General features: G+C 43.2%; 6 protein-coding genes across 7 annotated transcripts; 2 read left to right on the plus strand and 4 right to left on the minus strand.

The window, feature by feature from the left end:
* Positions 1 to 21,959: 21,959 nt before the first annotated feature.
* ppp2r5cb (protein phosphatase 2, regulatory subunit B', gamma b) lies at positions 21,960 to 76,035 on the minus strand. Of its 2 annotated transcripts, XM_056294111.1 has the most exons (16): positions 75,982 to 76,035; positions 75,403 to 75,459; positions 69,163 to 69,325; positions 46,790 to 46,989; positions 41,114 to 41,224; positions 38,331 to 38,423; positions 37,942 to 38,072; positions 37,730 to 37,789; positions 34,660 to 34,768; positions 34,498 to 34,551; positions 28,623 to 28,793; positions 28,340 to 28,467; positions 28,039 to 28,140; positions 27,074 to 27,146; positions 25,878 to 25,994; positions 21,960 to 23,593 (listed from the first exon to the last, which is right to left on the minus strand). In XM_056294111.1, exons 1-16 carry the CDS (start codon positions 76,006 to 76,008, stop codon positions 23,459 to 23,461), a joined length of 1,731 nt encoding a protein of 576 aa, XP_056150086.1. In that variant the 5' UTR covers positions 76,009 to 76,035; the 3' UTR covers positions 21,960 to 23,458. The 2 variants fall into 2 exon arrangements, with proteins under 2 accessions (XP_056150086.1, XP_056150087.1); XM_056294112.1 differs by lacking the exons at positions 69,163 to 69,325; positions 75,403 to 75,459; positions 75,982 to 76,035 and adding an exon at positions 56,364 to 56,563.
* A 2,338-nt stretch (positions 76,036 to 78,373) lies between these two features.
* hsp90aa1.2 (heat shock protein 90, alpha (cytosolic), class A member 1, tandem duplicate 2) lies at positions 78,374 to 85,596 on the minus strand. Its single transcript, XM_056294110.1, has 11 exons — positions 85,458 to 85,596; positions 83,800 to 83,949; positions 83,255 to 83,621; positions 82,981 to 83,114; positions 82,355 to 82,675; positions 82,044 to 82,209; positions 81,183 to 81,373; positions 80,030 to 80,177; positions 79,572 to 79,840; positions 79,047 to 79,380; positions 78,374 to 78,838 (listed from the first exon to the last, which is right to left on the minus strand). Exons 2-11 carry the CDS (start codon positions 83,947 to 83,949, stop codon positions 78,729 to 78,731), a joined length of 2,190 nt encoding a protein of 729 aa, XP_056150085.1. The 5' UTR covers positions 85,458 to 85,596; the 3' UTR covers positions 78,374 to 78,728.
* A 360-nt stretch (positions 85,597 to 85,956) lies between these two features.
* Positions 85,957 to 90,859, minus strand: hsp90aa1.1 (heat shock protein 90, alpha (cytosolic), class A member 1, tandem duplicate 1). The gene is made up of 11 exons (XM_056294767.1): positions 90,726 to 90,859; positions 89,530 to 89,679; positions 89,003 to 89,369; positions 88,768 to 88,901; positions 88,302 to 88,607; positions 88,013 to 88,178; positions 87,597 to 87,787; positions 87,334 to 87,481; positions 86,935 to 87,203; positions 86,492 to 86,825; positions 85,957 to 86,370 (listed from the first exon to the last, which is right to left on the minus strand). The coding sequence occupies exons 2-11, from the start codon at positions 89,677 to 89,679 to the stop codon at positions 86,261 to 86,263; spliced, it is 2,175 nt and encodes a 724-aa protein (XP_056150742.1). The 5' UTR covers positions 90,726 to 90,859; the 3' UTR covers positions 85,957 to 86,260.
* A 9,096-nt stretch (positions 90,860 to 99,955) lies between these two features.
* On the plus strand, positions 99,956 to 109,701 carry wdr20b (WD repeat domain 20b). The gene is made up of 4 exons (XM_056294454.1): positions 99,956 to 100,207; positions 105,787 to 105,969; positions 106,162 to 107,601; positions 107,905 to 109,701. Exons 1-4 carry the CDS (start codon positions 99,959 to 99,961, stop codon positions 107,959 to 107,961), a joined length of 1,929 nt encoding a protein of 642 aa, XP_056150429.1. The 5' UTR covers positions 99,956 to 99,958; the 3' UTR covers positions 107,962 to 109,701.
* Positions 109,702 to 115,720: 6,019 nt separating this feature from the next.
* mgat2 (alpha-1,6-mannosyl-glycoprotein 2-beta-N-acetylglucosaminyltransferase) lies at positions 115,721 to 118,808 on the minus strand. Its single transcript, XM_056294873.1, has 2 exons — positions 118,694 to 118,808; positions 115,721 to 117,550 (listed from the first exon to the last, which is right to left on the minus strand). Exon 2 carries the CDS (start codon positions 117,283 to 117,285, stop codon positions 115,876 to 115,878), a length of 1,410 nt encoding a protein of 469 aa, XP_056150848.1. The 5' UTR covers positions 117,286 to 117,550; positions 118,694 to 118,808; the 3' UTR covers positions 115,721 to 115,875.
* Positions 118,809 to 122,268: 3,460 nt separating this feature from the next.
* rps29 (ribosomal protein S29) lies at positions 122,269 to 123,611 on the plus strand. Its single transcript, XM_056294643.1, has 3 exons — positions 122,269 to 122,423; positions 122,850 to 122,949; positions 123,487 to 123,611. The coding sequence occupies exons 1-3, from the start codon at positions 122,362 to 122,364 to the stop codon at positions 123,493 to 123,495; spliced, it is 171 nt and encodes a 56-aa protein (XP_056150618.1). The 5' UTR covers positions 122,269 to 122,361; the 3' UTR covers positions 123,496 to 123,611.
* The last annotated feature ends 20,568 nt before the right edge of the window (positions 123,612 to 144,179 follow it).

Genomic DNA, 144,179 nt, shown 5'->3' on the forward strand with positions numbered 1-144,179 from the left:
GAAAAGGGTTTACAAACTGGATTGCCTCTACTTCTAGCCAAGGCAATCCAGTTTGTTCAACCACCCATAAAGAAATAATTCTGACTTGTATTGACAATACATAATGTTCCGTCTCGGGTAAACCCCACCCACCTTGTTCTTTTTGGAGTTGTAAAATCTCCAATCTAATTTTGGGTTTCCTGCCTGCCCAGATAAAGTCTGACATGGCTCTATTAATGTCTCTAATATCATTTTGTTTTAAAATCACAAAAAGCATAGATACAGGGTAAATTATTTTAGGGAGAATCGTCATCCTAATAAGATTGATTCTGCCAAGAAATGATAGAGGAAGATTCCTCCATCTTCTCATCTTTTCTGTAAGATGTTTTATCAAAGGGTTAATATTTTCAGTGTACAGCAGATTAACTTTTGGTGTGACTTTTATTCCCAAATAACCGAATCCTGCAGGGGCTCAGCAAAATCAGGCTCAACATATCCACAGCTCACCAAGGGCATTATTTCTGATTTTTCTTGAATTAACTTTGTACCCAGATATCAGCCCAAATTCTTTAACACATTCTATCTGAGCTAGTACTGAATTAGTCGGGTCTGCTAAGATCAAGAAGACATCATCCGCGTATAATAGAATTTTGTATTGTTTTGTCCCTAATATTGTTCCTTTAATATTTTGATTTTGTCGAATAGCTATTGCTAACAGCTCTATAGCCAGGGCAAACAGGAGTGGGGACATCGGAATTCCTTGGGCCGTACCTCTTATTAGTTTAAAGGGTGCTGACATAAGACCATTTGTCAAAACAGAGGCTGTAGGTGTCTTATACAAAAGTTTAACCCAACCTAAAAAATTGGATTGAAAGCCAAATCTCTTCAGGACTTCAAACATATATTCCAATTCAATTCAATCAAATGCTTTTTCAGCGTCCGTGGATACAATGGCTCCAGGGAATTGACAGTGATCAAGATAATGAACAATCAATCAATCAAGTTGCATTTTTTATAGCGCTTCTCTAGCTGCAACAGCCACTCAAAGCACTTTAATGTTACATAGACGTCTTGTATTGTAACAGGTCATTTGACCCTTTATAAATCCAGTCTGATCTGCGTCCACAATGTAAGTCATCACACGTTCTATCCTATGACCCAATATTTTGGATAATATTTTCATGTCCACTCCAAGCAGACTGATTGGCCAATATGAGGAAAATAATTCTGGGTTTTTATTTTTCTTTAGTATTAATGTTATATTAGCCATATACATTGATTCTGAGGGTTTTGAATCCTGCATAGATTTTCATTAAAACTCTTAGCAACAATTTATTGATCTTGCTTTTCAATACTTAAAAAAAAACTCCACTGGAAATCCATCCAACCCTGGGGATTTCCCTGATTGGAGTGAGGCTATAGCTGTATCAATCTCTAATAGAGAAATGGGGCCTTCCAATAGATAAGTTTGGTCATCTGATAGTTGTGGAATATTTAAATGGTTTAAGACGTGTCCTTCCCTGTGCCTATCTAAGTCAATCTCTGAGCTATATAATTTCACATAAAACCTTTCAAATCTATCATTAATCTGACGGTTATTCATTTGGCGTTGATTATTCTCATCTTGTATAACTGAAATAAAAGACTTTATGGGGGCATCCCTTGCCAAACGTGCCAATAGGTGATTTGGTTTGTTGCCGAATTCAAAGTCTCTGTTTAGCAAATAGAATCCTTTTCGGCTTTTCTTGTTATCAGATTATACAACGCTATTCTGATTGCCTTTAGTTCAGTTAAACCATCATCTGATTTTGTTATATAATAGTTTTCTTCTGTTTTATTTTCCTTTCAATTTCAATTTGTTCAGCTACCCGCTCTTTTTTCTTTTGGCTGGTATATGAAATAATCATGCCTCTCATATAAGCTTTATGTGCATCCCACACAATTATTGGGTCAGTGTCATCTTTGTCATTAAATTTTAAAAATAGATGTTTGTTCTTCCAAGAATTTAATAAAATTGTTAGCCAAGAACAATAGTATATCCATCTTCCAAGAAAATGAGCGTTCAATAGGCCTAAGAGGTTGCATTAACATAGTAACAGGAGCATGGTTCGAAACAGCAATATGGCCTTTATCAGAATGCTCTATTAAATGGGTTAAACATCTTGATACAAATATATAGTTGATACGTGATGCTGATGAATAGGGCTGAGAATGAAATGTGTAGCTTTTTGACATACAGTGGTGTGAAAAAGTGTTTGCCCTCTTCCTGATTTCTTATTTTTTTTGCATGTTTGTCACACTTAAATGTTTCAGATCATCAAACAAATTTAAATACTAGACAAAGATAACACAAGTAACACAAAATGCAGTTTTTAAATGAAGGTTTTTATTATTAAGGGGAAAAAAATCCAAAGCTACATGGCCCTGTGTGAAAAAGTGATTGCCCCCTAAACCTAATAACTGGTTGGGCCACCCTTAGCAGCAACAACTGCAATCAAGCGTTTGCGATAACTGGCAATAAGTCTTTTACAGCGCTGTGGAGGAATTTTGGCCCACTCATCTTTGCAGAATTGTTGTAATTCAGCCATATTGGAGTGTTTTCGAGCATGAACCGCCTATTTAAGGTCATGCCACAGCATCTCAATTGGATTCAGGTCAGGACTTTGACTAGGCCACTCCAAAGTCTTCATTTTGTTTTTCTTAAGCCATTCAGAGGTGGACTTGCTGGTGTGTTTTGGATCATTGTCCTGCTGCAGAACCCAAGTGTGCTTCAGCTTGAGGTCACGAACAGATGGCTGGACATTCTCCTTCAGGATTTTTTGGTAGACAGCAGAATTCATGGTTCCATTTACCAAAGAGAGGCTTCCAGGTCCAGAAGCAGCAAAACAGCCCCAGACCATCACACTACCACCACCATATTTTACTGTTGGTATGATGTTCCTTTTCTGAAATGTTGTGTTACTTTTACGCCAGATGTAATGGGACACACACATTCCAAAAAGTTCAACTTTTGTCTCGTCAGTCCAGAGTATTTTCCCAAAAGTCTTGGGGATCATCAAGATGCTTTCTGGCAAAACTGAGATGAGCCTTTATGTTCTTTTTGCTCAGCAGTGGTTTTCGTCTTGGAACTCTGCCATGCAGGCCATTTTTGCCCAGTCTCTTTCTTATGGTGGAGTCATGAACACTGACCTTAACTAAGACAAGTGAGGCCTGCAGTTCTTTGGATGTTGTTGTGGGGTCTTTTGTGACCTCTTGGATGAGTCGTCGCTGCGCTCTTGGGGTGATTTTGGTCAGCCGGCCACTCCTGGGAAGGTTCACCACTGTTCCATGTTTTCGCCATTTGTGGATAATGGCTCTCACTGTGGTTCGCCGGAGTCCCAAAGCTTTAGAAATGGCTTTATAACCTTTTCCAGACTGATAGATTTCAATTACTTTGTTTCTCATTTGTTCCTGAATTTCTTTTGATCGCAGCATGATATCTAGCTTTTGAGGATCTTTTGGTCTACTTCACTTTGTCAGGCAGGTCCTATTTAAGTGATTTCTTGATTGAGAAGCGGTGTGGCAGTAATCAGGCCTGGGTATGGCTAGAGAAATTGAACTCAGCTTTCCAAAGATGTGATAAACCACACTTAATTTATGTTTTAACAGGGGGGGGGGCAATCACTTTTTCACACAGGGCCATGTAGGTTTGGATTTTTCTTTTCCCTTAATAATAAAAACCTTCATTAAAAAACTGCATTTTGTGTTTACTTGTGTTATCTTTGTCTAATATTTAAATTTGTTTGATGATCTGAAACATTTAAGTGTGACAAACATGCAAAAAAATAAGAAATCAGGAAAGGGGCAAACACTTTTTCACACCACTGTAGGATTTAAATGCCTCCAAACATCCAGAAGATCGAATTCCTTAGTAATGTTTGTGACTGCCCTTGCATTTTTGGATTGAGTATTTGGGGTGGAAACCTGTCCAATATGGGACATAAACTACAATTAAAACTGCCTCCTATTATCATATTGGAGCAGTCCTTTTCAGCAAGTTGACTAAAGAGTGTAGCAAAGAATTCCTCATCTTGGACATTAGGAGAATAAACATTTCCTAACAAAACATTTCCACCATATAGCACCCCTTTAACTAAAACAACATCCTTCAGTATCTTCGTATGAGGCTATAAGGGTAAATGGTAGATATTTATGTATTAGTCAATCATGCCGCTCGTTTGTTGAATAAGATGAAAAGTAAACCTGACCAACCCCCCCCCCCCCCATATGATACTTCTTGTGTTCCTCATCGTTTAAATGTGTTTCCTGTAAAAATGCTATTTGGGCTTTATCTTTTTTAAGAGAATTCAGGGCAGCTTTCCTCTTAACAGCATTATTAGAGCCCCGGATGTTCCATGTGCAAACCTTGATACTCATTCACAACTAATTAAGATATATATTGTGTGGTGCATTATAACAACTACTGTTTCGTATGATCTGGACCAAACCATGACTATGAACCTTACCTGAACTCCAAAAAACAACAAAAATAGTTCCAAGCAAAAACAGAACCTGGAATCCCTAACAACCCTATTCTAAATGGGAAAAAGGAGAACGTTAAATAATAATAATAATAATAATAAAAGAAAACAAAAGAGAGAGAGAGATGAGAACAAAAGAAGAAGAAACAACTAAGAGTCTAACCTTGTCGTACTCTAGCTAACTTCCCCATCTGGATTGCAGCAGTTAAGTGCCAGTCAATCTACAGCTAGGTTTACCACAATGAAACTGAGGCGATAATGTCTAAAATAAAGCTATTTGTTCTGAGATTCGCGTTCATTACTCAAACTTAATGTGGCTGGACCGACTCAATATTATTAGTAACTGATAAAAGTGTCCCATCCTTCAAGTGTCAGTCAAATAAAAAGACTCGTTAACTCAGCAAGCATAGCCTTTCAAGTTAGTCGTGTGACGGTATGCCTGATCTGTCAGCAAAACTGAGCCAGATCATTGTGGCGGTGGTAGTTTTTAACATAGTCATGAATTTCGTCCATGTTTGAGAGTGACGAAGTCGCTCCGTTAGAATGAGAGATTTTGATCAGGGCAGGATACGCGAAGGAATATCTTACGCCAGCTTTACGCAGCCGCTTGCGGACTCCTTCCTTCTTTTCACTATCCTGATATAAAGCCCTGATAGAAAGACACGTCCTGGCCCTCCACTTTTATCCTGCCCTTGTGTCTTGCCGCATTACAAGACCCTCTGCCTGTCGATATAGTTGTGTAGCCTCGCTAAGACAGCCCATGGAGCTTACTTACCACCAAGTCTCAGTGGAGGTCCGGTGCGGCGCGCTCTCTTGATCCTTATTCGGTCTCCTTAAGTATTGCCAAGAACTTCGGGAATCCAGTTCTCAAAGAAACCCGCCGGCTCCTTGCCCTCCACGCCTTCTTTCAGCCCAACGATTCTCACATTATGCCGCCGGCTTTGGTTCTCAAGCATGTCAAGACGAGCCAGCGCCCTTTTAAGTTCGGTCTCCAGAGTCCAAACGTTGCGCGGTAACTGTCGATGTATCCTCCGGATCGGAGACCCGCTGATCAGCAGTCCCCAGTCTCTCAAGTAGAGTGTCGAACTTCTCAGCGAGCCCGCTGACCGGCTTCGGTATGCAAGCTAACTATCTCACATCGTGGCGATGTTCGTGGTCGCTCGCTCCACTACCAAGTGGTCCCGTTGCCCCTACAGATCTTCTCCGTCGGCTAAGCTAGCCTCTCGGCTAAGCTAGCCTCTTAGTATCATCGGCGTTAGCATGTGCTTTATCTTTGCTAGCAAGCATGGCGCTAGCAATGGACTTTCCTCTTAGACGATCCAGACGTATAGTGGAAACGTTTTCCAGTGACATTATAAATACCGTCGTCGCTTTTTAAAGTATAGTTAACTGGTAGAAAACATGCTAAAATATTAACTTAGATTCAATCCAGCGGGGACACGAAAAATCTACCGTCTGTGCGGCTCGTGCATCACGTGACCCCCATAGCTCTTGATAAATACTTCTCCTTTGTAGTACATCCGTATACGTTATGTGTAACGGAACAATTTAACAAGTAGAATTGCTCGTATGTGATCAGACGGCCAATGAAAAGTGACACATGGACACCTGCGGGCCCCACGGACCCCGCTTTGCCCCCTGGGGGACTGGGCTGTTCCCTAACCATCTGAGGGCCGAAGGACTCATCTTGTTTTGTATAATGAACGTTTGTTGTGTTTGTGTTTTTAACGATGCAGGACTTTGAGATTGACAGTCAGTGAAAAGTGCAAATAAAATACGACTACTTGCCTATGATACTACAGTGGAGCCAGAGCATAGCTTTGGTTTTTTAATACAATGTATTTAAAGGTCCCAAAATTAGTGAGAGAGACAGACGAAATGCCTAATTTTTCATATGCTAGAACGACTTGACATTCAGTAGGAGTCCAAAATGTAATAGAAAAAAATATTCACTCGTCATAGGAGAGTTGGCCCTGAAGGGAAATGGCTGTGTTTTGTTGTCGGTCAGTGTTGGCCTGTTGTGTGAAAAACCTTTTAGGCCCCAACGCTACGTCAAACCACTATCGAGCGAGTGGTTCGAAAGGTTTTTCCAGTTAAGAGCCACGTGGTGACACTACGGGGGGGGGGGGGACAACATGTGCTGTGGATGTGAAGGCCAGGACAGGATCTGTGAAGTACACCGAAGGCGGAGGGCCCAGGCCTGCAGGGGGTTATTAGTGACTTATCGCTTACGGGTTGTCATGAAAAAGAGGACTGCATGTTCTGCCAGGAGCAGCTGTTTCTGTGAACATAAAGAAATGGTGCGTTGAAAGGCAAATCAGTACACGTCCATCCATCAACTGGCCCTGTGACCTTGCTGTGACGCGACCCAGACACGGGGGTCTCTTGACCAACTGTGGATCACAGTGATGCAGACGTGCACACCTTTAAAAAGTCCCAGCAGCGTTTCTACCATGTCCACAGGACTATGTGTTGTACCAACATAGATTTGTCAAGCAGAGGACATCTCCCCCCCCCCTTTTTTTTCTCCCCAATTGTATCTGGCCAATTACCCCACTCTTCTGAGATGTCCCGGTCACTGCTCCACCCCCTCTGCCAGCCGCTTCTTTTCACATGACAGTGAGGAGTTTCGCTAGGGGGATGTAGCGCGTGGGAGGATCACGCTATCCCCCCCAGCCCCCCCCCCCCGCAGAGGCGCCCCGACCGACCAGAGGAGGCGCTAGTGCAGCAACCAGGACACACCCACATCCGGCCTCCCACCCACAGACACTGCCAGTGCTCTCTTTGCACAATAACTTCCGCATTCTACCTAATACTGATTGTGTTTTCCGGTCCATCGATGGCGCTGTTTTACACCCGTTCTTTGCAGGAGCTCCCAAAGCTCAAAGTAACAGATGTCCACAGAATTTACCAGCAAACAACACCAACACCAACGAGCAAATTGGACAAGCACTTTAGGTTGTATGCTGCATCCTACATTCACAAGACATACATCAGGCCATTAATTAACACTCAATAAAATCATGTACAGTCACCGAAATCATGTTAATTGTAACAAGTGTCCTGTCATCACATGTTACCCAAATCAACATTCGGATACTGTGTTTGTATGTATAGACTGTTTTAACCACCAATGCGTCATCGTTCGATATATAGAAACATTGTCAGCGGTCACACAGTATAACTCGTGGATGGAGCACAGGGTTCCCAATGACAAAAGTAAACAAACGTTAGGCTACACTGACAAGATTTTTATCATTTAAATTATGTTCAGTGTTAATGGTTGATGTCAAACAGATAGCTAATGTTACACTAACAGTTACATACAACTTGGACCTAAAGTTACCTGGTATAGAATCGGATGTCGGCGTCGGAGCCTGCAAACCGCTGTAACCCAAACTCTCGCTGGACGCGCAACTCCTGCGATTCCTTTCTCGGGTCTTCAGTTTCTTTGTCTTTGTCTTCTACATATGACAAGGACATGTCCAGTGCAGACGGTTCAGGAACAGAGCAGTAATCGTGATCCGTTGTGCTATCGTGTTGCTCTTCAGGACGGACTGGATCAACAGGCCGTTCTGCTCTCTCCCACACACTGCGCCGTGGTGTCTCAATAGTAGCGCCATTCCACTCAAAGAGCGTCGGCGCAGCACCTTTAACAAGCCTTCTTCGACCATCAAGGGTTGTTGGCTCTATTAGTCTATGGGCCAGACGATATTTCGGTACACTCAAGGTGGCAAAACTTACTTATAATTTTTGAAAGGATCCATGTCTGTAGATGATATTTTGGTATGATAACCATTCCTGAGTGGCAGCTGTATCACAGTTATCAGCTCATGAAGTTAACCACCCGCTAAACTAAATTGCATTTTAGACGCTGGTGCATATCCTGGTTTAGCCTCATGGTCAGGACATTTTTCAATGTTCTATAATATTGTCTTTGGTATCATTTTAAAGGGGACCTTCTTAGCTTTCATTCAAGCCCTGTTGTGGATATTTCTCACAAATATAGAGGTCACTTGAGCTCTTCAACCCATCAATAACACACATCTTTCTGCAATTTTCGCCTAAACTATATACTTTCTTTTAGCCCTGTGGCATCTAGGAATATCAGGGACACAAAACACAAAAAGTGGAATACTCACAGGACTGTAAAGATTCAGGAAATGTATAATATACCCATACTATTTCATTGTGTGAGGTGATTGTGAGCCTTAAATGAGAACTAGACCAAAGCCAGTTAGGTCACAAACTGGTCTCTATACATTTGTTTAAATACACAATCAAAATACATGATAAAAAGGAATACCATAGTGAGGTAATGAACTATTTTAATATTTTAAACAACATTGACATTTACATATACTTAGTCAATGATACATGTAATCCCATATCATTAGTGGGTATATGTAATGGTAATGGGTAGGGTAATGGGTATATGTGAATATGGTTACATTATTGTTATCAAGCTCTGGGTAACCAAGTCCAGAATCAACATCCTGTGCATCAATAGACTACTACCACAGTAATACCATCAGAATCATCACACTGTCATTCATCAAACTGCTCGTTTCTCTCATCATCTGACTCCCCAAGTTCAAAGTCCAGTTCTGGACCATCCTGCTGTTTTTGGTTACTGCAGGTCTGTAACCTGCACATGTCTGTGCATGGAAGTCCATTTGACAGGCACATGCACTTTGGCATTTTGCATGAATGCACACACTTGCATGTTAGCATTTCCAAGACCACATCTGGTGCAGGTGGGGAGCGCATCCAGTAAATGGCCAGCTTGCCTTCATCGTCTGTCCATCCATACTCAGTAGGGCCTGGCACCACAGGGTTAGCCTGCAGACAGCACTTCCATATTGCTGCCTGATAGTTGGCTCGTTGAACATGCATAAAGAGACAGTCTCTACATGGTGGCAGCTGGCTGGACTCAACCTCTCCCCTTTTGGTGCAGAAGAGCTGGTAACGCAGTTTGTTCACCTCAGCAGTGCTGCTATTAGCAACATACATCCGACAGGTGAACTGCTCAATTTTCTGGAACAGCTCATCACTCACATTCCATGTCTGTCCCAGTTGACTAAAAGTCTCTTGGCAGGAAGTGTGCTTTCTCACTATCTTCAGGGCATTCAGCTTCCCTCGACCAGCGAATGCACTGACAGTGTCGCAACCTGTGAAGGCATGTAAGCCAATTAGGCTGTCACAGATGCTGTCTCCAAGTGAACTTGCCAGTTTGGTGATGTCGACAAACCGTGTGCGGTTCTGAGTCCCACACTTCTGGTAGATGGGACAGGTGATGTCCTTCTGGAAGCCAAGACAAAGCACCATGACATCAGTGTCTTCAGCTGTGATGATAACTGACTTTGAGCCCGCATTTGCTGCATGCAATGCATGCAGGAGCAGACGGGTGTCAGCTTCTTCATGTGTGGAGTGCAGTTCTGCTGCTTCCTCACACCCATCTTCTGTCAACTTGTAGCAGGTTTCCTCACAGGTCATGGACAACACCTTGCCATGCAGCATAGCTCTGTATCGTGGGAGTTTCCACTCTTCCGCCAGAAACTTGATGAGACTGGTCTTGTTGGAGGAACTGCACAGAAATTTTCTCCACTGCTGGACGTGGTGTCCCCCTGCAAGATTCTTGTACTGGAGAGTGATGTCTCCACCCCGGTTCAGTCGTTCAGCATCTTTGATCGAAGTCTGGTGATAGACATCAAAAACAACATCAATCCTCCCACTCTGTGCTCCCTCATGGAGGACCTGGGTCAAGGCTGACTCTGCCACCTGTGCAAAGGTTTTGTTGTTGCCATTCATTTTTTGGACCAGGCTCATCCCATCAATGATGGAAGTAGATGGGATTGGGATGTCTTCTGCAGGAGATACATTCTTTTCAAGCTCTCTGGCAAGTGCAGCCTTGTTTTTTTTTCGTAAGGACCCATCAGCATTTGCCAGTGCCCATGGTAGTGGGCCCAATGGGTAGGCAAGGACATCCTTCAGATTCACCTTCCTGCTTTCAGCCACCAGGATCATGTGACTGAAAAGGTTTCTATCTGCCTTCAGAACCACATCCTGTGCTTTCTTTCCATGAGCTTGTTTTGTGCTGACATTGGAGAATGTTTTCAGACTTTGCTTGGTCATCTTGTCGTGGAATTTCACTGGTGGTGGGTCTGCATCTAACCTTGTCTGCTGGAATGCTTGGTAGGCCTCTTCTCCTTTCTCAAGAGCTCTCAAGAGATCTATGGTCACATCAGGTGGAGCCATGTTGCCAGTTGGAGAGGCTAACCAAATCAATCTCATCAGGGGACACAGGATTGAGCCAGTTATTCTCCATAAGGTCCATGAGAGACTGGACATCTGCTTCATCTCTCTTGATCCTTGGACTCTGTAGATCTGGATGAGACCATTTGCACCTGCCTTGACCTGTCAGGTCTCTCAGCTGTCTGAGGTACATGCTTCTATACTCAGCTGTGAGATAATATTTGGTCACAGCTCCTGGCTTCAAGCTGAATCCCTTTGTCCCTCCAGCTGTTTGGGTGTCTTTGTTCACCGTTTCTTCTATAGCTTGGTCAACAGGGATTCGGCCAAAGGGATTGGTGGAGCCCAGTTGGACTGAGAAGCCTCCTTCCATGAATTCTGTGTACACATCTGGGTGTGTGATGGGCAGCTCAGACATCTGGGTGTAGTAGTAGGGGAGGTAGCGTGCATAATTCATCCTGTCATAAGCAAAGCACCATGGGATCATTGCTCGAATGCTAGCCAAGTGTAGCATCCAGTCTCCCTCTCTGGATGCTCGGATGAGCCCCAACAAGATTTCAACCATGTCCAAATAGGACATCCAGAAGTTCGAGAGGCTGCCGTTTCCACCTCTAAGGAACTCACGGTAGACTTCAAATAGATCCATGATGCGTGTACAAGAGCTGTTCTCGAGGACCTCCTTCAAAGCATGTTGTGAGACTTCTTTCCCAAGGCTTTCAATGGTCTTCAGTGTCTCATTCAGGTGAACCATGTCATTCCTGTGAGTTTCTTCCAACCAGGACAGGAAACCATTCAAGGTCAGTCGCATGAGAGCCTCATACAGGAGCTTGTGTAGTCGCACTGCCCTGTTGTACTTGCGGCCATCCATAACACCAGCAATTGAGCCTTCTGCAATCATGCCAGACTCAACGCAGAGGTCTTTGAGTCCAGCATCTTGGAAACGCTTTCCTATTATTGCCAGCAGTGTGCAGATGGTGTGGAATACCCCAAGCCTAATGATGATATCATGGAACTTGTCATGGTGTTTCCATGTGATCTCAACAGCCTTCGCATACAGGGCTTGGTCAAAGACACAGACAATCTTCCTCAGGCCTAAGCACTGCATGATGCTCAGTGACTGGTTAAGCACCTCGTTTACAGTAGACATTTGTGTCGCTGGAGCATTGATGGTAGGCAGATAGCCTATATTGTCGGGGATGACCGTCATCTCTCCTCGAGTCAGGATGTTGAAGCCTGTCCAGCTGCTGACTGACTGTTCTTCTTGTTGTGACATGCGTGCTAGGACCCAAAGAAGGTTTTTCTCTCTGGCAAACTTAGTATTGGCTGCAGTATCGGCATCTGACTTTTTGCTTTGTGGTGGCCCTACCCGTTGTCCAGCATTGTAAGTTGGTAACATTGGTGGGGGTCCATCAATGCTTCTCTTCTTTGTTTTGGGAACAGTGGGCATGGGTTGGACAGGAAGTGGGTTGACTGGCTTTGCTTGCACAGCAATCCCATTGACTCTGTGAGATGTTCCCTCACCACTGACAGTTTCTTCAAGACGGTCGATATTGTCCCAGGCTAAAGTTGTGAATATGCCAGGATGGATGTTAGCTGGAAGGGCAATGCCACTCCCTGATGATGAGAGTTTCTGGAGACACAGGGCAGTGTTGATCTCTTCCATCTGTGAATAGGACACACTGTGACCAAGTCGGTTGAGGATGTTTATCAACTCTACATTTCCTGTCAACGATTTGACACTGAATGGCAGAACAATGTGCTTGGAAGGCTTGGTATTTCCACATGTCACTGCATATACTATGTCATGGCCAAATGACTGCAGAAGGCACTGCACTCTCTGGGATGCATGATCAGGATCATTTGAGCCTGTGAGTAGAGAGTACAGGAAGATAATGAGCGACTCTGGAATGGTAGGACATTCTGCTTCTGGTTTGACTTCAGGCGGCCAGGTTTGAGGAACATCTTGACTTTTAATGTCTGCTCTCAATTTGATGGCTGCTTTGGCTATAACATCTTGTGCACTGACACTTTTCAGGGTCTGCAGCTCCCTTTTGAGAGACTGATTTTCTTTGGCAAGTTCCCTCATGGACAAGTTATCGGGATAGAGGAGGAATTTTCCTTTCTCATCAGGGAATATCTGCAAGGCTCCAGCAAACTCACTCTCCAGGTTTCGCCTTATGTGCTTCTTGGTTGATTCCTTGACTTGGGCAATGCCTTGGGAGTTCATTGAAGCTACCAGTCTAGAAGAGAGATCAGTCATTGTCATCACTTGAGGATTGCCAAAAAGCTCCATCCTGATGAAGAGGAACAGCTCATTGTATGCCTTATTCACAGCAGCTTCATACTGGGCTGCAGCATCATCATCTTCATTGCTGGCAACCTCTCCTTTGGAAACCTCTTCTTTGGTGTAAAGTCTATAGCATGACCTGTGGTAGTGCCCTCCAGCTGCTACAAGGTCTCTACTCACAATGGCAAGGATTCTGCTGTCCCTTTTCTTTGTGGCTGCACTCCTGATCTTTGCATCAGCTCGTAGTTCTCGACACTGCACCAGTACTTCTCTCGTATTCTGTCTCTTGGAATATTTGCTGTTTTTCTGACAAAATATGCACTCTGCATCATAAGTCCTAGATGTACTTGGAGCATGTCGAGCTACTCTCTTAGATTGTTTCTCTTCAGCAGAGACACAACTTTTCTTTTCTTTTGCAAGGAGGCCATCAAGAATTTGCTTCATAGTGAAGATACTGCGACACTTTCTGTGGTAGTAGATTGCTGGAATCTGTCCCTCAGGAATGTCTTTTGCCAGTTTCAAAACTGGTGCATGATTTCGTATCTGAGCTGCCCTGAGCAGAGTTCTCCATGAGTCGACACTTTGTAGTGAAACCAGCTTATCTGTATCATCAGAACAGTGGATAATGCACTCCACCCGTGGGCGCTTTGGTATTGGGTAAAAACTTGCTTGTTCACCAGTGGCCATATTCAGTCAGTTTTCACCTGCCACATACAAACAAATACATGTAACTTAGGTGTATGAACACTACTAAAACAAAGTTTACTTTGCTTCACCAGCGTCATATTACCATAGCCACAAATAGATACATTACCTAGTTGCTATGCAACAGCTGTATTTTGTCCACATGAGGCCGCTAAAATCAACACAAGATGAAAGTTCCTCGTAGCCACTTTAACTAATCATATTAACATATACATGAAAAGAACATGCTAACATTATGGGAAATTAGCTTACAATCTTCTCCAGAGTGAGACAAGAAGATAGATACCAGTTTCCTCTATATGTGTTTAGTAGAACGCTATCTGGCTGCACGTTAGCCTAGCTTAGCACAATGAATGGAAGTACACAGTACTGGTTATCCTTGGTTGTTGGCCAACTAAGAACTGTCCCAGAGTTTAAGCTAGGCTAATCAGTACCAGGGGTGTTGAAATGCTATATTTGTAAAAATCTGGGCAAATACACAATCGTGAGAGGCACAGAAACAGGTTTCCTGAAAGAAAAATGAAATAGCTGCTCATTTGGAAAGGTTATCATGTATTATTTTACTTCTGTTAGTGTACCAAATAAAATGGCACCAGTGAAGTTGTGTCACCTTGGGTGATATCGATATCTGGTCTGACCCATGGACTAACTGGCTTTGTTCTAGTTAGTTTCTTAGTAATAATGCCCTTCTAATTTAAGGTTCACAATAACCTCAAACAATGAAATAGTATGGGTATGTGGTGGACACGTATTGGGGACAGAATTCAACCCAGGAACTAAGGGTTAAGTCATGGTTGCCCTGGCAGGTTAACGCAGGGTTAAGTTATGGTTGTCCAGCCAGTTTTCTGGTTATTCTTGCCACCTCCGCTCAGTCGAGCTGTGGGTTTTGTTTGTCTCGCTGATTTACCGTTAATTAAAGAAAGTTGCCTACACGGCTAAAGTGTGAACCTACGGTCTTCTCCGTTACTTCGGCTCTACACTGGTGACCCCGACGTCGGTTTTCGGATAAGTTTTCTGAATCCACACACATTATGGCTACGAACGCCGTTGCAATTAAACTGCCGGAGTTTTGGGAGTCTTCCGCGGCTACATGGTTCGCGCAGGCTGAGGCACAGTTCGCGCTCAGAGACATAACAGCAGACGAGACCAGGTACTACTACGTAGCGGCCGCGCTGGGGGGCGCTACGGCTTCCAGGATAAGCGGTTTCATAACCAACCCACCGGCCGATGGTAAATACGCCGCACTTAAACATCTCCTCCTTGAAACTTTTGAACTGTCAACAACGGAGAGAGCACGTCGCCTCTTCGCAATTCAGGGCTTGGGAGATGGCAAACCATCGGAGCTAATGAGCAGGATTTTAAACCTACTGGGTCAAGAAAAGCCATGTTTCCTGTTTATGGAGCTGTTTCTGCGCAACATGCCGCCCCACGTCCAGACTGCGCTCGCTAACTCCACCATCACTGATCCCCGTGAGCTGGCAAAGGAGGCTGACCGATTCTTCGTCGCTACACAACGTTCCTCCCATGCCGGGGTGCTGGCTCCTACCTTCACTGGCCCCCCGCCGACATCGCGGGCGTGGCCCGACGGTGGCGCCACAGCATCAGACCGCTACAAGCCCTCTGGACTCTGTATGTACCACGCTCGATTTGGTGCGAAAGCTAAACGGTGCCGTTCCCCCTGCAACTACAGGCCGACGGGAAACGAGAGGGCCAACACTCAGTAGTGGCCATGAGTGTTGGCGATACGAGCAGGCTACTCTTCATCCTCGACACCATCTCCGGTCGGCGATTTCTTTGTGACACGGGCGCACAGAGAAGCGTGCTCCCTGCTACTGACGTCGACATCATGGGCGGGGAGCGGGGCCCCCAGTTGGCGACGGCTGACGGCAGCCCTATCCACACCTACGGCGTGCGGTCTGTAGAACTGTGTTTTGGTGGACAACGTTTCACGTGGGAGTTCGTCATGGCCAATGTAACGCTTCCCCTCCTCGGAGCTGATTTTTTGTGCGCTTACGGTTTGCTAGTGGACATTCAGAACAGCCGTCTGGTCGATGCCTTAACCTTCTCCTCCTTCGCATGTACGCGGAGGGAAGCGGCCTATGCAGGTCTAGCCAACTCTCTCTCAGAGGCAGACAAGTTCAACCGCCTCCTCGCTGAGTTCCCTGACCTCACCCAGCCTACCTTCTCTGCACCCACCGCTAAGCATGGGGTGGAGCATCACATTGCTATGAAGGGGCCCCCGGTCTACGCCAGAGCCAGGCGTCTCGACCCCGCCAAACTCGCCATTGCCAAGTCTGAGTTCGAGCACCTGGAACGCATGGGGATCATCTGCCGCTCTGACAGCCCGTGGGCGTCCCCACTCCACATCGTCGCTAAGCCTGATGGAGGTTGGCGCCCATGCGGGGACTACCGCCGACTAAATGACGCCACCACGCCTGACCGCTATCCTGTCCCGCATATTCAGGACTTTTCTGCAAACCTGTCTGGCAAATGCGTCTTCTCAAAAGTCGACCTGGTCCGTGGTTATCATCAAGTTCCCGTGCACCCCTCAGACATCCCCAAGACAGCGGTGACAACCCCATTCGGCCTATTTGAATTCCTACGAATGCCATTTGGACTCAAAAACGCGGCCCAGTCCTTTCAGCGGCTGATGGATTCAGTGCTCCGTGGCCTTCCTTTCATCTTCGTCTATTTGGACGACATACTCATCGCCAGCGCCTCCGAGGAAGAACACCTGTCCCATCTTCATGCCCTCTTCACACGCCTCAGCCAGCATGGGCTGATCGTCAACCCGGCGAAGTGCCGGTTCGGGCTGACAGCCATTGATTTCCTCGGGCACCGCATCACTGGGGACGGGGCAGTCCCCCTGCCCTCAAAGGTGGAAGCGGTGGCGGCCTTTCCACGCCCCCAAACAGCTCGTGCGCTCAGGGAGTTCATCGGGATGGTGACATTCTACCACCGCTTCATTCCTCGAGCCGCCTTTATCATCCGGCCACTGTACGAGGCGCTGAAAGGCATGTCCCCAACCAGGCGGTCGACTGGACAGCAGAGCGGGACCGTGCGTTCACCGAGACTAAAGCTGCGCTCTCCCAGGCTACCCTGCTAGCGCATCCTTCACCTACAGCGCCTATTTCCATAACCACGGATGCATCGGACTATGCTGTTGGTGCGGTTCACGAACAGTGGGTGGGGGGGGCTTGGCAGCCTTTGGCCTTTTTCAGTCGCCAGCTTACACCCCAAGAGCGCAAGTATAGTACTTTTGACAGGGAACTCCTCGGTCTCTGGCTCGCCGTCCGGCATTTCCGTTTCCTGCTAGAGGGCCGCGAGTTTACTGCGTACGTGGACCACAAGCCCCTCACGTTTGCCATGTCCAAGACGGCCGAGCCATGGTCCGCTCGCCAGCAGCGACAACTCTCCTACATTTCGGAATTCACTACCGACATCCAGCACGTCGCTGGTAAGTCTAACCAGGTAGCTGACTGCCTCTCTAGGGCAGTGATTGGAGCGGTCCACCTAGGCCTTGACTATGCACAGATGGCTGCTGACCAGGCCACGGACCCGAGCATCCTCCGTCTCCGGGCCTCCGACACGGGGCTCCGCCTGCAGGACGTTCCTTTCAGCGACACAGGTGTCACCCTCCTGTGTGACGTCTCCACAGGACAGCCCAGGCCCATCGTCCCGCACAGCTGGAGACGCCCCGTATTTGAAGCTGTGCACGGCCTCTCTCATCCAGGCGGGAAGCCATCCGTGCGCCTGACCTCTGCTAAGTTTGTGTGGGAGGGACTTAAGAGAGACGTGAAAGCGTGGGCCGACTCGTGTGTTGCCTGTCAGCGGGCTAAGATACACCGCCACATTAAGGCGCCCCTGGAACGCTTCGCAGTGCCGGAGAGACGATTTGACCATGTCCACGTCGACCTGGTTGGTCCCCTACCCCCCTCCCATGGGTTCACCTACCTCTTCACTGTGGTGGACAGGACTACGCGCTGGCCTGAAGCTGTTCCCCTGGCATCCACGACGTCTGCTGATGTGGCCCGGGCTTTTATTGGGTCGTGGGTCTCACGTTTCGGTACGCCTTCCGACCTTTCATCTGACCGTGGGCCACAGTTTACCTCAGAGCTATGGAATGCTGTGGGTGAGGCTCTGGGCGTCAAGCTTCATCGCACTACCGCCTACCACCCTCAGGCGAACGGCCTATGTGAGCGCTTCCACCGGTCCATGAAGGCTGCGCTTCGGGCTACTCTCAAGGACTGCAACTGGGTCGACAAGCTCCCATGGGTCATGCTGGGCCTGCGGACCGCCCCGAAGGAAGACCTACAAGCCTCCTCTGCGGAGCTGGTGTACGGCACGCCGCTGCGAGTCCCAGGCGATTTCATGCCCAATGCAACGCGTCCCTGGTCAGCTGTGGACCAACGAGCCTCCTTGCTGGACGGGGTCAGAGCTTTCACACCCGTCCCTACCGCCCAACACGGCGCTCCGGTGTCCCAGGTGCCCCCAGGTCTGCAGTCAGCGGACTACGTGTTCATCCGTCACGACGCACACCGCCCCCCTCTGCAACCCCCTTATGACGGCCCCTTCCGCGTCCTGGAACGGGGAACTAAGCACCTGGTGGTGGATTTTGGGGGCACGGCCGAGCATGTTTCAGTGGACCGAGTTAAACCCGCACACCTGGACTTGACGCAGCCATTGGAGTTAGCCCAACCTCCTCGTCGCGGTCGTCCCCCGGCTCCGCCTCCTCCCCCCGTGGAGGCCCGAGCTGCCTCTTCTGCTCCTCAGGCCGACCTCCACAGGCCCGCGTCAATGCCTCCCACAGACACTCCGGCCCCTGTTATCCGGAGCCGCCGCGGACGGCCTGTCGTCCACCCGCGCCTGCCTGACTTCGATTACTAGGGCGAATTCTGGGGGGGCTCATGTGGTGGACACGTATTGGGGACAGAATTCAACCCAGGAACTAAGGGTTAAGTCATGGTTGCCCTGGCAGGTTAACGCAGGGTTAAGTTATGGTTGTCCAGCCAGTTTTCTGGTTATTCTTGCCACCTCCGCTCAGTCGAGCTGTGGGTTTTGTTTGTCTCGCTGATTTACCGTTAATTAAAGAAAGTTGCCTACACGGCTAAAGTGTGAACCTACGGTCTTCTCCGTTACTTCGGCTCTACAGGTATATTATACATTTCCTGAATCTTTACAGTCCTGTGAGTATTCCAGTTTTTGTGTCCCTGATATTCCTAGATGCCACAGGGCTAAAAGAAAGTATATAGTTTAGGCGAACATTGCAGAAAGATGTGTGTTATTGACGGGTTGAAGAGCTCAAGTGACCTCTATATTTGTGAGAAATATCCACAACAGGGCTTGAATGAAAGCTAAGAAGGTCCCCTTTAAAATGATACCAAAGACAATATTATAGAACATTGAAAAATGTCCTGACCATGAGGCTAAACCAGGATATGCACCAGCGTCTAAAATGCAATTTACTTTAGGGGGTGGTTAACTTCATGAGCTGATAACTGTGATACAGCTGCCACTCAGGAATGGTTATCATACCAAAATATCATCTACAGACATGGATCCTTTCAAAAATTATAAGTAAGTTTTGCCACCTTGAGTGTACCGAAATAGGAAATTTTGGGCTCTGGCCCATGGACTATATGAGCTGATCAGTGGAGAAGTGTCTGCTACAGACCTTAGTGTGAGAGGTGATGGTGAAATGATCCCGGCGTATGTTTACCAGCCAGTCCTCTCAGGTCAGGATGGTTTGGAAAGCCATGGAAACTTCGGATGCTGTTAAACTTGGAGCTAGCCGAACAAAGTGGGACACCGCAATGCTCAAGAGTATTTATTTTGTTGTTTTTGAAAATGTTCGGTCTTGAACTCTTTTCTGGGTAGACTCATGACGCTGAGCCAACTGTCACGCTAGCTAGCTAGCTTGGCGCCAACGCGATGTAAACAAACGGAGCGGAAACGTACAAGCAGTACTATTTCGAAGTGGAACTACGTCACATAGCCTAGTGCATGTAGCGCATTGTGTCAGACCAAGCTGGAAGTACCACAGGGATTCGATCTGGCGATCCCCGTGTTGTTAAGGCAACGGAAACGACCGCTACGCTACCCGCACGCCCCGACATCTTTTTTTTTTTTTTTGCAAAACGCTCCAAAGGCTCATCCTGCAGCACGGCATAGACACTTAGTTGTGTAGTTAAACATAATGTGTAGCCGACTGCTGTTATTCAGCAGGTATTCCAGGCTCGCATCAGGGAGTTCTTACACCTGGAACATCAGGTGAACTTCAATACCTACCTGGCGGAATACAAAACCAGCAGCACATGACCTGTATGATTTTTATAGGCCCGGATCCCAAACAGTGGACTGAATCCCAGGTTAAGTCAGTGAAAACGAGAATCGTTATTGGAACAAGGCTGGCTAATAACGACAAGCACAACTTTTTTTTTAGGATGAAAATATAAAACTCACATGTTCTCTTTATTTACCGTATATAGATAGATGTACAACACTGGAGATTTGGATAAAAGCACACACAAAAAGCTAATGTATGTAGGATCTCAACACATATGCCTAGAGGCGGAAACGGAAAAAAAAAGCTGGATCAAAAATTGGGGAGGTGGGGAACAAAACTATCCAGTATCTATATGGCTACTAAATGTAAATAGTCACATGTGTTGAAGTCTGCACCACATACCAACTGTCTGCAGTTGCTATTAACCTCTGTATTCTGTACATGGGGTAATTTGTACAAAATATTAAATCTACCGTTTAATAATAGATGTAACATAACAAAAGTATATTATATGTACAATATTAGATGAAGCCATTTAGTATGTGACATATACTAAAGGACACTTGCAATAACCGTTCTTTTCAAAGAAAAAAAACAAAGCTTATGTAAAATGAAGAGAGCTCCAAAGAAGCTATAATTAAAGCCATCTTAGATGAAGAAAAACAGTCACCAACGGGACACTCCTCTACTCCAAGAGAGCTGAATTAAAGATGGTGTTAAACCAAAATCTGTGACCTGTCAGATTATGTGACCCCCACCCTTGAAACGCTCTACTTCAGCCACCACAACCCCCCCCCACACACTGCTAATGCTAACCTTAACCACACCAAACCAACATCTAATATCAGCGGTCTCCAGCCCAATACCTAAACTTAACCATATCTAAACTGCCGTTTCCTGGCTGAAAGAGTGTTTTAGTGGAAGGGTTGCATAATCTGATGGGTCACATAATTTGGTGTAAAAGGCTGCTAGCACAGCACAGCGATAATCCCAGAGGACGGGAGATACCAAGCAGGTGGAGGAGCTTTGCTCGTATCATATCTTCGGCAGACTTGGGGGTGGGGGTGTGGTTTGGTAAAAGTGCAAATTATTGGTGAATGTTATTCTTTAAGACAAAAAAAAGGAGAAAGAGAGAGAGAGAGAGAGAGAGAGAGAGAGAGAGAGAGAGAACAAAACAATGTGATCACGGCATTATTTACAATTTGCACATTCAGTCAAAAACACTGACAAGAGGTTCTGCAGGCTAAAAACTTTCAGTAAAACAAAGACAAAACCACAACAATGGAACAAAGAACAAGAAAGTTTTGCAAGCATCCAGAAGCAGTTCCATCTGATGTCTGAAGAGAGATCTCTAAAGGGTAGCAGGCTTTTACTCGGAGGGACACAACCAGCGTGAAGGTTGGGAGGGTGGGGGTGTCAAAACAAAGGTAATGGTGCTGTCATACGGGGGCATGAATTAAAAGAGGAATGACGCACAGGATTTGGTGACGGGGGGTGAGTCACAAAACAGGGGAACTGAAATGGGGGGCAGTTTCTCTCCCACGGAGGTGAGCTCTTATCACAACAGGCACACAGGAGAGCCAACCCCTACACACCGAGACAGACAGCATTGCGGATTTGAATTCGTACTGAATTCTCACAACTGATGGCGTAACCTTTTCTTCAAGTTTCATCAGGAAGTGCTTCTTTGTTGAAAGTGGATGATGGGGGGGCTAATTCCTCTAATCCCACTCCCTTGCTTCAGCACTACAAATCTTGCTTTGTAGATTTAACAAGGCATGTGCTGTTGTCAAAGGGACTCATCAACCGCGTGTCGACCCACCAAAAAGTGTGGCTCGGATGCATTCATTCGGAAACTGCCATTTATTCCTCTTAATATTTGGCATGTGGGTCAATATCCACCCCACCCCCATCCCACCCCATAGCTGTAGACTATAAAAGGCACTGTGAAAAAGAAAGGCTCATGTTCAAACTGCTCCAGACCAAACAAACCTTATCAAGCAAAGTGATCCAATCTCTAACAAGGTATCTAAGGGGGTCCTGCTTGAGTAGAAAATGCAAGCTGTCGGCGTGATTCCCTGGGAAATCTGCCCCCTTTGATTCCTCTCTCGACCCACCTGTTACAGTGGGGGTTTGTAAACACCGAACAAGCAACCGCATCTCTCCGCCCTCTCCTATGCCTTGCAAGAATGACGGTGACATCTAGTGTACACTAATAACCATGCTAAAAATATATAGCTAAAATGAGTGGGTGTGAATGGGCAACCTAAAATAGACCCACAGGGATTTAGAAACACATGTCGATTGACAAATCCCCTCTGTTGTAAGTGGTATAGAGAGCTAAGCCCAGGTTATCGACCAAATGGATCCCAACTACTACTTGTGATTAACCATTGTTTGAACCACCAACAACATATAAGTGCATACACATACACCACGCCACAACCTGTGTTAACTTATTGCCTACTTAATGATAAAGACCAATTTAGACAAGAAACATTACGTTATGAGACCGAGTGAAGTTGGCACCAGACAAAGCCTCTACAACTAAACAGAAGTCCATTGGATGGAAGAACCTGGAGCTTAGACCTGTCAGGCCAGCACTTTTGAATAAACAGAACTGTGTTATAATGCCTTTATCCCACACAGTTTACTGGTGAGGCCCAGATGAAATTACTGTGACGAACGGAAAAATCCATGAATCATGCAGCTGACAAAAAAAAAACTTTCTTTTTAGCAGTAACGGCTCTATAGATGGGAAATATGTTCTGATCTCCTTGCAATCAAAAACTCTGAATAGCATTGTCAGCTATGCTAAATAAGTTTGTAAAAACGGTGCCCAACATTAAATGATAGGAACGATTTTTTTTTTAAATCAAACAAAAGACATCTTTTGCAGAGGTTACGGTTAGGGGCTCATTATTCATACGAGCACCTGAAATCTATTACGAGGAAGCAAGAAAAAAAGAGCTCACATACATTAGAACGGAACACCTGAGAGAAATGACCAGAAGGGGGCAGCACCCCTTAAAACATAAACAAGTTGACAAAAAAGGAAAAGCGGGAGGGTGGGAGGGGAGACAGATAAAAAACTTCTTTCCCGGGCAGAGTTTAGGGGGATGGTGCGTATTCTGGTCATGCAGGACGGTCCAGCACCACCGACATTTCTGCTGGACTAAAACCAGGAGGGGGGATCAGTCGGGTCAGAGCACCACTTGTCCCAACCGAGTTACTGCCAAACCAGGTACAGATCTCTGGCTTGGGACATTTTCAGTGTCAGGGCGAGCTGGGACTCTTCAGTTGAGTTCAGTTTGGTTCAGTTCTGTGTCTTGTGCTGGACTGGGCTAGGCTGAGAAGCCCTAGTCCTGTTGTGCTGGCCTGGGCCTCTTGGGATGCTGCTGCTGGTTTATGGTGGTCAGTGGTGGTCGGTTAGTGGCCGTCGTGCGTGGTCAACATGTCCTCAGCTCTCCTGTGCGTCTCCAGAGCTTTGACGGTCGAGATGTCCTGCGGGAGCTCGGATTTCCTCCTCATCAACGGACGCTCCCTACGCTGATCCCTCTGGATCTGGGGGAGAGAGAGAGAGCAGAGGGAGTGGATGTGGGTCAGAATTAAACAGAAATACAAACTACACAGTGGTGAAAACGTTCCATTTTACACACAAGCAAACCAGTGTTAATGTTGTTTCAGAAAACTGAGAAGAAAATTTTTTTTCCATGACCTTGTTGCCGCAATGAAAATCGAGCCACAACTTAATTAAAATTAACCTTTGATTCAAACAGGGATTGAAAAAAAAGACGACCAGGCAAGGAGGACATTAAACGTAATTTTAACTGATGTAGTAAATCATTCTGTTAACTTTTTAACGGAAGAAAAAAAAAATCAGTCACCAGCTTGACAAACAAAATGAGTGAAATTAAAACTCTTTTATAAACAATAAACCCTTAAATTGAAATGTCTGGGCAGAAAAAGGGTTGTTAATGAATATTTTTATATTGCACATTTTGTCTTCCCACTGGGATATCTGCTCTTGAACATGTTGCCTAGAAGATAATGTACTTTGGCCGGCAGAAGATAGCAGAACAGGGTGATGTTCTCGTGGTCATCTTCCCTCCTTTGAAATTGGATCCTGAAACCACAACAGCTTGAGGCAGCCCTCCCAACCACCCTGCTCTCACGCTTCACATAGGAAACAATGTCTTTTCAGCTCAATAGAAACACACAAAAATGAACGTTCATTTATGCTCCCTTTTCATCCAAAAATAAATACGCCCATTTACAACGATGTAACCGTCGCTGCCTACATACTACCATGCTTCCTTTACGTTGGTATGACTGTTAAGCAATACATCCACTAGAGGGCAGCGCCGAGTCCAAAGTTTCTGACAACAACAAACATGGCAACGGAGGAGGTTGTAATAATGTACCTGATAAGAAAGAAGCAATAACGGAGGCAGTGCTGTAGACGGCGGTAGTGTGTGAGGTCATTAAATACAACATAGATATGTTTAAAATTTCTCACCAACTCGCTCAACTTTTCAATGAGTTCCACCGTTTTTTAACCATCTTCATTGTGTCTTGCTGGCCATGTTTGAACTATTGGCTACACTGCTCCCGTGATTTCCAGCAATACTACTCCGTTTCATCCGTAAGCTTTCAAAAAATGTGCACAAATATAGACCAAATGAACGAAGAGTACGTTACGGACAGAAGGCTCCATCCGAATACATAATTAACGTTGAGCATAAATGAAGCTTTAGAGTTGGGTAAAGGGAAGAGAGTGCTGCTGTGTTAATATCTCATTGGTAAAAGCATATTACAATGAAAATTATTCATCCATCCATCCATTATCCAAATCACTTATCCTACACAGGGTCGTGGGGATGCTGGAGCCTATCCCAGCAGTCATTAGGCAGCAGGCAGGGACGGACACGGACACACAGACACACACACACAGGGACAATTTAGTATGGCCGATTCACCTGACCTGCATGTCTTTGGACTGTGGGAAGAACCTGCAGCACCTGGAGGAAACCCACACAGACATGGGGAGAACATGCAAACTCCACATAAAAGACAACCCGGGACGACCCCCAAGGTTGGACTAACCCAGGGCTCGAACCCAGGACCTTTTGCTGTGAGGTGACCGTACCAACCACTGCACCACGAAAATGATTAAACTGAACAAATATTTGGCGTCACAGAAACATTAAGACCACTTTGTATTTATAAGGTGATCAATATCTGTTTTGAGTGAGCACCAGTCTAAGGCTGCTTAATTTCTCATTAAGGTCAGCTTTTGTACTGTCCAGTCAGTATATAGCCTATGTGTTTTATACACACGTGTACACACACACACACACACACACACACACACACACACACACACCTATATATATATATATAAAATTGATATTATATAAATGAACTTCAGTTAAATATCACAAAAAATGACACTTAAAGATCATTTCAGATAAAATTAAAATAGGATACCACCTAAGAGTACTTTAGAAAATAGTTTAATAGAAGCCAGCTTAAGTGTGTTTCCAGAGTGGCTCTTCAGGGGACATGAAAGAAACTTTTGACTGAGGAAAGAATAAAATTGCCAAAGGATAACACTGACCTGATTTTAGAAATGTACTTTAGCTGGAAAAAGCAGCCCTAGAGTGCCCTTTCAACCTATCTGTTAAAAACTAGCATTTGAAAGCAATGCTTAAATAGGACAGGAACACTACATCAGGTCTCTGTGTGCCATTATTGTTCCAAAGATAGCAGCCAAAGCTAAACCTGGGAAAAAACGCACACATGCACATCCGCTTCTACACCCACTGAACTACATTTCACTGCTCACCACTGTGGCCTCCTCCTCTACGGTTTTCTTTAGCATGTGCATGTCATCTAGCAGTGGGCCATCTGTCTCCATGTCCATTGGACTGCCCAAGCCTGTCGAATCCACATACAACAGGAACTTTGTGGGGGACAAGACAACAAAAAAAGGATTATAAAGCACCAAGCAATGGGTTACTTAGCTGAGCAATTGTGAGCATGGATAATTTTGCAGATAAATATATAAACAGTGGCCTCTGACAGCTGTCAAAATATTGAAAGTTTCTTTTATGCCAAAACTGGTGTGAACATGATGGCTCAAATTTCAAGTTCAATATTCAAACTGATAATAAGTGGCCAAATAAACAACAAAATAAATACGAATGGATATCATTATGAGTTTGTCGACACTACTACCATCGATACTGCTTGCTGGTTCGGTGGTTTGTCGATATTCTTATATGTTCTTTTGGATCATTTCACAAGTAAAAAAAAAAAAAAAAAGACTTACAAAGAACAGAATTGACATTTGTGTATTATTCTCTAGCTGCTAAGGTAAAAGGATTTTGAATTTGGCTGGGTCATGGTGGCTGCAGCCTCAGCCTGACAATGTACAAAAAGTTGCGCAATTTTGAAAATATACCCGTATCTTAACAATTAACTGAGCCATCAGCTTTCATTTATTAGCCCATTTGTAATAATTTTGCTTTTAGCCTAAGTGACTCCATCTACAGCTGTGGTATAGCATACCTGCAGTGGAGAAGTGGGCTGCGCGTGTTGGGTGTGTGTGTGTGTGGGGGGGCATCAAGATTGTGCAGTATTTTTTGTTTTTGTGATATGTATTACAATATCATAATATTAAAAGGAGTTACATAATTTCACCAGAGGTAAGCAGTTTTCAAGTTTCTAACCTTCAACTGTGAAGAATGTATCACTAACAATAATCAGGGTGATTTTAGGGGGTAAATAAGGCAACTGTGCAAGAAGTCGTGCACTAAAATGTTTTGGTCATGAGTAGCCATAAAAAAGCAGACCTCACAAGATTTTGCTTTCTATCACCAATAAGAATTTTAGCCTAACATGACTCGTGTTCCCAATTTGCCTTACATTGCATCCTTTGCAATGTGGCAATTGCACACGTGTCTATTATGTCCATTCTGAAATGATATATTGCTCAGCCCTAGCACTGACCATCCATAGGGTGGGTGTATTAAAGCTCACCTGTGGGTTTGACTTGGCCAGATTCTCAATCTTCAGCCATGCTTCTTCTCTCTCTTTCCACTTGGCTTTCTCCCTGAAACAAGAGACACATCATCACCATCTGCTTCAAGACGTAATGACAGACCAAGAAACAAAAACATTGTAACACAACGAAACAGTGGTAATGGTGGACGCAATATAAGTCACAGAATGATGTTTCATCATTTGCTTTGAAACTGAACAACTTACTACAGTACGTAGGAATTGAAAGGTAGGCATTAGTCATTGCCAAGCATACCAATCAGATGTTCCAAGATAACTTCATTATGGAAGAGAGAGGTGAACAGTTTCATATTGAAAATGATAAAACCAAAACATCGTAACTAGCAACTTAGACTTGGACGGCTGCTCCAGAAGGCTTGACACACTGCTGTATTTGGAGCTATGTACAAATTCTACCCTGCTGTGCAGGAGAGACACACTCCCTCTTCTCCAAAGTTCCCATTTCAACTAGAAAGTATTTGGCATCCTGGTAGCATAGCAGTCTATTCCCTTGCCTACCAAAATGGGGATCGCTGGTTCAAACCCCCGTCTTACCTCTGGCTTGGTCGGGCGCCCCTACAGACACAATTGGTCGTGTCTGCGGGTGGGAAGCCGGATGTGGGTATGTGTCCTGGTCGCTGCACTAGCGCCTCCTCTGGTTGGTCAGGGCGCCTGTTCAGGGGGGAGGGGGAACTGAGGGGAATAGTGTGATCCTCCCATGCACTACGTCCCCCTGGCGAAACTATTCACTGTCAGGTGAAAAAAAGTGGCTGGTGACTCAACATGTATCGGAGGAGACATGTGGTAGTCTGTGGCCCTCCCCGGATCGGCAGAGGGGGTAGAGCAGCGACCAGGATGGCTCAGAGAGCAGGGTGATTGGCCAAGTACAATTGGGGAGAAAAATAAAAAAATAAAAAAACAACCATAAAAGTGTTTGGCCTTACTTGCTTTTCTCTGCCCTGAACTGCTGGGTGCAGTCATCAAACAGCTTCTGATTCATTTCCATGAACAGTTTCAGAGCATTGTAGATCAATCCATGAATTGTCCTGTGTCACACATACATAAACACACACACACACACACACACACACACACACACACACACACACACACACACACACACACACACACAATTACTGAGTGCTACTCTAGTCAGGTACTTACCACTACTATCATATCTGGTCATCAGAGAAAGGAAAAGAAAAAAAAAGCAAATGATTAACAGTAACTTGTGGTGTGACTCACTTGTTCCAGTGGGTCTTGGAGTTGCGGTAAAGAGCTGGAAACATGATGGGCAAAATCCTGGCAGCATTGTCGCTGATCAGACTCATGATATACTCATTATTCCAGTAGTACAAAGCTCGTTCCGCCACCTAGCAGTACAGAAGCACGTTTGTAAATAGACAGACTTCTCAAGCAACACATATGACATGCGAGATCATCAGCACATGAACACATGGCAAATACAAAGATTTCAAGATATGTGCATTATGTACACAACACACAGATCTTAAGCATCAAGGCAGACCTGAAAGTGTGGGCTGGACACACACTTTGCCAGCTGTCTGAAGAGAGGTTCCATAACCTTGACAAACTCAGAGGGCTCAATGACGTCCAGGATCTCCTCCAGTTCGTTAAGAAACATCACCTCCTTAGGACTGTGGGTCTTTGGCCAGTACTTCAACAGAGCCATTACAGTCTGCAAGAAGGAAACCGCGGGGGGGGGGGGGTGAATCCCATATCTGACCTGATTAAAATGTTTGGGTTGTTTGACAGAGTAGAAGTGCATTCTTTGTTAAAAATGAAAGAGTAACAGAGCAGCTCACGATGACCACATAACCGACGACAAACACGATATCAGAGGAACCAGAGGACTAAAGCAGCCATATAATTATATAATTGGCATTAAAAAGAGGCTGTCAAATAAGGCTGCAATTCAAATGATGAAAATAATTAGCTTCTTTAACACCAATATAGGCCTATGGTGTTTCAAAAGAGTGGTTTGCAGATCACTAGAAAAAAGCTGAAAATCACAGGAAAAACAAACTCTTATCTAGGGCGTCCGGGTAGCGTAGCGGTCTATTCCATTGCCTACCAACACGGGGATCACCAGTTTGGATCCCCGTGTTACCTCTGGCTTGGTTGGGCATCCCTACATACATAATTGGCCGTGTCTGCGGGTAGGAAGCCAGATATGGGTATGTGTCCTGGTGCGCAGCACTAGCGCCTCCTTTGGTCAGTCAGGGCACCTGTTCAGGGGGAGGGGGAACTGGGAGGAACAGTGTGATCCTCCCACACGCTACATCCCCCTGGCGAAACTCCTCACTGTCAGGTGAAAAGAAGCAGCTGGTGACTCCACGTGTATCAGAGGAGGCATGTGGTAGTCTGCAGCCCTCCCTGAATCGGCAGAGGGGGTGGAGCAGCGACCGGGATGGCTCTGAAGAGCGGGGTAATCGGCCAAGTACAATTGGGGAGAAAAAGGGAGAAAAAAAAACTCTTGTCTGCATCAACTACTAAAGTGAGCACTCTTTACAGCCTTCTCTACTTAAATTCAGGAGACACATCAAAGTAACAACACAATCTACTGAACAGAAATTAAACGAGCTGAACAGGCAAATAGTCTTCACTATTTAGTAAAGGTTTGTGACTTCAACTGTTGGGCATTTTCTCGGATCAAATCAGAAAAATTCAGATTAACACAACCAAGGCAAGCCATAGCGCATATGCAGGGTGAATGTTATATAAATGTAGTTAAAACAGAAAGATCAAGTTAAAATAAAATGTTTAATGGTCAGAACTTGTAATCAAAATTTGATAAGGGCGAGGTAATATAAATGAAGTTAAAGCTAGAATGCGGGACTTACATATACGTGGATGTCCATGACATTCAAGCCCTTACCCATCAAGTTCACACAAGGATGATCAAGCCTATCACCATGAGGTAAATCTTCCTGTATTTCACACTATACCGGAGGTTTAAATCTGGTGTCTGGGCAACATTCCCGCACTGGTGCAGTGACGCGTTTCACGTCAACCAGCAATGATTTTTAATTGCAAAAAATACACATACAAGAATCAACATAACAGCAATGTACATGCAATTTCAAACAGAAAACAGACATTCGCAATGAACAAAACATTAATGAATTACTTAAAGAATTAATGTCATTAATGTTATTAATGTCAACCAGCAATGATTGATTAAGATCTGAACTTCAGTGTGACAAAAGCATTCGCACGCCTGATTGGCTTGCCTTCAGAGCTTTCTGGAAGATATCACGGAAAAAAATTCAATGCTCTAGAGAAAAAAAGAAACTCGGCATTCAGAGGAAAGATTTAATTAAAAAAAAGAAAGAAAGCGATCCGACGGCGATAACAAACATAATATTGGTGTAGCTTTTCCTCGTTGGAGAGCGCTGAAAGCAAAGAAGTAATTACTCTCACTGCCAGAGGGGAGAGACAAAACTTCCAATTGCAGGGTTAAAATAAAATGAGAAACCCCTGTTTAAAAAGTAACCTTAATCAAAACAGTTACACAATTGTTTGACAACTAAATACATTTATTGTTAAAAATCAAAGTCAATTTGTGATATTAGGCTATACAAATAAAATTGACTTGACTAACTGGGTTTTTATTCAGCACACTGAATAAAACACTGCATTTATATTTCCTGTATATTTTTTCTGCCTTAGAGATTTCGACTTCGCTAGAACTTTTTAATTTTAACGCCGTGCGATTTTAAAGCCGTACTTTTAGATGGCTGTCCCTTCTTGTCAATCTCATGCTGCGCCAATATCTTCAATCATCCATCAATCTGATTTGAAATTCTATGTCAGACAGACCAAGAGATATACTTTACTGATCCCCAGGGAAATTAAAGTGTCACTACAACTCGCATAATTCAAAGACACAATATCACAAATAGTTTTTATGCATGCTCAATAATCCAGGTAAGAAAATCACAGAAAGTTGAATCAGTTCATCTGGACACAAGAGGTCACTTAAGATGAGTGATGAAACGTTTCTCTCCATAAACGTTGTGTCCAGATGAACTGATTCAACTTTCTGTGAATATCACAAATATACACAATATATAGTATACACAATACAAAAAGAAAACACACAATAGCAAAGAATATAAAGCAAAAACTATATGGAGTACACAAAATATAAAGAACTCTGCAAGTACATGGTATTCATTATGCAACGTACACCTAACTAGATAAACTGAAATAAACTAAGTAAAAAAAAAAAGAGGAGGGGGGCAGGAGCTGCAATTGACAGGTTGCAGCTCAGCACTGCACCAGAAGATAAATTATTACGAATTTGTTTGGTAGGATGTCTTTAGTCCTCATTGCGGCTAATGCCAACACCAACAGATTATCTGAGAAAATCCACTGATTTATTTTTACAAACAAAAACTTAAGTATGAATTTCGTGGAAAACCAAATTAATAGTGATGGCACACTACAATATTTTTGGATTTGTACAGTTCCGGTCACAGGACTCCAGAGCCATGCCACTCAAAGTTTATGTACGTCACCCCAAAAGTCCCTCTATGAAAACTGGTATCGTTCACAAAACATACTCTGGACAAAATCTACAGTATGTACAATATTCACAGTCTTGTGGAGCAACCACAGATCTAGTTTAATGACTGGAAAAGCTAAGTATGAAAGGAAAAATGTGTGCCTAAAATATGACAAGTTTTAAACTGCGGCTAGGCTAATGTCAAGTCCTAAGTTTATTTATGTGCTCGTAGCTTGACAGGTTTGAGACTGTCAGGGATGTCTGAGATTTATGACAGGTTGTATTGGCTTTAAAACCTGTTCATGGCACTTCGATGTTTTATTATGATCCTATTTCATGAGTGCTTACATCGGTGACAGTGAGCATCAATCAAGCGACCACTGGTTAGATCAAGTATAACTCAAGATGTCACATTTGACCCTGTTTGATGGCTCTTGTCAGCAGCTTAAATTTGTCCAGACATTCACCATTGATCGTTAACATCAATTTTATTCTAATATTAATGCTTCTATTGGCATAGTTAGCATGTAGTGTCCGTTGTCTAACCACGCTGTTCCATTACATTGGATGTGCAGTACAACACAGTGTAAGCCACTGATGGAGACACATAACCTAGCTTTATACAGGGCTTCCAAAATAACATTGGGTGTTAAATACTGTAGGCGTACAGTACATTATTGTAAAATTACTCACGACAATTTATGTTGATCTTTAGAGCAACAAAAGTTTTCCATAGCCTGAAAACAAAATCGTTTTCATATCGTCTTGCAGAATCATGCCGAGGGGCTCAAGAACTGAACTGTCACAGAAGTCTGACAACATCAGTTGGTAGATGTACAGCATATATAGACATATCAAGCCTTAGGGCTTGTAGAGCTGGACAAAACTGTGTAAGGCAGGAACACTGATGCCAACTGCCGTAAGTCAGCAAAGACCGACTTGCTTTGCTTAAGCCTGGGTGTTAGTGCTTGTGGAAAGGAAAATGTTGATCCTCAGAAACAGAAGACTCACAACATGGACATTTCCATATGTGCAACAAGAAGAATTGCCTCACGTAGACCAGGCTTCCTTCTAACTTTGCCAGACGGGTCAAAAGACATGACCAGCAGACATTGAACCGATAGCAGCTATGAAAAGCTGCTATCGGTTCACATCCAGACTTCAAAAGCACTGGCGAGACAGCCTGTATCTGTTATGAACTGACTGTGTTGTATGGTGCGTGTATGGACACCTCACATGTTGTGTGTGTGCACGTGCGCACGCATGTGCTCGTGGAGTGTAGGGGTGTCATGTAGGCCTAAATTTTTTTTCTTTTCTTTTATTGTATTGTTTTCTCTTATTGTATTGTTGCTTTTATGCTATGGATCGGCTGTGTGTCTGAAATAAAGATTATTATTATTATTATTGATGAAACTGTTATCAAACAGTATCTGTAACAGACTAGGGATTCTGACACCAGAAATGGCAAGACCTTATAAACTGTCTAGACCATTTCAATTAAAGTCATTCATACACATTATGAGATACCACTCACTAACCAGACCATCCAAGCTATTTGGCTGTACAGGGGCATAATCCTTTTCAGAGTGCATCCCAAGAGGATGTTTCTACTACTCTTACTCATCATAGATGCTGTACATGGACAGCCTGTTGGTGGCTACTGCACAATCATGTACTACTACACAATTTATTGTGCTACTATGACAGGAGGTGTGAAGCACCAGACACTACAAAGTTGGTCGAACAGAATAAAGCTGCTCCCATATGACCACATACATGACAGTTAACTGACATAAATGTGTAACCTGATTAAGATCATGAAATTAAAGCAGTATTAAATCTTACATTAATCATATGGATACACTCATGTACAGCTTATGTCACACAATAGCTCATACAATTGTCTTGATTATGCTTGTCTATTTTGTTGACAGTGATGTCGGTTATGCAATATTTTAAGGAATTGTCATGAAATCAATATTATAGACTTTACCTAGAGTTATACCTGACCAAGTCTGATATGATGTCATACTTTAATTACATGTTCTGGTTATATTTTGTCTTAAGTTATTTTGTTATTATTTTTTAAAACATTCACCCCCATTGAGGGCAGACATTTAAGTTTCCTTTATTAAGCCCCTTGGGGAAATTCAGTTACTGCAAATTAATCCATCCTAGCTGTGATTTGTGCAGCTAGGAGCAGTGGGCTGCCGCCTTCATGCTGCACCCGGGGACCAACTCCAGTTCTTTTCCCATTGCCTCGGTCAGGGGCACAGACAGGAGTATAAACCCTAACATGCCCGTTTCTTTTGATGATGAGGGAAACCGGAGCACCCGGAGAAAACCCACCGCAGACACGAGGAGAACATGCAAACTCCACACAAAGGATGACCTGGGGTGACCCCCAAGGTTGGACAACCCCGGGGTTCGAACCCAGGACCTTCTTGCTGTGAGGCGACAGCGCTAACCACTGGGTACAGCCTTGAGGCTGGGTACAGCCTCAAATATTTCTCACGAGGTGGACAACATTTAGACACAAACCCCTGCAGTCTGAAATTGTGATTTCCCCTCCCGTTTCTTTTTAAAAATGCATGCTCATTTGACTAAAGTCTGCAAAATTAATCTTAGCTTGTGTTTTTAAACTCTGCCTATAAACATGTTAGAAGGCTGCTCTAATTAGTAGTAACAAAGGATTAATAATCAGCAGATTACTCACATGATGACATCTGCTAATATAAGTGTATCAAAACAGTACCCTAAAGTGCAGCACTACCTATGTCAATACAGGCATTACCTGAGTTTAGCTTGGCCAGGCAAAATAATGAAGCATGTGTCAATCAACAATCTCTGACATCATTACATCCAATCTTACCGCTTCTGTAAGGGTGCTGTCCTTCTCTAGGAACTGAACCACACAGTAAGCCAGCTGATGGAGTCAGAACAGACAAACATTTCAGAATTAGAACAGGAAAAACAAGGTAGTGGTGCTCTAATGTTTTCATGCAAAAGAAAACAATGGAAGCTTAAATATTACCTGTGGGTGATAGACACTAAGAGACTTGACTTTATGTAAAGGCAGCAGAACTTTCAATAGGAATATCTTGTGCTCCTCTTTCAATGGTAATGCAAATCCATTGATTATGCTGCAAGGGTTAGAGAAAGAATGTAAATACTGTGCTTAAAATTGCCCCTTATGCCTAGTTCACACTACACAACTTTCAAAGTCATCAGATTGCTGTACTGTTCACACTACACAACTTGCTGTCCTGTAATGGGGAACCACGAAGTTGTTGTGGTTTTCACACTGCATGACTGAGTGGTGACGGGGGGGTGTCACACATCACCAGGAGGAATCCCCGATGAGTCTGTCTGGTCTCCAAACTACGTTTTGTTACAAAAACACATGCAAGAAGTGACACGGGAAATGACGCAATACCTTGCGCAAGACATTTTTTCTTCAAAAAATGGATGTCCACCAAAAACACGTGCTCCACGTTGTTTGTGCGCTGATTTGTAGCGATAAAACAAAGAGAAAGAAAATGGGTGAAAGAATGGATTGGGATGCACAAGCAGCAAGGATTGTCTGTTCTGCAGAGACGCATTTTATGCTTTTTCTTTTTTCTTGCTAGATGTGTGTGTTTGTTTTTTCACATTTTGTACTGCATTGCCTTTTAAGGACTTTGTTTTTTGAGAAGCGCTGTACAAATAAAGATTATTAGTCTTATTGTGGTTCTGTTATTGATTCAACACCTTTGGTACAGAATGTCTTGTACAGTTTCAAGAAGTTGCATATACATTGTGATGCAATTGTTTCAACTGCATGTTCAGACAGACTACTTTTTATAAACTTTGTTGCAAACATATTTAAGAGGTAACCGTAATCATTACTAAAATAATACGAACTTGTGTGACAATCAAAAAAGCAACAGTGGGGTGTCCAGGTAGCGTGGCAGTCTATTCCATTCCCTACCAACACGGGGATCTCCGGTTCGAATCCCCGTGTTACCTCCGGCTTGGTCGGGCGTCCCTATGTGTCTACGGGTGGGAAGCCAGATGTGGGTATGTGTCCTGGTCGCTGCACTAGCGCCTCCTCTGGTCAGTCAGGGCACCTGTTCAGGGGGAGGGGGAACTGGGGGAGTAGCGTGATCCTCCCACGTGCTATGGCCCCCTGGCGAAACTCCTCACTGTCAGGTGAAAAGAAGCGGCTGGCGACTCCACATGTATTGGAGGAGGCATGTGCTAGTCTGCAGCCCTCTCCGAATCAGGGGGTGGGGGGTGGAGCAGCGACCAGGAACAGCTCGGGAAGAGTGAGGTAATTCGCCAAGTACCATTTGGGGGGGGCAACAGTGTAGCAATTTCACTACAGTCACTACAGTGGGAAAACTACAAAATAAAGAACAATCCACCCATATATAAAAAGTAAATCACATACTGATCATGTAAACAAACTGATTAACTTATCAAGCACGGCTTTTCACTCGCTTTCGTTCTGATCATTGGCTGTAGCTCATTGCTGCCCTCATTGCCAGTCACTACCGGGTCACAACATGTTTCACACTACGGGATTCTGACTCCTCAGCAGGCCCAGATATTTAGCCTGCTAGATATCTGGGATGTGTCTGCAATGCATTGGCAAACCTCTTGGCTCGTTTCTTTGAACAGTTCACACATAGCGCTCAAGCCAACGCCAATTTGCCTCTGATGGGGCTTTTGTCGGAAAGCTCCAAAAACTGTAAGGGAGTGGAAACTCTGGGCTACAATCATGTAGTGTGATCTAGGCATAAGGTAAACATTAACAAACTCTTTAAGCAATAGCTGCTGTTCTTTGCCATTCATTTTTGTTTCCACTCCAATCAGCCAAGAGAAAAATAACTGCACCACTGAAAATAACACCCATTTGTGAGTTACTGGGCTGCAACGAACTGATTACTTTAGTAATTGAGTATTCTGCCCAATAACGATCAATCACGTAATCAGACCAAACTAGTTAGACTTATGGATTATTTTTTGAACTGACTAAATGGAATCTGTATTTACTCCAATCCTACTAGAATATTTCACCTTCAGATTGCTACTCGGCACCATTCTCCAACTCCAAGGAGCTGGAAAATTACTGTTTACGAGCAACATAGGAGGACCAGGAGGACGAAGGCTGATACAAAATTAGGCAAGGCTGGTTCAGTTTTGAAATGTACACAGACAACTATATTCTCTTATTTTTTTGAAAATGCTCCCAAACTCTAGACTTTTTTTTTTCCTTTCGTTTGTTTTCTGAGCCCCCCCAATCCATGATTTCTTCCTGCTCTGCCGGATGATAATTCTATTCAAAGATAATTATTATTATTTTTATTTTTTTATCTTGGTATCAAGATACTCGAGTCATTTCAGCCTTATATGCTACCATTAGCTTTATATAACAGCTTGTTTCAGTCCTCTTCTGCCTTTTATGCAATTATGGATTCTGTCTTGTAAGCAAGAAGTGTGGCTCTTGATTGTTTTTGGTAGTTAGGAACAGATTGGGAGAGATCCTCTCAAAGAACCACAGACACAGGAGACAGACTATGTGTGAAATGAAAGTGACCAGGGCCTTTGTACCACTGCAAACCCTTAATGGCAATGTGCCAAGAGCAGCATAATGAAAAGGTGCTGCACGTTCAAGTTTCCATCCATCCATCCATTATCCAAACCGCTTATCCTGCTCTGAGGGTCGCGGGGATGCTGGAGCCTATCCCAGCAGTCATTGGGCAGCAGGCGGGGAGACACCCTGGACAGGCCGCCAGACCATCACAGGGCCGACATATTCACACCTAGGGACAATTTAGTACAGCTGATTCACCTGACCTACGTGTCTTTGGACTGTGGGAGGAAACCGGAGCACGTGGAGGAAATCCATGCAGACACGGGGAAAACATGCAAACTCCACACAGAGAACGACCCAGGATGACCCCCAAGGATGGAAACCCCCGAGGTTCGAGCCCAGAACTGTTTTGCTGTGAGGCAATCGCACTAACCACTGCGCCACCATGCCGCTTATGGTCAAGTTTAATACTCAGAATCTCTATTAAAAATAAAATATCACCGGTGCATCTTTACAATTGTCTTACCTGCCTAAAATTTCCAATAATTCTGCTATTCCATTATGATGTTCGGTCTCATAGATGAACCTGAAGAAAGTGACAACCACACCATTGGCACTGTAATTCTGTCCAGAAGACACATCAACATGTACATCCACTATCTCAAAAAAATCCATTAGCCTTTACAGAAGCAGTGAGAGGGCCACTAATGCACCTAGAGTAGTGCAACCACTTCTCACCTATAAAATATGTTATTTATCTGTTTCCTGATGTATGCTCGCAGGCCCAGGAACTTTCCGTAGATGCGATGCAGGGTAGTCTTAAGAAAATCCCTTTCTCTTGGGTCTTCACTGTCAAATAGATCTAAAAGCTGTGCCCCCCCCAAAAATAAAGATAAGTCAGTCCCTGCACAAGAGACAATGATAGCAAATCAAACTCTGTACTTAGAAATCGTTATAAAAATATGAGAACAATGTACTTACACATTTTGATTACATTAAAGTATTTGGCTTTGGACTTTGTATAAGCTTGTTTACATGTAATCTATACAAGACTAGGACATATTTTCTAGTATCCAATTTCCCCTCAGGGATGAACATTCTGATTCTGATTCTGATCAACCACCCACCTGCATTACAAATCTCTGGTCAATGTACTTCTTGGCTATATTTGGTTGAAAGTCTGGAGATTCTAAGAACCGAAGGAAGAACTCATAGACGAGCTGTAGAGAGAAGGGTGCAGATTAATATTCAATTCAATTTTTTCAATTCAAAACTTTATTGCAAACTCAGGGTCCATAACAGACAAAGACAAATAGGTAAAAGACAAACCCTACACAATACACATAGTAAACACAATAAAATAACATAAATGGAACAAATCAGTGTCTTATAAGAAGGCAGCTATACCAGTGGTCCCACTGCCGGGATTGGTAGCATGTGGCACTGAGTCTTATATTAGTTAAACTGCTGATGATTACATTATCAGTCATTGAGCCAGCAAATAAATGTATACATGAGATTTCTTAGAAGAGCCTGAAAGGTATTGATTCCTGCAGCCACAAACATTTCACTTGCACTACACCATCTAGGTCTTCTTAGCAGTATTCTCATTGTATCATTATAAGCTACCTGAAGCCTCTGTACGCTTGGTTTTTCGTAGTTTGACGCCAGGTGTGCAGTACAGAGTGTTGTACAATATGCTCTGAACAGACATCTTCACACTAACTGAACACATACCAAACTTGCATGAGAGTGTGTTTGCCTGCGCATACATCATGCGGCATTGCCTATAAATATCATCATCTGTCATTTGTTCAGTAATATAACGTCCAAGATATTTCACCTTATTACATACCACAAGATTATTATCAGACAATTTAAAATCAGGAAATTTTAGATAATTGACCTCTTTGGTTCTGCAGATCATGACAACTCTTACTAACATTGTATTTGATATCATGCTCCACACCAGGGATGGAAATTAGCACCCGCTACACGCCAAATGCGGGTGGATTGTTGTTGGATTCTGGCGGGTGAATTTGCTCAACTACCAGCCACGGTGGCGGGTAAAGAAAAGTAGCAATTTGTGATGTACTGAATCACGAATATGCCTTATCCCCCCCCCCCTATGACCCGCCCTACTCTGCCTCTGATTGGCTAGTACTTGTTGCCATCGTTGGTTAGCCAATCAGAGGCAGAGTATAGGGACGCTTGTCTTGCGAGTCTGCCAATTCACACAGACACTTTCGAGGACGAGGAGAGAGCCAGAAAACACAATGTGGCGTTACATCGCAGGGGTTAAGAGGTCTGCAGAGAAAACATCCCAGGAGGAGACACGGGTTAAAGAGGCAAAGACGAAACGCAAACTTTTTTTTAATGAGAAGTGGAGAATAACTGACAACGGAGACAGAGAGTCCCGTGATTGGCTAGTTTACGAGGAGACAAGCCAGACAATGTTCTGTTCGGTATGTCGTCAACACACTTCACATGCCAACAAGAAAGCTAAGTTTCATTATTGGGACTAAAAACCTAAAATTGGAAGCCATAAATGACCAGGAACCATCCAAATGCCACATCCATGTAATAAAGATAGTACTGGGAAAATCGACCCCACAGGATACCGCTGCCATGAAGGCACTAAACAGCCTGAAGACGGCCCAGTTGGAGAAGATGAGCCTACTGTTTAGAAATGCCCACGCAATCGCGAAAAAAGGAAGGCCAGTTACAGATTACGTGTGGCAATGCAAGTAAATCGTAATTTTTTAAAAATCTATTCACTAACGTTAGATTAAGTGTTGAATTAAGACCCATACTGACACAATTCCTTCTACTTGTTACAGTCTTGGTTTATGTAATAATAAAGGGAATTTTGGTGGCACTGATGCACTGGTAATTTTTTGACAAATATGTTAAATGTTTTAAAGATAGTGTACACAATTTTGAAAACCATAGAAGAGTAAACTAGATTTTGAAAATAGTATTTTAAGAGTTTAAATATTTAAAATAGCCTATCGCTTGAATATTGTAGATCTTGTTTTATTATTTTTCACATGCAGTTACACACTGCCGGTTAAAACAAGAAAGTGGCTGGTAAAAAAATTGAGTGGCTGGTAGATTTTGGAATCCACCAGCCACAGTGGCAGGTGGACAAAAAAGTTAATTTCCACCCCTGCTCCACACCATACACAGAACATATATCAAGGAGCTGCTGGAGACCAGCGCTACAGGGACTAAGAATGACAAGGTCATCTGCATACATAATATGGTTCACCAGGGTATTACCAGTCATGCACTCAGTGTTACAGGCTATCAACTACTTGGACATATCATCAATATATAAATTGCAGAGAACTGGAGACAGAATTCCCCCTTGTCTGACACCATTGCTGACCCCAAATGGGGCTGAAATGCTATATCCCCATTTCACTTGCATAGTCTGGTGGGCATACCAATAAGCCAGAATTCTCCTAATGTATTTAGGCACCCACTCAATTTATTAAATAACTTTCTATGATTAACACAATCGAAAGCTTTAGAAGCATGAATAAAACACATAAGAACCGATGAGTTTTGGCCTCTGTATTTGTTTACAATTTCATTTAAGGCATATATACATAAGTCAGTGCCATGCTTAGTTTTAAAACCAACTGGTTATCCTTGGAGTTGATAAATTCATGCACTCTATCCAGCAGGATTCTTTCTAGGACTTTTGACAGTGTGCTGGCTAGAGCTATAGGCCTGTAGTTATCTAGGCTGCATACTTTACTAGCTTTGTCCTTAATGACTGGCATTAACAATACAGACAACATTGAGTCTGGTAACTAGTCATAATACATACGAAAGGTAACAGCCCAACAGTTGGACCCCTATCATCTAGTTGTAATTGCAGGTGAATGAATAGGTTTTGTACCTGTAGATGTGGCCATGCAGCCTCTAGAGTGGGCTCATCCTCCTCTGGGTCAAACTCAGCTCCTGTAGGGTTTGATGATGGAGGCAACGTCCTGAACATGTTGACAGCAAACTGAGTGGCAGACAAAAAGTCAGGTCAGCAATAACCCACAGAACATTCACAGACACAAATGACTAGGGATTCACCTGTTACCTTTTTTTTTCTTTTTAACCCCCCCCCCACCAATTGTATTCAGCCAATTACCCCACTCTTCCGAGCCATCCCGGTCGCTGCTCCACCCCCTCTGCTGATCCCGGGAGGGTTGCAGGCTACCACATGCCTCCTCAGATGCATGTGAAGTCGCCAACTGCTTCTTTTCACCTGACAGTGAGGAGTTTCACCAGGAGGACGTAGTGCATGGAAGGATCACGCTATTCCCCTCAGTTCCCCCTCCCCCCGAACAGGTGCCCCGACTGACCAGAGGAGGCGCTAGTGCAGCGACAAAGACACATACCCACATCCAGCTTCCCACCCCCAGACACGACCAATTGCGTCTGTAGGGACGCCCGACCAAGCCAGAGGTAACGTAGGGATTCGAACCGGCGATCCCCGTGTTGGTAGGCAATGGACTAGACCGCTACGCTACCCGGACGTCCACCTGTTGCCTTTTTTAAGTGCCCAATACAGATTCTGTGTCTGTGTTGTATTAGGCAGCAAATATTTAGCTATCAAATAATTCAATGTCGCTTTTAAAGAATAATACTTCAAATACCTGCAGGGTTAACAAATCTTAATGAGATATCTTTTCAACTTTGTAAGAGTAAAAATGACAATCACGTGTTTTGACATTTATATGGCTTTTTTTTATACCATTCCGGCCTTTCAGTGTGGCAACGGCAGAATATCTGACGGAAGGATCACTGCACGCTACATCTCATATTTTATGGAAAGCTTAAATGTCATTATTGTATTAGTCTAATATCCATTTTGCCAGGTGGGCCTTTATGAAACCAGCAGTGCAAGTGCTTTCTTCATGTGATTGAAGCTTGGTAGGTTTTAGAAATCAGGAACTGGTATAAACACTTTTGCACCTTGTGTTGTTAAGCAACAAAATTAGGCACCAGTTCTGTATATGAAAGGCATATATTGCGACAAATGCATGACTTTCACAAACACCGCACTGGTTTCTCCAAACTGCTTTTCACAAGCTTTTCAGTTTAACGGCTAAGGAGAGGAGATACATATTAAGAAAGTTGAGGAGATTCACATATTGCCTGAAACAGGAATGATTTTGCACCATCACACATCAAGTGTTTTAACAGGTGTCTCTGGAAGATGCTGTACATTCACATCTCACATTAGAGTAAAAAAAAGTTTTAATTTTGCCACTGTGGTATTTTCCTAACAATTATAAAAGCTTGAAGCAAATATATACTCTCAGTTATAAAGCTCTGTTATTTCATTAAACATTTTAATTTTATGGAACTTTCTGGTCCAGTCTTAAGATATGAAGAAATGTCTAAATGATGTAAAAACCAGTATAGCCAGGTTAACAACAGACTTCCATTTCTTTTCAACCAGTTGCGTTTCTCCTTCCAAACAAAAGCTTATATTAAATGGATTGCGATTGTCATTTTTACTGGTACACACCACGTCAGAAAAGGAACGACAGGTATAATACCATCATTACTCTAAACTCCATTTAAACAAAATTGCATGTCCTTCCCTTGATGAGATTTTGTTGAAATAGGCCGAAATCAGAAGTCACCCATCTTTGCACAAACTGTAGATACTGAGTCAACCACTACATTACATTTCCTCTACATGGGGGCTTGGGGGTGTCTTACATTTGGCCACCAGCCAAATGATGATACATTTTGACTGGAATACTACATTTTCTACTTTTACTTGTCATTTTGTCAGGTTAAAAAAAAAACAGGTTATAAGTTCTTTTTCCCCAAATCCATTGAGCTGTTATAATAGTTTAGCCTTGACAGCCTAAGTCTTGTCAGCTCTTTTTTTTTGCAAGATATTATTCTGGAAGGGATGCATTGAGAATTGACTGAGCCTGGCTGCTGCAAGTTAATCAACAAACCATGGGAAAGGTTTAGATAATGATCAGTGAGCAGTGCCGCTATTGTTGTAGTTTTCCCCAAACATGGCACTGCTCACTAGTTTTGGCTTAGAAATAATTAAAAGTGCTTTTTCAGAGCAAAGCAAGCCACGTTGAGCAGCGCATCTCTTGTTGCAGTTTTCCAAATACAATGCTCTTTGTCATCATCAAAACACTCCTCACAGTTCATTGATTGGGTCCAGCTTCCAGCTGCCACACACACAATCGATTCTCAGTGGGTCCTTTCCACACTAAAATACCATAGTGTAAAAAAAAAAAGAAAAAAAAAGGGGCTGGCAACATTTATATTGGCTGAACAATAGTTAACAAAGCAGGCAAATTTTGACATCTGCTAGACACTCTGGTCAATAAGTTTAAAAAAAAAAGTTAATGTCCTGTGATACACTTTTCAAAGCATACCAAAGTATCACAAAAAGACAAAACATAAATCTAGATCCCCTCTGCATCACACTGTCCAGCAGTTCAGAAACTAAATTACTCCAATGCCCAGACTAACAGTACAGCTGGTGGCTATAGGTAAACCAAGACTTTGGATATGTGATCCAACTAACCAACAGTTTTCAAAGCTTTTAATTACCAATTAAAAGAGATCAATACAATGCAAGCAAGGGAATAAGTCCAAACTGCGGCTCCCTCAAAAACTCATTTAAACAGACAGCTTCTTTTTGCTGAAATGTCAAAGTCTTGCTTAATTATTTGTTCTAAAAATATTATTTGGTATTTTACATAGACCTTAATGTAACAGAGTGACATCAAAAATGTTATTATGGTTACTGATGCAGTGTTTTATGGCCACTGTGAGTTATGGTTTATCAGCCAATTTCAATTCTCAACTTTCAGGTGCTTTTTTTTTTAAAATAAATTTATTTATGATTTTTCCCTTTTTTCTCCCAATTTAGTGGCCAATTGATCCCTATTTTAATTCAAACACCCACCCTCGTATTGCATGCGTTCGCCAACTGCATCTCTCCGGTCGGCAGTCTCAAAGGAAAGCGCCTCACCACTTTCGTGACAAGGCGAATCCAAGCCGAACCACTGTTTTTCCGACACACACAGAGACGCATTCACATGACGAACACAAGCCGACTCCGCCCCCCTCCCGAAGACAGCGTTGCCAATGATTGCTGCTTCATCGAGTCCGGCCATAGTCGGATCTGACGAGACCGGGGCGCGAACCCCAGTCCCCAGTGGGCAACTGCATCGACACCAAGCCGATGCTTAGACCGCTACGCCACCGCGGACCCCCTTTCAGGTGCTTTTGAGTCATGGTGATAATGGAGTAGTTCATTGGAGCATCATTAAGATTTCCTAATGGAGAACAAAACAACTAGTGATCCAAAATCAATGCAAGAAATGGTTCTTCAGTAACTCTTACTAACAGTAATAATCACTGTATACTTTCACTTCTTTAGGATTCCCATATTTAACAGGAAAACATTAAAAAGACTGCAACTTAGGCCTTTAAGGAAAATAATCAAAATTGGAGGGCTGCCACACACACACACACAGACACAGACACACACACCAACTGTTAAATTAAAACTTTGACTATAGCTGAACCGAGAATCGTGACCAAGTGGTTGCATGCATCAGCTCACCGTCCCTCTTATCAGTTTATTCTCACCCTGCAGGGAGCACGGACCCCCTGCCCTCCATACCACCTTAGACTGGAGGTCAAGAAACACACTTGATCTTTCTTAAGGTTTTGATTTTCAACAGAAGCCAATTTCTTTTCTCTCCAGAAAGTGGGAATAATGGAGATCCAAACCCTAAAGCCCCCCCCCGCAGAATCAATCATGCAATCGAAGGACAAGGATTAGTGTGATAAAATAATTTGTAGACCCTTACCATACGAATACACTTAAAAAAAGGACTTTGTCGTGTCAATCTCCACACTTTGATGATGAAAGCCATCAGTGAACCTCAAAGTGTCCTTGTCAGGAAAGGGGCAGGGGAAAGGGGAGCCAGGCATAAGAGAGTATATTTTCATGCTGATTTGGCAGCTCCCCTGCATTTTCTGCTACATTGATCAAATAGAGCCAGGACAAGGGAGAGCAGGGCTAAATTTGCACCTTGATCGTCTGCAGTTTACCATGTTGCATTGAGGCAGAGCTTTGATAAACATCAAAGGGTTTTTAATTTGGCTGGAGAAAGCAAAATCTGACACCATGACACATCCAGACTCCAGCCTCAATGAAACCCATTTCAATCTAATAAAGCTACCCTAGCAGCTCTGCTGCAAACAGACAGTTGCTGACTATAGCTGAATGAAATGGGTTTAGAGCTGCAGAGGCTCTGGACCATCACGCCTGATATGTGATGGAACCTATCAGGCAAGTGCATCGAGTCATTGTGCCATGTCAGACTCTCCAGGACTTTTGTCTCTTGGAACCAACCTGTCTTTGATTCAGGAATGAAAGGTGTGTGAACCTGGTACACTCTGTTCATTCTTTGAATTCATATTGAAGTTGTGGATGTTAGTGAGTTTCCTATAACCCAGCAGGAGCAAAATAGGCCTGTAATAACCAGTACGTACTCCTGTCAGAGGCAACCACAGTAACCTCTCTTCCCATGGAGCAGCAATCAATTCACTGTATAAAATGATGAATTGATAAACAGTGCAATAAGCTCATATTTACAAAGAACATTGTTTCTCAGAGGTTTATGGCACATCAAATGGATTTAGGATGGCTGCAATTACATTCTCCATCTTCAGCTACAAGGCCACTCTAATCTCTCACCCCACTGAGATAAGAAAAGCATAAACATCTAATTGAAAAGTTTGCAGAAGTACATCTCAGGATACCAAAACTTTTATCTCTACAAGGCTATTCATCGAAGAAACGCTTGTCTATTTCTACTGTACTATCAAAAACAGGCTTAAACTTAGAGAAAAGCAAAAATTCCTGGGGAAAAAACTGAATAAGCTTGGAGTAGTATTTTCAAGTTGAGGTGAAAAGTAGAGAATGTTGGGCTTCTTGCCCACTACTTGTCCAGAACAAAATTCAAAAGAATAAAAAACAAAAAAAGAAAACTGATAAATGATAAAATCTGCAGATTTTGGAGTAAATTTGAACTATTTCAAGAAATTGTTTCAGTATGAACTGTGGGATAAAGCAACTTGAACAAGAGTCTTGTGAGCGATGAACCCTCAAGTCATAAATACAGACGTTTTGAAAAACAGACAGGAAAGCTTTTAACTCCAGGCATTAAGCATAACCCGATGGAACAAAACAAACAGAACCTTGCGTGTTGTATTTTCTCTACAAATGTACCCTCGAACATTTAGAAAAAGAAAAACAAATAACCCTTCACAGACAGCCTGATTGAGAAATTAGATGATCGGTGCCCTCCAAGTCAAAAATTACAACAAAAACATAATAAGCATCATCTAAAGCTACCTGAGTTGAAACGATACCATGGACCCCGTCCATCTGGTCCTCCATTCAGGTTAAAACAAACATCACAAATTACTGGCAACTACTGGTACTATTAGTTTTTGTTTATCCCCACACCAACCTAAATCCAGGCCCTGAGCCAGGTTGTTTTGTCGCCATACTGACCATGTGCACCACCTCTGGGTAGATGGGCTCTGTGATGACGTTCCTGTTGTGGGTGATGTACTCCACCATCTCGCTCAGCGCTGCCCGTTTCACCTCCTTCCATTTCAGGTCACTGAGTGGGTCAGAAACAAAATCAAAGAGGACGCAGCACTGCCGTAGTTTGTGGATGAATAGTTTCTCTTGCTCCGCGGGAGGGACATCTGCAAGAAAGAGAAATTGGAGGAGGAAGGAACAGAGGGAGTCAAGACTTGCCATCAGACAGCATGAGGATTTTGTTTAAGCTTCATCAAAAGATAGGCGACAAAGGAAGTTCCCTCATATGTTCATTTGAGACAGTGCTAATCCCTTTTTAAACACCAGCCAGAACACCACTGAGGTGTGTGTGCATGGATTAAATAAATACAAGGCAGTAACTGAGAAAGGTGTCTTACAGTAACAGAGCAACTCACAAACAGGATGCAGGAAATTCAACATGAATAGTGAAAACAAAAGTAAATAATCACGTCAAGCTTTAAACTTCATCAAGATAGCACCTAACTTGTTATGGGCTATATCATATGTGTGATACATATAAGAGATATAGCATGTATGAAAGCATAGGGTATGCTCCCCTTTTCAGTCTGCCTCCACATGTTTAGTATTGGTGGAGTGACGGAAGTGCCGCTGGGTTTGAAAACGGAGAGTCCTCAAACCTTTAAGCTTAACAACAGAGTCATTAGCTAGTAAAGGTGCTCGTAAAGCTTGAGCTGCTAGTAAAAGACACTACAGAAAGCTTTTGGAAAGCTACAAGTATAGACAGAAACCGTGTTTCAAACCAACTGGAGTTAGAAAGCTTTAAAGGTTGTGAGTAAAGCTGCGTGACATTCAAAGTTTAATCAACAGGAAGAATCCTCATTATGTGCCAACACTGGACAACATCCTACTGCAATGATAGCTGCAGAACGCTATGCTTTTGCAAGTTTGTATGTATCCTGTTAACACCCTTTGTGATTTACGGCCCCTTGCTTGATTTTATTCTGTTTATTTCTAATTGCATGTTCCATTCCCATTTCTTCAGCTGTTGCAGCAATTCAATTTCCCCGCAGGGATCGTTAAACCTTCACCTAATTTAATCTCTCCTGCGCCTGCAGCAGTTTTGCTCATGTGTTAACATGCAGTGACTTACATCAAAGCCTCTATAAATCACTAGCTCACTCGGTGACAGTGTCTCTAATAAATAAATAAAAGAGGACATGATCTCAATGAGCCTACGGAAAAGCATGTCTGCCTGCACATAACCATTAACTTTTAATTCACAACTCATTACAAATCACTGCAGCTATTGCACACTCATCATTGTCAATAAGCCAGCCAGCATCCTATGACTGACAGTGCACATACATAATCGACCACACAAAGGCAGCCTCACTTGAATCAATGTTTATGACCAAGCAGACAAAAAAGAAAAGAAAAAAAAATAGACGGGCTCAGTATTGCACAAATCATGGAGATGAATGTGCTTTTGTTGGACAGCCCATTTTCACCAAGGGAAATACAGTTCCATGTCATATGAAATGACTGAATTAAGGGGTGAAATTGCAATGACTCATTCCCTATGCACCCTATGCAAAGGAAGTGCCAACTTTTCAATTGCTTATTTTTCAATCTTCTGGTTTTGGTTTGCAGTATGAAAAACATCCATGAATATTCTTTCAATATTTAACAGACTGAAAGTCTGGATGTGTAAGCCAAGTTACTACTCAGGCTATTTTTGACTCTAAATTTGTATGTCTTCCTCACAACCTGTTTATTAGCCAGTCTATCCTCCCCATAAATAATCTGCATGTGTACGTCACCATAGTGACCAGTACTGGGGAGAGGACTTTGGACCAGTGGGTGACCGCTGCTAATCAAAGATGCCTACAGGCAGCGACTGTTACATCGGACACTAGGGTCAGCTTGATTTGTGTCCTGCTGATTCGCAGATCCTTTCCACTGTGGCCAAGAGTCGAGTCAGCCTAACTAAAAGAGACAGGAAAGTGATTCTATTCATCAAAAACATGACTACAAGACTCCGTTTGCAAGTCATGCACACACAGCTAGATCCATTTTTCTTCAGCATAAAATTCAATTTAAAATCCCATTGAGACTTACTTAAAGCTACAATTTTGCTGAGCAATAATTCCCATGTTATCATTTATTGACTTTCAACAGTGTTATAGCAGGATGAAATGTGGATATTGTCATACAGTGATACACGACTTTGTCATCTAAATCAAGGATGATGAGAATCTATTATGAAAAACTGTGCACAAAATAAGATATGAAATGTTTGGGGGAGGTTTATTTGAAAACTAGTTTTGGTTTGATGTGATACCTTACACTACTGAACAGTTTAATGTGATGAACCTCAATTGATTTTTAACCTGGCAGTTTTGCATTTGTAAGCAGATAACATGATATCACATATTGTGTAGAATACCATGGGATCACCGGGATAATATTTTCTGTTACCTAGCACTACGTTCAATCCAGAAGTTTTACATGCAAAGATATGTCTTTTGTAATACTTTCTATCTGGCATATTTAATACAATAACTAATCCACAAATATCTACACCATGAACACTTCACTGGGACATATGATACAGCCAGCAGCATTTTATGTGCATAAAAGCCAAAAAGATCAATACTAAGGCAGGTAATGATAAGTATGAAGACGTAGTTTGAAGAAGAAGCAAAGTTGTTGTGGCTAACAAGCAGATATGGCAGACCAAGCTTGTGAGAGCCCTTTACCAACACATACTACAACTTTAATAGCAGAAACTCAAATTCAATCATGTTTTTTATTTGCCGGTGGGAAAGGTGCTGACAGAACAGTATTGGCAACTCTGTTTCAATCAGAAAAGATCTCAGAGGGCTCAAACACCAATGCAATTACCATCACAAAAACTGAAGTTAAAATTGGCAGTCTCGAGGATTGTAATTTAAGATTGTGATTAGCATTTCTGTCTCACAGTCCATGCGGGCAAAATTGGACAATAGTATCATTGCAAAGTGGGAAAGAGTAAGGCCCTGTTTAGACCTGGTATTAAGATGTGTCTTGGGTGATCTGATCACAAGTGGACAGCTCTAAGTATGTCAGGTCACACCTGGCATTAGAATGCGTCGCCACATGCATCTCAAGTGACCGCTTGTGATCGGATCTCCCTTTCCCGCTCTATATGCAAATAGACATGTACATCACTGTGGCGGGGTGTGTGGCTTAGCATCGCCTGCAAACAGAGAGAGGGGGCGTGACTCGCGGGAGAGCAGACACACCTCAGGTGTGTCAAACTGACAACCTGTCCTTTATATACCGCAGTGAAGCTGGGCCCTGGCTTGATTGGCTGACACATGGCGGAGACACAGGTGAAACACAGGGCTGAAGGGAGACGGAGAAAAGGGGAGCCACATGCTCTGAAAGGAGAGTGAGGAAACGGCTGCGGCACCAGAGCGCACCGGCCCGTGCCAAGTGAATGAATGAAAGACGTTATTAAATAAAGCTTGCGTTAATCACCTAAAACCGTGTCCTTCTTCATCTCAAACCCTCCCCGTGGCACAGATGTGTCACAATCACGTTCATATACACATAAATGCGCACAGAAACACGAGGAGAGAGGAATCAAAGCAACAGGCCTTTAACAAAATGAGACATCTTTGCTCGGTCGAGCCTTATTTTAATGTGCCGTCAATTAGTATGACGTATTTCACATCTGTAAGTTATTACCGCCAATTATTCTACCAAATTATATTGTCATACAAAATTTGAAGTGCTCTTAAAGTAATACAATTATATTGTCATACAAAATTTGAAGTGCTCTTAAAGTAATACAATGAACCATATTTCCATTCCTTTGTTGTGAAGCACAACAGGTTTTTAAAAAAGTGCTGTGTAAATAAATGTTATTATTTTGATGATGATGATGAAGATCTGTCTGAAAGCCTTCAGACTCCTGACCTGATACACTGCATTTAAGAAATAGTCTATTGTGTGGAAATAAGTTTCACATTATTACAATGGCATGGTTGCTGCAAATGCATGTCGCTCCAGATAAGAGACAAATAATCTGGTGAGGAAAAGTAACAGTGAATTAGAAGAGCCAGGCTCCGATTGTTTGCCTTCTTTCATTTTGTGCTCAAAACACACAGCAAAAGTTGAAACTCATTCTTAAAACTCGTTATGTGGGAAAATGTAAATGTCTGAACAACAGAGTTTGTAATTCTCAACCCGAACCCTGTCAGGCTCGACCCGATCACGTCGGTTTAGGCTCAGATTATTTGATTATTCCAGCGGGTTTGAGGGGGTCGGGCTCTGCGCTGTGGTGCATAAATGATTTTGAACCTGAAGTTGAACTTGAATGTGCAAGCAGGCGGGCGTTCTTCCACAGTTGTGAGTCTGATGTGTTTCAGAAATTACAGATGAGGTAAACAAAATTTTAAAAACAAACAAACAAACAAACAAACAAACAAACAAACCCAGAGGAGGCTTTGGTGAAACAAGTGTCAGGTAGACAGCCTGTGTTTTTATTCAATTAACAGCTGGTTCATAGTTTACCTGCAGTTTAGTTTGCATTTGGTTCATCACCTCTGACAGTTCAGCTGCGCTCTGCAGAATCACAAAGGATATTTCTTCTATTGGATATAATTTCTATTGCCTACACAGAGGACATCAGTTGACTAGGCGGTCCTTCAATGTGGCCTGGGACACGTGCGTTTACACGTCAAATGTTATGTGGACAAATGCGTCCCAGGCCACATCTGAATGTGGCCTGAGCGATCGGATCTCAAGACGCATTGGGTGCATTCACACCTGTACTTACAACTGTACTTACAGCTGTCCATTCGTGATTGGCTCACCCAAGCCGCATGTTAATACCAGGTCTGAACAGGGCCTAAGGTATGCAACAAGTACTTCCGGGAATACAGCCTCATCACTGTGACAGCAAACTCCCAAAGGATACTGAAAACGTTCCAACAAAACAAAACCCCAAATCTAATCTGACACAAATGAACAGTTTGTCTAGTAGCTGCATTTTACATCAACAAAAGCAATTTGCAGGCTATTGTTCCACCAGTCAGTCAATGCACACTCTACAGAGAGAAATTTGCCCCTACTTCCACACAAATATCATGACAATGAGCATTTGACTTGCCTCGTTACTCTGCACAAGCCAATAAAATGGCTTTTTAAAAGGATACAACATTGACGCTTAGCTGGGCTTAGAGCAAAACTTGGTTCCTTAAGTCAAGTTATTGTCACATCAAATAAAAATAGTTAAGAAACAGTGGAACGAAAAAGTTGGCACACTTTAGCCTTATGGTAAGACATAGTGACTAAAGCATTCATCTGCAATGCTGTCTATCTGACCTATAAAACAGGAGGTACACGTCTTTACCCCGATACCAGAATTTAAGGATGGAGGTTGGTGTGTTGTTTGCTTTACTTTTTCTCGGGTTTATCTTGACCATTGAAGATCAATATTTAGGTCCAATACACTGCAAGTCTGCATGCAGCCAATACTTTGAAAATGTACACAAAATGATAGTCACCACTGATGATGAAATTAGCAATTAGAGTTAGCTCGTGACTTAAAAATATCTATTTTTAACAAGGACAGGCCTATATGATGGGAAGCCATCACCTGTGATTTAAATTTTCAATCTAGATGACTGATGAGCAAACTCATTGGCAGACCAGAAATATTATTAAAAACAGACCAACTTGTCAGAGAGAATTGCTGCCCATTTTTTTCTGCCTGAGGAAAAAAAAAATGACGCAATTTCTTGCAATTTGGAAATTATAATAGTCATCGCTGGGGATACATTTGTTTTTGTTTATTTTGTTTATCATTGGAGTTATGGCCACAGCACTTAGGTCATCAAGAAGAAATCTAAGTCAGTCAGATAAAACAACCCCCCCCCATTCTTTTCTGTGAAACATCACAATGTGAAGCAATTGACAAAATCATTTCTCACCATGTCTTCACAAAGTCTAGTCCGTTTTTCATCAAGGCAGATCCAATTAATTTAAGGAAGTAGAAGTTGAAAGTCTATTAGTGTGAAAATGCAACTACAAAACCTCACCCTTGTGAAACCTCACATCCTTTTGACCTGTGAATTTTGTAAATTCCACAATCCTCTTCTCATATTCAAAACTACTCCCTGAACTAAAGATTTTCACAATTGTAGCTGGTGGCGGCTATATTTTGTTTCAACTACAATTTAACAACCTAACTAAATTTTCTCTGTTCAAATATGTTGCCTATTGAAACTGACAGTCATGCCCAGAATGTGCAGCTGTGCTGTATACATTAGGTACCTGTCCACTAGGGTCGTACGATGCTATCAGCACGACATTGGTATTGGCCAATATAAACTGAAGAGGTTAATTATCGACACACGTGAAAATATCTGCCGATGTGCCTGGCGGATAAGGTGAGACGTTAACTATGTGCACGCAATGACACTAAATGTGTATTATGAGCGCCAACAACAAGCTTCAACATGTCAGCTGTATGGAAGTATTTCAAAGTTTCTGATACAGATAAATTGCACCTTTTTTTTTTATAGGATAGTACAGAGAGACGGGAAAGGCAGGGGAGAGAGAGGGGATTGCATGCAGCAAAGGGCCGGGGCCAGATTCAAACCCAGATTACAGTGGTAAGGACTGGTATGTGGTATGCGCTCTACCAAGTGAGCCACCAGGGTGCTCCCAAATTATGCATCTTTTAAGAGCCTTCATCCTGAAAACCACAGAGTTTCTGGAAAGTAGGCAAGAAAAAATGGCACCAGCACACCTGTCAGCAGCCTCTACTTCAGTCATCTGTCAAAGCTAAAAAATATAGTAGCGACCACCCACAGGTGAAATCCCTGAACAACAAAATCATAGAATTCATTGCTCTTGATAACCAGCCTTTCAGCATGGTGGAGGATGTGGGCTTCCACAGGCTGATGCTGTACTTACTAGGGCCATGGTACGCAATGCCTAACCAGCGTTACTTTTCAAATGTGGCCTTACCTGAACTGCAATGCGTTGTCTGCAATCACAGACAAGCTCCTCACTGATGCCACTGATATTAGCTTTACCACGGACATCTGGACATCCAAGTGCAAGCTCTGTCAGCTTGTTGAGCCTCACTGACCACTGGATTGACGTGGACTTCATGTGTATATGTTAGTATCGGCAATCGGCCAAAATGAGTTAGAAAAATATCAGCATATTGAATATCCACAAAAAGCCAATATCTCAATATCATGCATGCCTACTGTCCACATGCTGTGTGTACCAGATTTTAGTCTGCCATTTACTAGTGGTTAGGAGTTCAAATCTATTTCAAATCATGAAGAGGATTCTCAAAGGTCTGCTCCAGACAACCGAAGCCGAGTCGGTCTATCTCATGACAGACATGAAAAACTTGTTTCTTTCACATGCAGCCAAAATAGCTGACTTTTGGCAAGTCAAAACTGCAATCGGTGCAATTAGTAGGAAACCAAGGTAACCAAATGAACAAGCCAACTGTAAATTCAAGTACTTGGCTATTTCACATAGGACTGCTCTGTCCTTTCTCGCCAACACTGGCTTCTGAAAGGGGGATTAGTTCTTGTGCAATGCATTCATACACCTTTTATAAATCAAAGGTCAACATGCTTCAAAAGAGACAGAATCAAAAGGTCAGCTCATTGGTCACAGACAATTCAACAGTTTCCCTTCAGAGCACTAAACTATACTCATTTATCACAGATGCAACATTGGACTGCACTCGTTTTCGGTTTTATCCCTTCATTGTCAAACCTATTTTGAATATTACATCTAAAAATAAAAGGTATTCAAGGGGAAGCTTGTCAGTCCAGTTTGGCAGCATGGTCCAGGTTGAACCAATTCTATGCATAGGTTGTTTTATCAAAACTTTCAGGCACACTGTCTTGACATTTTCACAATATCCATAACCACCATTAATTTACTGACCAGTGACCAGGGCCACCCAGGCTAATGTGTATACCTATTTCAGCTGGGGAACCTAATTTTACTATTCAGATTTCATAATAGCATCCATCTCAGACACAACAGAATATTATGTGATTCTACAGTTGCTACCTGGCCAATAAGCTTTGCAGTGGGAAAGACCTGCCACCGCTTCCCGTCTGTCCATCCATAGTTTCCATCTGGCTACACAGTTGGGGTGCGTTTCCACCTTTCCAACCGGAGTGCCTCATTTCATCTATTTCTGTGTACATCGAGATCTACCTCGGCCCTTATCCCATTACACAGCACCACTAGGGTTTCTGAACAGGACTAAAATATTAAGAGACATGTTCTGTAACAGCAGACTTCACCCGCAGGCCTCACGCATGGCTGGGCCCATGACCTTTACTCTCCTACAGGCTCTAGCTTGCAGTCAGCTGACAGGCTATGGATACAATATGCTTGCAAGCAAAGATCTGGCTTCACATCAACCAGTAGGGGACAATAAGAACGATCAAACATAGGCGTACCAGTACAATTGTGAGACAAATAAATAGACCTAGATTTGGCAATAAGCCAATATTTGGGTAGAATAAACAGCATGTATAGCCATAATGTTGCTCCTCGTCTATATGTCTATCTATTAAGAGTTTCTTTACACCCCTTCTGTTGAGCTGAAAGTGTAAAAAAGCCTATTTACTGAAGTAAATACAAACACCGCTTGCATGAGGCATTTATCGGTGAATTTATGCTGCAAGCTTTTGTGGGTTAGGCAACACATTTAAATAAATACAAGTTCATGGCACAGGGGTTGGTGGTGAGATGACTACAGTATTAATGACAACATAAAGAGGTTAGAATATGAACCATGCCCTGCATCATTTGTTCAATGCGATTGTTTCCATTCACAAGGCAGTATTCGCTAAATGTTTGCCATGGGGCAAACACTGCTTTCGAGTTCATTTGATGGATTTCACTGCCAGAAACCAGGCAAAACAAGCATAGAATTTCCGATAATATAGCACTGATCCGTATAATGACACAACACACCCACACATAATACAGACACTTCAATCGCACACACACACACACATACCAAGAAGCTCTGACCTCACTTCCTTTGACATCAGCAGTCTTGGTGGGGGATGGGAGACTCAAAAGGCAGTAAAACTAGCCCTCCTCCCTCTTCTCACTCTCCCCTTACCTCGCTGAGTGTTATGCGATGCCCTAGCAAAAGTCTTCCTCCCAGACATAAACACAATTCCTGTTTCCTCCTGCACAACACCCCATGGCAACAAGACAAAGACAATAAATGCTCTCTCGCTCTTTTAGTAGTCTCTAGAAAAATTCTTTCGACATGGATCCTTTCATCTTAACAACTGCATCAAAGCAGCCACAGTTGATGAATAGCAACAACATTCCTCCCCTTGCCTCCCCTCAACCGAGACACAGAGACACACACACACACACACACACACACACACACACACACACACACACACACACACACACACACACACACACACACACACACACACACACACACACAGACTGCAGAATGAGCAGCAAAAGGGACAACTCTGATCCTCACCTCTAAAATGCATGAGGGCCACGGGCTGGAAAGGCCCGTTGGAGCTTGGTGCATCCAGAACCATCCCGCTGGCAGCTCTTGCACATGCCAACATTAGTGAGCAGAAGCAAGAGAGAGGAGAGTGGAGGGCAGCCCAAGCTAAGGCGAGGAGCCAGCCTCCATTTTAGTACAAACACTCGGAGCAGAAAATGAAGCTCCCCTGCTGCTGGAGGGAACCAGCTAGTTAGTGATGTCATCCCTCATAGTGGCTGCCTGGTTGGCTGGCAGCAGTCACATGGGCTGGCTGTCAGAATAAATAAACATGAGGGAAGGGATTGGCTGTTGGCTGAGAGGGAGGGGTGGGACTTCTTCTGTGATTGGCGCATGAGCCGTTAGCCATGTCAGAGTTTAGGACGCTCTGAACTTAACCGATCTGAGATCAGCTGAGCCTCGCCTGAAATCTAAACGGTAAATACTGAATATAGTCAAACTCCTTATTTCACATGAAGGATATACTGCAGACTGATATACAACTGGGTGAGAGGAAAAGTGAGCCTTTTTTTCCTTGTCAATCAATTCTCACTCAGTCTCACATCAAACATTACTGACAAAAACCATTCAGTACCACCACTGGTGTAATAAATCACATGCAAGTCTAAAATAAATATGAGCCATACAAAGAAAATAATAAAATTGGGACTTAATCACAAGATGGATGCAAACAAACCACAGACATACTTTGAGGTAGGTGGTGGTTGCATTGGAAGCACACAATTACATTGTGAAACATGCACGCTAGACCACCACAATCCACTGATGTTCATCCACGACAACAAGGGGAAAAAAAACATACGAATAACAAATAGCCTCCTGCGAGCCTGAATACACTGTATGTGTGTGTGTGTGTGTGTGTGTGTGTGTGCGTGTGTGTGTGTGTGTGTGTGTGTGTGTGTGTGTGTGTGTGTGTGTGTGTGTACTCGCTGACAGATGGCTCTCCACGAGCACAGCACATGCCCAGGTGTATCAGACAGAGAAACAGGAAGGCAGGAAGTCTCTATGCGAGCAACACAGGATGTGCCGATGCAACGACTGACACGCTGTCTGCCCTCAGCAGCACTGAGCACAAAACCCTGCACCTTCGGAAAGGCGCTGCACCCAGACAAAGGGCCCATCCACAGAAACCTCAGCATTTCAACGTTAGAGAATGATAAGCCCTAAGCAACGTGAGACTGAATGAGCCGTTCTAATAAGGCAAACACATTTGAATAGCAAATCTCAACAGTGCAAATCTACTCTGCCTTTTCAGATAAGCCACAACCTGAACCTCAGACTATGAAATACATAGCATAGAGAATTCAAATTTCTTAACTACCTCTAAAATTCAAAACCCACTTGATTACTTCTTTGACCCTGAAAGTCATCTGACAAGGGGTTATACTTTGTTTCAGCCTCTGTGAAGCTGATAAATCCATTTCTTTTTTCATCTAACCAATTAAAGAATATTACAGTTGTTCCAGATAGCTTTTGTGTCTTGAAGGGCTTCAATTGTAATATATACACACTAAATGGACAAAAATATTGGGACACCTGGCCATTACACCTACAGGAGCTTTTATGACATCCCATTCTAAATCCATAGGTATTAATATGGAGTTTGTCTCCCCTTTGCAGCTATAACAGCTTCCACGCTTCTGGGAAGGCTTTCCACAAGATTTTGGAGTGTGCCTGTCTGTGGGAATTTTTGCCCATTCATCCAGAAGAGCATTTATGAGGTCAGGCTCTGATGTTGGATGAGAAGACCTGGCTCACAATCTCCGTTCTAGTTCATCCCAAAGGTGTTCGATGGGGTCGAGGTCAGGGCTCTGTGTGGGCCAGTCAAGTTCTTCCACACCAAACTCACCCAACCATGTCTTAATGGACCCTGACTTGTGCACTTGGGCACAGTCATGCTGGAACAGAAAAGGACCTTCCCCAAACATTTCCCACAAAGTTGGAAGCATAGAATTGTCCAAAATGTCTGGGTATGCTAAAGCATTAAGATTTCCCTCCACTGGAAAGAAGGGGCCTAACCCAACCCCTGAAAAACAACCCCATACCATTATCCCTCCTCCACCCAACTTTACTGTTGGCACAATGCAGTCAGGCAGGTAACGTTCTCCTGGCATCCACCAAACCCAGACTCGTCCATCAGACTGCCAGACAGAGAAGTGTGATTCGTCACTCCACAGAACACGTTTCCACTGCTCCAGAGTCCAATGGCAGCATGCTTTACACCTATCCATCCGACGCTTGGCATTGTGCTTGGTGATGTAAGGCTTGCATGCAGCTGCTCGGCCATGGAAATCCATTCCATGAAGCTCCCGGTGCAAAGTTTTTGTGCTGATGTCAATGCCAGAGGAAGTTTGGGACTCTGCAGTTATTGAGTAAACACAGCGTTGGCGACTTTTACGCACTATGCGCCTCAGCACTCGTTGACCCCGCTGTGTGACTTTACGTGGTCTGTCACTTTGTGGCTGAGTTGCTGTTGTCCCTAAACTCTTCAACTTTTCAATAATACCACTTCCAGTTGACCGTGGACTATCTAGCAGGGAAGAAATTTCATGAACTGACTTATTGCAAAGGTGGCATCCTATGACAGTACCACACTTGAATTCACTGAGCTCTTCAGAACAACCCACTCTTTCACAAATGTTTGTAAATGCAGACTGCATGGCTAGCTGCTTGATTTTATGGCAATGGGTCTGAATGAAACACCTGAATTCAATGATTAAGAGGTGTGTCCCAATACTTTTGTCCATATAGTGTGTGTGTGTGTGTGTGTGTGTGTGTGTGTGTGTGTGTGTGTGTGTATATATATATATATATATATATATATATATATATATATATATATATATATATATATATATATCTACTCCTGTATTTTCACAACGTGTGTCTGGTGTGTGGTGTGTGTCTGTGTGAGTCTATAAACGGCCAAACTAAAGCACTTGGGGCCTTGATTCTTTTTGGAGGTTATTGGGGATGATCAGGGGCACCTATAAGAAATAGCAGAAAATTATGCATAAATATGCAAAATATGCATTTTTCTAAAAATGGCTAAAAACCACTTTTCTCTGCATTTCAGATGATTCTGAGCATCTTTGATTTTTCCACCTATAACATTTTTTTTTCTGGGACTTACATGTTTTGGCATTATGCAAAATAAATGCATTTTTGCAAAAATGCACTTATGATCCTCATTTTTTTTTGGAGGTGGTAGGTATTGTTCCAGAGAGGACCAGAAAAATAGCAGAAAATTAAAATAATTATAATAATTATGCATAATTATGCAAAATATGCATTTTCTAAAAATGGCTAAAAACCACTTCTCTGCATTTCAGATGATTCTGAGCATTTGGGGGGAGGGAGTTGGAGTGGGGGGGGGGGTTTAGGGGCAGGGGGAAGGCGGTTAGCTGGCAGGATGAAGAGGAGGGAGATTTAGACGGGTGGATAACCAAACCGCTACATTGTAGCGGGGTTCTAGTATATATATATATATATATATATATATATATATATATATATACAGTGGGGAAAATAATTATTTGACCCCTTGCTGATTTTGTAGGTTTGCCCATTTACAAAGAATGCAACAGTCTATAATTTTAATCATATGTATATTTTAACAGTGAGAGACGGAATCCCAAAGAAAATTCCAGAAAATCACATCATACGAATTTATAAAATTAATAACCACCTGATTTAGAAAAATAAGTATCTGATCCCCCACCAAACAGCAAGTATTCTGTTCCCACAAACCAGTTAGTTTTTCTTTAAGATGCACCCCCCAATCCCAAGTAATTACCCACATAAAATACACCTGCATCACCTCGTTACCTGTATATAAGACACCTGTCCACACCCAAACAATCAGATTTCAACATCTTCACCATGGGCAAGACCAAAGAGCTGTCTAAGAACACCAGGGACAAGATTGTAGACCTGCACAAGGCTGGGATGGGCTACAAGAGAATTGGAAAGCATCTTCGAGAGAAAGTAACCACTGTCGGTACAGTTATCAGGATATGGAAGGAACACCACACCACCGCCAACCTCCCTCGGTCTGGGGCTCCACGCAAGATCTCGCCTCGTGGGGTGTCCCTGATCATGCGAATGGTGAGAAATCATCCCAGAACCACAAGGGGGGAACTGGTTAATGACCTGAAGGCAGCTGGGACCACAGTTACAAAGCAAACGGTTAGTAACACACTACGCCGCCATGGATTAAAATCCTGCAGCGCACACAAGGTCCCACTGCTCAAGAAGGCACATGAACAGGCCTGTCTGAAGTTCACCAATGAACACCTGGACGACTTAGAAGAGGCCTGGAAGAAGGTGATGTGGTCGGATGAGACCAAAGTCGAACTTTTCAGGCTCAACTCAACTCGCCATGTTTGGAGGGTGAAGAACATGGAGTACAACCCAAAGAACACCATCCACACCGTCAAGCATGGGGGTGGCAACATTATGCTTTGGGGGTACTTTTCAGCCAAGGGGACAGGACAACTCCATCGCATTGAGGGGAGGATGGACGGGGGCCATGTACCGTGGAATTCTGGACCAACACCTCCTTCCCTCAGTGAGAGCGCTGAAGATGGGTCGTGGATGGGTGTTCCAACACGACAACAACCCAAAGCACAAGGCCAAGCCAACCAAAGAGTGGCTGAAGAAGAAGCACATCAAGGTTCTGGAATGGCCTAGCCAGTCTCCAGACCTGAATCCAATTGAAAATCTTTGGAGGGAGCTTAAAATTCAGGTTGCCAGGCGACAGCCTCGAAACCTGAACTATTTGGAGGCTGTCTGCAGGGAGGAGTGGGCCAACATCCCTGCCAAAATGTGCACAAACCTTGCCAGAAACTATAAAAACCGTTTGACATCTGTGCTGGCCAATAATGGTTTTTCTACTAAATATTAACATAATGTTTGTCCAGTGGTTCAAATATTTATTTTGGACCAAAAATATGCAAATAAATTCATACAATGTCTTATTCCACTTTTTTTGGTCATATTCTGTCTCTCACTGTTAAAATGAACCTACACTTAAAATTATAGACTGTTGCACGCTTTGTAAGTGGGTAAACTTACAAAATCAGCAGGGGGTCAAATAATTATTTTCTCCACTGTGTGTGTATATATATATATATATATATATATATATATATATATATATACACTACCGTTCAAAAGTTTGGGATCACCCAAACAATTTTGTGTTTTCCATGAAAAGTCACACTTATTCACCACCATATGTTGTGAAATGAATAGAAAATAGAGTCAAGACATTGACAAGGTTAGAAATAATGATTTGTATTTGAAATAAGATTTTTTTTACATCAAACTTTGCTTTCGTCAAAGAATCCTCCATTTGCAGCAATTACAGCATTGCAGACCTTTGGCATTCTAGCTGTTAATTTGTTGAGGTAATCTGGAGAAATTGCACCCCACGCTTCCAGAAGCAGCTCCCACAAGTTGGATTGGTTGGATGGGCACTTCTTGCGTACCATACGGTCAAGCTGCTCCCACAACAGCTCAATGGGGTTCAGATCTGGTGACTGCGCTGGCCACTCCATTACCGATAGAATACCAGCTGCCTGCTTCTGCTCTAAATAGTTCTTGCACAATTTGGAGGTGTGTTTAGGGTCATTGTCCTGTTGTAGGATGAAATTGACTCCAATCAAGCGCTGTCCACTGGGTATGGCATGGCGTTGCAAAATGGAGTGATAGCCTTCCTTATTCAGAATCCCTTTTACCCTGTACAAATCTCCCACCTTACCAGCACCAAAGCAACCCCAGACCATCACATTACCTCCACCATGCTTAACAGATAGCGTCAGGCATTCTTCCAGCATCTTTTCATTTGTTCTGCGTCTCACAAACGTTCTTCTTTGTGATCCAAACACCTCAAACTTGGATTCATCCGTCCACAACACTTTTTTCCAGTCTTCCTCTGTCCAATGTCTGTGTTCTTTTGCCCATCTTAATCTTTTTCTTTTATTGGTGAGTCTCAGATATGGCTTTTTCTTTGCCACTCTGCCCTGAAGCCCAGAATCCCGCAGCCGCCTCTTCACTGTAGATGTTGACACTGGTGTTTTGCGGGTACTATTTAATGAAGATGCCAGTTGGGGACCTGTGAGGCGTCTGTTTCTCAAACTAGAGACTCTAATGTACTTATCTTCTTGCTCAGTTGTGCAACGCAGCCTCCCACTTCTTTTTCTACTCTGGTTAGAGCCTGTTTGTGCTGTCCTCTGAAGGGAGTAGTACACACCGGTGTAGGAAATCTTCAATTTCTTAGCAATTTCTCACATGGAATAGCCTTCATTTCTAAGAACAAGAATAGACTGTCGAGTTTCAGATGAAAGTTCTCTTTTTCTGGCCATTTTGAGCGTTTAATTGACCCCACAAATGTGATGCTCCAGAAACTCAATCTGCTCAAAGGAAGGTCAGTTTTGTAGCTTCTGTACCGAGCTAAACTGTTTTCAGATGTGTGAACATGATTGCACAAGGGTTTTCTAATCATCAATTAGCCTTCTGAGCCAATGAGCAAACACATTGTACCATTAGAACACTGGAGTGATAGTTGCTTGAAATGGGCCTCTATACACCTATGTAGATATTGCACCAAAAACCAGACATTTGCAGCTAGAATAGTCATTTACCACATTAGCAATGTATAGAGTGTATTTCTTTAAAGTTAAGACTAGTTTAAAGTTATCTTCATTGAAAAGTACAGTGCTTTTCCTTCAAAAATATGGACATTTCAATGTGATCCCAAACTTTTGAACGGTAGTGTATATAGTGGGAGCGCAGGAATGAGGAGACGGAGGGATCGAGTCGAGCCAATTCCATTTACTCGCCACACAAAATAACACCGACACAGCACAATCTCTCATGGCAACAAGCTAACAGCTAGGCCGTCGAAAACATGGCTCCACCTCCTGGGAAACTCTAAACAGTGCCTACGTCAGAACTCTGAACATCTTCCTTAAAGGAGCAGCAGCCCCAGGTGAATCGATCCTTAATTGTGTATCATCACAATATATATATATATATATATATATATATATATATATATATATATATATATATATATATATATATATCCATTATCCAAACCACTTATCCTGCTCTCAGGGTCGCGTCTTGGGCGGCAGGCAGGGAGACACCCTGGACAGGCTGCCGGACCATCACAGGGCTGACACAAACACACACATTTACACCTAGGGACAATTTAGCATATGTCCATCCATCCATCCATTATCTGAACCACTCATCCTGCTCTCAGTGTCGCGGGGATGCTGGAGCCTATCCCAGCAGTCATTGGGAAGCAGGCGGGGAGACACCCTGGACAGGCCACCAGGCCATCACACAGGGCCGAATTTAGTGTATGTGTGTGTGTGTGTGTGTGTGTGTGTGTGTGTGTGTGTGTGTGTATATATATATGTATATATATATATATATATGCACGCACACACACACACAATATATATTTCTTGGTCAATGTAACTTCTCTCAATTACCCCTCCTGAGCCAAATCTGGTTGATTTTTTTCCCCCATTAGTTGAAATCCTTTTATGCAGACATCATTAACTTTCATTAAATCACCGATATCTGGCCCCCAAACTTTGTAATGATTGGGTCCAAATCAGTGATGTGGTAGGTAGAATTTCTTTCACTCGAATCCTAGATAACTAGACCTGCCTGGCCATGGCATGCACCTTCAGTGGTATGAATGCACCCCTGCTTTCAGATCCAATTAACATAAGCTTGTTCAATTAACATGAGCAATTACTTTCACCGACAATAACAAAATTCTTATATACAAGTCCAAAAACAATATCCTTGGTTTTGATGTTTACGTGAAAAGGGAGAATGGCTGACTAATGAAGATGGGTGATCTTCTCCAAGTGAATAAAGAGCTCTTTCTTACCATTCTCCTCCCCAGTCATGGGGCACACTCCCATCAGAAGATCTGTTGTTCTGAGGAAGATTAAGGCCACACCAAACACACCCACTCATTTATGATTAGCATCCCAAAGCTCTTTTGGCACATGCAGCTATCGGGCTTGTGCTTTTTGCAGCACGTCTGAGCTATTTCCAGCAGTAGAGAGGGAACGAGCTTCTGAAGAATCGCGAGTCTGTCCTGAACGGGCTGGAGAGTTTGCTGGTGTTTTTTGTTTTGTTGGGAGCTCTCTGAGAATTCAGGACTGATAACAGTAGCCAATTCTAAAAATAAACAGAGTGGTTCATTTTGTTGGTCTGCTGATCCCTCCATCACAACACCATGGACTTTAAAATAAGTGCTTAGGGCTCGAGTCTATTTGGAGAAATAGGCCTACAACAGAGGTTGGAACATGCTGCCCTTTAAAACAGCAACTGAATTCATTTCCCCCTGAAGGAGCTTCCAAAGCAGCAAAGTCAACTTTATCTTTATCTCATGTCAATTTGAAAGCGTATAACTTTTATCTGCAACCTCTAATTTTATCTGGGCTCAGTGACGTCGATTATTTCAGTATTGAAAGACTGATCATGAAAATCACGATTTATCAGGCCGGTAATAGTCAAATGTCCAAAATGATCTACTCTGATTTCATATATTCACACTGGAGAAAATGAAAACGTGTAAAGGTACAACTATTTATTCAGTTCCAGCATTCATTCCATATTGTCTACTTTCTGATCTAAACCACTGTTAAAAATAGGTGGACAATAAGAAAATTCCTTTTAATACACTGACAGAAAATCAACACACATCAGTTCGTGTGCACCGCTATGCAAATCCTTTTTTTTTTAGCCTATATTCAAGAGCCATGGTGTGATTTGCTCGGTTTCAAAGAAAACAGTTTCGTTTCAAGTTGTGACCCTGACAATGCCTCTTGTCTATTCTAAAAAATCACTTGAGGGCACATCCTCTTGTGGTTTGTTGAGTAAACATAGAAAGAGAAGCAATGAGAGAAACCCCAAAATGACCTGCATTTGCACCATAGTGATCAACCCTGTCGGAAATGGGGGCCATGGGGGGGGGGGAATGAAACCAGGAGGGTGTGATAAAAATGGTGGTTGGATGATCTGTAATAAATAATTTAAATAATTTAGATGGTTTTCTGTTGCTGTTGTTTCAGTGGTCCTTAGTATACAAAGTTGATTAGCTTATTCCAGAGCTGTGGTCTTCTGAATCAGGTAGGAAATTGCAGTAGAGTTTTCAAGATTTCCTGCTGAGCAGTAGGACATATTTGATACTGGTGAAAGGAATTGTGGAATTTTAGCCTTTCATTAAAAAAACTGAACACTAAAGATGGGAATAAAAGGATGCTAATCACGCTATCAGTCAAGTCAAGTCAATTTTATTTGTACAGCCCAATATCACAAATTACAAATTAGCCTCAAGGGGCTTTCAACAGATAAGAGGGATTTTCAAGGAACTTGGCTGGTATATGATCGTGTTTGAGGGGTTGGCGAGGATACAATGAAAAATACAACGGAGCCTTATTTATATGAACCTTGTTCATCCAAATCCCTCAGAAGGTGAACACCTCAAAAAGTGAGACATGTCTGCAACAATAGCAAAACTCAAGCAATTTAAACTGAAAAAAATTGTTGGCACACACACACACACACACCCACACACAAAGGTACTCTGCACAATTCAATATGAATTTTGAACTCTTAGTTCCATACACAGACCAAAGGACACCCCAAAAGTTACATGCAATAAAAAACACGTCTCTTATCCAAGTTTGTTTAATGAACAGCTAGTAAATCTGGGGCAGAGGGTCGTCCTACTTCACTTTCACCAGCAGATGGAGACAACCCCTTCAAGACATTTACTTCCATCCTACATCTGGCTCCACATTTGAATGACAAATACACAAAGAAGTGACAACTATTGTTTTGCGCCTTTTGGTAAGCATGTCTGCACTTCAAATGAGACTGCAATCAAATAAACAGGCACCTGTTTGAAACTGTGTCACCACTGTTTTTTTTAAAAAATCAAAATAGCCTGTATGTTTCCCTGGTTGCTTGCTACATTTAGCAGGATCTCCAAGTCCAGCTAGCACATTGCCTTGTGGCTCCAGTTACACCACCTACTGCTTCACACAGAGACAACCACTCGTAGCCCATTAATCTATAAAAACACAGATATAAGCAAAAGCCAGAATCTGACCAGGTTTACCAAGTTTAACACTTAAGTCATGACAAGTATACTAGATTTGTAATTTAGGCCATAGTGAACTTTTGTTCTGGGCTTGGGACAAGCCTCAAATATGTAACTCTCAAGGAAGAGTTCATGGACAAGGGCTTTCCAGCCAAAGGTGAAGAGAATACCTGGAATGAAAACAGGACTTTCTAGGTGCCTGTTTCGACAGGACTCACTGATAATATCTCCTGGGTCGCAATGGGACAATATTTGGAGAACGTTATTGGAGCTCTTGTCTGAGTGAATGAAATCAACTGCCTTTCCAAAAATATATTACCCTTATACGACTTTCCTGACACAATAAAAGGGCCATGTGAAACCCAAGTACAGTACAAGCAGGTTCATATCATTGTGGTAACAACTCCTTTTTCTGTCCGTCAAGTCGTGAAGATATAGGCAAACTGAATTTCAAACAAGATGCACCAGCACCGCAGCCATTGCCACGGATGGCTTGCAGGGAAACAAGCATGGGTCTCATCCTATTTATAGTGACTGTGCTTTTTTGAGGTTTGTATGTCTTCTAGAGCATCAAGAACTGTAGTAATGCTAAATAGCAAAGGGAAACAACCAAATAAATTAATACACAGTAATGATTAATTTGGCAACTGCAGCCATGACCATTAACATCTGATATTATCATGCAATGTGTATTTGACCAAGTGTTCCGGTCAAGAAAAAAATGCATATTAATGCAAGATGTTAATGAAAGCAGCAAACATTATTATCTGAATTGGATCAGATGAGCCAGACTTCACCTGGAGGTGGTCTGGCTTCCACTGTGATAGCCAAGAGTAAATGCAATTTATACAGCGTGGTTGCATTGGTGAGATGATACCAACCTGGGAATAGAAACATTATCCCCATAGTCAGTAGTTAAACTTTCATTCTACAGATTACTCTGAGGGTTATCATTTAATTCAGCAACTTTGGCACGAACAACTACTGAACCACTATGGTAAATGAATCGCTGTATTTTCATTCAATGCGGTTACAAATATGATTATGACAGAACAACTTGCCTAAATTGTTATAATGCCCCATTAGAAGACAATTCTTAACAATGTTTTTTGACCATTGGTTACAATTACAAGGATCAAGGTGAAAAATACCATCCCATTCTTTCTCTTTGAATAGTGTGCACAAAAACTGATCTGATCACAACATAGACAAACACAAGGACGGACAATGACAACACAAATAATCCCAGGTGTAAATGTAAAATACACATTGTTCATTATTCAGATACAGACTGCATGATAATACCCAATGTAAACAGGGTCTAGATTCAATTCCACAAAGCATGAGGTCATAAAAAGATGGCGCCATACTATGGTGACATGGTGTTGCTCACAGTGTGTGTTTTTTTTTCTTTGTGTTTGAGTGTGGAAAGTGTGTGCTGTTTGATCAAATATGATTGGTTGGACTTAGAAATGGGATCTATATGCTTAGAGTCGGTAAACCTCCACTATGTGTAAGCCAAACAAGTAGCAGACTGCATTGTGGGAAAAGAGGGACACCAGTATTGCATTGACATCAAAATGTTTTAAAACATTTTGCATTTGTATCAGTTGAGACATGAGTAATTTTTTCGGTTCTATTTCTCAGACACATTTTCAGCATTACATCATAGCACATTTGCCTAAAAAACTGCAATTACCTTGTGCTTTTTTATTTTGGCAGAGCAAATGTGCCCGAGTGGAAGTATATTTACAACAGTGGAGGAAATGCCTGGAGAAAAAAATTTAGGGAAATACTCCTTTGTACATCCATCACACTCCAAATCCCAGGAGCCCATTCAAGACAGTGTCCCCACGCCCACATATTTCTCCTCTAAAAGGGGGCCGATACTGGGCCTGTATATCAGAGTAATTGTCAGCCAATGGTTCTGTAACCACATAGATCTACTAGATTTTTCAACTACAGGGGAAAGAGAGTGAGGCAACAGTGATATAGCTGCCAGACATTGCCTATCTGGGCAACAGCAGCATCCTGAAACTCAAGGGCCATGGCATTAAAGCCTTATCTCTGGATTACCCCTAAATATAGACGCTTGGGCTAAATCCAGCGCAAAGTCCATGCCATGTATGTCCTCTGTTTGTTTCCATCGTTTATGTAATGCCACCGTCATACAACAGGCAATACAAGCAGGGAACGTTCTGAGAAATCTGACAAAAGTGAAAGAGTGTGGGCTTGCAAATTTGCATGCTTCCTCTGTGTAAAGATCACAGGGGTTTCCCTATATGTTGTTTATTTGGGCAATATACCTAGGTGTAGTTTTTCAGTTTTGTAAATGTCTTCTGGATGGGTTCCAACCGTCTTCCATTAGGGCTTCAACACTGTTTTCAGCAGCCCTTTCTTTGTCTATAAAAAGTTTAGTCTTCAATGCCACCAACCCATGTGGAAACTTTACCAAAATGTTACATACATTGTCCTTGAGAACTCTTGCTCATACTCTGGTTCCAATTTTACAATGCAAACCCCTAGTGTTTGTAGTAGCATGCTATGAAAACTCTGTCTAGTGCATATGTTACGTCATATGGTAAGTTAGGCTAAGTTAGGCTGCGTGCATACGCAGGTGCATACCTTTGAAGGCTGACAGCTTCTGCAGCTCCCTGTTATTGCTCAAACTAAAGCGAGAGGAGCTCTGCCTCTTGTCCTTTTTGACAGATGTCTGGGAACTGGACTGCTTTCCCTTTAGCAGCTGAGTGGTGGGAGGGACATTGTTGCTGGTCTTCCTGTTTGAGCTCTGTCGAAGGAAAACAGAGTGAGCCCAAGTTAGTGGCACTGAGACAGAACAAGACATAGGCCAAAGAGCCCTAGACTATTGCACAGACAGTGAGTGAGAAAAAAAACTGTCAGTTGGCATAGGAACATACTCCACCAACCATTTTGTAGATCTGAATAATTCAAGTAGATGTAGTCATTTCAAACTGTCTCTGGCTGCCATACAACAAATGGGTACGTGAGAAGAAATGTTAACTTTCAGTCTATCACACATCATTAGGCCTACGATGTGACCAAGGTCATATGCATAAAAATACCTTAAAGGAATAGTTTGGATTTTTTGAAGTCTATCCCTGTTCTATACTTGCTGCTCATGTAGTACACATAGGCAGGTTTCAATTTCATCCATCCTTTTCATCATACTGGACACACAGCTTCAGCTTGTGATTTAGAGTTCAACACAGTTACGGGGCAAATTCACAATCCTCAATCAGAGCACAAAAAAAAAAATACTAAGGATTACCAAAAGTAAACATGATCTTACAGCAGTCTGTCGTAACAATTTGATGTTGTCGATGTAAAAATTGACATTCGTTTTTAAGGTAGGTTACAGTTGTTTCCTTCCATGCCACGTCCTGTAACAAAGCCTACAAATGATTACCAGCAGGAGTCACTCTGCTGTGGCACAGAAAAGCAAACACCAAGAGGAAATTTAACAATAAAATGACTCTAAAGTTTTAAAATGACCACTCGAAATCGCTATGATAGACTGCTGTAGCATTATGTTAGCTTTGGCTTAACTGTGGAGTGTTTTTGCACGGAACAAGGATTGTGGGTCCCCCCCCCCCATATTTGCACTGAACTCTGGATGGCAGGATGGAACGGTGTGTCCCATATGAATAAACAAATGGAAAACTGTGAAAATGAAACCTACCTCTGTTGTACATGAGCAGTGAGTACAAAACAGTGATGGGACTTCGAAAAATCCTAACTATTCCTCGTTCTGAGGGCCCTTGAAAACAGAAACACCATCCATCAAGGACTCTTTATCCCACCCCCAATTCATCCCATTATAGAATAGAAGATTCGAGGCCGGGGCGGGAGCCACAGCTCTGTGAGCCACACTGTTTAAAAATCCTGTGTTAGCTGAATGTTGCCAGTTTCACACATCTGGTTTCACCTTCCTGCTGGGAACCATTCATCAATACATACCTGTCAACACAAGACCCACTGAACCAACTGAAGCTTTGGAGTCACAGAGGATTTGTTGAATTCAGTTAAAACCCAACTCAAGTTGGCCACAGTCAGCAGCACTACATGACATGGCTTTAGGAGTTGGGCCAGCTTAGCAAGCCATCTAGTGGTGGGGGGAAATGAAGCTGAGCTGCTCTCCATTATGGACTAAATTACACTCATGTAATCCGAACGAAAGTCCTCTCTACCTTCCACGACGGTTCATTGAGCCAGTGTGGTTGAGTCTGTCATGTGATGGGGTGTCCGGGTGGCATAGCAGTCTATTCTGTCGCCTACCAAGATGGGGACCGCCAGTCCAAATCCCCGTCTTATCTCCAGCTTGGTCGGGCGTCCCTACAGACACAATTGGCTGTGTCTACGGGTGGAAAGCCGAATGCGAGTATGTGTCCTGGTCGCTGCACTAGCGCCTCCTCTTGTTGGTTGGGGCGCCTGTTCAGGGGGGAGGGGGAACTGGGGGGAATAGTGTGATCCTCCCACGCGCCATGTTCCCCTGGCGAAACTGCTCACTGTCAGATGAAAGAAAAGAAGCGGCTGGTGACTCCACATGTATCGGAGGAGACATGTGGTAGTCTGCAGAGGAGGGTGAAGCAGCGACCGGGATGGCTCAGAAGAGTGGGGTAACTGGCCAAGTACAATTGACAATTGGGGAGAAAAAGAGGGGAAAAATCCAAAAAAAGGGAAGAAAAAAGGTCTGCCATGTGACAGTGCCTGCTTCCATACAAGAAACACACAGGCCCTGCAATATGTTGGTCAGTGTGACAACTTAGCATGCATCAGTATGCATTGAAGGGGGACTGTAAATAACAGAGAGAGTTGAACTAACATGGTGACCTGCCGTGATAGGAGTGACAATTATTTGAAAGTGAAATAATTATTTTCAATGGTTCTTGGCATGCCCTGCAATGCCACAGACACAGTGTCATACAAGCAGGAGATTGGGAGAAAATATGGAGAGGAACAAAAGTTCAATAAACCGATTTAACATGAGAACAATAAACAAACACTCTGCATAGGCAAAGGCCAGAGCATCGGGGCTGATTTTACATGAGTGCAAAAACTGTTGGCAGGGAAAGGAAAGTTAATCAATGGTAAATTGCCTTATATTTGAAATTAGCTAAAAAGTCGAATCTCTGACAGGAAAAACAGTCAGAGACAACTACTGTTTACAATTTATTAAGAAGAAACAGGTCACCGATTCACGGTGAGCAATGTTGATTGAAAAAAAAAAAAGAAGGTACAATATGACAAGAGTAACGTTACTTCCAAGGGAGTTGGACATTTTCTAGGGTGGCTCAATGTCAAAACTGTTCCAGTGCACAGTAAGTTCAGCTCCCTGGAAAATTCCCAGGATGCACCTAACTAGAAGTTATGTTACGCCTCCTCTTCAGCAATCGCTACTCTTTCTGAACTGAGGTGATATGAAGGACGAGAGACCACATCTTTTTGAATACATGGCCAATGCCAGTTTTTTTTTCATGTTTTCCGTAACAGGCTACGTATTTGAAAATCGTTTTAAAAGCTGCTTGCATTTCTTTTATTTGGCAACAATAAAGCTTTTTGTACTGCAAACACAGTAATTTCGTTTACTTGGCAAAAAGTTAACCCAGGAATATAACGGCTTGTCATCTTACATTACTTAATTTTACCTGCTGGTGAGTAATAGCGTGTTTAATTTTTTCATATAATGACATTCTGTTCAAGCCACTCTCCCCCTTGCAAAGGGCAAGAACAAACATAGAAATAACAAAGGACAACATAGTGTCGGAAAAACCAGCACGGCCATTTTATTGAAAATTAAAGTGAGTTTTTTCTGAATGTGCAGACCTAAACACCGTAAAGCATAGCACACGAGGATGAACACAATATTACATGAGCCATGGTTTCTGGTAAGGCATAACTTTTGATGAGATAAATCAAGATTATACATGCAAAAGAACACGAAACAGCAAAAAGCACTGAAGTTAATCTTAGAAATACACAGCTTGCATGCTAGCTGATATATCATGCTATAATGTTGATGAAATGGAAAGGTCCTGTAATATTTCACTATTGTATTGCACTTTTATCAGTTACAATGACGATACATACGTATAAATAAAAACCGTATTACCTAGCACAACAAATTCTTGCTAGCTCCCCGTCACAGTGAGTAAGCCAGCCGACAAGTTGTTGAAGTTACGTCCGTCATTACAACGTGTTGCTTTGCACATCAGTGAGTCATCAGGGTGTCTAAATGTTCATTGAATCAGTGACCTAATCAGTGCCCACAATTCAATGCACTGTACAGTGATTCGTCAGTTGCAGCTTGTAAACATAACATTCAAAGTTGGCCCCTCCTCCTGGCTCAACGACACAAGAACCGCGCGCCCCCTGACCACAGTTGCCAGAACACATCCCAGTGTACAGGCCAACTCCGTGTTGTTCTTCATTCCAATCCTCTTCTTCAGTGTTCGGCAGCAGGTGAACGTCAACACCAAATTCACTCTCAATTTGGAATGAGCTTTGTCCGCTTGGCATTTTGCCTCGCTATATTTCCATCTTTTCAGCGCCATGTCCGCCGTTGTCGTAGATTCTTCTTGGATGCGTGCTTATGATCTCGATCTGGCACCTGGTTACTACGTTTTCATAGAGTCCTGCTGCCCAAAGGTTAACGCCCAGAAACATGCCATACACAACAAAATAAGAAAAATAAGAAAATACAGGCAGAGGACAAAGTCTATGCAGATAGACTGTCACATACGTCTAGTTGGTCATAAGTGATGAGGAATTATTTTTGCATGAGTCTATACATCGATTTTTTAGAAAAATCCTACTCATTCTACCTTTAACTAGGGAGCAATTTGAGACACAAACTAAGTTTTATCAGAAACTGCTAGAATTATTGCTGTTATTGTTGTGGTTCTAACATAGGTATATAATATAGTGTATTATATATAGTGTGGTGGATGTAGGTGAATATATAGTGTATACTTTTGGTATATAAGACAATATAGTAGTGCAATATAGTACAAGTATATAGTATTGTACATGGGCATGATGGGTTGTGGTATTTGTATATGGTATAGTGTATAGGCAATATAATATATAAGCAATATGGTATAAATATGTGGGCATGTTGATTCTTCAACCATAACAAAACTCTGTACAGTAGTGACATACCTGTTGTGCATACATGCTTGCCTCCAATGTCCTGTTTGTTGTTTCATTTACTTCATTTTTTCTTTTTTGTTTTGTTTTGTTTTTTTTCTTTTTCTTTTTGAGTGATGCATCTAATTGTTAGAAGCTCCTGTGAAATGGAGTCAAATTCCTTGTGTACATAGACACACTTGGCAAATAAAGTTGATTCTTCTGACCTGTTGTCCAGTTCAAATTCAACCAACAAACAGCCTTATTGTCCATAGTCCACCTTGTGCAATAACAGCATGAGACATTGTTAATGTCCTAACAATAATGATGATAATTCTACAGTGCCAGTTAGTGGTTGGGTAAAGAGTGAGTGATGAGCTAGGTCAGGAAGAGAGACAAGATTTGAGGAAGAGCAGGTAAGAAGGAAAAAGCAAGTGTGTATAGGAAACATTGGCCTTCCAGATAGGAACCAAAGTGGACTGAAGTTGCAAGACTCAAGCCCTGGCTTTACAACACACAACATTGTGAGTCTTCTAAGTAACATCTAAATACTGTTATTGATGTGATACCATACCAAGAAATTGTATACTACACAATTTATTTTCTCCAACTCACATCTTATTTTATTTTCTCTCTGAATAAAATTAGTTTTATCTCAAATATGAATCTAAAATTAGGTCATATTTTAGCCATTTCTAACTTGATAGTACTTGCATGCCAAATCTTTGTCAAAAAGTCACAAAACCTGCACATTTAACAGCTGTTCTGTGAAAATCTTCCTGAGGAGAATGCCATCAATGGTTCCTTGGTTGGTACACAATCAAATGCAATGCAAATGCTAATCCTAACTGTTGTAAGCTTGAAGGGTGGCATCTATCCACAAGTTAGCCAGGTGCAAGGTAGCTCTCCTTACAGAAGAACAGAGATTCAAAACTGTGTAGAGGAGACCTTTTACAAGCATTTTGTGTGTATAGTATAACCAAATGTCTTTTTTTTAATCTCACCCCTGAATATAACATTTAAACAGCAACAGGAGTCAGTGGTTTTTTGAGACTGAAGAAGGGGCTTAAAGGGGGAATACTGCAACAGCTTGCGGCATGGCAATTTCAATTTGACACAGGGTTGGCGCATTAACAGATCTCCTGCATGGCTGCTGACATACAACAGTGAACAGATAATCAAGGATTACCACCCAGAGTGAGGATAGTGAGTGGCAGCCACTACAGCCTTGAGAAACTGAATAAAGGGGGTTAACTGGGAACAACCAAAACTCTGTGGTTTTGAGCGACTGAAAAGATAAAACATGTTTGCTTTGGGATACAGTACAAAGACAGTTAAAAGTCAGACACCACCAACTGCTATCTAAAAGAGTTTCTAATGTCTACCCTGGCAATAATTATTTCAACTGAACAGCTGGGCCACTTGCTAAACTCTAAATATGGGTATTTGATATTACAGCATCTTAATACAATGAAATGTAGTAAAGACCTGTAATCCTAATAATTCAAATCCTAATTTCTACCAGGTTTAGGGCATAATTGAGATATATATATAAACACGCTCGTCTGTGAGAGCAGCAGTTGATACTGTGCACAAACAAGAACAGCGACCGAAATGAAAATCGATAACGTGTTCCATTTTCAAATTGCCAAATGCTTTCAATTGGAAAATCAGTGACATCTGAACTGGCATCATGCAAAGTCAGAGTGGTTAACCTACCTCATGTTCAGAATTCTCTTGTCCACTTTTACCCACTTTTCCAGATTTAGGGGTCTCCTGTAAGAAATAGTTACAGCAATGGGCTAGAAAATAATACCATACATTGAGCCACTGAATGCTGCCACGCAAAAATCCAAGCCAAATACAGCGAGCATGACACGCAGCCACACACTCAGTTTTTAAGTAAATCTGCTCACAGCTAGCTAGCTAATATACCGATAGCCAGCCGTCGCAACAGGCAGCAACGTGATCTAAAAAAAACCCATAAAAGATCAATTTATGTAACTGCGTATTCCTTGTCTAAGAAACAGTTGTGTTTATCGGAAATACAATGTCTCCACTAGATATTGCTGCAACATTCAAATTGGGCGAGAACAACTTGCAAGGGCTAGCTCTTAATGTATTAAGCAAGCTAGCCGCAAGCTGATGGTCGTCGCTGCTTGGCTAGTCTTCGTTTCCAGACTAAGTGGTGGGACGCTGATGGTTAACAGATGATTAATAGCTCTGGGGACAATATCAAAACATTTTTCGCGTATTTCCTTTACCGCAGTCACGACCTGTACCAGATGGCTAACTCACCTTGTCTTTCTTCGTTTTATTCGGCATTGCACAAACGTAACCGCCCTTGCTGCCCACTCGGGTGCTTCGCAACAGCCTCGGTCGGTGACAACTCTCGGGGCACCGCACTGTGGCGGGTTAAAGCGATAGGTTGATCTGTGCCACATGACTTCCGATGTGACGTTCTGACAGGAAGCGCGTTAGAGCAGGAAAGTGGCGCTCTCTGCCGGTGAAACGAAATACAGCTCGGCGATCGGGGGACACCTGTCACTGCAGAATGGATCCAGGACCCGGCTAGTAAGCGCTAAACGGGGGGTCATCCGTCTCTCAACAGATCTGAATTGGCCAAGTATGTGTAGGCCTACATACACATAGAAGGAATTTGACGCTCCATGTACTTACACAGAATAAACATACAGCTAAAACAAGGACAACATAATAAAAACATTTAACTACTATGTACAGGTATAGAAGTATCCACCCATCCATCCATTATCCAAACCGCTTATCCGGATGTATATGGAAAACAAATATAAAAAAGAAAAGAAAAAAACAATGACGTAACAGTAAGAAAATAGTGCAATGGTGCAGAGTGCAAGGATGCTGGAATAAACATGTTAACAAAGTTACTTTATATACATGAGGTTGGGGGACATGACAAAATATGCAGTATACAACAGTACATACAGCGTGCCTAGGTGCTTAGGTGGCGTCTGGACACTGCTTGGCATCCTATTCATCATATTCCTCATAAGTTTTATAATTCCATTATACAATTCTGTTATCCTCTTTCAATGTTGTATTCTGTAAATTGTGTAAACACATCATCCATTGCACGTTGTCCGTCATGGGAGAGAGAGCCTTCCTCTGTTGCTCTTCCTGAGGTGTCTTCCTGTTTTTTCTCCCTGTTAAAGGTTTTTTAGGGAGTTGTTCCTTATCCGATGCGAGGGTCTAAGGATAGACAGGATGTTGTGTTGTTGTAAAGCCCCTTGAGGCTAATTTGTGATATTGGGCTATACAAATAAAACTGACTTGACTTGCTTAGATTTATTTTTGTCTATGATATGTTAAAACTGTGGATGTTCAGGGTTAGAGGTATATTGCACTGGGATTGTTTCTGACACTGTATGAGTGTTTTAAGTGTTTATCAGAGTGACGGCCTGCAGAAAGAAACTGTTCTTGTGTCTGGTTGTTTTGGCGTACAGTGCTCCATAGCGCCTACCGGGGGGAGGAGTTGGAACAGGTTGTGGCCAGGGTGTGATGGGTCTGCAGTGATAGTGCCTGCCCGTTTCCTGACTCTGGAGGTGTACAGGTCTTGAATGGAGGGCAGGTTGGCACCACCAATGATTTCCTCTGCAGTACTGTCCGATATAGTCTGTTCCTGCCCCGTTTGGTGGCCGATCCAAATCACAGTGATGGATGTGCAGAGGACAGACTGTATTGTTGTAGAGTAGATCTGAATCAGCAGCTCCTGAGCTAGGTTGAGATTCCTGAGCTGATGGATAAAGTACAGCCTGGGCCTTTTTGATAATTGTGTCTATGTTGAATCCTGGGAGATTGAGGATCCCAGAAAGCTGAAGGTTTCCATGGCAGACACAGTGCTGTTGAGTATGGTGAGGGGGGCAGTGTTGGGGGCTCCTCCTGAAGTCCAGTCATCTTCTCAATTTTGAGTGTGTTCAGGTTATCAGGCTACGCCGCGCCAAAGGGCCAGCTATTCAACCTCTGGTATGTAGACTCATCACCGTCCTGGATGAGGCCAATGATCGTTGTCGTATTCAAACTTCAGTTTGACAGAAGGGTCTCGTCTAGAGGGCAGATGACTGAATCTCCCTCTCCTGAGATGCAGGACACTATTGCTCCGCTATCGTCTGTCCACTATGTCAGACCTACAAGTAAGCACAGATACCTGCTGATATACAACTAAAAACCCTTCACATTTTTATTCTAGTGAACAGACATAACCTGAGGTCAAGTGTTTAATTGTAGGGCTTTAATGGTGACTTTATGTCCATCCTCATTCTGTAGGCCCATTTAAGTATCCCACAATAAATTAACAAGACACACCTAGCCCAAATTCTAATTTTTTGGTCACACTTGCAGATTTCATGAAAATCTGTTGCTTCCTTACATTCAGGATCTAATAGGGCAAATTCTGCTTGAATTTTTGAGCATAACTCCCCAAAGTTTGATTAACAGGATATTTATATGCATGTATTTTTTTTTTTATTATTGGATAAATTATCCTTATTTAGGAAACTTGCCAAGCCTCTAGGGACAACTTTCAGTTGATTTTGATACATTTGTTATAGCAACAATAGGGGACAAACACCATTACTGTTTTAGCCTCATAATTCTGTCATGCTGATCTTTTGTGAGTTTGCGTGGCTCAAAAGGCTGCCTGTCTCAAATGCTAAGAAAGGGTGAGCAAAATGTGACCGGTTAACATCGTAAACTTTATTTCAGGGTCCCGCTGTATTCAAATAACAGTATAATTTTTGATATTTACAGTAAGTCAGAATGCACAAGGGATGTTGGAATGTCAATAAATACAAAAATGTATTGAAACAACTCGAAATACAAAAAAGTGATGAATTTAAAACAAAAAAAAAAAGTTACCAAAGAAGTGACTCTGAACGGCATATTCAATACAAGGAAAAGTTAAGTGAGGGGTCAATGAGGGTGGGGCATTCCAGATTTATGAACAACACTGAACTCGTCATTGTGTAACACTACTGCCAAACACTAGCAAGCAGATTAAACGGGTCAGCCTAGTCAACTTCCTCCATCCTGGATGTGTCATCGTCCCCTTCCAGAGGGGGCATGTCCTCGGCTGGGGCAGATGAAGGCTCATCTGAGGTCAGGTCATCTTCATCAATACCTGAGAGAAAGCAAAGAGACAATTCAGTGGTAGGAAAATTATCACTGTAATTTCACAGGCAGGCTTGCATTTGGCTGCACTAAAACTGATCTGTGAATCATACACACCACTGCATATGCTGTGCAAAGCCTTAACTTTGAAAAGGTGTTGTAATGCACCAAATACAACAAGCATAAGGCCATGGGGCAAGATGTCACAATGCACTCACCAAGTCCCAACTTGATCATCCTGTAGATGCGGTTGGAGTGGGTCTGGGGGTCATCCAAGCTGAACCCTGAGGACAGCAGAGCAGTCTCAAACAGAAGAATAACCAGGTCCTTCACAGATTTGTCGTTCTTGTCAGCCTCTGCCTTCTGCCTCAGGGTCTCCACGATAGGATGGTCAGGGTTAATCTCCAGGTGCTTTTTAGCAGCCATGTATCCCATAGTAGAGTTGTCCCTAAGGGCTTGGGCCTTCATTATCCTCTCCATGTTGGCAGTCCAGCCATAGGTGCTGGTAACAATACAGCAAGGGGAGGAGACCAGGCGGTTGGAGACAGTGACCTGTACGAACAAACTAAAATGTTACCAACCTCACCTATAAACAGTGATTAATATATTGAGTGAACAATTTTAAACCATTAGACTAGAAGTGATATACAAGATCAAGTTCTAGGGTTTTTAACCTTAGGATTAGCATTAGACAAGTTGTTGGGACATAAAATTGTGCCAAGTTACTTGGTCCATCCTCTCACCTTTTCCACCTTCTTCTCCAGGATGTCCTTCATGATCTTGCACAGGCTCTCAAACTGAGATTTCTTTTCCTCCTGCCTCTTCTTCTCATCCTCATCCTCAGGTAGCTCCAATCCCTCCTTGGTCACTGAAACCAGGTTTTTGCCCTCAAATTCCTTTAGTTGCTGGACACAGTACTCATCAATGGGCTCGATCATGTAAATGACCTCCAGGCCAGCTTTGCGAAGGCGCTCCACAAAGGCAGAGTTAGCCACCTGGTCTTTGGTCTCACCTGAAATATAGGTTTAATATATATATATATATATATACATAATTAATTTCATAGTACACACACACACACACACAAGTACTGACGGCATAAATGTTTCAAGTAGTGGAAAAATGTATAGGTCATGTAGTTATTGGTTATCACCTGCTGTTTAAATTCACAATTGACAAAGAAGTGAATGAGAATCCTCACCAGTGATGTAGTAGATATGTTTCTGGGTGTCTTTCATGCGTGTGACATAGTCCTTTAATGAAACCATCTCATCTCCGGAGGCTGAGGTGTAGTAACGCAGCAGCTCAGACAGCTTCTTCCTGTTCTGGGAGTCCTCATGGATACCAAGCTGGAAGGGAAAAAAATATATTCAAGGGAAAATAATGAATTAACCCATTATGCAAGTGTCAGTCAGCAATCATTTTATATAGTGACAAAGCCATCATGAGGACAAAAATAAATCTCATCTCTAAACTCAAGTATAAGCTTTCAATAATTATGTTACAGCCCTGGGATAATTAAGTAGGTGTGACATAATGTGCTGACCATTGAGCCTCCAGGAGGTGGGAATAAGGAGCTCCAAATAAAGCTCAAAGAAGCTTAACAGCTATAATATGGTTAAGGGATCAGACAGGTGGTTGCCATTTAGGTCTGAGGAACAAGCAGCAAATAAAGTTCAAAAAAGTTTTGAGAAAAGTAGTTTTATTGTTCCTTCAAATTACCCATCATCTAATGGAACCCCCTTAACATGACTGGTAAAAAAAAGCAAAACCCACACACTTCTGCTTTCTTGATGCATTATGATTCGTAAATAGCAGCCAATGCTAGTAAATAATATATTACATGTACATAGCACTTTATCTCAATACCCAAAGCGCCTCACCTCATCCACCATTAATCTGTAGCACCCACCTGGGTGATGCACACATTGCAACCATTTTGCCCCAGAACATTCAACACAAATCAGCTCATTTTGATGTTATTTATATTGCTGAACAACTGACATCAGTATTCCGGTGGAAGTTGCATAGATCACCTTTAAATTCAGTAAGGCTTTAAACTCATGACATATTGAACCACTCAAAGCTATGGTGAGCTATACTACACATTAGTTGGCTCAGGGATGGGCAACATGATCCAGTAAGGGCAGGTCTTTGTTCCAACCATGCAGTTACACACCTGAGTCTACAAATCAAGGTCCTTAGCAAAGACTATTAGTTGACTAATAGAATCAAGTGTGTAACTGCTTGGTTGGAACAAAGACCTACACCCACACTGGCCCTTTCTGGATCATGTTGTCCAACCCTTATACTAGTGTTTCCAGCACAAAGCGGTACAAGCTGAGGAATCTTACCTTGATGTTCTTTGAGAACTGCTCATAATACTTCTTGTAGTTGTCTTTGTCCTCGGCCAGCTCAGTGAAAAGCTCTAGGCACTTCTTGACCAGGTTCTTGCGGATGACCTTCAGGATCTTGCTCTGCTGCAGCATCTCTCTGGAGATGTTCAGGGGGAGATCCTCAGAGTCCACTACACCCTTAATGAAGTCTGATGGATGGTCAGACAAATTTGTTAACCATACAGTGCAACTCATTCCCTTAATGTGTAATCACACCTGTTGAGTATTGCATTTAAATCTTACATACGAGTGGATAGAATTATATCTGTGTGCTAAAATGTTATCATTTTTTTTCCATATGTAATTGACCAATCCTAAACTCCACCCATATTTAAGTTAATGCATCCATCTCAATCTTTTACTATCCTGCAATGCCCTGACCATTTTTATTATCCTGCAGTGTGTGGTGACACCCACATTTTAGCCAGCTAACATAAGCTACGATTACAGGTTTCCAGGTCAAGGAACCTTTCTTCCAAGAAGCAGGTGGTAATGCCGCCGGAAGCATAGTTACAAGATATATTAATGCATCACCAAAAACAGCAAAACTAAGAAATTGAGGCCAAGTCATTCCACTTAAAATGAAAAAGCCCCACAAGTTCTCTTGAGGCTGAGGACAATTCAGCATTTTTCTTGTACCGTTAGACGAGTTCAATAACAGCATATTGCTAAAACTGTGGTTTCAGAGTAGCAGCCTACTACTGGAACTGATCTAACCCTGCTGCAGCCTGCACTAGTACAAAACCTAGCAACAGGGCTATATTAGTTACAGGACCAACACAACATCTAATTAACCATTTACAAAGTGCCAACACTCACTGAGATACTCAGGGATTAGTTCGTCACAGTTGTCCATGATGAAGACCCTGCGCACATAGAGTTTAATGTTATTCTTCTTTTTCTTGTTTTCAAACAGGTCGAAGGGGGCACGGCGGGGCACAAAGAGCAGAGCACGGAACTCCAGCTGTCCTTCCACTGAGAAGTGCTGTGGAAGTATCGTTTGACATAGGTGGCTTTAACATCAAGACATGCTCAATGTAATGGTGCATTTATGCATGCAAATGTTAAAGCTGGAAGAATTGTGCTGTAATTCGGCTAATACTGACAAAACCATGCATGTAATTGCCCACCTTGACAGCCAGGTGGTCTTCCCAGTCATTAGTGAGACTCTTATAGAATTCCCCATACTCCTCATTGGTGATGTCGTCAGGGTTACGGGTCCACAAGGGCTTGGTTTTGTTAAGCTCTTCCTGATCAATGTACTTCTCCTTGATCTTCTTCTTCTTCTTTTTCTTGTCTGAAGATTTGTCATGGTCATGCTCATCATCAGAGCCAACATCTTCTATCTCGGGCTTGTCCTCATCCTTCTCCTCATCTTCCTCATCCTTCATCTTCTCCTCCTCCTCCTCAGCCTCGTCATCGCTCACCTCCTTGTCACGCTCTTTCTCCACCTGAATAAAAGATCAACTGTCAGTCACTGGTCTTGTTAAAAATAGATAAATAATAAATGTGTGGTCAAAAGCTGTATAAAACTGAGGTCCCTTCAGCTGAGAATAGTGTTCACAACACTCTTTCATCAGCTTTCCATCAAAAGCCTGCTTTTATGTACCTCACTCCCATGGTCTTACAACTTTTACCCATTTGTTGTGTGTACACGAGGTGCCTTTAGCTAGACAAACCAAATCAAAACATTTTACAACACCGATGGACAACTAAGCAAGTAATAGTCAACAAGTTTCAAATATTAAGTGCTTACAAAGAGTGTGATGGGGTAGCCAATGAACTGCGAGTGCTTCTTCACAATCTCTTTGATTCGTCGCTCCTCGATGTACTCTGTCTGGTCATCCTTCAGGTGCAGGATCACTTTAGTGCCCCGCCCAATAGGCTCAGCTATGAGGGAAGGAAAGAAAGGTTTGTGTACGGCACAATTTTGGTACCAACAATAAGACTGTATTGTCATAGATTGCTGTTAAAATAAAGTGGATGGTATTTGCAACATTCAGGTGAGTAGATGCAGTTGCCCCACTTACAACTGTCAACTTTGACGGTGAATGAGCCTCCAGCAGAGGATTCCCAGGCATACTGTTCATCATCATTGTGCTTTGTGATGACTGTCACCTTCTCTGCTACCAGGTAGGCAGAGTAGAAACCAACACCGAACTGACCAATCATAGAGATGTCAGCGCCAGCCTGCAGGGCTTCCATGAAGGCCTTGGTGCCAGACTTGGCAATGGTCCCAAGGTTGTTGATCAGGTCAGCCTTGGTCATGCCAATACCTGTGTCAATGAGGGTCAGGGTGCGTTCCTCTTTGTTGGGAGTGATTTCAATCTTGAGGTCCTTGCCTGAATCCAGCTTACTCGGGTCCGTGAGACTCTCATAGCGAATTTTATCCAGGGCCTACAGAATGATTAATTAATAGGGATTTTTAAAAAGTTATTTATTTTTTTCAGACAAACTCATGCATTACTGGCATTTCCAATTTCTCTCAATAATATAGCTCTTGTTCTCAGCTTTTATATTATGGCTAATACAGAAAAAATAAATCCAGCTGAACTTAATACCAAGATGGGCTTACATCGGAGGAGTTAGAGATGAGTTCACGAAGGAAAATCTCTTTGTTAGAGTAGAAAGTGTTGATGATAAGGGACATCAGCTGAGCAATCTCAGCCTGAAAGGCAAAGGTCTCAGCCTCCTCCTCCATTGGTTGGTCATGTGCTTCAGGCATCTGAAGAGAGGGAACAACTTAAATCTACATTTTTCATTAATCATAATGATTAAAAATTCTGCAGAACTACAGGACAGTATCTACATTAGAGTATATAGTATTTCTCCTCAGCCTACTACCTTAAACCCTAAAGCAGTTTACCTTGCAAAATCTTGACTTAATATAATCTAATATATAAAAAAAAGATGCATTATACAATGTTTGTCGATTTTAAAGCCGCACGGGCAATTCCAATCCCAGCAGAGTGAGTCACTACTGTGATGTAACCATCATGCACTGCTACCCTAGATATGTCCTATTAGTCATTACGTAAACTGTTCCACATTAAAAAAAAAAGTTTGATTAATTTATAATTCAACACTATCAGCGGTCATCCCGATATTTCCCACGCCTTGAAGACACTGGAATAATTCCGTTTCATAAGTGAAATCACTGAGGCATGTGTCCGTTCAATAGAAGTGGGTTTACACACCACGGTGGTGCGACATGCTGCGGCACTGTCGGAACTTAATTTTCTTTAATCCATCTGGATTAAAGCAGGACAAAAATCCACATGCTTCAAATGAAATAAACCACTCGCACAGACCGAAATATTCTGAAGGCCCCACACCAGTAAGTGTAAGCCGAAGAGTACTTCTTCGGACGATTCACAGATCGAAGCAAGAGTTTAATACGCGCGACATGGCGCTCCGCTTAAACATGCAAATCACATTCGCCCGCTGGTTAAATGGGGCGGGTATCCACCAAACAGACGCGGCAGGTCCACGAAGGAGCACATGGACCGTGGCTTTGCGACGCTTCTCTGCGTCAGCCGTTACAACAGCGCCTGCTGCTGGTTCGCCTGGCAAACGGCATGATTCTAGAAACTACCAGGACTCTCGCTGCATTCTACACAAGAGTCGAAAGCCACTCAGCCTCGCAAACACAACTGGTAATATTCATCGCCCGTTTCCGTTTTAAAAAAAACTAATAAAAAATTGTCACAGACGCTTACGGTAAACTCTCAAAGAGGAATCAGATTTAACGTGTAATTGCTAAGCTTTCGGTCCGCTCAACGAACAAGGACCCAAGATGAGACGAGACTTGGCGTGTTATTCGGGGAGGGGGGGGGGCAAAAGTTAAAATTCATTAATGACCATATAGTAGAGACGCCAATGTGGGAAAACCGCCTGACACCCCAAGAATTAGCAAATGCAAACGAAAAAGAACCCCGTGTCCTGGTGTGATCCGATGAAATTTTGACAAAGGTAGCATTAACAACATCTTTATCACCAGCAAAGAAGCAAAAGGAGATGTTTTAACATTTCGTCCAAAAAAAAAAACCTATATAAATCAACTTCGACAGAAATTAGCTAAGGTTGAGATGAGTGATACGACGGCAAAGCTAACGTTGCGTACCATGAACAGCAAGACTTAACAACAATGTCAACCTACAAAAAGCCGAACCGCTGTATGAAATGTAAAAAAAATAATCTGAAATCGTCGAGTCCGCCTTTTCATTCATTTACCTTGCACCCTTCGGTCTGTTTCGGTCTGCCGAGGCTGCTTCGACTGTAGACGAGCCGGCTACGGATGGAGACGGAAGCAGGGGCAGGTTTTATCTTCCCCCTGGCCGAGTGTTCGAGAAATCCTCAACCTTCCAGAAACGTCTAGAATCTTCCTGCACTGGATGCTGACAGGCGCAGTGCGTTGTCAATCACGCCCTCCCCCCCTTCCCATTCACCTTTCCACAAAAGGGGGCGGGTTCCGCGCGAGCCGCCGGCTCGAATAAGCGTCGGTGACTTTGAACCGAAACCGAATCGGTTGCTGCGGCCGAAATAAACCTGACAGCAAAATCAGAACTCCGACGGCCCAGGACAGCCAGGCTATTAACCCCCCCCCTCTCTCTCTTTCTAATCTGTTCCACTTCATACAATAAACAACATGTTGAAACCCCTACGAAGAAACGAGTTTAGTGGCATGCGAACATTACACAGACTCAGTAAGAGAGGATTCGTGTAGGACATTTCTAAACACTTTTTTATTACAAATCTACATTCTTCTTCATAAAAAATATTTAACAGTTACAAAAGCGTGTGTAGTCACTGACTAGTTTCCTGTTGAGCAGATATTACTCACACATTGGGTCTGTAGTCCGCAGTTGATGTGATATATGCCCGCGGTAGGTTATGATAATGTAGATAAACGTGTTAACTGTAAAAATTACTGTTTCGGAGAAAAGACAGTTGTGTAAAAATTAAAAGTCTACTTAGAAACAGCAAAGTAACTTACAAAAAAAGTTAAAGGTTATCACAAGAAATTCTGTAATATCTTAGTCAACTTCCTCCATTCTTGATGTATCATCGTCTCCTTCCAAAACGGGCATATCTTCTTCACTAGGCTGAATGACGTCTTCAGCTGCTGAGTCATCATCATCAATACCTGTTAATGAAAACATGTCTCTCATTAACAACAGTCCCTCATTATGAATCACCACTACAAGCAATTACACCAGTTCCATATTTCCTTTGTCATTATCAGCCGTCATGGAGAAGCAACTTACCTAGACCAAGCTTAATCATTCTGTAGATGCGGTTGGCATGTGTCTGAGGGTCTTCCAGTGTGAATCCTGAAGACAGCAGGGAAGTCTCGAAAAGAAGAATAACTAAGTCCTTCACAGCTTTGTCATTCTTGTCAGCCTCTGCCTTCTCTCTCAGGGTCTCAATAATTGGATGCTGGGGGTTGATCTCAAGGTGTTTCTTGGCTGTCATATAGCCCATGGTGGAGTTGTCCCTGAGTGCTTGTGACTTCATGATCCTCTCCATATTGGCTGTCCAACCGTAGGTGCTGGTGACAATGCAGCATGGAGAGGAGACCAAGCGGTTGGAGACAGTGACCTGTTGATATTAAAATGATGAATTATCTTCATATCAGAAACAACTTTATGGTCACTTATCAACTACTTTTGTAACATTAAAAAGACATTTTAAAGAGGATAAATTTTACCTTCTCAATCTTCTTGTCAAGGATATCCTTCATGATCTTGCAAAGGTTCTCAAATTTAATTTTGAGCTCTTCCTGCCTCTTCTTCTCATCTTCATCCTCAGGCAACTCAAGGCCCTCCTTTGTCACTGAAAGCAGATTCTTGCCATCGTATTCCTTTAGTTGCTGGACACAGTACTCATCAATGGGCTCAATCATGTAAATGACCTCCAGGCCAGCTTTGCGAAGACGCTCCACAAAGGCAGAGTTAGCCACCTGGTCCTTGGTCTCACCTATAAGAGCAAACAAGGATGTAAATATGAGCAAATGCTATTGAATTAAATAGTTGTTTGTTTTTTTTTAGCAAAACTTTGAAGAACAATTAGACTGAAAGATAAAAGCAAATAGAGATGAACAACTTACCAGTGATGTAGTAAATGTGCTTCTGGTTGTCCTTCATGCGAGACACATAGTCCTTCAGGGAAACCATCTCATCACCGGAGTTAGAGGTGTAGTAACGCAACATCTCAGAAAGCTTCTTCCTGTTCTGAGAATCCTCGTGGATGCCCAGCTAAAAGATGACAAGAAAATATTTGGTATGAGTCATTGTGAAAGTAAATCCAAAAGTAAAGAGAAATTCAATATTTAAGCTGAACTGAACAAATATTTTCAGATGACTGACTTACCTTGATGTTCTTTGAAAACTGCTCATAACACTTCTTGTAGTTGTCTTTGTCCTCGGCCAGCTCAGTGAAAAGCTCAAGGCACTTCTTGACCAGGTTCTTACGGATGACCTTCAGGATCTTGCTCTGCTGCAGCATCTCTCTGGAGATGTTCAGAGGGAGATCCTCAGAGTCCACCACACCCTTAATGAAGTCTGTTAAGGAAGTAAGTAAAGTCAAAGACAAAATGGTTAAACATGCAACACAACTAATTTCTTGAAAGCGATGACAAAAATCGATTCACAATAAGAGCAATAATGGAAGGTTTGTACATAAAATTAAATGTAAATCACACTTATTGACTTTTCAGATCAATAACACCATCTATATAACACTCGTAAATAAAACATGTTTTGCTATTACTTTAGCGTGTTACTCACTGAGGTATTCTGGCATCAGCTCATCGCAGTTGTCCATGATAAAGACCCTGCGCACATATAGCTTGATGTTGTTTCTCTTCTTCTTGTTCTCAAAGAGGTCAAATGCGGCTCTTCTGGGCACAAAGAGTAGTGCACGGAACTCCAGTTGGCCCTCCACTGAGAAGTGCTGGAGAGACCATAGGAAGAAATAAGTATGAGCTCATTTTATTGGAAAAAACAAACATCTTGTGAAGACAGCTAAGGTTTTTGATTTTGCACCTTTTGGTTTGATTCCCACCACAAGACTCACCTTCACTGCCAGATGGTCCTCCCAGTCATTGGTGAGGCTCTTGTAGAACTCCCCGTACTCCTCAGTCGTGATGTCATCGGGGTTACGTGTCCAGATGGGCTTGGTCTTGTTCAGCTCTTGAGCATCAATGTACTTCTCCTTGACCTTTTTCTTCCTCTTGTTCTTGCTCTCCTTTGTGTCCTCATCCTCATCGGAACCCACATCCTCAATCTTAGGTTTGTCCTTGTCCTCAGCAGTATCCTTCTCAACCTCTTCTTCTTTTTCTCCCTCCTCAAGGTCCACTTCTTTCTCCCTAGTCTTCTCCACCTAGGATATGTAGGAAAAGCAGTGATTTAGCTTTTTTGTTTTTGCTTGATTACCTACCTTTGTTCATCATTGTCTACCATTATGATGTTTTTCAGGCTTTATCAGGTTTTAATTTATAAAACACTTTTTAGTGTTAAACCAGGCCTTGGCAAGAACTTACAAATAGTGTAATAGGGTAGCCAATAAATTGCGAGTGCTTCTTCACGACTTCCTTGATGCGCTTTTCCTCACAGTATTCTGACTGGTCCTCCTTGAGATGAAGGATCACCTTTGTGCCACGACCAATGGACTCACCTTCAAATGAGAAATAACATGGACAAAGAATGGGGATCAGGTCATGTGCCAAACTATATTGCAATAATGGATCAAGGCAAAACAGTGACCCAAAATCCTACCAGTGTCAGATTTGACTGTGAATGAGCCTCCAGCTGCAGACTCCCACACGTACTGCTCATCATCATTGTGTTTTGTGATGACCGTCACCTTCTCAGCCACCAGGTAGGCAGAGTAGAAACCAACACCGAACTGACCAATCATGGAGATGTCAGCTCCTGCCTGTAGGGCCTCCATGAAGGCCTTGGTGCCGGACTTGGCGATGGTTCCTAGGTTGTTGATCAGGTCAGCCTTGGTCATGCCAATACCTGTGTCAGTGAGGGTCAGGGTGCGAGCATGAAGGTCGGGCCTGAGTTCAATCTTTAACTCCTTGCAGGACTCAAGTCTGCTGGGGTCTGTCAAGCTTTCATATCTGATTTTGTCCAAAGCCTACCACAAAGGAATAAAGAAGTATAACAGCACAGCTTGACAGGTGAGAGGGCAAAGGTTACCATCGTGGTTTGCTCTTATGTGTGTAATGACTATATGTATATTGTATGAGATATCTGGAAAAAAAAGAATACTATGAAAAAGAGATATATTTGCTTACATCTGAGGAATTGGAGATGAGCTCCCTAAGGAAGATCTCTTTGTTTGAGTAGAAGGTATTGATAATGAGAGACATCAGCTGAGCAATCTCAGCCTGAAAGGCAAAGGTCTCCACTTCCTCCTCCATTGTATGGCCGGCTTTCTCTGGCATCTGAATAAAGGTAAATGTAATTTTCATTCATTAGTTATCTTGGGAGGACATGCAAGTGGCTGGCGTGGCAGAGGAAGATGCAGAGGATAGGAAGAGATGGAAACGGAATTCGCTGTGGCGACCCTTAACAGGAGCAGCCGAAAATAGTACTAGTAGTAGTTATCTTTTGACAGCAAAAAAAAAAAAAAAAAATTAAAAGAAAAAAAAAATATATTCAATGTGGTTAAAATCTTGATCTAAAGTATATTTTTATATTTCTTTAAAGAGAAACTATAAGTCATGATCTCATATCACACACTCCTTGTCTCCCTCCCCCTCAGTAAAAGCCAGAGGCATTTCTATTAGAGACAGGGGGGCTGAGGAGGGGGCAACTGCTACAGCTGACGCCAGATCAGAAGCTCCTGTTGCACATCCCATTTGTCAATCAAAGATCTGCTATTTGAAAAGAGGGCGGGGTTTCTGATGCATCACACCCTCCTGCCAACAGCTGCAACGTGTGTCATGTAACACTGTTCTTTGAAAAGTAGCGGAGAGTAACAATTATGGCAATGATGGTGTAGGTGAGACTTTGAATGAAAAATTGTTAACACAATTTAACTTTTCTGGGGAAGTTTGGCACTATCATGTAAGAATTTTCTTAATTCAAATGCCTCATGGAAAGTATTCACTTTATACAGTGGCTGACAAGCTCAAGGGCAAAGAAAATTATAATTTGTGGATTAAAGAATAAAACAGTTTAATGTGACTTCAGACAATTAAGTATTATGAATATGAAAAATGTCTGGTTTGGTCATTTTCTATACAAAATGTGACTTTGCTCTAAGCAATTGTTCTTTGTGCCAGCTAGCCGCCGTTGCTGTTCCTCTCAGGGTCATGCTGTTAGCCATGTGCTCTCTGTGTACTTTTGTACAGTTTTAAGCTTTTCCTCACAGTTTTCCTGCATTTTAGCACCCAATAATCTTTTCTTCCATTTAGAACTCATTTTTTTTGCTCCAAGTTAAAAGACCGGCACAACCATAATCATCATTATTTGAGATCTCACTTACCTTGAATAAAATCCACTTTATTTCCCCTTATTTCTCGTAGGTAGTCGTAGGATTAATTGCCACGTTTCTCTACTCTTCTTGTAGATCTCCTTATCTGTGTTTCACTGTTGCGCCTGTGGGCAGCTTGTCTTCATGTGGATTCCAGTGAATGTCTTTTCACTCTATGCTGATCCACTGGCATCCATCCGTCTTTTTATACTCAAGGGGTGGTTTCTCGAAGCTCCCATTCAGAAGCTTCCAGAAGATATGTCCATGACAGAGTTAGTGTAAGGAGGGGGGCGGGGGGCCTAAAGAAAGGCTAGGGGATTGGGGGTAACAGCAGAACACTCCAGGGGCCTAAACTTCATGTGCCCTTATAGGGCTGCAGAGTCACAAGGGGTGCCTGTCACTCAGGGTGAGGGCTTCCCTGATAGCTTATGGCAGCTCTGGCCCACCCAGCCCCTCCATACCCACATTCAGCGTCACAGCTGTGTGCAGCATTCACTATCTATCACCTGCTATCATGGCCTCTCTCCAGACACAGACACACGCCAGTAGGCTTCAAGATAGCATGCCCAGTTCTGTTTTTGGCCTGTAAGATTGGGGTGAATTTCAGACATTTGGTATGTTATAACCGGTTGTGCAAATAGCTGTAACACATCAGAGAGCTGAAGTGCTCCCAAATCAGTGCCATACACTTACACAAAATTTGCCACTGGGGTTAGGTGGTGACTGTCAAGATCTTTGGTTATTGATGATGCATTAGTCATTATTGATAATCGTAACGATTAAGTATCACGATTATTAACGAATACAAAACAAAGATACAACTGATATGCGGTAAAATAAATGTGGTGGAAAGCCAAGACTAGAACTCTGGGGAGGCATGGCTGTTTGTTCCGCTAGCTGACCAGAGGATGGCAGTGTGACACATTAGCTGTTATGCAATCCAAATGACGATCCACGGCTTTCGAGAAACGTGGAAAACTGCCGGCAATCAGCGTGAGACGAACTTCTCTAAAAAACGAGTTGTCATTAGAATATTAAATTCACAAGTACCACTGGATGCGAAAATGAAGGGTCTGAATCATGCGATGTATGCATGATATAGTTCAAATAACATGCTGATTGGTGGTCATGTGACTTGAGCAGGGCCTTCTATTCTAGCTTTATGGTAATGGCCCAGGTATTCATATCCAAGAATTGCGCAAGATTTGCAGCGCCACACGGCAAGACCGGGCACTATAAAGAGTAGCAGACCAAATTACAGCTCACAGCGATCCATCCATTTCTCTTTTTCTTGTTTCACCACCTCCCATATATATTTTTGTGTTTTTTCACAAGTAAAATAATCTGATAATTTATTTTAATTTTGTCGTTAAATTCGCTAACAGACTAGACACGGGGAAATGTTTGCTATATGTGTGCGTTTCATTTGGTTACCCATTTGAAGAAGTCTATATTTTCCCTCTGCAAACAGAACGTGAAACATCTGCTAATAGTATATGCTGAAGATACGAACTGCTTATGGTTCTGTCGCTTCAGCCCATGGTGGAAATCATTATAAAGACATATAACCAAGGAGGCATTTTTTTAATATAATGTAAATACACTTATAGTGTTATGCTGAACAGTGTTAACGCCGATAGTGGTACATATAATATCCATACTTGTTTCAGTTAAGAAGCAATGTATTCCTAAACAGTGTCCAGATGTTTGTATCGTACGTAAATCACGTGACTGGCATGGTTCAGGTGTCAGCATCATTTGATGATGCTTGTTCAGAGGAGTTTGACAGTTTAAGTCTGAGAAACAATGGCACTATAGAACAGATCTTGTTCCCTCATAAACACGTTTTAATTTCTTACACAGCTGCTCCACAAGCACTACACTACCACTGTCCACCCTCTGAAGCGCCGTATACTTCCCAGTTACATAAGCGCAAACCCATTACCGTGAGCTTCGACGGATCCATACATTTTTAGTCAACACACTCAGGCGTAACTAATTCCCCAAGATACGAAATAAAACGTGATGAAAATGAACCATACATGAATGTTTTAACATGTATTACAAAGAAAATAACGACGATGCTAAACAAACGGGAGTTTCTCGGGTCTATTTATCACACACATCCTGCAACATATTTTGACTTATTTGGACGCTTCCTAAATGCATTTGGCCCACGACGTGCCACTAGTTTACACTGTGCTGAACTGAGCTCCGAGTAATGTGCCTATTTCTAACCCAAATGCATCGGAGAGGCTCTCTGGCTCAGAAAGCATCGTTTCTCCACCACTACCGGTCCATAATTAGTCCATGGGCCAGACGATATTTCGGTACACTCAAGGTGGCAAAACTTACTTATAATTTTTGAAAGGATCCATGTCTGTAGATGATATTTTGGTATGATAACCATTCCTGAGTGGCAGCTGTATCACAGTTATCAGCTCATGAAGTTAACCACCCGCTAAACTAAATTGCATTTTAGACGCTGGTGCATATCCTGGTTTAGCCTCATGGTCAGGACATTTTTCAATGTTCTATAATATTGTCTTTGGTATCATTTTAAAGGGGACCTTCTTAGCTTTCATTCAAGCCCTGTTGTGGATATTTCTCACAAATATAGAGGTCACTTGAGCTCTTCAACCCGTCAATAACACACATCTTTCTGCAATTTTCGCCTAAACTATATACTTTCTTTTAGCCCTGTGGCATCTAGGAATATCAGGGACACAAAACACAAAAACTGGAATACTCACAGGACTGTAAAGATTCAGAAAATGTATAACATACCCATACTATTTCATTGTGTGAGGTGATTGTGAGCCTTAAATGAGAACTAGACCAAAGCCAGTTAGGTCACAAACTGGTCTCTATACATTTGTTTAAATACACAATCAAAATACGTGATAAAAAGGAATACCATAGTGAGGTAATGAACTATTTTAATATTTTAAACAACATTGACATTTACATATACTTAGTCAATGATACATGTAATCCCATATCATTAGTGGGTATATGTAATGGTAATGGGTAGGGTAATGGGTATATGTGAATATGGTTACATTATTGTTATCAAGCTCTGGGTAACCAAGTCCAGAATCAACATCCTGTGCATCAATAGACTACTACCACAGTAATACCATCAGAATCATCACACTGTCATTCATCAAACTGCTCGTTTCTCTCATCATCTGACTCCCCAAGTTCAAAGTCCAGTTCTGGACCATCCTGCTGTTTTTGGTTACTGCAGGTCTGTAACCTGCACATGTCTGTGCATGGAAGTCCATTTGACAGGCACATGCAGCTTGGCATTTTGCATGAATGCACACACTTGCATGTTAGCATTTCCAAGACCACATCTGGTGCAGGTGGGGAGCGCATCCAGTAAATGGCCAGCTTGCCTTCATCGTCTGTCCATCCATACTCAGTAGGGCTTGGCACCACAGGGTTAGCCTGCAGACAGCACTTCCATATTGCTGCCTGATAGTTGGCTCGTTGAACATGCATAAAGAGACAGTCTCTACATGGTGGCAGCTGGCTGGACTCAACCTCTCCCCTTTTGGTGCAGAAGAGCTGGTAACGCAGTTTGTTCACCTCAGCAGTGCTGCTATTAGCAACATACATCCGACAGGTGAACTGCTCAATTTTCTGGAACAGCTCATCACTCACATTCCATGTCTGTCCCAGTTGACTAAAAGTCTCTTGGCAGGAAGTGTGCTTTCTCACTATCTTCCGGGCATTCAGCTTCCCTCGACCAGCGAATGCACTGACAGTGTCGCAGCCTGTGAAGGCATGTAAGCCAATTAGGCTGTCACAGATGCTGTCTCCAAGTGAACTTGCCAGTTTGGTGATGTCGACAAACCGTGTGCGGTTCTGAGTCCCACACTTCTGGTAGATGGGACAGGTGATGTCCTTCTGGAAGCCAAGACAAAGCACCATGACATCAGTGTCCTCAGCTGTGATGATAACTGACTTTGAGCCCGCATTTGCTGCATGCAATGCATGCAGGAGCAGACGGGTGTCAGCTTCTTCATGTGTGGAGTGCAGTTCTGCTGCTTCCTCACCCCCATCTTCTGTCAACTTGTAGCAGGTTTCCTCACAGGTCATGTACAACACCTTGCCATGCAGCATAGCTCTGTATCGTGGGAGTTTCCACTCTTCCGCCAGAAACTTGATGAGACTGGTCTTGTTGGAGGAACTGCACAGAAATTTTCTCCACTGCTGGACGTGGTGTCCCCCTGCAAGATTCTTGTACTGGAGAGTGATGTCTCCACCCCGGTTCAGTCATTCAGCATCTTTGATCGAAGTCTGGTGATAGACATCAAAAACAACATCAATCCTCCCACTCTGTGCTCCCTCATGGAGGACCTGGGTCAAGGCTGACTCTGCCACCTGTGCAAAGGTTTTGTTGTTGCCATTCATTTTTTGGACCAGGCTCATCCCATCAATGATGGAAGTAGATGGGCTTGGGATGTCTTCTGCAGGAGATACATTCTTTTCAAGCTCTCTGGCAAGTGCAGCCTTGTTTGTTTTTCGTAAGGACCCATCAGCATTTGCCAGTGCCCATGGTAGTGGGCCCAATGGGTAGGCAAGGACATCCTTCAGATTCACCTTCCTGCTTTCAGCCACCAGGATCATGTGACTGAAAAGGTTTCTATCTGCCTTCAGAACCACATCCTGTGCTTTCTTTCCATGAGCTTGTTTTGCGCTGACATTGGAGAATGTTTTCAGACTTTGCTTGGTCATCTTGTCGTGGAATTTCACAGGTGGTGGGTCTGCATCTAACCTTGTCTGCTGGAATGCTTGGTAGGCCTCTTCTCCTTTCTCAAGAGCTCTCAAGAGATCTATGGTCACATCAGGTGGAGCCATGTTGCCAGTGGAGAGGCTAACCAAATCAATCTCATCAGGGGACATAGGATTGAGCCAGTTATTCTCCATAAGGTCCATGAGAGACTGGACATCTGCTTCATCTCTCTTGATCCTTGGACTCTGTAGATCTGGATGAGACCATTTGCACCTGCCTTGACCTGTCAGGTCTCTCAGCTGTCTGAGGTACATGCTTCTATACTCAGCTGTGAGATAATATTTGGTCACAGCTCCTGGCTTCAAGCTGAATCCCTTTGTCCCTCCAGCTGTTTGGGTGTCTTTGTTCACCGTTTCTTCTATAGCTTGGTCAACAGGGATTCGGCCAAAGGGATTGGTGGAGCCCAGTTGGACTGAGAAGCCTCCTTCCATGAATTCTGTGTACACATCTGGGTGTGTGATGGGCAGCTCAGACATCTGGGCGTAGTAGTACGGGAGGTAGCGTGCATAATTCATCCTGTCATAAGCAAAGCACCATGGGATCATTGCTCGAATGCTAGCCAAGTGTAGCATCCAGTCTCCCTCTCTGGATGCTCGGATGAGCCCCAACAAGATTTCAGCCATGTCCAAATAGGACATCCAGAAGTTCGAGAGGCTGCCGTTTCCACCTCTAAGGAACTCACGGTAGACTTCAAATAGATCCATGATGCGTGTACAAGAGCTGTTCTCGAGGACCTCCTTCAAAGCATGTTGTGAGACTTCTTTCCCAAGGCTGTCAATGGTCTTCAGTGTCTCATTCAAGTGAACCATGTCATTCCTGTGAGTTTCTTCCAACCAGGACAGGAAACCATTCAAGGTCAGTCGCATGAGAGCCTCATACAGGAGCTTGTGTAGTCACACTGCCCTGTTGTACTTGCAGCCATCCATAACACCAGCAATTAAGCCTTCTGCAATCATGCCAGACTCAATGCAGAGGTCTTTGAGTCCAGCATCTTGGAAACGCTTTCCTATTATTGCCAGCAGTGTGCAGATGGTGTGGAATACCCCAAGCCTAACGATGATATCATGGAACTTGTCATGGTGTTTCCATGTGATCTCGACAGCCTTCGCATACAGGGCTTGGTCAAAGACACAGACAATCTTCCTCAGGCCTAAGCACTGCATGATGCTCAGTGACTGGTTAAGCACCTCGTTGACAGTAGACATTTGTGTCGCTGGAGCATTGATGGTAGGCAGATAGCCTATATTGTCGGGGATGACCGTCATCTCTCCTCGAGTCAGGATGTTGAAGCCTGTCCAGCTGCTGACTGACTGTTCTTCTTGTTGTGACATGCGTGCTAGGACCCAAAGAAGGTTTTTCTCTCTGGCAAGCTTAGTATTGGCTGCAGTATCGGCATCTGACTTTTTGCTTTGTGGTGGCCCTACCCGTTGTCCAGCATTGTAAGTTGGTAACATTGGTGGGGGTCCATCAATGCTTCTCTTCTTTGTTTTGGGAACAGTGGGCATGGGTTGGACAGGAAGTGGGTTGACTGGCTTTGCTTGCACAGCAATCCCATTGACTCTGTGAGATGTTCCCTCACCACTGACAGTTTCTTCAAGACGGTCGATATTGTCCCAGGCTAAAGTTGTGAATATGCCAGGATGGATGTTAGCTGGAAGGGCAATGCCACTCCCTGATGATGAGAGTTTCTGGAGACACAGGGCAGTGCTGATCTCTTCCATCTGTGAATAGGACACACTGTGACCAAGTCGGTTGAGGATGTTTATCAACTCTACATTTCCTGTCAACGATTTGACACTGAATGGCAGAACAATGTGCTTGGAAGGCTTGGTATTTCCACATGTCACTGCATATACTATGTCATGGCCAAATGACTGCAGAAGGCACTGCACTCTCTGGGATGCATGATCAGGATCATTTGAGCCTGTGAGTAGAGAGTACAGGAAGATAATGAGCGACTCTGGAATGGTAGGACATTCTGCTTCTGGTTTGACTTCAGGCGGCCAGGTTTGAGGAACATCTTGACTTTTAATGTCTGCTCTCAATTTGATGGCTGCTTTGGCTATAACATCTTGTGCACTGACTCTTTTCAGGGTCTGCAGCTCCCTTTTGAGAGACTGATTTTCTTTGGCAAGTTCCCTCATGGACAAGTTATCGGGATAGAGGAGGAATTTTCCTTTCTCATCAGGGAATATCTGCAAGGCTCCAGCAAACTCACTCTCCAGGTTTCGCCTTATGTGCTTCTTGGTTGATTCCTTGACTTGGGCAATGCCTTGGGAGTTCATTGAAGCTACCAGTCTAGAAGAGAGATCAGACATTGTCATCACTTGAGGATTGCCAAAAAGCTCCATCCTGATGAAGAGGAACAGCTCATTGTATGCCTTATTCACAGCAGCTTCATACTGGAGTGCAGCATCATCATCTTCATTGCTGGCAACCTCTCCTTTGGAAACCTCTTCTTTGGTGTAAAGTCTATAGCATGACCTGTGGTAGTGCCTTTCAGCTGCTACAAGGTCTCTACTCACAATGGCAAGGATTCTGCTGTCCCTTGTCTTTGTGGCTGCACTCCTGATCTTTGCATCAGCTCGCAGTTCTCGACACTGCACCAGTACTTCTCTCGTATTCTGTCTCTTGGAATATTTGCTGTTTTTCTGACAAAATATGCACTCTGCATCATAAGTCCTAGATGTACTTGGAGCATGTCGAGCTACTCTCTTAGATTGTTTCTCTTCAGCAGAGACACAACTTTTCTTTTCTTTTGCAAGGAGGCCATCAAGAATTTGCTTCATAGTGAAGATACTGCGACACTTTCTGTGGTAGTAGATTGCTGGAATCTGTCCCTCAGGAATGTCTTTTGCCAGTTTCAAAACTGGTGCATGATTTCGTATCTGAGCTGTCCTGAGCAGAGTTCTCCATGAGTCGACACTTTGTAGTGAAACCAGCTTATCTGTACCATCAGAACAGTGGATAATGCACTCCACCCGTGGGCGCTTTGGTATTGGGTAAAAACTTGCTTGTTCACCAGTGGCCATATTCAGTCAGTTTTCACCTGCCACATACAAACAAATACATGTAACTTAGGTGTATGAACACTACTAAAACAAAGTTTACTTTGCTTCACCAGCGTCATATTACCATTATTTATCTTACATAGCCACAAATAGATACATTACCTAGTTGCTATGCAACAGCTGTATTTTGTCCACATGAGGCCGCTAAAATCAACACAAGATGAAAGTTCCTCGTAGCCACTTTAACTAATCATATTAACATATACATTAAAAGAACATGCTAACATTATGGGAAATTAGCTTACAATCTTCTCCAGAGTGAGACAAGAAGATAGATACCAGTTTCCTCTATATGTGTTTAGTAGAAAGCTATCTGGCTGCACGTTAGCCTAGCTTAGCACAATGAATGGAAGTACACAGTACTGGTTATCCTTGGTTGTTGGCCAACTAAGAACTGTCCCAGAGTTTAAGCTAGGCTAATCAGTACCAGGGGTGTTGAAATGCTATATTTGTAAAAATCTGGGCAAATACACAATCGTGAGAGGCACAGAAACAGGTTTCCTGAAAGAAAAATGAAATAGCTGCTCATTTGGAAAGGTTATCATGTATTATTTTACTTCTGTTAGTGTACCAAATAAAATGGCACCAGTGAAGTTGTGTCACCTTGGGTGATATCGATATCTGGTCTGACCCATGGACTAACTGGCTTTGTTCTAGTTAGTTTCTTAGTAATAATGCCCTTCTAATTTAAGGTTCACAATCACCTCACACAATGAAATAGTATGGGTATATTATACATTTCCTGAATCTTTACAGTCCTGTGAGTATTCCAGTTTTTGTGTTTTGTGTCCCTGATATTCCTAGATGCCACAGGGCTAAAAGAAAGTATATAGTTTAGGCGAAAATTGCAGAAAGATGTGTGTTATTGACGGGTTGAAGAGCTCAAGTGACCTCTATATTTGTGAGAAATATCCACAACAGGGCTTGAATGAAAGCTAAGAAGGTCCCCTTTAAAATGATACCAAAGACAATATTATAGAACATTGAAAAATGTCCTGACCATGAGGCTAAACCAGGATATGCACCAGCGTCTAAAATGCAATTTAGTTTAGCGGGTGGTTAACTTCATGAGCTGATAACTGTGATACAGCTGCCACTCAGGAATGGTTATCATACCAAAATATCATCTACAGACATGGATCCTTTCAAAAATTATAAGTAAGTTTTGCCACCTTGAGTGTACCGAAATAGGAAATTTTGGGCTCTGGCCCATGGACTCAATAATGTAACGGAACAGACGTCATTTTTTTCTTTCGGTCGTCCGTCGCACGACTGTGCGTCTCTACGCACGGCCGGCAGACTTCAACAGCGGGACGCATGCTCTGTCGGCATCATCCGGGTTCTGGACAGGATGAACGCCAATTTCCAAGATGGCGGCGGAGGGAGGAGGGAAGGAGATGAACGAAATTAAAACTCAGTTCACCACCAGAGAAGGCGTCTATAAACTCCTCACCCACTCCGAATACAGCCGCCCGAACAGGGTGCCTTTTAATTCACAGGGCTCGAATCCCGTGAAGGTATCTTTCGTTAATGTGAACGACCAGTCTGGCAACGGCGACAGGATCTGTTTCAATGTGGGCCGGGAACTGTACTTTTATATCTACAAAGGCGTGAGAAAGGTAAACACCACTACAGCAACAAAGACCGCGTTGTGAAGGGACCAGCGTCCGCCGAGTGTCTCCGGCCGTGGGTGTCAGTGACTCGGTCTCTTGTTGTTCTTTCACTGAAGTGCGCAGATTGTCGGACAAGGCCATGTAAAACTAGTGAGCTGTTATAATTAGCATCCTCGGCTACCATCGCCCCAGTTTTGTTGCCTCGGCCTGATGCGGGATTATTCACTCCTGTGTTTTGACACTTCGCCCCGGTGATGCAATTCACTCGGCGGCTTCCCGGCCGACGTGGCTGTGTCGAAGTGAGGTTGTCCAGAAAAACGAGCCTGAGTGATTGAGGAAAGTGCACCCTTTAACCTTGGTGGATGTTTGAGGGATGGTCGAAGTTGTAACATGATGTTGACATCCCGCATTTGTGACAAGTCTACTCGAGTGACCTGAATGAACCGAGGAGGCGGGGGGGGGGGGTAATGGCTATGGCACTGATGTGTTTTACTCTCTGTTCTTAAAGTAAAGATGGGGGGGTCAGTATGGGTCATCAATAGTGTCTTCTGGTTAGCTGTTTTAATAGACTCTAGGCTGTCCCATCTCAATAGAGAATGTGCTGGAAGTGAGCAGTGTGAGTTCTTTGTGATGGAAAGCTGAGTGAACTCTTGAAAGGCTTTGGTGATGTTGTATGCAGTGTGGATCCAGTAGCTGGTTTTACGTTGTTAATGATGTAGTTGCAGCGAGTCACTTTTGTTTACCCCTTGCAGCGGTTGTGACCATAAATAATGATGGTTATTATTTTCACGTAGTTGTGCCTGGAACATCTACAACCTGTGCACTCCGACGGTAGCAACCGTTGAAATATCAGTTCAGATTACCCTTTAATCTCTCTTACTTTTATCCACACACATGGCAACATGTGTGGTCATTTATAATTGCAAAAAATAGTCACTGGAATGTTCTTGAGTGTTAGGGGTTAAACTTGCCAAATATAGGAGAAACACAGAGCTGGGATTCAAAGTATAGATGCCATTTAGTTCTGGGAATAAAATGGGGCTTTTCTGGTTTGGTGGTAGATATAATCTGTGAATGAGAACATTCACAGACATAGATATAATCTGATGTAGCTAATCCATTCCTGGGTAGTGATGAGTGGTCTCTGGATTTATCTTTGGTCCACTAGTGAGTAAAGTAGCAGAGCAGAGGAATGCATCCAAAACAGCTGAGACGACTCGGGACGACTCATTTTTGCTGTCATCTCAACAGGGACTGTTGAGATGACAGCAAAAGAAAGACTGATCATGTTCAGTCATTCTCCTGTGATTTCACTCTGATACATTCCACTAAAGAGGAAAGTGTGTGTGTGTGTGTGTGTGTGTGTGTGTGTGTGTGTGTTTTTGGGGGGGTGTTGTTGTTGTTGTTGTGATTGTCCGGCTGTGGATCTACAAATTTCCCCTCAAACAGTGGATAATGTTTGAACACTTACAACTGAAAGGTAGAATAGACAAATCACAGCCAAAATGTACACATCTGGTCTTTGGCTTGCGCTTATATCAGCAACATGCCGATGGAAATATCTGGACCCGTTTTCATTAACGGTGTCCTGCATTTCCTGCAGATTCCCAGGTTCTTTGTGGTGGTTGCAGACTAGAATGGGGGGAAAATATGCCAAAATCGATAAGTGATACCTACTTGTAATGAACAGCAGACAAAGCTCTGATGGTAAAACTGATGTTTTAGTTGTAAATGCTTTCACAGGGGTGGAAAGCTACACAGTTATGGGTGGAGAAGATTCAGTTCTGAAGATACAATGAGCATCAGTTATGTTATTGTGTCAGCTTGGCATCTATATTTGTTAAGACTGTTGGGATTTTTATGGGCTACATCACTTTATCTTTGCATAGGAAAAACTGGTGTCCTAGACAAGGTAAACTTTCCAGGATAACAGTGTAGTATTTCTCTTGAGAGCAGCTAAGTATGGGCTTGTTAGCTTCATGTATGCTGCAACGTTTTGAAAAATATGTTTTGAAAAGGTGTCCATGGAGTTCGCAGGTTGTTGTTTTTTTTGTGTGTTTGTGCAAACAATTAGCAAGTTGTTTTCATTAAAAGAATTGGCCTTGTATTTGTGACACATATAACTTGGTGTGACAGAAGGGTACCAGCAAGAATTAAAGGGAAGGTATACAAGATGGTAGTGAGACCAGCTATGTTATATGGTTTGGAGACAGTGGCACTGACAAAAAGACAGGAGGCGGGGCTGGAGGTGGCAGAGTTGAAGATGCTAAGATTTTTGTTGGGAGTGACGAAGAAGGACAGGATTAGGAATGAGTTTAAAAGAGGGACAGCTCAGGTTGGACGGTTTGGAGACAAAGTAAGAGAGGCAAGATTTAGATGGTTTGGACATGTGGAGGAGAGGTGCTAGGTATATTGGGAGAAGGATGCTGAATATGGAGCTTCCACGCAAGAGGAAAAGAGGAAGGCCAAAGAGGAGGTTTATGAATGTGGTGAGAGAGGACATGCAGGTGGCTGGCATGACAGGAAGATGCAGAGGACAGGAAGAGATGGAAACAGATGATCTGCTGGGGCGACCCCCTAACGGGAGCAGCCAAAAGTAGTAGTAGTAGTGGTAGTAGTAGTAGTAGATAACTTGGTGGTCAGGTCACATGAATATGAATTTCCTTATTAATTAAAAACTGTCCTCAGATCAACACACTTGAAGCCTATAATTTACATGGATGTTGTCCGGGGGGTGTTTTACCATTGTCTCTGGTATGCTCCACTTGACCTACAAAATTAAACTGTCGTCCCAATAGCAAGCAGGCCAAACCAAGCCTGTATTTTCAGTAATTATTGATGCAAGGCTTTTTCATTTTGTGGCTAAATTGAGCTGGCAATGCCAGTTTTCTCTGCAACAAATTACCTACAGTAACACAAGACAGACCTTGCCCACATTTGGCTGTTTTACCCTCTAACGTTTTGACATTAACTGTAAGCTGTCTCCTGCCTCTGCTGATGAGAAAGTCAAGTCACCATGAGTAAATTAAAGCTGCATTAAGCGATCTTGGACCGCTAGAGGGAAGATGGTAGGGCTACCGAGATTCAGTCACAGCTGAGCCACTCCCTCCCTCCCTTTCCCCACAGTGGCTGAACTGAAACAAGTCCAATATTCAGTTGCGTTTTAGCCACTGTTTAGTCTGCCAACTTCTGAGCTGCATTGGTCTATTTGGCTTGGTAGATGTTTTAATGTCTTAACCAGTCACTCTTTTTTTTTATTCTCTGTCATTTCATGCTAAACATGTAGCGGTGTCATTCTGAATTTGTAAGTTGTTATCAGCATGCCATTGTTTTATTGACGGGTTTATCTGGTGAGAGAAGGAGGGACTCGACGAGAGAGGGAGGTGCACTTTGCCAGACCGGCGAAGCCAAATAATGAAAGTTAAGGAAAACTGTTGACTGAGGTGTTAATTGCAGTACTAGCAATCCCTTCACATTACAGGGAGTCATTTGAATCACTGTCAATATCAAAAATATTGTTTAGTGGGGGGCATCCGGGTAGTGGTGCAGTCTATTCCGTTGCCTACCAACACGGGGTTCGAAACCCGCGGGTGGGAAGCCAGATATGGGTATGTGTCCTGATTGCTGCACTAGTGCCTCCTCTGGTCAGTCGGGATGCCTGTGCAGGGGGGAGGGGGAACTGGGGGGAATAGCGTGATCCTCCCACATGCTACATTCCCCTGGCGAAACTGCTCACTGTCAGGTGAAAAGTGGCTGGTGACTCCACATGTATAGGAGGAGGCATGTGGTAGTCTGCAGCCCTCCCCGGGTCGGCAGAGCAGGTGGAGCAATGACCGGGATGGCTCAGAAGAGGGGTAATTGGCCAAGTACAATTGGGGAGAAAAGGGGGGATCTCCCCCCCCCCAAAAAAACCCCCTAATATTGCTTAGTTTGTGCTAAATGCTTCAGTAGAAATGTGAACAAGCTAAGCAGCAAACTGCTACTGTGAGCATCATAAACAGTTGAAGAGCATCATTTTATTTAGAGCTGTCTTACTGTGACATGTCCGCCAGCGTTGTAGCTTCATCCTATAAGCATTCTCTCTGCCCACCATGACCACCTCCCACACAGCCAGACCTCAACAGACCAGCAGAGACTCACAGCAGCAAAGCATCAAGCTGTCATTTTTTAGATATTTCTGCATTATCATGGCTATATCTTAGTTTTCTTTTCTGTCTGGCATATGCTTGGCATATATAGGTTAAATTAATCCTATCGTTTACAGGACTGTAATGTCTTATACTGATGACAAAGTAATTTATTTCGAGTTTTTGCCGTAAGCTTCCTGAACCAGTCATGAGTCATTATCATGACGCCCACACTGAAGGCCGGTAATATCCTATGGTGTACGGTTTGCTACCGCAAACGAGCTGTCATCTTGTAGGACTTTTTCTTCCCCCCCCCAAAGGTGCTGTTATAATTCTGCTTGAATCTGGACCGTTATTGATTGGTGATGTGAAAAATGACAACTAATCAACGCAACGAGACATACAATTTATATCAGCGCTGCCATTTTTAAATGCGCCATTACATGCCCTTGACTGCAGTCGCTGCATTTCTTTTTAGGGAGGGGCATCAAACAACAACAAAAAATGCAGCCAGCCCAACTCCTGTGTGTTTGAATGCAGAATCCTGGAGAGCCGTTTACTTTGTTTCAGTCATTACCATTCAGCAACCCCTGCTGATTAGTCATATTATGCTGCAGGAAAGCCAAAATACTACACGACACCTTTAACAGAGCACACACTTAAATTTTCTTTCAATGGCAGTTCCACAGATTAATCATTGTTAATTTGGCCATCTCTGCTCAGGCTATAGTAGTAGCCTATGCCACACTGTAATCTATCCTGTTTCCATGTATGTGTGAGACGGGAAGGTTTGATTGATGTTGAGTCAATCAAGGTTGTAATACTTCAAGCTTGAGCTATTAAATTCAGGGTTTAACTGATTAATTCAGCATTTGTATCTTGTTCTTCACTTTAAATCAAGTTGACTCACTACATCATCCGAGTGCCCTCGGCCACTTGTTGGTACTATATGTTGTCTCTGCAGGCTGATCTACATTCCCCTTTGGTATGATGACCTCCAAAGTTTTGGAATTCAGCACTTCAGAGGTCGTCACCATAATGCTTTAGTGGTGCTTTGCCGTTTGGAGATAGTGTGTTTACAGCTGACCTTTCACAAACTATAGAGATTGGCATTTTTTAGTTTGCATACTGTGGGTTCAGGGTTGTGGTATTTTCATTACCTAAACATTTGATTTGCTCCTTTTTCCATTTTCCTCTGTAAGGTTGTTTTCTCACAAAGTTTTAGGGGCGTCATTTGAGTTCTAGCCATTAATTCTTTGAGTAATTCTTTGATGTGACTAAATATGAAGTAAAACTACTGTATGAGGTCATCTTAATGTAGAGTATGTGTTTCTGTTGTGACTGAGTCAGTTTCAGTTAAGCTATGCAAAACTAAATTTACATTTGGCATTTGGTGGTGGTGGGGGGGTTCTGTTCACTTTTTTAGAGGAATATTTTCACTGTGTTTCATATCTCTAGGCTGCTGACCTTAGTAAGCCCATAGACAAGAGGATATACAAAGGAACGCAGCCGACATGCCATGACTTCAACCCCCTCACAGCTACAGCGGAGAGTGTCTCCCTCCTCGTGGGCTTCTCAGCAGGTCAGGTGCAGCTCATCGACCCAATCAAGAAAGAAACCAGCAAGCTCTTCAACGAAGAGGTAGGTTTTGCTCTACTTTGCACAGACTCTCACATGTCAACATTTGTTGAGACCATGAGCAAAAACTACTGGAGATAGCTTGTATTTTTGTAAAATCTATCATCACTAATGATGCTGGACTTAATACTCAACCAGTCTCTTTTTCTGATTCTCTCTCTTCCCTTTTTCTTTTTTCTCCTGCACTCCCATCAGAGACTGATAGACAAGTCACGGGTGACATGTGTCCGGTGGGTTCCTGGTTCTGAAAGCCTGTTTTTGGTGGCCCACTCTAGCGGCAGCATGTACCTGTACAACGTTGAACATACCTGTGGCACCACCCCACCTCACTATCAGCTCCTTAAGCAAGGCGACAGCTATACTGTGCACACCTGCAAAAGCAAGTCGGCCCGCAACCCCTTACTCCGCTGGACAGTGGGGGAGGGGTCGCTCAATGAGTTTGCTTTCTCACCAGATGGCAAATTCCTGGCGTGTGCCAGCCAGGATGGGTTCCTGCGGGTTTTCGGTTTTGATGCAGCTGAGCTCCACGGAACCATGAAGAGCTACTTTGGCGGGCTTCTGTGCGTGTGTTGGAGCCCTGACGGACGGTACATTGTTGCCGGCGGAGAGGATGACCTGGTGACGGTGTGGTCATTCTCGGACTGCAGGGTGATCGCACGGGGCCACGGTCACAAGTCATGGGTAAGCGTGGTGGCGTTCGACCACTGCACCACCAGTGTCGAGGACGGTGACTTGCCAGCTGAGTTCAGTGGGAGCGATGAGGACTTCCATGAGCAGACTCACTTCGGAGGTGGGAGAGACCGGGCCAACAGCGCCCAGTCTCGGCTTTCCAAGAGAAACTCTACAGATGGGAGGCCCATTAGTGTGACCTACCGCTTTGGTTCAGTGGGCCAGGATACGCAGTTGTGTCTGTGGGATCTCACAGAGGACATTCTTTTTCCACACCTTCCTTTGTCCCGTACCAGAACTCACACCAATGTTATGAGTGCCACTAGCCCACCTCCCACTGGGGCACCTACTACTGCTTCTACTACTACTACTACTACTACTACTACTACTACTACTACTACTACTGCTACTACTACTACTACTACTACTAATCCAAGTGGCACAAATGGCAACAACATTGTGAGCTGCGGTAGCAACAGTGGCAACCCACCTAATTCTCTCCCTGCTACCTTGCCTCGTTCCAATAGCTTGCCACACTCCTCCAACCCAGCAGGGGGCAGCACCCCCAATAGTCACACTGGCAGCAGCAGCACAAAGGGTAACAGCATTATGGACAGCGCCTTCATTGCCACAGGTGTTAGCAAATTTGCCACACTGTCGTTGCACGACTCGCGCAAGGAACGCCACGAGAAGGACCACAAACGAAACCACAGCATGGGCCACATAAGCAGCAAGAGTAGTGACAAGCTCAACCAGTTGAGCTCATCAAGGACGGCAAAAGCCGAAATGGCTAAGACTCTGGGCACCACATTATGTCCACGTATGGATGATGTGCCCCTGCTCGAGCCGCTGGTGTGCAAGAAGATTGCTCATGAGAGACTCACTGTGTTAATCTTCCTGGAGGACTGTCTGGTCACAGCCTGTCAGGAGGGTTTTGTTTGCACATGGGCCAGGCCAGGGAAAGTGGTGAGTGACAGGTCACTCTTGTATGCTGTGATGTGATGCTTCTAAACTTAATCAGTCACAGCAGATGGGTTTCAACTTTAGTTGCCTTCCTTGCCTTAGATGAATTCAGAAACACTTCTACGTGCACAAGCTAAGATTGTTAATGGCGGTTTAAGATTCATACAACACCCCAGGCATTTTGATTACTGGTGCAATTTCACCTCTGATGAGAAACATCATGTTCCAACTGTATTGTGCCTCTCTTTTTGTATTCAAAATGATTGATTATTTTCAATGCACCTCTAACTATCTGTCTCTCCACAGGGATTACTATCATCGCAAAACAACCCGGCCAACTCTCCCAGTGGGACGGTAGTATAGCCCTGGTTGTTGGTGCTGCTAACTACAGCTCTTAGCCACAGAGACAGGGATGGCCGAGGTCCTGCAGCCGCTGCTCCTCACATTGACACGCACAACACACCACCTTCCGTGTTTTCCCTTGTTGTCATCACCATAACCCGCCAGACAGTCTATCTTTGTCATGTTTCATTTTTATATAGGCAGTGATGGCCAAGCCAGTCCACTAGAAACTGGACCCTCTTTTTGCAGGAGGAGGTTTATTAAGGATATTAGAGGGCAAGCTTAAAAATCATCCAGGTTTAGGGTTGACTGGCTGATTAGTGTGTTTCACTTTATGGCGGCCATATCAACTAATTGCTACTCTGACAATAAACTCCTGCACCCTGTCCTCTGTGCCTGTAGCTCTTAGGAAACAAGATGGAAGCAGTATGGTGACCCCTCTACCAAACCTCTTTGATTTGTGTGTGATTTGATACACCTGCCGAATCTTGTTTCTTTCAAAGAATCTGCAGACAATAAAGGGAACAGGACAAGGGCTTGTTTTGGGGCAGTGATATTTCACCAAGGTGGCATCTCTCTCAGTCTCCTCCTGGACGTTCTTGGTGCAGACAGTTGACCCCATGTTTGCAGCAAGAGGGAACGGGTGGTTTGCTTCCTTTTGTGAGGAAGCCCTTTCACTCATAATGACAGATGTCACACAGTTTGAGTATTTTTGCACTGATCCCTTTGTTCTTTCTTTTTCCGTTGTTTTTACGCATTTGTTTGGAATTCCCAATAGTGGGAAAAACACCAGAAAAAAAGACGGCTTATGAACCTTGTGGGAAGCAGCTCGTCATAAATGACCCTTTGTCTAAATGCTGGATGCTGCAATCATAGGAGTTTTTTTTTTTTAAAGAGAATTGTTTGCACTTAATAGCTTGTTAGAGGAGAATGGCTTTACTATTTTGGAGTGTGTAAGGACTCCCTGACAAGGTTGTTGATCTATAAATAGAATTAAAACATTTGTATCTATTAAACCTTTATTTTAATATTGTTTCAGATTAAATGGGCTCTGTATTATAAATGTAAATATTGTATTTCAATGATTTTATGGATGAATTGACCGTTCTTATACTAGCTCAAAGACCCCTCATTTAAGAGAATAGTAATATTTCTAATACAGAAAGTATATACATAATATTAAACTGAACCTTGAATATGCAGGTTAATGTTTCATTTCTGTTGTACATAAAGAGAATTCAGGTGTATTTTTCTTAATGAGTTGTTTGATATATGAGATATCTATGAAATCCTCCTCTCTAACAAGTAGTGCTGAACGCTAGCTAGCCTGTCAACTGCAGATTCCTTTACGACATAGGCAGGTCGGCAGAGATGCAGCAGTCTAATTCAGCCGTCACTCAGAGCTCAGGTAAACCACAAGAAGAGTAACGCTGGCATAACCCCCTCGCCCGTTAACACCAGCCCCCTCCATCAACATCCATGTGAATTCACGTTTAACGAACAAGGACTGATGACCTGTTATTATTATCATTATTATTAACGCAAGCAGGGAGGGTGTAACCCGTGTCATTGTTGTGAGTGGTAATGACCAGACTGATGCTGAACTTGTGAGCGGATAAATGACACCCGATAAATGTCAATACTTGATGGTATTGAGTGCTTGGGGCAAGTGAGATCTTGAGGTGCCCCCATGGGAAGATTTGAGGAATCTTAACTGTGGGAGCCTTTTTCCTTCATGTGACACCTATTAAAACAGCTTTGACAGACCACACGTCTCTGACCTCCAGTCCTTTTACTTCTTCTGTAGATGCCCTCTTGTGTTTTAAAACCAGTGCTAGTCTGTGACTCAGTCGCCTATATTTCAATTGGAACCAAGTGGAACGGCGGTTCTACCATTCTCATAATTTTGTTTATTCACATCATGATGTGATGGACTACAGGAGCTTAAACAGTGTTGTTTCAGCTGGTGGTCTTTATATGGCAGATAACACCCTGTATGCACAAAATTCATGCCGTTTTAGATGTTTTTTTTCTGCATTAGACCAGTTTGGCATGGCCCAGTATGATTGAGTTTTATTTCAGGCTAAAAATGTGAATAAATGTTATTTTAAGCTGGATAGAGTGGTTATGAGATAACATCTCAAAAGCTGAATGTGTAAAAGCATATAAAAGCAATCATTTTTTTCATGTCGCCTGATGAAGTCCATAAGGAAGTAATGGTTGGCTTCCCGTAGTGATTTTAGAAATGGCACCATTCTGTCAGGGTGGTGTGAAATGGTCCTTCATTGTAGTTTGCATTTTTCTTCAGAGCGGGGCAGTATAAATCCATCCAATTATCCCAAACAGTACGAGCATTGACTGACTTGGCTTCTGCTGAAAGCACTTAAGCTTCTTTTGTTATTTTCAGCAAATCTGGAGCACTTCTGCTTTCTACAAGCGTGTATCAAAAAGGCTGGTTATCGCTCTCTTGCTAAATTTTGTAGCGTCTAATCCCAGGCTCCACACTGAACACTATTTTAACCCACTGATGCTACTATAAACTACCTGCTGAGTAAATACTGGAGCATCTAAAATTACGTATGAATTAAATACAATTCCTCCAATAGGCAATTAACTAGACTATACAAGGCCTCTCTAAATGTGCGAAAGTTATTTTAACACACTCCATTAGGAGTTAGCCACTTCAGGAGGTTTTTATACAGTGTTGGTCCTATAAAGTGGTAAAGCTGGAAGAAAAATACAGTCATTAAATCTATGAGTTAGGAATATGTTGACGGTATTACGTGTTTAGATGTCAAGTAGGCATATAGCATATGTAGAATTGAGTATGTCAGAAATGATGCTGAATTCTTGAATGGTTTACAGACGAGTCTATAGGTTATGTGTCACTGACTGGGATGGACTGAGCAGGCTGACTGCCTCCCTCTGCAGAGAATCCAATTCACTACCAGTCTTAATAGCCGCCTTTCTAAAACCACATTTGAGCAGCAGACATTGGATGTACAGCATAGACATCCCTCTGATGTCTATGCTGTAACTCATTTGCTTAGGGAATATCCTTTTCTTATATGCTCCCCGTCAGTTCAATTATTCAGAAAAATAAAATCTCCTTATATTGTTGTGCTGATGTCATCAAGCTCTCTCTCTACTTGAAACCCAACAGGTATTTTTCAAAGAGCCTTTTTAGCTGACTCGAGAATATCATATACCGGATGGTGCAGAATTTCCTCCAGCCTTTTTTTTTTAAAAATTTGGGGCCCCCGAATTCAGTCAGTTACATTACCTTGTTCACTTGCAAATGTATTATTGCGCTGCACTTTGGACAATTTCGGTTGTGTTTAAATGTGCTTTATAGATAAACTTGGTTTCATATCAAATGTTGACTTGAGAACATGTCAGGATGTGAAATCAGGACATGACATGCAGGACATGACATGCATGTCACGCATGCAGGACATGCAAACAGCTGGTTGCCTTAAAATGACTTGTTGCACTTAAAAGCCTTCGGTGTACAGTTGATAACGAAGGAATTTTATCTTGTTCAAGCATACAAACAGCAATATTGCCCAATTGAACTGGCCATTAGTGGCACTGTGGCGCAGTGGTTAGTGCGGTCGCCTCACAGTAAGAAGGTCCTGGGTTCGAGCCCCGGGGTAGTCCAGCCTTGGGGGTCCTCCCAGGGTCATCCTCTGTATGAGTTTACATGTTCTCCCCATGTCTGTGTGGGCTTCCTCCCGGTGCTCCAGTTTCCTCCCACAGTCCAAAGACATGTAGTTCAGGTGAATCGGTCATACTAAATTGTCCCTGAGTCTGAATGTGTGTGTGTGTGTGATGGACTGGTGGCCTGCCTAGGGTGTCTCCCCACCTGCAGCCCAATGACTGCTGGGATAGGCTCCAGCATCCCTTGGACTTTGAGTAAGGATAAGCGGTTTGGATGATGAATGAATTAACTGGCCATATAGGCCAAGACCAGCAAACACATAGTCTAAATTCTGTCGTGATTTAAAAAAATTTCTCTTTTTAACCTACCAACATTTCACATACTGGACTATGCACCTCCTCAAACTGCTTATGCTCCAGCATGTACCATTTCATAGGTGCTGCAGCATGCATTATGAGATGAAGGGCTCAGCCTCCTTTTCATAAGCCGATGGGAGGCAGCATTGTCCCGGCAAATGAAAGTTCTGTTACTCTTTGTTCCCCTCTTTATGAGAGCACAGTGTATCTCAAGAAAGCCTGTGCCCTTATATTTCTACATTACATATATAATTTATATTCCAAGAGGAACATAAAGCTGCCCCTCTATAATTTATAAGCCTTAGAGGGGAGACAACCAATAACCACTGTTAACTGGATACCATGGGTTTTTAGCAATACTAAAAGCCAGTTGAAGCAACACTAAGGCTGATGGGAAGCGTGACAAGCATGCTTAAGAGCCCAAAGAGAGCCACTCATCACTGTGAAGAGGCTCTCAAGCTCTCCGACTGTCCTCCTGATCCCCCGTGGACTACACAAATCAATATATTGGCATCCGAGCAAGTATACTGGATTGGGGCTTGGCAGATGTCTCACATAAAATTACATGCTGGCCCAAACGCTGAATGCCAAGTCTTGCCATGGAAATATTACCGGGCAATTCTGAGACATGAAAAGTCACACTGATTGCTGTGTGTGCACCAAAAACTTCAATTTCTATTCACATATAGCCCTATGATGTTTTGTTTGCTTGTTTTTTCTGTATGCCGATTCATGTCTGCAAAATGCTATTTGATGTTTAAATTAAATTAACCCTTCACTGACACTGACCTTATTTCCAGTTCTTGACATATTTTCCTAATCCGTATTTTCCTTTTAAATAAGTTATTTGGCAGCATTCAAAGCCCAATAGATATGAATGGGCAAAGCCATTGCAAACCCAGCCAAGAAGATGCATTTATCAGGCGCGCTGGGGGATATTGGACCCATTTGATTGGAATCCAATAGTTTGAGAGAGCCTATGCGAGGTCCTGCATTACTCTTGCTTTGAGTGGTCGGTAGACTAGAAAAGCGCTATATAGAATGCAGCCCATTTACCATTTACTCATCTTCTCCAGGCAATGCAATTCCCTCGTGCGTATCCTCTGTATTGACCCGGAGGTTTGTTTACCTAGCAATGTGTGCAATGGCTATTAATGATTAATGTAATCTCTCGGGGCTCAGAAAACCGAAGATGGCATAGCCTCCTTACTTGCATTTGGCGCAAGAAACGTTACTGCTACAACAGATATGACTAAGGGTAAGATAAAATCCAATAGGGATATAAACGACCGGGCAAAATTGACAAGGTTACCTAAAATGGGGCCTCATAAAGCCATTTGCTGAATGAGCTGGATAATAGCATTGACGCAGGACCTCCACTGCAGAGGCTTCAGTTTAAGTATATGGCCGGACAGGTATAGCAAGATTAAAGGAATGCACCAGGACATCAGTGAAATGAGTCCAGGGTGCTAAAAGCCATATGCCTATGAAAAAGAAGTAGAAAAGCAATGTAAAACAGTATATAAGGTTATATAAGGTTCAAGAGCCTTATAAAATATTCCTCTTGTAACACTGAGCATGAGCATGCATAAAGACACTCTTATGATGGTGTTTTGATAGCTCGTGGTTTTAGCATCACAAGGAAACATTAATGCAAGTAACAGAAGTTAAGAGGTGCAAAGGAGCCACAGGGAATCGTTAAGGGTCCAGCGCTTGTTAACAAAGCACTTGGACTGCATTCAATTATGAACTGGTAGTACTGAAGGTACACACTTCAGTCTGCTGTGGTGCATTTGGGACATGGGACGAAGACAATAAATTAGGCAAGAACACCCCACAAACTTGATATCCTTAATTTCCGAGCTCTGAGTCAATATCCATCTTCAATATCCAGCCGTCACGAGGGGAATACATTTGGGTAGCAACACATTGTAGCTTTACTGAACACATTGGCCTCAGCTAAAAATCTCTGAATGACTATCTTCCAACTTTCTGAAGCACAATTGTATATTTACCCTTATTGACTCATGTTATATAAAAAAATGGCCTGCGCCCAATCTTTGCTGCAAAAAACAAAACAAAACTTTGACATGTACTTGAAGACAGTTTGTGGGTATCCTTCCTCTTCTTATGCCCCCAGATCCAAAAGTAAGGGACAGAATAACTGACGGAGCAGTGTGATCCATGTTAATTGGCTTCTGCAAAAGGTTAACAGTGACAAAGCATCAGGAATAAGGTGCAACTTTCTCCTCCTCTATTTTCTTCTGTTCTATTCTCAGCAGCCTTCTCCCTTGAGGTGCAGGCACAATTATTTGGCTCACTCGCTGTGGGAGCTGTGCTGTTCATTGGTCACATGATCAGAGCACAGCAGCAAAGAGTCACATGCCTTCATGCTAGGTCACACCACATTAGGAATTAAAGCTCATGGCTACGAAGTAAAATAACACTTTTCAGTCTGCGAAGATTCTGTGGTCAGTCTATAAGTGCATGCACTGGTTCTTAGGGGGAAGCTTTGTTTGGCCCTACTGGTGTAACGCGGGCTCAAACATTCTTATGCTGAAGCAATTCAGCACCAATATCACCTAAGCATGACAGATTAAATTCATGTTTGGCGACTTGTGATTTAAGATCCAGCTCCGAGGAAGGCCTGCAGCATAATTTGCCACAGGAAGTTACGGTGAGCCCAGTTAATAATGACGTTGCAGTTATTCTAGATTTTGAATGGTGTGCAGGATTGGTTATAAAACATTGCCTGATGGGGAAAAGAGGTGGGGTGGGGGGGGTGTTTATCAAGGCAGCAGGCTACTAAGCTTGGCTGTTAGTGGAAATTGTCGATACTGAACCGCACTCTATAAGCACTTAAAATGTAAATGCACTCTCCACAGCAACAACACTGGTGATACTGTATCAGTGTCTTGGCATCACTTCAGAGCCTCTTGCACCTTTACCTGCAAAATCCAAATCTCTACTTATATAGGTTTGCAAAAGCAGTGTGATTATTTACCCAAAGAGAAGAAATGGTGCACCAAGAAAACCCCAACTGTAAATAAGAAGCTTTGAGATAAGATGCTTTTAAGAACTTGTGAACTTCATGACATTTTCAAGGCCTTTCACTTCTGATACCCCGAGTTGTCATGGAAAAAGGCTCAAATCATATTTTTGCTGGCGGCCTGTCCAGGGTATCTCCCAGCCTGCCGCCCAATGACTGCTGGGATAGGCTCCAGCATCCCTGCGACCCTGTGAGCAGGATAAGCGGTTTGGATAATGGATGGATGGATGCATATTACCTAGAAATGGATCTGCTTCATATCAGTGGCATTTGGCGACATACCTTTGCAGTGTAGTTGGAATAAGACCCGGAGTGTGCACAACAAACCTGTTGAAGTTAAACTAAGCAGGACATTATTTAACTGGAACAAAGTGCCTCAAAGGATCTCCTTTGATCTCAGCAAATTTATGTGATATAAATACCTTCTAATTAATTATGCATGCACAGAGGGATTGCTAAATCCACAGATTCGCCAGCTTTATTACTGCCCCAGTGTGCGTTTTCCTGCGCTTTCCAATTTACTACTATTTAGAGACGTTCTACATTTTCAGATTAAAATACTTCAAATTAGCCAAAATTAATCTCTAATATCAAGCCCCGCTATCAAAACAGTGAAATACAGTGCATAGGAAGATATGGGTGGACAGAATTATTAAAGAAATTAGTGCTTGACCATTTGTGCATCATCATAAAAAACACAAGTCATAATTGTGATAAAGAGGTTGAAATGTAACATTCGTTTTTTATTTAGAACAGTCCAATAAAACAGGCAATATGAAGAATAGTCCATAAAGATTTCTTTTTAAAAGGCTTTCTTTGCTTTAAAGTGGATGCAAAAGAGATAGTAATATATAATAGTAGTAATAAGGTCACTGCAATCGAAGGTAACTCTTGCAGAGTTCATGGTCCCTGATATCCCCCCAGCCCCCATTTTTAACGTGAGGGGCCACCCCGCCTGCCCCATTGGCCGGAAGTCTCTTTGTTATCAGGAGGTTTTTTGGGAACAGCTGGTTACCACTGCTCTGTAGGATATTTTCTATCTTGGTTTTTTGGCTGGCCGGCATGCAGGCCGACTTCTTGTGGTGCATGCCACAGTCCCCAGCATGGAAGACCCGGGGTGCCTCGCTTACCATGACCTTCCAGTACGAGGGCAGGCAGGCCACAGTTAGGTGTTGCAGGGACCAGTCCCAGTTGTAGTCATCATAAGTGCAGAAGGCGTCGGTGCATTGGATAAGTTTCTGGTAAGTTTCCCTGTTCAGGGCCATTCCCATGTTGTGCTCTGTGGATTTCCAGGCTTTCACCTCCACTTTATTTGCTTTGCTGGCGTAGCCAATGTGACTGTAACTTCCCAGAGAGAGGATGTCACAGTCAGCACACTGCTCTCTTTTGAGAGCTGACATAAGCCTTAAGAGATGAAAGAAGTCTGGGGACAGGAAGTGGTCTTCCTCAATCATTAGCACCAGACCCCTGTGGTCCTTCAGCGCCCGGACTCTGTCCCATACAAAGTGCAGCTTCCACCACCAGTGATGCTTGGTTTGGGAGAACTTTGCCTCACGGTAGTGGCCAAATGAGTCAGGGTACTCTGCGTTGATACAGCCCAGCTTTAAGGCGTCTTTCTTGGGAATATCTCTGGGGCAGTCTCTGGGGTCGTTACCAGGGAACTCCTGGGGGTACAGCTGGATACTGAAGGGAAAGAAGATCTGGAGGACCTGGCAGAATTCGACGGAGGCCACCACCTGATTAATCTCAGGGGACCAGAAGTCATGGCTGAATATCAGCAGTATGCTCTCAACACCTCTGGCCTTCCGCAAACTGTCCACCAACAACTTAAGGTAATCTGGCCGGTTGTGGACCTGAACCACCACAACTAGATCATCCTTTTGTCTTGCTGCCTTAAACTTCTCCTCATTTCTTATTGTCTGGTCAAAGTTGAGTTGAAAGACAATGCCACGGTACACTAGGGTTGTGTTGTCTATCTCTGGTTTGGCCACCTTTTCTTTGTCCTTCTCTTTCTCTGGGTGAGTCTCATTGGCATGTATGACGGGTGGAGGCACAGGTGCCCGACTGACAGTAGGTGTTGCCTGCACCTGGTTATTGTTGTTACCACTACTACTGCTAATGCTGCTGCTGCTACTGCTTCTTCTGGCCGTCTCCACTTCCTTGGGAAAAGATCCGTTGCTGTTCTTCTTTTGTCTTCCACTGCTCCAGAAAGCTAGACCGCAGACAACAACCACCAGGGTCAGTATCACCACCTTTCTCTTGTAGATTCGGAATCTCATGATAGGCAGTCAGCTTCTTTGCAATGCAAGAGAAGTTGATTGTAGAGAAATAGAAAAGAACAGGTTTGCAATTCCAATTGTATGCTTGATGAAGGGAGCAGGCCTGATTTTAAAAAAAAGAGCTCTTTAGGTACTAATTTGCAGAAAAGGTGAACTGCTGGAATGTAAACATGGATCCCTTTAGAACATCACTGGTGGGAGATAAATATTCCATAAGGCATGTTGGTTGCTGGGAGGCAGCAGGGTAGCAGTGTGCATGAACCCACTGAGTGAAAAAGGAAATAAAAAATAATGTTAGTAAGTAGAATTCAATGGCTCATCTATCAAAAATATTACCATTTCTAGTAAATATTACCATTTCTTGCTCTCTGCAACAAAATAACAACAAAAGGCATTACAGCAAGTGCTCAAACAATCACCCCGGCTAGTATTTACTTCACATCACTGACTGGCCAATTCTGAATTGCTCTCCACAATACTCCCATCTTTCGTTCTGTTATCTGTGGTCTCTTGCCCCCTAATTGACTATTTCATTTATCTTCCCAAGTGACCACAGGTACTGTCACAGTAAGGCATGATATAACATTATTACCATATTAAATGAGAAATTAATCCAGACGCAAGTTAATTTGCGGTGAGGCCCATAATATGTGCATATATAATACTTCTATACTTCTATATATATATAAGTGCTCTCATTTAAACCCTCACCAATGTGTAACGCATGCATACACTTTGTTTAGCATGAGACTTTAATATCTTAGTGAAACACTAAAATCAATAGCTGGTTATATAGGGGAAACTAAGAAAGGCAAATTTGCATTAGATTGTTGTGTTATGCTTGCTCCTTTCATTTAGGCACCTTATATCATAGTGAAGGGTTTCCATAACCATACACTTGCAGCTGGTGATGAGTCTTACTATGATCCCATTAAGTCAGGCATTTGTTCTCTGATCGAAACCTCAGTGTATTTAATAGCCCTCTGCATTATTTCCCCAAAACCAATAAAGTCATCGCACCATTGCAATTCTAGCCCAAGCATATTTGGGAAATTTAAACTGAAATAAAAAGCTGCGAATTGTTGTGTCCTAAACTGGCCCATTAAGAGGTTCGGTACGGACATCCGCGCTGGGGTAAAACTGGTCAGTCATCCTTCCCCCCCATCGATTTAATACGACACGTTTTCTACCAAACCCAAATGCGAGATGTGCGCAACTTACAAGCATAACAACAGATGGCAATGCAGCAATGTTTTCCAAGTGACAGCGTTATCCACACGCTAATGATAGCAGCGCACGGCTAGCAACTAGCCGTCCCTCCAAATAAACCCTTTAAAAAAAAACCCAAAAAACAAAAAACAAAACAACAACATCGTTACGACCGACAGAAACCACAGTGAACAGTCACCTAATACCGAAGCAGCCGTGGTCCTTTCAGCAAAAGTCGTCAGTAAGGTGGCGTGAAATCCTCGTTTTCCTCCATTCCTCCAATCCGGCTCCCGATGTCTGAATGAAGAGCGAACGACCTGCTAGCTAAAAAAATATCAAACACGGAACCACCGCCTGTCGCTGTCCCACAATGCACCAGTCCAGCGGGGGGGCACGGAGACCTCACATGATGCCAGACGCATTTGCATTTTTTTTTTTTTACTATTAAAGAGTCAAACACACAGAAGCATAGAGAAGACATGAGGGCTCAGTTAAAACACCACGACTCTGTAATAGGAATACAGAAAGCGTGAAGAAGACAACAGGAAATAAATATTTAATGGCGGAAAGGATAAAAACAATGTCAGGGACTAAATGCGACGGTCGACGCGTGAAATGTACGCAAAAAGAAGAAAATGAAAAGTAAACATTAGCTCATACGAGTGTCCAACTCGGCGCCCAGTTTGAAGGCTCGAACAGTCTTCTTAATGCACGTCGTATGCGTTTTCTATATAGGACTTTGCTTCCTGGTTAGATATGGAAAAGAGGGGTTTAATTTTACCTTGTATTCATCAATATAATACTTCGCCAGCAATGTTATGAGATTCCGCACACAATTTTCATTTTCTAATTTTTTTTCTTCAATAAATTGTAAATCTAAACAATAAATTTTCTAAGCAAAAGTTCTTCCGGACACAAATGGTGGCCTACGCTACTGGTCGTGTTGACCACGTGCAAGCCATCACATGAATCCTGTCAATTACGAGCTCATCATAGGATGACATTAACTTCGGCTGCCATCACTTAAGAAGTTCATCATAAGGCCGATTGCGCCTTAATGTCTATGATTAAATAGTAACCGAACACTTTTTTTAAGTTCCCCTCCAGACAAGTTTTAAAGTTTAAAAATACTCCGTGCTGATTAATGGGTTTCCCACATCAAAAAAAAAAAAACAAAAAACGGAAAAGGGGTTGGAAGCACATCTATTCTTTCTCCCTCATTGAGTCAAAGCAAAGCACCACGTTTGCGGATCTTAATTTGACGGCAACTGTTTCTGATATTTCAGTTTTTGCTATTCAGAGTTTCATTAGTTTCTTTTAATAACACGCACTATGATTGCATGTGCGTGTTATTTGGATTCATGCATCCTTAGTCACCCAGAATCACACAAAAACGTTTCAGTTCAAGTCAGAAAAAAAACAAAGATAAAGGGATGTGTGTCAAAACGCCAAGACTAAACTAAAAAACCGGGGCAACCCCCCCCCCGGCTATCTGTTCTCACATACAGAATGAGGAATGAGATGTGTTGTACGCAAACGACTGCTATGTTTTGTTTTTGTTTTTTTTACTGTTAGAGCCTACTACCGCCACCTTGAGTGTTAATGTTGCAACTACATCATACAGTTCTAGTCTGGTCACTAGTTGTTTCATCATCGCTATCGGCTCTGTGCATATCTGCAGTCCATTGACTGACTTCCAGTTAGAGCCCTGCGCGGGACTGTTTTCTCAATCCCGCTCCCGCTGGATTTCTCACCATTACCACCCGCACCCGCAATGTGCTTGTCCACTCCCGCCCGCTCCCGCAAACATTCTGACCATTCAGCCCCGCACAGTAGAGTTCAATTGATTTTGTGTCTTCTCCCGTCCCGCAGGAAAAACACATTATTTTACTGTATACTATTAATAAAGGGATGCATACCTGTCGGCTATAACGGAGCGAAATTGCGTTCTAGTGCATAATTACATTGATACTAGCGCACATTTTTATACTTATCTGTTGTATTAACTTTTTATTGTATATCAGTCAATCAATCAATCAATCAAGTTGTATTTTATAGGCTACCCTGCTTTGTTTTGTTTATGTTGTCTGATACAGTGCTACTTGTTTTGTTTTTTTACTGTTCTGTGAGGTGTCCTTGAGTGCTTTGAAAGGCGCCCACAAATAAAAATGTATTATTATTATTATTACTACAGCTCTTCCAGTGCAATAAGTACACCTATTCTAGGGCAAAATTAAACTGTGTTTATTTGACTTGTTATTTTAGAACCTATGTTGTTTGTTTTGTTGGGGTTGTTTTACATTTCCCTGTCTTACCGCACTGATCAGGGGTAGCGCTCCTCGATTCTGTTCTCCTCCTCCGCATTCATGCATGACACTTTGATCAAAAATATTGCACCATTAAACGCAACCGAAAAACGAATCGACTGCTTTGCAACAAAAAATTTTATTCATCTGATAAAAAATAAAACAAATAAAAATAAATAAGGGCAGCAACTATGTTGGCTCCACGGTCAGCGACAAACACAACACGGCCAACGAGCAGTGACGCGTCTGTTCCAAACGCACGGAGTTCCCCAAACAGCAGGTTCCTGATGTTCTCTCCTGGTTTTGACGCACCATCTAGAAACGAGACAGAAATCGTTGTTTGTGTTGGATGGTGCTGGATATGAATGATTGTGGTAATCCTCAGTCCATATATCTGTTGTGATGGCACATCCATGTTTCGATGATGGGCTTTAGCTCCGTTGCCACTGACGCCCACAGCGCCCGAGCGTCCCCCTCCACATGTCTGGATATCTTTTACATCAAACATCTTTTACATCAAATTCGCCATATTTAGCGACTACATTGACAACGTCTTGAACATACGGCCGAATGTCTCTACAGCAAAGTGCGACACATTTCTCGATTATACTTTGTGCAGAGAGAAGTGCTTTATCTTTGAAAGACAGCTTACTCTGACTGGGGAGAACGGAGCAGGTATGTCACCTCAACCCAGAGGTGCCAGACTTGTGTCCCGTTGTACGTCAACACTTTTTGCACATTTGTCGCAGTTAACAAGTCCAGTTCTTTTCTACCTTTGTCTGTCACAACTGAGAAATGTTCCCAAATATCAGACCTCCTTGCTTTGTTTTGTATTGTAATGACCAACTTTGAGTTTATTTTCAATTTCGTTTGTTGACTCCATCTTTCTTAGCGCTAGCTAAATCGCGGGACCCGCAGTTTCTTTTCTGACCACCCGCAGCAATGGCAAAACCGCCCGCTCCCGCGAAATTTGCGTTGGGGAACCTGCGGGATCCCAGTCCCAATGCAGTCCTCCACTTCCAGTTTCTACTTCAGCGGTTATACCAGTTTCCTGTTTGTTGGCGATGCCTGCAAGATTTACCATGGATAAATGTCAACAACATGCACAGAATTGTCGACAAACCTTCACTGGCACCTGCCAGCAAACGGGTGAAAAGTTTCAAGTTGTACGTATCAAGGCTTTCACCTGCACCCGTCTGTCGACAATTCTGTGCATGTGGTTGACATTTATCCATGGTAAATCTTGCAGGCATCGCGAAAAATATGCTATTGTCAATAGCACACGCCAACAGAGAGGAAACTGGTATGACCGCTGCAGTAGAAATCGGAAGTCAGTGGGCTACAGTTTCCTCGGTCCTGTTTTTACCTTCTCCCGCTCCACTTTCCGCCTTCATAGTGTAGTCAAGTTGGTTTCATAGTACTATTAGTATTATTATTACTATACCAGGCAGCAGGGCGCGCTACATGCATATTGCATTGGCGGAAACAGGTCACAGGCGTGTTATGTGCGCATGCGCGTTCCTTCCTCTTCCTTTCCGACGCCTGAGCGAAAAGAGACAAGATGGGCCATCAGCAGCTCTACTGGAGTCACCCTAGAAAATTCGGTCAGGGATCCCGATCCTGGTAAGCCCTGCATATGTTGTGTTATGTATTGCCGCAGTTTCCAGTACGAGTCAGTTTGGGGGTTAAATAAAATTTCATACACTTCAAAATTTGGTGCCGAAAGGGAACCACATGGAACCCGCGGCTGAGCTAATATGGCGGCGTAGTATGAGCGATGTTACTACGGCCGTGCCGGTGTTGCCATCGATTGCATTGAATCATTGTGTTTTCTTAATGTTCATCGAAATGCTGTTGCTTATTGTTTAATTTGAGTGTCGGTGTAAGCGCACATTTGGCTCAAGTTTTAAGGCAGTGGGGTTTTGGCTGTCTTCTGAACTGGTGTCTGGGGATAATGGTAGAGCTAACGTACCATTTGTAGCATTGCTAGCCTGTTTACTGCCTTGCTGTGTCATTGTCGTTGGCTCATGTCTTATTTTTCTTTTTCAGCCGGGTTTGCTCGAACAGACATGGTCTGATCCGTAAATACGGACTCAACATGTGCCGCCAGTGCTTCAGGCAATACGCTAAAGACATCGGCTTCGTGAAGGCAAGCATCGGCCGTCCTACATTACACCTTCATTATAGTCATGATTTCTTGTATGCGTTGTTATAAGGCGTGTCATCATCGTAAGCTAAAGGCAGATGATGGATGAGGTTTTAGGATGCTGTGCTCTGGGTGCAGGTCAACTGATATTTTCACCGTGTTGTGCACGGTGTTTATGGACATAGTTATACATTGTCGTTTATATTATCAAAAAATGACATGTATGTTAGGGTTAGTACTTCTGTCTGTGCCCCTGACCGAGGCATGGTAAGATGAACTGGATATTGGGCTATACAAATAAAATGGACTCGACTTGGTCCCCGGGCGCTGGACGGCGGCTGCCCACTGCTCCTAGCTACACGGCTAGGATGGGTTAAATGCATTGATCCCTACGGGGACCAATAGAGTATATCAATATCAAATCAAGTTTTGTTTGAGCCCAACACATGAGTTTGGTGGTAGAGGTTTGCATCAGTGATGAAATACTATTTCCGTATGGAAATAACTTTCTTCTTCTTCTTCTCCCCCCCCCCCCCCCAGCTGGATTAAATGTATCAGGAGACTGAAGATTCGTCACCCGGGCCAAACAGTCTTTGGAAGGCGAGCTGAAATGGGGAAAATTAAACTCGGCAAATAAACTTTTTTTTTTGTTCTAATAAGCCTGATTTTAAGTTTTGTGTTCGTTTTTGTTTTAAATTACTGCAGTGAGGGTGAAACTTCAGATGTATGCGTTGTTCTAACGGATGATGATTTAAGGTGATGGAAATGTGTGAGTACCATAATCAAATCGGTGCTCATAAAACAAATAATCGCCAGTCGGAATTTTATTCTTGAGAAGCATGTAACTTCCTAAAATCTTAATAAACCCATTGCCAGTTAGAGGATCACTGATTTCTGTGGGAAAAAAGTTGTGATTAAACTTAAAAGGTAAACTCTGTTTAGATGGCTAAACCCTTGCTTACTACAGCCTTGGGGGTAATTCAACCCAAAGAAGCCTTTTATAGTTAAGACCAAATTTGAAGTATTTAAGAGGAAAGAAACGACTAATCTACACCAGGTGGGAGATCAGTGCTTGTTTATAGTGGTTTAAAACTTCCCACCGCCAAGCTTTCTGCAACAAGGAAGTCTTCATTGGCTATTTAAGATTCACCATGTGAACATGATATTTTCTGCTTGAAATTAAGTCTGCTGGCACCCAGGTTACAAAAATAATGTATGACGTGCCTTTCAAGATACAAACGCAACATTTATTTTAGATGGTGGTGATCTCTTTAGCTAATGTACCATTGACCCTAAACTAATTTAAAGGGTGGAGTAATTTCTCAGATAGGAAGTTGAATCTAAAGCTGCATTTTGTGTAGAGGAAGCCATTTCCCTCAACAGTTCAACATTTATCATGTTATAGTTGTGATATTCTGCCAAAAGAATTGAACTGTGGACTATCTAGTCTAAACGCTAAAGTTTGTGTTATTGTGAGTAATCAGTATTTTTACTCCAAGCAGGTAAAGGTGATACTCTGACCTGCCTATCCCAAACCTAAGAATTGGTCTTATATACTGTTAAATTAATGAACTCTGGTGTATGGTCTCCTCGTCTCAACCAGAGTGATTATACCACTTCACTCTAAATCATACTCCCTGAAATTGGTAATCATTGTAAGTGGAGTAAGTGCGGCATAGACGGCAGACTTGAACTAGAAAATGGACGTTGGCCATGTTATACGATGGTAATTGATTTTGAGTTTTCCTCAGTCTTGGTGAACTACGAGACACTAGATGGCAGCAATACTTCACACAGTCAAGGAGGAAATAGATTTATCACAACAGTAAAATGTGCATAACACAAATGTATATCAAATGTATATCAATACACTCATATTCACCTGAATTTATCCAATATCAGATATCTGTCCCTCTTTGCCCCGTCCTATCATGCATTGTTGGAAATCTAATATAGAATTCACGTGCCAGGTCAATGAAGGAGAATTTCATAGATGGAGGTGCAAGACAGATGGAAATAATACTGGAGTACTTTAAAAGCATAGTTTCTGGTGATCCCCCACTTGACATTACACTGAATCTTTATAAAGTTACCACAAAAAAAATAATCACTCACAATACATACGTCCCCCAAAAAACAACGTTTTAAGAATAGTCACTGGAGCAGTTGTAGTACTTTCTAGCTCTTCCTATAGCAGTCATGTTATTGTTTAGAAAGATCAACATACGTCTACCAGTTTCCACAGGAGGAGAGGCTGCAAGTACACAGAAATACTGACATGATGCTGCAGATCCAAGATCAGTGACCTGTCGGTGGCTGTGAGAGACAGGTTGTATGCATCTGCATGTGCATTAATTTCAGAATGTGTGTGCCTTTGCCATGTAAGTCTGTATTGACAATTTCACAAGGTGGGTTGCTCAGATTAGATAGATACTAGGATGCAAGATAACATGTATTTTTACAGTGTGTGTGTGTGTGTTTGAGCTTTTTGTATAGAGCAAAAAAAAAAAACGAGCTAGGTGGGAAAAATGCCCGTCTAATCAACACGGCGGGAAAGCCTGTTTGATGGCGTGGGATGTAAAGCCTCAGTGCTGCTGTTTGACTGACTGCCAGACACATTGCCCAGGTCGCCCATCCATCTCCGAGATTACATGGAAAATAAATGGATTGAGAACATAGTGCCGCACTGTTGGCATGGTAACATTCCTCTGGGTTTACCTGCTTTCAACCAAGAAGCACTTCTCGCAGAGAGCTCCCTCAAAGGGCCATGAGTAAACACACCACTCATTCATGCTCCCTCTCCATCTCGACTTGAGAGAAATGTGGAAGGTTTGTCTGAAGGAATAACACAAAATAGATGGAGGGAAGTGTAGAGAAGATCAAACCGCTAGCTTTGAAAATACCAGAAGACTTTCTGCCTGCAAGCTTCACTTTATATGGTGCTGTAGATGACAAATTAAGATGATCTTCCAAAAATCATTTTTGGCTATAGTAACACAAAATATGTAATGACACTAGAAATCTGCAACCCATATGCAACCTACAGGTTCTCTTCCGAGCCCTCGTATTTCATTATATTCTTACAACAAATAAACCGCCAACAACAAATGGCTTTGAATTATTATTGCAGAATACGGAACACAAGGTTAACAAACAAGTCTACTGTTTAAGAGCCTCATTATAGGCACAGAGGACTTATGCAAACATTAATTTATCCACAATACCAAAAATCTCCAATCGTTGAAGATACTGAATATTGATCCTTTCCAGCTGAAGCTTGATTCAGGGTCGGTTCGATAACTCAGAGCCTTTTCAGCCATTTAGTCAACTCCCTACTGCACTGAATTAAAGCTAGAGTCATCTTTCGCATAGATTCCTTATATTCAGATGCAAAAATGCTGGGAAGGGAAGCTGAAAAGAAGATCTCAGCCATCTTTTAAAGTTGAAAAGGTTAAGAGAAATTCCGAATTTTATCCCAGAAAGTTGAATCTGTTCATCTGGACACAACGTTTATTGAGAGAAACGTTTCATCACTCATCTTAGTGACCTCTTCAGTCTCAACTGAATGCAGGTATCCCCACCCTTATAAACAATACAGTGGCATAATGACCGAAAACAAGTGGTTTCATATGCAAATTACCGTGAGCAATGGCCATGTGTACTATTCACAAAGGATTTGGGATTGTTTGCAATCACAGCATTGTAAAATGGTGACAGATGTACTCTTAGCCCCCCCCCCTCCCCAATTCAGGGATGGTCGGTCCCTCTTATTAACAAAGATGGTGTCTTTGACTCCCCATTCAACCTAGCGTTCCTCCCTATCAAGGATGTGCACATCTCATCCGCCACTCTACACCCATCTACAGGCCAGCGGCCACTCTTGCAAGGATGAGGATGATCACATCCTTGATAGGGAGGAACGCTGGTTTGAACACAGAATCACAGATTAGAGATCCTACAGAAGACGTAAGGACGCACCGCCATTGTTGTTCACCTGGAGCGGCCGGTGATCGCGCGCTGTCAGTAATTCAATGGCGCCACGACGAAGATTTGTCTCGTTTCAATCAATTGATTCAAATCTGTGTTCATTTATCACAAATGCAAAGCCTCGGAGAGTTAATCCGGCCTAATCGACAATAAAGAGTATTGTAACGATCACGGATGAATATGCTCGGTAGCCCTTGGCTAACAGATCTGACCCTTTAGTCGAGCGGTCAGCGAAGTCTCCCGCTGTACGGGTTCGCGTCCCGGCCGCGGTAGTTCCGGTGGTTGCCCCCCAAATTCGCTACAGTATTAAATAACACCCATTATTAGTAGCGACTTAGGCACCGTTTGTTCCGTAATATCAGCAAAGAAGCGATCTCAACGGAATCTTACCATTTCTTCTCAGCCCCTTGGTTTACAAATCTCAGAAATATCACTCAAATCGAGAGAATATTTTTTTTACTGTGATGCAATAGAAAAAAAGACGTCATGTGAGAGTCATGTGTCATTGCCACACAGCTCCTTTATTTACAATGATTTCAGCGAAAAATAATAAGACCAAACTCAAATTGATGGAAAATCGTCTGCTTTTGTACAACACACAGGTGTCAACGATATAAGACACTTGTTCGACGTTCCACATATCTGACATCCCATTGTCCCAGACGTCCCGACATCCCGAAAACTCTGCTGAATGTCGCGATCCAAGACTCGAGTCACTATGTCTTGCACCACCACGAACTACTGAAACAAATTGATGAGATAATAGTTTTTTCAAGTCGCAATATTTGTCTCATCTCATCTCATCTGTGGCAGCAAGCTAAGTAGGGCACTCCAGGCTTCCCTCACCGCAGCACGCCTTGGGATCTCCCAGCTCCTCCTGGGGGATCCCAAGGGCGTTCCCAGGCCTGATTGGACATGTAGTCCCTCCAGCCAGATCTGGCTTTACCGGGTCGACTCACACTCACAATATTTGTAATCAAATAAAATTTAGCAAATTTCTTTAGTCTTGTCAAATATGAAACCAAAATGTATTGGAGGAAATCGTCAGTCAGCGGGCATCTTATTCGCAATGGCGATTTCATCTGTCTTCAACACAGCTTCAATCTGCTGCCGCAAATCAGTCTCATTTTGTTGGTACTTGCGAATCCGGTCCTCAAGTCCAAGAGCTTTCCTCTTCCACCAGTAACACTCACTGCGCGCCTCAGCCAGCTTTTTCCGAGCTTGAGCACATGTTGTCTGCAACTCAGTGTGCTGGTCGTTGGAGCAAGGAAGAGCCACGGAAGAGGATGCGTTTTGTGCGTTTTGAGGATTTTCGGAGAGTGATGGAGAAGAATTCATTTGAAGGGAGCACTGGCAAATGACCGTCGTCATTTCACTCCACTTTTGCGTTTCTTAGCAGGCGGGTCTGGTCGGTCTTTAGGGGGGCGTCGTGTTGGCAAAAGAGGGAGCGGAGGATTGGGAACATTGGATATTGCGGGAGCAGCTTATGGGAGGAGGTTGCACGTTGTGATGTCAGCTGGACAGTTGTACGCGGCGGACTCGGAAGCGAAGCCAGCACAGCTGTGAGAGAATCACGAGAGAATTTAGAAAATTAGAAACAAGTTTAAGTCAAATTCCCAGACATGATTCAACATGATTTCATTTGTAAAACCGTTTGTAAAACTTCCTGGTTCAAAATGATAAAAGATCATAATAACATGAATAGCTTCTTATTAAAAAAAAAACAAAAAAAACGAGTGTAGAGAAATAAAATAGACTAACCTGTTTCGATTTCACATTTCCAAGGTTCGGGTCCGCCCTTCGCGCATTCTGTATCCACTTCTGAAATTTACCTGAAATTTACGGGTGCTACTTAAAACGTTACATTTGGCACCATGTTGTTTTCAAAAATGACGCAACGACGTCATGAAAGGTCGCCGTGTCCTTTCATGACCCCCCCTCCCCCGCGCCCAAACCCACTCTCAACTCTTAGCAATAGCACGTGCAATAGGACGAAAATAACATTTAATTAAAGATAAGATACTCACAGTTCACGTTTTTTCCACAGGATCGGGAAACCTATGGAATCGGACGATTGTACCCGTCCTCGGCTCGATGGTGTCTTTGCTGTTACTGCTGCAGTGGGTGCCATGGCAGCAATTAGCCCCTTTACGAACGACAACAGCATTTCGAAACTCATTATGACCGACAATCCATAAAAACAGTGCGAAAACACGCAAATTTCACAATATTTAGATTTTAGCTCCCGTCGAACAGTAATGGCGGCGGTCCAGTGACGTCACGTTACGTCTTACACGTCGCGAACGTCATTGGTACTTCTGTAGGATCTCTATTCTGTGGGTTTGAATGGGGAGTCAAGGAGGCCATCTATGTGAAGAGGGAACGACCATCCCTGAAATCGAGGGGTGGAGTACATCAGCCACCATCTTACAATGCTGTGATTGCAAACATCCCAAATCCTCTGTGAACAGTACACATTGACGCTGTGGTCAGGGCAATTTGCATAAGAAACCGATCGTTGTTTTCGTTCGTTATGCAACTATATTGTTTATAAGGGTGGGGATACCTGCAGTCAGTGGAGACTGAAAAGGTCTCTAGTGATGAAACGTTTCTTTCAATAAACGTTGTGTCCAGATGAACTATTTCAGCTTTCTGTGATTTCTTTACCTGAATTATTGAGCATGCACGAAGACATTCAGAATTTTATGGACTGAGGGAACATTTTTTGAAATGTGCTGCATAAACTGAAATGTTCATTGTGGCTTGAAATCCCTTCAAAGATAAGGAGATGCTCTGCACTCAAACCTCACTGCCACTGTGTCATTTCATAGTATAAGTAGTGAAAGTGCAGAGCTGAAATGCAAGAAGAAAAGGAAAAAAAAAAGAGAAAAAAATGCACATCAATTTTCAGGGCTCGGTAGATGACAAAAGAATAGCTTGCAAAATACTTTTGGGATCCTGAATGTACTAGGCTTCATATGGCTTGATTTCATAAATTACACGGTGCTTCCAAATTAACACATCAAACATTACATATCTACACTCAGCAGCTCCAATTTGAAGGCCTTGGGAGCAGAGTTTGCTCATCTTTTCCAGCTAGGCCTTTACTTCACTCACTTTTCAAGTTCCCCCTCTTTCCCAGAATAAGTATTCTTGAGAGAAAAGTCATAAACTATTCAAGACTCGCTTTTCATTCTCTCCAAACGCCATGAACTGTGCCTCCATCTCAATCGTGGGTTATGTGTGCGCCATAGTTTCTAAGTCCAGCTTTAGTTAATACTGCACATTATGTGCTATTTCAGATATTAAGGGATTCGGCCCCTCCAGTTAACTGGCTGCAGTTTCAAATATGACATCAAGCCATCCTTTGCATAACTGTCTGACGTTGTAAATCACTGCCTTCCAGGGGAAAATCTCCTGCAATAATAATTTGCACCTAGGGGGGCAGTAGTGCACCGTAACTGAAGTGTGGAAACTGCAGGATCGGAGCATAGAGAGGCATACTGACTGGTGGATTGTGCCGCTCTGCACCCTGGGGGGGAGCTCTCCAGCCATTGCTGAAAAAGAGATGCAGAATGGTTAAGACCCAGCCTTGATATGGCCGTCAGCCGGGGTATATCTAATTGAATACTCCACGCCATTTGAAGTGCAGCGTACGGTCGGAGCAGACAGAGAGGCCTATCCGCGGTAGGAGAGCAGCCTTGGCCAAACAAACAAACAAAAGGAAAAAAAAAGAAAAAGGAAAAGATGAGTCAAAGCGTGAACATATAAGATGATCAAACGGATGTTCTCAGATCTTTGCCCTGCATCTGTCCTCTGCCGCTTTCTCTATGCATGTGTGGGTTGCTGGTCGTCTCTGCATGTGTGTGGAAGACAGACGAGTTTGTGAACCTGTCACATCACAGCCATAAGCTTCGGGTCACCAAACAAGGTGTGAGGAATGCATGGGTGGGTGGGGTTGGGGGGGGCATGGTGAGGGGTGAGGACCGTTTCGGTACCAACGTTATACCCGTGAAATATCCTAATGAACGGCTAGGTAGACAATATTAAACAATGAAGGTGACTGATCCCCGTTTGTTCACACTGGTGTAAAAATGGGGATACGACAGAGGGTTTTTGTTTTTTGGGAGTGGATTCAAGTGAGACAGACATGCTGACAGGGCCCCTGATGAGTCAATGGGATATAGTATCACGGTGGAGGTGGTCTGTGGTGGTTTCGGGATGAAACTTAACCTGCTTGGCAGAGCGCAGTGCTCAGGGGCATCAGCAGAAAATGTTACTCATAAATGGAAAAGATCAAATGGTGACATTTAGCAATATGCAGAGAAATGGTGTCATGGAGGACCTGGTCTTTCAGTTCACCCCTGGCTAAGAAGATGTGATGTTCTGTCAGCATTGTTATTTATGTCTGGTACAGGTCATGGCTGGAAAATCAAGACATATACTTTACTTTACTGTGTGTGGGGGGTCATAATCCCCCTCTACGGTCCGCTGTACATATATGAATTGGGCCAAGGACATGAACATATGTATGTTCTGAATACTTCTGGGCCTTTGCTTGTCACCATGAGACTGGACGTAACCATAACTCTTAACGTAATGTAGAGATTTCTGCCCCTAACCGTAAATGTGAATGCCTTTTTGTACATCGGTTTGGATGTTAACCTTTTAATTTACAATGCTCAGGCCCAGTACCATCCGTGATGAAATTGTTCATTCCCTCCTTTATGAAACATTAAGACAACCGGAGCGGCGTGGAATACTTAGCGTGATCTATGTGGGGCTGTTAACATTATATCCAAATGCGCATTGAAAACATCCGGGGAGGATCGGCACGAGTGGATTTCTTGCGATCAGCCAGAGTAGTGAGATGAGGGGGAAAGAAAAAAAAGGATCTTGTTAATCCTACTGATGTTGCTTTGCACACATGAACATGATACAACTGAATGAAGTTGCTGCAGTGTACGTAAACGATCAAACATAGGAGTGAAACGCTGCAAAGTTTCCTGCCACCCACCGTCCTTATTAGTAGTTGCTAATTCTTTCCACTGTCTCCAGTTGTGAAATGTCTGTGGCCTTGCCATTCAGTTGTCACGGTCTGCTACTGCCGGGCTTCACAGGCTTTCTATTCACATGTCAATGCGAGCACTTATAGTCCGGCAGAGAAAATGAACTGTCACACGTGTTTAATGGTTAAAAGTGACTGCTTGTTTCCGTGACAACGCTTCTACCAATCAGGGTGGGGAGATTACTCTGGAAGTTTGGCATCGGAGCCAGGTGAAAGTATCGTTTCCTGAACATTTGTCTTTCTTTTTTTTTCACATTTTGAATTTTAAGAAGAGGTAATTGTGTCGAGGACGGTGCACCAGGTCTGTGTGACAAAGGGATACTGAGTGAACATGTGGCAGATGAAGTTTTGTCAATGCAGTGTTGAGAGGGGACTCAAGGGGAACAGTTTAGAGACAGAAGCTCGGATACAGTACAACTCCAACCCGACCATCACCATTATGGTTGTAGCTATTACGCAGCATCTTTATGGACCGGCCTCGCATGTCAGGAGATGGCTGCCATCAGAGCAGAGATGGCCACTTTCCTCGAGAGAGAGATGGGGGGGAGAACATAGCTGCTAATTTTGGACCGCAAACTGCGGCCCTTGAGTCATCCAACTTTTATAGTCCCTCTCTGTTGTCGAATTCAGAAAGATGGCTGCCACAACAGAAGGGCCTCCTTTCTCAGATTGCATGAGCACAATGGACAAGACGAGCAATTTCATAAATCAAATGACCCCTTGACCATATGATTGAAATAATCTGTGACTGATGCAGATGGTGAGCACTCAAAGCTGTATTTGAAATGCAAATCTGCCAGCACCGGTCGTGGAACTGTTGACCCCTCTTTTACCGTCTCTCTATGACCTACCTTTCTGACCCTCCACCACTCACTGCAGATGATTTTTTTTTTCAGTGCAAGAGCTTTCCCTTCAAGGACACCTATATCAAGATGATGGCTTTCCAAGAGGCTGCCTCGACAGAGGACTCCTCAGCCTTTCAAAGCCGCAATTTTAATAACAATGATGTGTTCCTGCCAGGAAACGGCGCCTTTAATGGAGGGTTATGTAAATCCTCCGCATCTATTATTCCGGGAATCGACGATACGCGGCCTATGCATTTTGTTATCCCTTGAAATCACTTTGTGTTCTTGTGGTGATTTTGCACTGCTTCAGGCATCCAAAGAGGCAGCGTACGAATATTGAAAATAGTTAGTGCCAAGAGTGCCGGATTAAGATGACGGCCAGAAGAAGGAGAGTAAAGTGCATTGTTGTTTGGTGTTGAGATATGTCTGTCCCTGCGGATTCAGCCTTTGTTTGCCTGCGGCAGCAAGACCTGCCCACTCTCAGCCATGTGCGCTTCTGCGGTGGGATAGAGAGGCCTCGTTCTAGGCCTGTCGATTTCCGACTGTCCACCCACTGAAGAATCGGATGCCAGTTAAGATGACGCAGGGTCCGCATATTTAATAAGCCACAAGGTATCAGCAGACCGGGCTGTGGTGCGCGTAATTGAGAGTGATAGTTATCAGCGAGGGCCAGGTCCCCATTGATTAGGTGTGTGTATAAACAGATGGAGAGATCAATGGAGACCATTCAACAGAAATTATAAGCATTTTGATGGGCGCTGATGGACGACGCTGACGTTTAAGAGGAGTTATGGATTCAAATCAGGGCTCTGTGTTGGCCATGGATAGATAGAGTCACTGCCACCGCCAAAAATGACTTTTCATAATATTGCCAGTCTTACAGCTTTCACAACTGCTCTGGCTACATCTGCTATTTACGCTTCCAGGAATTCTTCCAGGAATTCTTCCATATCGTTTCCAAAATAATCACTCCTTATTTTACTACTAATGCTACTACTAGTATGTCAATGCTTCTGCTAAGGCTGCAACTAATTTCTGTATGGCTATTATGACAGTAATCTCCCCCCCCCCCCCCACTTTTTCTCCCCAGTTGTATCCGGCCAATTACCCCACTCTTCCGCGCTGTACTGGTCGCTGCTCCACCCCCTCTACCAATCCGGGGGGTGGCTGCAGACTACCACATGCCTCCTCCGACACATGTGGAGTTGCCAGCCACTTCTTTTCACCTGACAGTGACAAGTTTCACCAGAGGGACGTAGCGAGTGGGAGGATCACGCCATTCCCCCCAGCCCCCCCCCGAACAGGCACCCTGACCAACCAGAGGAGGTACTAATGCAGCGACCAGGACACATAACAACATCCGGCTTCCCACCCGCAGACACAGCCAATTGTGTCTGTAGGGACGCCCGACCAAACCAGAGGCAACACGGGGATTCGAACTGGGATCCCTGTGTTGGTAGGCAATGGAACAAACTGCTACGCTACCTATACATAAACAATCTCTGTGGGCCCCTTCCCTCTTTTGTCTCTCACACATCACTTTTTTGAGTTCTAGCATACTGTATATCATTTACAATCACAGTACGGTAATCTATTTTAACCTAACTTAACCTAACTTAACTAGCCTGCAGTGATTGAAAAAATGTATAGTATCACTTCAAACTTTGATGCATCTTAGGGTACTGATGCTGACACCCATGATGCTTATTCCACAGTAAATGCCCATTGATGGGATTTCTTGTTTGCGAAGTCATTGATTAGCTCTTTAATGTCCAATTGTTTTGCTAATCGGCTTTCAACTGAGAGTAGTGCCAGGCTGTTCAGCCTCTCCTGGGACATCGTTGATCTGCGGTAGTTTTTAACTAGTTTTAACTTGTTGAAAGCCCGTTCACCCCCAGCAGCAGTCACAGGCAGTGTGCAGAAAATCCTGAGTGCTATACAAGTTTCTCCAAAAATACTCTGCAGCTGCATCTTATATAGATGGCATTAAGGAGCTCAAGAGGGGACAGGGTATGAGAAAACGTGACGCCATATATTGTGCTCAGGTGCAGCATTTCATTTTCAAATTCAGCTGTGAGATCATTTTCGTATGTTCTCGACAGTGCCTGGCATGTTGTCTTTATCTGCTCTTCAGTCATCTGTGTCAGCTTCAGAATAGGTGCAAAATGTTTCACATATACAGGGGGGCTGTATATGTGAAGCGTTTCTGTTTCTGTTTAAACTGAGGGCCATGTGTTTCATGTTAAGCTAGGTAATGTTCATAGATATAATTTCATATGACATTGTAGCTATGATACTGATAAATGTATGATACTGCGTGTGCTGCAGTACTAGCTAGCTAGCTAACTCCTACAGTGTTCAAGTAGGGGTTAAGCCTAGCTGTGGTAGTAGGAGTTTGCTAGCCACCTTTCTTTTAAAAGCTCCTAGCTAACCTTTCTTTTGGAAGAAATTACTCAACAGTTGTTTTCCCTCATTTTACCTTCTCTCCCTTTCCTTTTTTGGAACCCAGATTTTGCTTTCTTTGAGAAAGACATGACCCTGTGCTTGTACTTGTATCAGTAGTCACTCGTGACAGGACTAGATGAGCTGCATTCAGAGATGCTCATGAGGGGCGGACGAAACCATTTTACACCTTTTGTAAGGGGTGAGAGGGGCCTCAGAGAACCTCCACTATTTTCGTTCAGTCCCTCAACCGATGTTGAGCCAATTTTAACTGAAGTTATGACTCTAATTAGTTAGAAATAAAAATTTGCAAACCAAAACAAACTTTTAATTCCAGGCTTCCTGAGGGCCCCCCTCCCTTCTGGGCCCTGTTAGGTCCTTCCCCTTTCCCCCCCACTACGACGCCGCTGGCTCCACTACTATGTCTGTTCTAGTATTTCTACAACCAGTCCCACTCCCAGTAAGGAAATACAGCATTTGAACCATTCTATGTGTCTATCCGGTCCCTGAAGAGATAGGAGGCAATTCTCCATGATTTTACTGTCCTAAGTGAATTTTAATGGGAAGAATAAAGTTCTGATAATTTCTTGGCCCACTCATCTCACCACCAACAGATAGATTACTTTATTAGCCAATTTACATTTAAATAGCTATTAGACATTTACAGTTTATTGTTAAGAGTAACCTATGAGCGTCATGTCATCATCATCATCTCTCTCCTGAACATATTTCTCTAGATCATTAAACATAGATTTTAGGGCAGTGCTTGATCACCCCTCCCGATGTTATTGAAAAAAAAAGAAAGAAAAAAGATTGCAGGTATGGCTGGGTGAATAGTTGCAGGAGTCGAGTTTAAAGTGACTGACTCATCTGTTGGCTCTTAACATTCAATGTCACAATGGGAAAGGAGAGTTTTGGGCGGATGGCAGTGAAACGGAATAAGGTTGGTGACAGTCACTGGATGAGGGTGGGGGTGGGTGGAGGGTGTTGAGGTGGTGGGTTAGGGCGGCGATGACGGCGAGCGAGGTGAGGCAGGCTGGACCCGGTGCACTGCACGATAAGGTTTCTGCATGGCTGTGGACAGCAATGGGGGTGGTGGAGATTGCAGGAGAGTGCTTATCTGCCCATGTCAGGGTCTATCAGCATCTGTCATGTTTACTCCTCAGGTGTGCTGGCTGCTGGATGACCGCTCTGCCAGGGCTCCTTCATATCAGCCAGCTGAGAGCTAACTGGGAACACAAACAGAAACCCACCCACTGCACCCTGTTCAACCTCACCTCCTCTACCGGACACCTTGTCTTCTTCTCTCTCCCTCTCTAGCACTCTCTCTCCCTCTTTCGACCACTTCAACCTGCGTTGGCCTTGCACAACCTACTGTGTCATTCTTCTTCATCATGCTTTGCATTTCATAATGCCACCTACCACCACTCTTCCCACCAAGCTTGGAGTGTATGCAGATAATCATAGCCTACAAATACATATCAATCGACTCCACTGAGGAAAAAAAAAAGAAAAACTTTTGGTCAATCCACTGCACCATTATCTGATAAATTGCTATCATAGATTCAGTCCATTTCCTTTGGTTGAAGTTGATAACTGCCTCTCTCGAATGACATGAATGACACTCTGTGAAAATGTAATTCATCCTGGGTGTTTCCAAGCAGAGTGCAAGACAAACGTGTGTGAAACACAAGGAGGGAAGGAGAAAGTGTCAGAGAGGGACAAAGAGAGAGATTTGAAAGAGATTGTCAAAATGTCGCAGGTGCAAATGTCAGGAGTGGAGAGGTGGAGAGGAGTCAAACTGAGCAAGAGCAGGAGGCTGAAGCTGTAATTAGTGTCTGTGAATCACTCCGAATGGCCCTTGTGTGATGTCACCAACCTCTGGATCCACTATTGAGGACAGGTGTTACTGGGGTTACTGGCACATCCTGCACTATGGCCTTTATGAGGAACATGTACTCTGCTGTTTTTACAGCCATGCAGCCTCTCGTCTCCAGGCATCAACTCCGGCTCTGCCAGCTGTAATGACCTCATCATTATTTTTGGGGTCACACTGATGCCTACTACGACTGGCTGCTAATGTGTGTCCGCATGTGTGTCTGTCTGTCTGTCTGTCTGCGTTTGTGCGTCTGCAGTTGAATATTTTGCTAGTCTGCGTGCACATGTGACCGTGCCACCTTGCGCCGTGTGCATCTCTTATCTCTGACAAAGCATACGAGCAGGCAGCAGCTGCTACATGACTGACAGTGGAGTCAGAACTGCCATAGCAAATGCAGCCTGCCGGACCATCTTGCCAACAAATCAGCGTAACGTTGACACAGCTCAGAGTAACATATAAGTAGAGCCCTCTGTGTGTCCATTTTCTGTGAGACAGACCGGCAGGATTCGTGTCACGCTGTTCGCTCCTCCGTGTGGTTTCGCAGGGTGACTGACAGCGAGCCACGGTGTCAGGGTGTGCTCGGGAATCCCAAACACCCACTTGATCTCATGAACCTGCATAACAAATGGTTCCCGACAGAGCCACAGACATGGGCAGTGCCGTATGAGATGGAAAGGTTGAGAAATTAGGACAGCTCACGCAGAATATTGAACACGAAATACCCTGAAGTACGCCGCGGGTCAAAACTCATGAAATTGACATGAGGTTTGGAACCACTGGAACCGGGGTAAATCTGAACTGTAATCTGCAATCATTCTTTTTTTGTAGGAGTTTAATGATATGTTCTGTCACTAAAAGAGCTTGGCATGAATTTGGGGGATTGTTTCTGCATATGTCCCACATATCTGAGGGACACCGTGCATCAGGAGGTGCTGATGCAAGAAACATGCAGAACCAATGGTGCAGTGTTTCTGCATGATATGTGTTGCTCAGGTAATATGAACAAAAATACTACCCACCATTTGATGGTGAAAATATCCAGGGTCCTGTTTTTTCAGCTCTGATGAAATTATTAAGTTCAACATCTCAACTTTTCAAATTCTCTACCTTGGAGTCTTTCACTTTTCTCTTTCTGCCTTTATGACTTTATGTCTTTATGTATTTAAATATGTCTATGAGAAATGCTGTTGCTGGTCTTGTAAAAGAATTTATTTAGTTTTTAAGAAACTCTGTTCTTCCATCGTTTACATACCAAGCCTTCTGAAAAGACTTTCATGTACCACCTGTTTGTCTTCCAAATGTCCCTTCCCCATGAGCATTTGTCTCCGATTCTTTACTGCATATTTGATATTTATGACCCTTTGTATCCCAACTACCTTTCGTTCTCTCGCTCTATAATCTTGTAAGAAACCTTCAACTTTAAGAGAAGCATCAATTCTCTTCCGCATGTATGTGTTTTTCAACTGAATGATTAACAGTGTTTTCTTTATAATTTGATCTATCTTTATTGTATTGTTTTTTTTTATAAATAAATTTACTTCTTTGCAAAGTCGTGTTATTTGGTCTGTGATGGCCTGGTGGCCTGTCCAGGGTGTCTCCCCGCCTGCCGCCCAATGACTGCTGGGATAGGCTCCAGCAACCCCGCAACCCTGAGAGCAGGATAAGCGGTTTGGATAATGGATGGATGTTATTTGGTGTAATTTCAATGAAAATAATTGGCGTCGGCAGGATTTGAAGATCCGGTACTTTTTCCATCACTACGGAGAAAAAGGTTTAATTGAGTCGGCTCGTTGTACAGAAGGTAAGGCATTATCCTTCCCCTTCTTCTCTGTTTTTGTTTGGATGGAGTTTGGGTGATCCGTTGAAACGATGGTTAGATTTTAAGGCTGTTACTGCTTCAGTGCATGGAGCATACACTGATCAAGCAACTGAGAGAAAAAAGAACAAGGAAATCAGGTATACCTGTGATATATATGTAGGCCTATGTAGATTGCCCAAGGACGTAACTAATTGAAGTTACAAGTGGTTGAATTGATGACCAGGTTCTGGTGCTGGACACCAGAGATTCTGGGTTTCAGTCCCACTGAGGAATGAAGTATCTAGGGCAGGGTGCCCTGGTAACCCAATGGTTACGATGCATGCCACATAAGTGCAACGTCTCTGGTTCAGTTTCCAGGCAGTGACCTTTGTTGCATGTCGTACCCATCTTTCTCTCCCCTTGTTTCCTGTCCTCTATCCAATAAAGGCAAAAATGCAACAACAAAAAACCCCCCAAAAAAGACATAAAGAATCCGGGGCAGGCATTGGGCTGGGAATGTGAGTCGTCGATCTCACAGGTTGGGGGAATTTTATTCCCACCAAGGTCATTTGACTGTTCATCAATGAGCAGCAAAAACCTTGTAAAGCTCTGTGGAAGAAAAGGGCTATATAAAATACAGCCATTTAGTCATTTCAGGGGGCCTCTGTCTGTGAGGGAAAAAAAAAAACACCACGTGGCCCCCTGGTGGCAAGGGGGGCTATTGCAGTCGCTTATAATGCATAGGCAAACACGGCTATGCCTATAACTGTTGCCTCAACAATACATCCTTTTAAAACTAATCATTCATTACTATTGGCCTCAACAGCACCAGTCAATCTGTTGGGCAGAGACTTACTGTTTAATATGAATTGTAAAAATACACTGCAGCCCAGATGGATTTTTTTCTAGGAATTCTAGATGAAAACCATTTTCAATTAACCCAAATGGTACAACAGTCAAACAGTAATACTGACTATCGGTGGAAATTAACACATCCCCCTATTCAGTCTTTTGTCTCCACAGCATTGAGTAAAATTGGACAGACTTCCCCTGTACTGCAGAAGCTAATCCCCAGCATGAAAAATCTGGCCAACCTGCATGCCAAAGCATCCAGTTGGCAAGGAAATGTTCAAGAGGATTATTTAAAGAGAATGAATCCGCATATGGGTAAGACTATACGATACCATTGTCAGATATTTTTACATATAACCTTTGCATAGCTGTTACAGTGCAACTACCCGAGACACACATCTCGTTATCTGATGAGCCAACTTCTTTTCCTCGTCACAGCAAGTTGAATCAGTTCATCTGGACACAACGTTTATTGAGAGAAACGTTTAACGTTGTCTCCTGATAAACGGATGAAGCTTTCTGCGATTTCCTTACCTGGATTATTGAGCATGCATAAAGACATTCTGTTCCTCATATTCCATTAGCAGTTTCTCTCCACTTTAACTTGCAAGAACTCGGGCCTACGACAAAATGCATGCAATCAGAAAATCATAGTGGTAGGCTAGAATTGCCCAATGGGTAGGCAGCCAATAAATTAGAGACAGGTTATGGTATTTCACTTCCTCCTTTTACAATTGAAGGAGTAATGGAAATTAATTCACCAATGCCATCTCCCAAATTTTTCCCTAATGGACCTTTAGCATTAGTTCCGACAAAATTATGGGTTACTCACTCTTCAGATGTAGGGCTAGTAAATTTTGCTACACCGCACCAATTTACATTGACGTCTTGAGACCGAGTCGTGTATTGCCAAACATAAAACAATATCCTCTAAAACCCGAGAATATTGTAGGAATAACCCCAGTTATTGATTCCTTGTTAAAGCAAGGTGTCCTTGTATGGTGCAATTCTCTAATACCTATCTTACCATTGCCAAAACCTAATAGACCAAATTATTGGCAATTTGTTCAAGATTTAGGAGCAATTAATGACTGTGTGATCCCAATAAAACCAGTAGTACCAGATCCCTCAGCTGTACTTTTATTTATCCCCTCTGACACTACACATTATACAGGGGCTGACCTGAATTCTGCTTCCTTTTCTGTATCCGTTAACCCTGGCTATCAGTATCTTTTTACATCTTCAATTTGACAAGACATGTGGTCAAGAGCGTCGCAAGCGTTCACCGAATCTTCCAACTTTGTATAGCAAAGCCTTAAAACACAATCTAAAGAATGTGCGGTTTCCTGCTGGGAGTATGTTGATCCAATACATGCAAAAATGACTCTTTATCACTCTTACGAGCTCTGGCAGAAAAAGGTCACAAAGCCTCACTTGCTAAGCTCCAGTTCTGTCAACCCCAGGTCAAATACCTTGTTCATTTTCTTTCTTTTTAGATTTTTTTCCCTCTTATTCTCCCCAGTTGTATCCAGCCAATTACCCCACTCTTCCGAGCAATCCTGGTCGTTACTCCAACCCCTCTGCTGATCCAGGGAGAGCTGCAGACTACCACATGTCTCCTCCGATACGTGTCAAGTCGCCAGCCGCTTCTTTTCACCTGACAGTGAGAAGTTTCGCCAGGAGAACGTAGCATGTGGGAAAATTATGCTATTCCCCCCAGCCCACCCCCCCCTGAACAGGTGCCCCGACTGACCAGAGGAGGTGCTAGTGCAGCGACCAGAACTCACACCTACATCTGGCTTCCCACCTGCAGACACGGCTAATTGTGTCTGTAGGGACGCCTGATCAAGCCACAGGTAACACGGGGATTCGAACTAGCGATCCCCGTGTTGGTAGGGAACGGAATAGACCGCCACGCCACCTGGATGTGCTCACCTTGCTCATTTTCGTAAAGGCTCACAAAGACTTTTATGTGATGACAGAATATGGGCACTAATTTCTGCTTCACCTCCACAGACCCAAAAAGAAATGTCTTCTTTTCTGGACGCTGCTAATTATTGCATACAGTGGATTATGGACTATGCTGCTCTGGACCATCCTCTCCAAGACACCACTGCCTCTGACGAGCCTGCTGCTATTCAGTGGATGCATGAATTGTTTAAAGCCTTACAAGCTATGAAAAATGCCTTGTTCTCAGCTCTAGCCCTGGGGTTGCCTGACTATGAACTGCCTTTCAACTTTTTTTGTTTTTTTGTTTCTGAAAACAGGGCTATGCTTCAGCAATTCTGACTCAATCACATGAAGGCTCATTGTGACCTGTTGCATATTACTCAGCTCATTTGGACAGCATTACTTGCCTCCTTGTTTGCGTGCTACTGCTGCTGCTGTTATTTATGTAGGAAAGAGCTCATCGCTCACTCTTTCATACACCATTTCTCTGTACATTCCTCACTCAATCTCAGTTCTACTCCAACAGGCAGCAACACAACATTTAACATCATCTAAGCATCCACATCCATCCATCCATTATCCAAACTGCTTATCCTGCTCCCACGATCGCAGGGATGCTGGAGCCTATCCCAGCAGTCCACATACATACATACATTATATGCTTTAGGTTGTCCGTCGTGTCCGATGATGACAATCCTGCCTCTGTCACTTGTGAGTCTTCTTATGGCTGTAAAGCCCAATCCGCGATCCACAATGTCTGCCACAGACAGAACAGGTGAAATCACTGACTGGGGGTGTAGGTGTGGTACTGGCTTCATGTCTCTTCAGGCGTCTTCTGGTCCGTCGATCACCGCGGTCCTTCTCAAGGTTTTGCACCCCTTGTTGACAGAGCTGCCGCCAGATGGAGCGTTGGGCGGCAGTGTCTTCCAGCTGGCTCGGGTTCAGGCCGCACTTCTTTATGATGGTCTTCAGCTGGTCTTTGTACCGTTTTTTCTGGCCCCCTGCCAAGCGGCGGCCAAGATGTAACTGGCCATACAGCACTTTACGCGGTAAGCGCTCCTTTGGCATCCTGATGACGTGACCGAGCCATCGAAGTTGGTGCTGGGTGACGGTAGCCTCCATGCTGACGCAGTTGGTCTTGCGGAGTATTTCAGTATGGGGCACTCGGTCACGCCAGGTTATCCTCAGGATGCATTGTAGGCATCTGATGTGGAAGGCCTCAAGCATCTTGAGGTGGTGGCTGTACAGGGTCCACGCCTCACAGCTGTAGAGGAGAGTCGTGATGACAACTGCCAAGTAGACAGATATTTTGGTGTGGAGGTTGAGGTCTTTGTTTTGAAAGACCCTTCTCCTAAGTCTGCCAAAAGAGGATGACGCTTGTTTAATCCGGTTTTGCATCTCCCTGTCGATGCTGCAGTCGTCAGAGAGAAAGCTGCCTAGGTATTTGAAGGATTCCACTGTTGTAAGTGGTTTGTCGGAGATGTTGAAGGTTGGTGAATGAGATGGAGGAGTAGATGCCCACTGGCATACTACTTCAGTCTTTGTCACATTTATAGAGAGCCCCAGCCTACCATACGCCCTTGCAGCAGCAGCAAGGGTAGCTTGTAGTGCCTCGGGTGTGTGGGCCACAACTGCACAGTCATCTGCGTACTGTAACTCAATGATGTGCTCCGATGTCATTTTTGTGACCGCTTGGAGCCTACGGATGTTAAATAGGTTTCCATCTAGTCTGAAGTCCACAATAACCCCACTGTCCATCCTGATTTCCTTGTGGAGCAGCAATGTCACACACAGGAGGAAGATGTTAAAAAGAACTGGAGCAAGGATGCACCCCTGACGTACCCCGGTGCACACCCTGAAGGGCTCAGATTCCTGGCCTCCAATGGTCACACGTGCCATCATCCCCTAGTGAAATCTTTGAAGGATGTTGACAAACTTTCGTGGACAGCCAAACTTCAGGAGGATGTTCCATAGGATGTCCCTGTTGACTGTGTCGAAAGCCTTTGACAGGTCGATGAAGGCTATGAAGAGGTTCTGATGTTGCTCCCTGCACTTCTCTTGGAGTTGCCGTGCTGTGAACACCATGTCCACAGTACTCCTATTCCTCCTAAACCCACACTGTGACTCAGGCAACAGCTCCTCTGAGATGTGTTTTACCAGCCTGTGTAACATGAGTTTGGCCAGGACTTTTCCAGCAACAGCCAGTAGTGAAATGCCACGGCTGTTGCCACAGAGGGACTTGTCTCCTTTGCCTTTATATATGGAGATGATGTTAGCATCCCTCCACTGCTGAGGGACAGTTTCGTTCTTCCATACGTGTGAGATGAACAGGAAAAGCGCACGGGTGCAGAGGTAGCCTCCCTGTTTAAAAATCTCTGCAGGGATACTGTCAGGGCCAGGGGTCTTGTTATT

This window comes from Lampris incognitus, chromosome 15 (assembly GCF_029633865.1).
Source record: "Lampris incognitus isolate fLamInc1 chromosome 15, fLamInc1.hap2, whole genome shotgun sequence".
In the NCBI taxonomy this organism is placed as follows: domain Eukaryota; kingdom Metazoa; phylum Chordata; class Actinopteri; order Lampriformes; family Lampridae; genus Lampris; species Lampris incognitus.

Coding starts and splice junctions, on each gene's coding strand:
- hsp90aa1.2 (XM_056294110.1), bottom strand. CDS start 83,949: ATGCCTGAAGCACATGACCAACCAATGGAGGAGGAGGCTGAGACCTTT. Junction 83,115..83,254: donor CACCGTCAAAGTTGACAGTT/GTAAGTGGGGCA, acceptor CTTCCCTCATAG/CTGAGCCTATTGGGCGGGGC. Junction 81,374..82,043: donor ACTAATCCCTGAGTATCTCA/GTGAGTGTTGGC, acceptor ACCATCCATCAG/ACTTCATTAAGGGTGTAGTG.
- wdr20b (XM_056294454.1), top strand. CDS start 99,959: ATGGCGGCGGAGGGAGGAGGGAAGGAGATGAACGAAATTAAAACTCAG. Junction 100,208..105,786: donor TCTACAAAGGCGTGAGAAAG/GTAAACACCACT, acceptor TCATATCTCTAG/GCTGCTGACCTTAGTAAGCC. Junction 105,970..106,161: donor GCAAGCTCTTCAACGAAGAG/GTAGGTTTTGCT, acceptor CACTCCCATCAG/AGACTGATAGACAAGTCACG.
- rps29 (XM_056294643.1), top strand. CDS start 122,362: ATGGGCCATCAGCAGCTCTACTGGAGTCACCCTAGAAAATTCGGTCAG. Junction 122,424..122,849: donor GGTCAGGGATCCCGATCCTG/GTAAGCCCTGCA, acceptor TTTCTTTTTCAG/CCGGGTTTGCTCGAACAGAC.
- hsp90aa1.1 (XM_056294767.1), bottom strand. CDS start 89,679: ATGCCAGAGAAAGCCGGCCATACAATGGAGGAGGAAGTGGAGACCTTT. Junction 87,482..87,596: donor AGTTTTCAAAGAACATCAAG/GTAAGTCAGTCA, acceptor GTCATCTTTTAG/CTGGGCATCCACGAGGATTC. Junction 86,371..86,491: donor AATGATTAAGCTTGGTCTAG/GTAAGTTGCTTC, acceptor TTTCATTAACAG/GTATTGATGATGATGACTCA.
- ppp2r5cb (XM_056294111.1), bottom strand. CDS start 76,008: ATGCCGAATAAAACGAAGAAAGACAAG. Junction 69,326..75,402: donor AAGAGAATTCTGAACATGAG/GTAGGTTAACCA, acceptor TTCCTTCGACAG/AGCTCAAACAGGAAGACCAG. Junction 23,594..25,877: donor TAGAGGAGGAGGCCACAGTG/GTGAGCAGTGAA, acceptor TCTCTCCCCCAG/ATCCAGAGGGATCAGCGTAG.
- mgat2 (XM_056294873.1), bottom strand. CDS start 117,285: ATGAGATTCCGAATCTACAAGAGAAAGGTGGTGATACTGACCCTGGTG.